At 42.8% G+C, this 110,130-nt stretch overlaps 1 protein-coding gene across 7 annotated transcripts; it reads left to right on the forward strand.

The window, feature by feature from the left end:
• Positions 1-12,633: 12,633 nt before the first annotated feature.
• On the forward strand, positions 12,634-86,365 carry ERCC6 (ERCC excision repair 6, chromatin remodeling factor). Of its 7 annotated transcripts, XM_057530663.1 has the most exons (23): positions 12,676-12,749; positions 17,749-17,916; positions 18,178-18,613; positions 20,505-20,625; positions 22,541-22,652; positions 27,452-28,172; positions 43,089-43,217; positions 48,125-48,283; positions 55,184-55,319; positions 66,449-66,619; positions 67,105-67,281; positions 69,046-69,162; positions 71,650-71,766; positions 73,475-73,570; positions 75,822-76,037; positions 76,508-76,618; positions 76,999-77,118; positions 77,518-77,612; positions 78,234-78,379; positions 78,465-79,166; positions 81,049-81,253; positions 81,908-81,986; positions 83,131-86,365. In XM_057530663.1, the coding sequence occupies exons 3-23, from the start codon at positions 18,192-18,194 to the stop codon at positions 83,551-83,553; spliced, it is 4,575 nt and encodes a 1,524-aa protein (XP_057386646.1). In that variant the 5' UTR covers positions 12,676-12,749; positions 17,749-17,916; positions 18,178-18,191; the 3' UTR covers positions 83,554-86,365. The 7 variants fall into 7 exon arrangements, with proteins under 7 accessions (XP_057386645.1, XP_057386649.1, XP_057386648.1 ...); XM_057530662.1 differs by lacking the exon at positions 17,749-17,916 and having other exon boundaries at positions 12,634-12,749; XM_057530661.1 differs by lacking the exon at positions 17,749-17,916 and having other exon boundaries at positions 12,649-12,749; positions 18,182-18,613.
• The last annotated feature ends 23,765 nt before the right edge of the window (positions 86,366-110,130 follow it).

The following is a 110,130-nucleotide window of genomic DNA, read 5'->3' on the forward strand; positions in this document are numbered from 1 at the left end:
TGGCATTTACCACTGGCTGATGTTACTGCATTTATTTATTTGGTTACTCATTTATTGTTTGTCTTTCTTTTTCCACTAAAGTGTCAGCTCCAGGACAGCAGAGATTATATCTTTGCTATTTGCTGCTGTATCCTCAGTGCCTAGAACAGTGCAGGCACATAGCAGGCACAGTAAATAATCATTGAGTGAGTGACAGATGAGGAAACCGAGGCTCCAAGACATTAACTCACTTGCCAGGATGCACATCAGTGACTGAGCCAGGACACCAGGCCAGGCAGGTTGCCACATTGCTCCAAAGCTTGTGCCCTCTTGTGCACTCAATGGCTACCATGAGCAAGAGTCCCAGAAACCTTTCCTCTAGTTGCATGCATAGACAGGGAGCGTGCCCATGGCTCAAGAAAGAGGGCCAGGTCTGATGCCCTTGCTGAGGACTTCCGGGATCAGCTGCTCAGGGGAGGAGGGGGGTTGTGTGCCCAGGATGCCGGATGCTGCAGCTGAGCCTTGTGGAATAAGCCAGGTAGCAGGGCTGGTGGTGCATGCAATGGGCTCGGGTGGGTCAGGTGCCAGCACCAGTGTGCTGTGCTGCTGTCTCTGCAGGGAGGACGCTGCTCCCACAGAACCTGGCTGTGGGCGTGTGGAGGGGCCTGGCTATTCGTTCAGGAGGCTCTAAGCACAGAGGAACTCTCTAGGGCCCTTTGGGGCATGCTGTCCACCATCTAAACGGAATCGGTCAACAGAAGGAAGGTGGGGTTCAACTTTTCGGGTGTTTAAAGAAATCTCTCAAAGCTGGGGCGTATCTGGGGAGTGGCAGGGTCTGGCTTGCCAGGTGACCATGCTTCCCTGAGGAAGAGGTTTGGCATTTTGACAGCTAAGGGTAACAAGGGTGGGGACATCTGAGACACTGATGTCCCCACTTTCTAAAAGGGACTGTGACTTACGAGGACAGCAGGTCCTCAGCCTGTCCTTGATTGAGTCTGAGGATAATCAGGGCTGGGAAGAGAGGGACATGAAGAGGTTTTCAGGCTCGAAGAAAGTAAAGGCTGTGTGTGAGCAGGTGTTGATGTATAGCAGAAAGAGGGGCTAATTCTAGGTGAGGGCTGGACCACAGGAGCTGGTGACAAATGGGGGCAGAGAACTGGCAGCACGGGTGGACACAAGCCCAATCCAAACTCTGTTCACCAGGCCTGGAGACTTCTGGAGGTTCTGCCCCATGGACGTCCTGACCTGGCCATTCTCTGTGCCCCCCATTTCCCAATCTCTCAGAAGCTTTTGCTGCACCTCAGGAAATCCTGGTGGATTGTTTGTTTGGATGGAAACACAGCCTCCCTGGGAGCTTCATTTGACAAGAAGGATGGGGGTCCCTGAGGGAAGAAGGTGCACGAGCCCCCAAACCTTCATTTTTCTCCCTCCCAGCATCCCACCCCAAGTCTCTACAGAACCAGTCCCATGGTAGGTCAATAAACCCCACTGCAGCCATTTTTCTATCACTTTCTCTCTGCTAGGCCTAAGGTGCTCAAGAGCCGCTCACACTGTGCACTTGGGCAGCCCCGTTTCACTTCTCGTGAGAATGCACAGATCTGACAGGACACAACCTTGTAGTTTTCAAGTTTTATGCTGTCAAAGATGACTCATTAGGTCGACGCTAGCTTTACTGATTAATCTTACTTATGCACATGTCTTATTTCTCCCTGAAGGCTTGCTGGGAGCATTTATTTCTGCTACACTAGGAACAAAATCGCAGGCAGGTCTCCCGAGCATTGCATAATGCAGACTCCATCTCTTTGGCCCTCCACATTAATTTCCTTCAAATGACACCAGGGGGCCAATATGTTGCGCACACACACCTTTGCTTTGATGAAATTTTTCTTTCTAATCATTTGTGTAAAAAGCTCTGGTTTGGGTTTGTTTAGACTTTTTGGTCAGGGAATTGATCTCCTCCAAACCTTTTTTCAAATTGCTTCCACTTTGGAATCTTGCTGAGCCTGACATTTTCTCTCCTGGACCAAAGGCCTCAACTGTTATCAGTCAGAAAACAACACACACCACACTGGCTACAATTCCCAACCCTCATCCCCAATATGGATTTTAAAAATTTTAAATTAAAGCTGTGATCCCAAGCCATTAATTGTTTGAGAGGGTTTTGCATACTTTTCTTGAATATTGTTTTGTTAAATAAGGATTTTTCCTGGGACCTTTGCTGATTTTTGTACGTTTGTTCCTCAGTCCCTACCTGTATCACTTCTGTATTGACTCAGGCTAGAACAGCCAACTACAAATAAAGTACCACATTTCTTTTTTAAAAAAATTTATTTTATTGAAGTATAATTGATTTACAGTGTTCTGTTAATTTCTGCTGTACAGCAAAGTGATTCAGTTATACACATATATACACATTCTTTTTCATATTCTTTTCTATTACGATTTATCATAGGATATTGAATATATTTCCCTGTGCTATACAGTAGGACCTTGTTGTTTATCCATTCTATATATAATAGTTTGCATATGCTAACCCCAAACTCTCAATCCATCCCTTCCCCACCATCCCTTCCCCTTGGCAACCGCAAGTCTGTTCTCTATGTCTGTGAGTTTGTTTCTGTTTTGTAGATAAGCTCATTTGTGTCATATTTTAGAGTCCACATATAAGTGATATCATATGATATCTGTCATTCTCTTTCTGACTTACTTTGCTTAGGTGATAATCTCTAGGTCCATCCATGTTGCTGCAAAGGGCATGATTTCATTCTTTTTTATGGCTGAGTAGTATTCCATTGTATAGATGTACCACATCTTCTTTATCCATGCATTTGTCAATGGACATTTAGGTTGTTTCCATGTCTTGGCTACTGTGCATAGTGCTGCTATAAACATAGGGGTGCCTGAGATACATTTTTTGAGTGGGAAATATGAAAGTGTAATTTTATGGAAAATATTCCCACTGGACTCCACAATAGTTACTCTGGTGTGCAAAATAGGCCAAGCTGACAGAGGGAGATAACAGGAGGTGGAGGTAAATGTAAGGAAAGGAAATGTTGGCTAAACCTGGGGGTCGGATGGGTGCATGTGGATGAGGGCGGAGGAGGAGAGGAGGTCCCCTGAGGGGGAGGAGTCAGAAGTGCCTCCCCTGGTCCGGAAGTCCCGGAGGCCTCTTCTCACCACGTGTCAGGTCCCACGGAGCTGGGGAGACAGTTCTGTTCCCAGCCCCCTCCTGGAGATTCCAATTCTGTGGTCTGAAGGGGGCCTGGGAATCTCTGTTTAATAAGCACCTGATGCTGATGTAGGTATGCCTCGGACCACACTTGGAGAAGCACTGTTCCAAGCTAAGAAGAGTGTGCTAGACCCAGGAAGGCAGAAGGAAACTCCCCAGCAGACCATTCCAGGACCTCACGAGCCAGCCTCCCACCCATTTCATAAACACAAACAGAATCATGTCTGAGGCACCCATTTCTGTAATAAATATTTCTTAACACTCCCTGCACACATGCGCACAGTTTTTGGAAATCAGTATAATGCCCTAGCTGACTAAAATAAAAGGGAAGCAATTCATAATAAAGTAATATTCATTTCAACATGTAAATGCTTGGGCAGGCCTCCACTCAGGGACAAAATGAATCATAAGATGCCTCTATCTGTGTGTAGAATCACCTTGAAAGTGACAAGCTACAGTGCAGGCTGATGCAGGTCTTACACCAGAGAGGTGGACACTGGGAGGAAGGTTGCATTGGGGATGTGACTTTTAAAATGCTTCTCTCACTTGCATGGTCGTTGCATATCTGGAAAATGCCTTAGTAAACCTGTGCAAAAAGGATTTTATGATTAAATGGCGTTCAGGCCTAAGCCCAAACAATCATGGGCAGGTTTCTACCTACATGAACTTCTGGGAAAGCATTTGAAAGGCAAGTGGGATATAGAACACTTCTCCCTTTTGTATCCTCCACATTGAGAAAGTCAGAATTCCAGACTCCTGCCCACTAACTGCCTACAGTATGGCCCTATCATTGTGTCCACTGCTCCCTTCCATGAGGACCAGGACATTAAAGCACGCCAAGGCTACACAGAGAATGGACTTCCTGTGTGCTACTCTTTTTTTTTGGAAGGGCCAGAAAACTGGAACAGTTCCTGTGGAATTAGTCAATAAGATACACCAAAATGGGGATTCCACCTACTTCCAAATTGCATCCTGGTGGAGGAGCTCTCTGTGGCCTTGTTTCTGCTGGCCCTTCACTTCTGCTAAAACACATCACTTGCTGTGTGACATTTTCATTATTTACTGCTCTGAGGCTCAGAGAGCAAAGTGGACAGGCTGGTCTCCACTCACTCATTCATTAGTTTTAATTAAACCCTCTAATTTTATTTATGCTGCCACAAACTAACAATTTGCCAGCAAAGAGCAGGAAGTCTTAAAAAGCATCTTGAGGAATCTGTGAGTCTCTAAGCACAGCCCTCGCAGAAATGATGTGGGTTGTGGGTAGATGCTCATGCCAGGCTGGACGAGGCAAGTTTTTAAAGCTTCACCACTTGGTACAACCTTGGAACTGCTGATGGCTCTGAGATCTGCGGTCCCCAAGGGGCTGATGCTTTGAGAGGCCGCAGCTGGACCTCTTTATCTGAAGTGCTTGACAGTCCTTGTAGCTCTGGGAGAGGGGACAGGGCTAGGGGTGGCATTCTGTGTCTGTGGAGGGAGAGGGTAAGGTGGTGGGGCAGCAGAGGTCCCAGTTCCCCATCAGTGGGGGAAATGGACGCTGACCCAGCCAATTGCAAAATAGTCTGGGGAGTGCTGTGCTGGACTCAGAGTGCAAAGAGGACTTCCTGCAGCCTGAAGGTGGTGGTGGGAAAGCTTTATGAAAGGACTGGAATTTGAGGTAAATAATGGGGGACTCACACAGTATCACCGTATTGACAACCCAGAGAGAAGAAGGACATGAACAAAGACTCAGATATTTATTCCTCCACTTTCCAAGGGTCAGACGCATTGCTAGCTCCAAATATGAGGGAGAGAAAAATGAAGGAGGATGTTAACAGGCTGAAGTGGGAGGTTAATCTTGCAATGTGCGTGTATGATTTTCCCCCCTCTAAAACCACTACTGTCAACATTGCTGTTTTAGGTCCTTCTTCTGTTCCTTAACATGGGGAGGAAAGAAAACTGGGTCTCTTGCCAGACAATATTACCCAGGTCACATCTGATAAGTTTAGCCAATATTTTTTTGAGAAATGTTTATTCAAGTACTTTGCTTATTTTAATTGGTTTTTTCTTCTTTTTGTTGTTGAGTCAGAAGAGTTCTTTATCCATTCTGGATACTAGACACTTCTCAGATACATGACTCGCAAGTATTTCCTCCCATTCTGTGGGTTGTCTTTTCCCTTTCTAGAGTGTCCTTTGATGCACAAAAATTTCTAATTTTGATAAAGTGCAATTGATCTATTTTTTTCTTTTATTGCTGTGCTTTTGGTGTCATATTTAAGAATCCATTGCCAAATCCAAGGTTTTGAAGATTTACCTCTAAGTATTCCTCTAAGAGCTTTAGTTTTAGCACTTACATTTAGGTCTACGATCCATTTTGAGTTGATTTTTGTATGTGGTAAGACGTAGATTCCAACTTTATTCTTTTACATGTGAATATCCAGTTTCCCAGCACCATTTGTTGAAGGGACTATTTTTTTCCCCATTGAATGACCTTGGCACTAGTGTTGAAAATCAATTGACCACTGGGATTCCCTGGTGGTCCAGTGGTTAAGAATCTGCCTTCCAATGCAGGGGACGCAGGTTCGACCTTGGTCGGGGAACTAAGATCCCACATGCCACGGGGCAACTAAGTCCGCGTGCCACAACTACTGAGCCACAACTGCTGAGCCCACGTGCCACAACTGGAGAGTCTGCATGTCGCAATGAAAGATCCCGTGTGCCGCAACTAAGACCCAATGCAGCTGAAAATAAATAAATATTAAAAAAAAAAAGAAAATCAATTGACCATAGATATGTGGGTTTATTTCTGCACTCTCAATTTTATTTCGTTCATCTATGACTATCCTTATGCAAAAATATTTTTAAAATATAAATTTATCATGTAACTTCCTTACTTTAAACCATCTGATGGATTTGATTTGCACTTGGAATAAAATCTAAATTCCATACCTAGTTTACAGAGGTCTAGGTAACTGGCCCCTGCCTACCTTGGCTTTAGCCACAGTGGCCCAATTTCTAATGTTTAAATTTGCCAAGTTTGCATTGCCTTGCTGTTGGGCTGCACCCTGCAGACCTACAAGGATTGTACTTGCCCAGCTTCAAGACAAAAGAAAGAGCCCGGAATCAGCAACAGGGACATCAATGGTTTAATGGATAGGGGGAGTGTACAGGTCTGAAGCAAGGTCCTGGAGCAACATCCCACTGTGTAGGACGTGGCAGCAGTTTTCGCTCCGGGAAGGGGAGATTGGCAGTTACAGGGGGAACTGACATCAGGTTGGCTCATTGGTTACCGGGGAAACTAGCATGCCCCTCACTGCCCCTTTGATAAGAACTATCACCAGCTTGGGCCTGGGGCAAGTATGTAGGAAGGTCAGTCAGTGAGTAGGGTGTAGGTGAAGCAGGCACTGGTCAAGCAGGGGATGTAGAGAGACCAAGAGAAGAGCCATCTTGCGTAGCCTGACCATATACTTGTCCTCTCTGCACTACTGTTTCTCGTCAAGAATCCTCTTCTGCCTAATCCCCACATGGTGATCTTCTTCCTATCATTCAGATTGCAGCTGAAATGTCTCCTATTCAGATACTACTTCACACTCACTAGAGGGGCGCCCCAGTCAGTTTCTAAGATGTTACCCTATTTTATTTTCCTTAATAGCATCTGTTACTTGACATTTTTGTTTAAAGCGTTTGTGGTTTCTCTCCCTCTGATATAAGTCCCATGAGAGCAGGGACTCTGCCTTGTTCCCCTCTGTGTCCCCCACATTCAGTGGAGCACCTGACTCCTAGTGAAACGGAGCAGGACCCTATGGTCCTTCCCCTCCCATGTCCTGTGCCTGCCTTTTGCCTGCGGAAAAACTTTAGCCAAAGACTATGCTTAATCAGAGAAGTGAGAAAATGCAGAAGCAAGGAAAAGCAGTCAACCAGGACAAGACAGTAATAGTTTAGTCAGTAAGCAAAGTCAAGGACCTTCAGTTCCTTCTCACGGGCTACAGATAATATTCTGAGCCGTATCCTGTGAGCTGTCCTGTAGATGCTGAAACCCCACCAGGTGGAAGAAGTTAACTACACGAGGACCAGACTGTAGCCATGACATAAGCTGCCACAATTCTCAGAACTGGCCTCAAAGAAACGGGAACAAACCGACCCTCGAACTGAAGATTAACTGAACTTAATCAAAATGATGCTGATCAGACCACTGCATGACCAATTTCAAGGTGACTGTCAGAGCTGACGGTGCTGTTTCTGCACATAGCCCCCTTCCTCTGTCTATAAAAGCTCTTGGCCACTGATTGTCATTGGAGGAGGGGAGTCGGCCTTTGGCCAGGAGTCCGCCCTTGGCGTGCCCCACCCCGCTGGCCCCAGGTTGCCGGCATCCAAAATAAAGCAAACTTTCCTTTCCACCAACCTTGGCTGTTTATTAGCTTTTGAGTAGGGGGGCAGCCGCACCTCCACTTTTGGTTACAATAGTAGCCACTCAATCAAAGGCATCTGTTGAAATTACTCAAACCCACTGGTTGATGCTCTGCTTCCTCTAGTGGCCATTGGTGTAATAGCCTTCTCTGAGAGTTGGCTGCTCAAAGGGAGCTGCACTGACAATGAAAAAACAAGTGAAATTGCCCCACAGCGTACAGCACACTAAGATCATGTGAATCTACTTTCTTTCTACGAATTTAAGCTGCAATTAGATATCCTGTAAACACGTCCATGTCCTCAGGTTATTCTTACAATTGCTAAATTCTTCTTTATATTCATACTCTTAATCAGTTTCCATTGATATGAATAGATCGATGATAACTTTTCTTCTCATGTGTTCAGAATCATCACAAGTCCCTTAGAAGTCTCCTTAATGTATAACTGCAGAGATTAGTTATAATGCTGGTTACTAACAATAAAATTACACTGAAATAGTGGAACCTGCTAAAATCAGGGCACACTGAGATTAACTGGTACCTTCTAAAGTTTGTGTAGGAGATTTGCTTATACATATTTGCTCTCTTCTTTCTATACCAGCTTTGGAGAGCAAGGAGTTTGCTGAAGATTACCAAAATGCCCCTAAAAGATTAGGAAAAAAGCAAGCAATGCCCAAAATTAATCAGGGAGGAATTTGTGAAAAATCAGGGCAACAACAATGTTGGACAGAATATATGAAACAATGAGATTAAGAGAGATAGAGGCACAGAATGCTGTTACAGAGGTGTGCCCAAAAAGTAAGGAGACCGTTCCTCATTCCTACATTATACTCCCCCACTGTACACACCCGTGTACATGCACACATATATACATATAGCTACATTTTTCAATGGAATCATATGGTTTTATATGGCCATTGCTCTTAAAATTATTTGCTCATTTATTCAACATATATTTAACATTAATTTTTCTGGTGGTTGCTAAGATAGTTCTAAACAATATGCTTTTCCCTTTATTTTTTGATTTATCAAATCTGCACAGTTTTCAATGCACTTCCAATATACATTTCCCCCTCATGTTTACGGGGAATGGAGAACCAAACTGATGCATTGTCGTTACCCAGAAGTTTTTAAAAGTGAGAGTCGACATAGTCCTTCTGCTTTGTAAGGGTAGGGGGAGAGTTTCTTACACTGAACACTAAATAGAACGTCAAGATACAAGGACAATTCTGGTCATATTTAAATGAGTTAATATTTGTAAAGCACTTAGGACAAAACCTGGCCCACAGTCAGGGCTATATAAGTGCTTGTTAAGTAAAATGCATTAAAATCGAAAACAGTAAGTGCTATACTAGGGATTTTTGAAATACTGGTTTTGGGGTGTAGAGGAGATGCAAGGGCCTAATTCTGCAGAGAGGGTCAAGGAAAGCTTCAGAAGACGAAAGTTTAGGCTGAGTTTGGAATAGGTGAGAGAATTCCAGGTGAGAGACCCATGTGCAAAGTCACATGGGCCTGAAAATAAGAAGTGGAGGTATGCTAGGGAAAGATTAACTGCTCCCCTCCCACCAAAAGCCCTGGCTCAGAGTTTATCCATTTCTGCAGTGTAAATACTCCTACACGACCAATTTCAAGCTACCAATGCGAAGTCACTGAAAGCAGAGTGGGCTATGGACTGAATTGTGTCTCCCATGACCACCCTCACATGTTGAAGTCCTAACCCCTCACTGTGAATGTATGTGGAGATAGGGCCTTTGGGATGTATTGATACTTAAGGTTAAATGAGGCCTTAAGAGTGGTGGGTCCTAATCTGATGGGCCTGATGCCCTTATAAGAAAAGGAAGAGATACCAGAACTCTCTCTCCACTAAGAAGGTGGCTGTCTGCAAACCAGGAAGAGTCCTCATCAGCACTGAATCAGCTGGCACCTTAATCTTGGACTTCCCAGCCTCCAGAACTGTGAGAAAATAAGTATGTTGTTTAAGCCATTCATGTTTTGTTATGGCAGCCCAAGAAGTCTAAAACAATTGAGAACAGATGCACACAATAGACTTGCTAGCCAGTAGGAGCCAACAGCAGCACACTACAAATAGAATAGTATGTAGTTCCTTAAATTTTGAGCATACCCCGGGAGAGAAGGACAGAAATGATGCAGAAAAATCTGATTGGGCAGGATAATAAAATGGCTTGGATAACATGTTAAAGAGCTTGGATTTTGTCATACAAGAGTGGGTCTGAGGCAGAGGAGAACATGATCAGAGCAGCGTCTTAAATCCCTCTGGCAAATGCATGCAAATGCATGGGTAGGGAACAAGACTGGAATGAGAACACTGGTTCCAACAGAGGGGATGGAGAAGGTTGGGTACGTGTGTAAGCTACTGAGGCAGAACCAATGGGGACTGAGTGAGTAGGGAGGAAAGGAGAGGTCTTGGCTGATATCTAGATGTCTCAGTTTATAAATGAGCATTACAAATAAGTTACTGAAAATCCCACTATTATATTCTATGTCCACTTAGGCTGCTAACAAAAATATAGACTGGGTGGCTTATAAACAACAGAAATTTCTCACTGTTCTGGAGGCTGGGAAGTTCGAGATTAAGATGCCAGCAAGTTCGGTGTCCGGTGAGAGCCCACTTCCAGGACCACCATTTTGTCGTTGTGTCCTCACACGGTGGAAGGGCTAAGGGAATCTCCCTTTTATAGTGTATTAGTTTCATTTGTAAGGGCATGGGGGAAAAGAAGGGTCCTGAATATTCAGGTGGGCACAGGAATCTTCAAATTCTGCTGCTAACATGACCTTATTACTACTTTCAGTCTAGAGAGGTCAGAGGAAAGTTGGCTTAGGGAAAGTATATATAGATCCTTTAGTTAAATACAAATTCATGTGAAAAGCTTTCCTGAATTAATAGTGACTCTAAATCATTATGCATTTTCTAAATTAAAGGGATATGAAAAGGATAATTACAATTGTGTGGGGTTTGATGCATATCTTGTTTGATGTTCCAGATCCACTCCCCATCTCTCTCTACCCTGCCCTGTGCTCTAAGATACTGATCTATATAGATGGGCATCAACAGGCTCCTTTGCCCTCTGGCTTCAGTGATTTTGTCCAATGGGATGCACCAGCAGATGAAATAATGGAGGATAGTGAGGTCTGGGTATTTATCTCCTTAGTTCCCTCCTGCTGAGTGACCACAGGTTTATGCATTTCTCTCGTCAAGTGGTCTTCTCCACACAGCTACTCTCTTCTGAACCTGTATCCTCCCATTATCCCTTCAGGCCCAGGGATGGTGTATTAGTTTGGTAGGGCTGCTATACAAAGTACTACAGACTAGGTGGCTTAAACTACAGAAGTTAATTTTCTCACAGTTCTGGAGGCCAGAAGTCTGAGACCAAGGTGTCTGCAGGGTTTTCTTCTGAGTTCTCTCTTCTTGGCCTGTAGATGGCTATCTTCTCCCTGTGTCTTCACATGGTCTTTCCTCGGTGTCTGTGTCCTAACTTCCTCTTCTTATAAGGACACCAGTTATATTGGATTAGGGCCCACCCTAATGACCTCATCTTAACTTAAAAGGTTTTTAGGGTCTTTAAAGACCAGATCTCCAAATACACATTCTGAGGTACTGGGGGTTAGAATTTCAAATGAATTTGGGGGGATGCAATCTAGCCCATAACAGATGGGAACAGAGGCTCCTGGCCTCTTGCTAGCCCCAGGGTTACTTTGCTATCCTGAGTTGTTTTCCTAAACCCTGCCCACACCTCTGTAAACATTGTTATTAATTCTTCTCAACTACCTAGTCTGAGTGTACCATCTGCTTCCTGTCCAAATTCTGAATGATACATAGGGGCTCACCAAAATAATACACATTAAAAAGCGGACCTCATTCTCAGAATGGTTGGTAACCACTATATATCTGGGAGAAACTGCTCTCACAATCAAGCATTAAAACTAATATCTTATCAATATTTTATTCAAGAGATGACTAGAATTCTTTATTCCTTTTTAAAAAAACAAGTTATACTTTGATGTGGGATGGCTCTAGGCATACGTAGATTGGCACTGCTAACAGGAGAGATACAGTGGTATTACTGAGCATTATCAAGTACACTTCCCACCCCCTTTTCCTACCTTCCAACTTCAGGCTTCAAAATGAGTAAGGCACTTCTCTACCTAGGCCCCAAAGATCCTTCCCACAGTCACTGCCACTCCCAGAGGGCTTTCTGGCTCTGGCCCCTGGAAAATCCACCCTCTCCCAGAGCAGGAATCCCTGGGCTAAGAAGCTGCTGTATGGTACAGCTGCCACCCATCATGGGCTACTCCTTCCTCGGTGTAGCTCAATTTCCTCCCTTTGTTCTGAACCCGTGTATGAACATTTCGTTTCTGCAAATGTTCCCAGCTAAACTCTCACCTGGCTCAAAATTCTCCTTACCTCTTTAATCTGAGGACAAATATTAAATGACTGGCTCACTAATGCAATCAAGGCATTGACGTAGGCCCACTATGCACACACACCCACCCCTGCTTGGGGGGTGGGGTGGGCGTGTGTGTGTGTGTGTGTGTGTGTGTGTGTGTGTGTGTAGAGCGAAGGGGGGAACAGAGATAAATAAGCCCTATTACGTGCTAACAGCCGTGCCGTTTGACCAAGAGAGGTCACTACGCCTACTGCGCGCGGCTACTGAAATGTGCAGTGCTCAAGCCAGCTCCCTTTCCCAAGCTCAATTTCTTTTTGGAGTTCATGGTTAATTGTAAGCACTTACATTCGCACGGCACACTAGTATACGTACCTCTCTCTCTTTTTCTGGAAACATGTCTTTTAATTCTTATAACCGCCTTACTACAGAGGCATTTTTCACCACGAGTGAAGCGCTGGTCACAAGCCACAGGTCAGCAGCCTACGCCACTTTCGCACCCGGTTCACAGGTAGAAAGGCGGGGCTGCATTCTTCGCTCAAACCACGTGGTCTCGCCCGCAGTTCAAAATAAACTCTAGAGTCGGCGCATGCGCCGTAGGCCCCACACGCGCAAGCCCGTCAGGTCATTGTTGGGGGCGGCGCTTACGGCGGGCAGAAGACGCACGCGCCGCGGCCGGTCCCAGTCCCGGTTGCAAGGCTGTTGGTGAAGGCGTCTGCGTCTACGTTTCCGTACGGCTGGCCGCGCGGCCCTGGGGTGAGTGTTATGGCGGCTGGGTTGAACGTCGGGCGGGAGATGTCTGGGGCCCGCTCGGGCTGTCCAGGCGGCCGCGGCCCCGCCTGGACCCCTGGCAGCCGGGAACGAGCCCATCCGCGCGGGCGGCCGGGAGCCGGCCCTCGGGCCAGGCGCTAGCCTAACGCGCCAGCCCACCTGCGGCCGGAAGTGACGCTGCGGGGCGCTCACCTGGGGGGGCCGCGGGGTGTCCCAGCTTCTGGTTGCGCCGCGGGCAGGCGGGCCGTCATGTAAGCATCAACTTTTCGGCTTTGTGTTCGGCCCCCGCGCGCAGGGGCAGCCCGGCCCTGTTTGATCTCGATTAAAACACTGGAGTTGTTATTTGAAAGAGAGAAGCGGGGTAAGTACAAGTCAGGCACTTTAGGCATTGATACAGTAAAAGTGGGAGTATGTGAAGGAGGATTGAGCAGTCCGCATATAAGTTCCGTAACAAAGATTTCCCACGTAGCATCCATCTTAAGTGCTCTCTCCCTGTTCCAGGCTTCTGTCACTTGTCACCCGTACGTGTCCCAACATGTCCATGTTGCAGTGTTTCCTCCAATCCATTATCCGTACAGTGGTCCAACTGGTCTTTTACAGACATAAATTGGGTCATGCCATCGTCACCCTGTTTAGAACTCTTCGAAGTCACTCCATTACACTTGGAGAAAAATCCAAGTTCATGTTTCCTCAGGCCCTTTGTGTTTCCTCAGGGCCCTTGCCTGCCCCTTAGTCTTCACTTATGCCCATTCCCCTCCCCAGCTCTGCATGCATTCAACCAAACCTCCCAACCAGAATCCAGCTCATCCCACAGAAGCCCCAGTGCTTAAAGAAAGACAATGAAGATATTGTTTTCTCAGATGATTAAGCCTTGCAGAGTGTTAGAAGATGTTTTGTAGAATTTACACAATAAATGGAGTCATTATCAGCTCCTTTAACTCTGTTATTCATGTAAAATAAAATAAAGATTTCTCACAATGCTCCAGCCTTCTTCCATTTTTCCAACCGCACCAGCTCTTTCCAGCCTTGGGAATTACACATGCTGTTTCTTTGCAAAATGTTCACTTTTGGCCTGTTAACTCCTATTCATCCTTCAGATGCTGGTTCAAATATCACTTTATCAGAGAGACCTCCCTGACCTCACACCTACCTCTGCAATGTCAATTAGGCTCCTCTGTTGTTTTGTCATAAAGAATCCTGTACTTCTTACGGCAGTTACCACAGTTACATTTGTGTGTGTGTGTAATTTATGTATAAATACATACTTACACGTAAATATGTATATGTATATATAAAATTCTTAAAATGTGTGTCATCCGCAAGAGCCTCTAAGCTCTATGGGGACGGAAACTAGTTAACCTAGTACATTGCCTGGTGTAATTGACTTTCAATAAATATATATATATATATATATATTTTAATAAATATTTAAAAAATATATATTTATTTATTTGGCTGCGCCAGCACACGGGCTCTTAGTTGTGGCATGCAGGATCTAGTTCCCTGACCAGGGATCGAACCCCGGCCCGTTGCATTGGGAGCGTGGAGTCTTAACCACTGGACCACCAGGGAAGTCCCTCCATAAATATTTATTGAATGTCATATAATTTATTTCACTTTGGAAACTCTTTACCTTCTGAGGAGAGCTTCGTTGTTTTCATCTCTTATTCCCAGGAGACTTGCCCATTGGTCCATTCTCCAAGTGGCTTCTTGACTGCCTCCTTATTTCTTTTTTCCCTTTTCCCTTTTCCCTTCCCTTCCCTTCCCTTTCTCCCTCCTTCCCTCCCTCTTCCAGTCCCTTCTGGCTTGTTTTTTTAAAAATCTACCCAGCTTGGACCCCAAGGTCAATTACTCAGCATCTTTACCCCATCCTCTGATTACTTTATTATTCCAGTGATCTCCCTGCCATGGCGTATCCTTAAGGGGATAAGGCCTCTGTTTCCTTCTCTACTCACTTCTTATCCCACTGCAGTCTGGCTTTGTCCCCTTTGCTCCACTAAGTTTTCTTTTACTAAGGTAACTAGTGACCTGCTTTCCAAATCCACTGGACCCTTTCTGGTTTCCTTTGGAACTTGCCCTATTATCTTCCATTTTTAACCATTCCTCCTTACTTTTTTTTTTTTTTTTAAATTAATTAATTAATTAATTTTTGTCTGTGTTGGGTCTTCGTTTCTGTGCGAGGGCTTTCTCTAGTTGCGGTAGCGGGGCCACTCTTCATCGCGGTGCGCGGGCCTATCACTGTCGCGGCCTCTTGTTGCGGAGCACAGGCTCCAGACGCGCACGCTCAGTAGATGTGGCTCACGGGCCTAGTTGCTCCGCGGTATGTGGGATCTTCCCAGACCAGGGCTTGAACCCGTGTCCGCTGCATTAGCAGGCAGATTCTCAACCACTGCGCCACCAGGGAAGCCCACCCCTCTTACTCTTTTTCTGTTATTGGAAGTTTTCTCCAAACATTATTATTTTAAACTTTTCTTTGTATTACAGTGCTATTACTTAATATTTTGATGGATTTAATGTCTTTTTTTTAACCTGAAAAGGAAATTTTTGTTTACATACAAATAAGAACAATGAAAACAGAATTGTTAAATTCCAGCTAGTATGAAGACTCTGAGCCAGAATCCTGCTCTCTCTGTTGAAAATGATAGAGTTCCAATCTTATCCTTTCTCCTGAAAATAATCAGAACGGCCCCAAATGGAGGAACTTTCTTACTCTGCTGTTCTCTTTTAACCTTTTCAGTGTTAGCCTCTTCTTGCCCTCTAAAAGGATCTTTGGTACCTGTCACAGCCTTGGAATCCCTGGGGCTGTTTACTCTGCCAGTGCATCCGCATCTTGTCCAGATTTTCTCTAGCGCCTAGATTTGCATTTCTGCCTGCGTGCCAGCTGGACACATTACTGCCAGCTCTCCCTGCTTCCCATATGCTGCTTTTCTGATTCATATTTTTGTGACTGAATTCACGAGTGACTCAGTTGTCCAGACCAGACTTGTTATTTTAGATTCCTCTCTGAACCTTACTTCCTTTCAGCGTGTATGAACACCTCCTGTATATCAGATCCTGGGTCACATGTTCAAATCTCAGTTTGTATGTGTTTTTTGAACTCCAGACCCAGTGCACTGTCCTTTCCTCTGTGCCCACCTGGCCTCTTTTTTTTTCTCAGAAAGAGAAAAACAGATATCATATATTAACGTGTATATGTGGAACCTAGAAAAATGGTACAGATGAACCAGTTTGCAGGGCAGAAATTAAGACACAGATGTAGAGAACAAATGTATGGACACCAAGGGGGGAAAATGGCGGGGGGTGGTGGTGGTGTGATGAATTGGGAGATTGGGATTGACATATATACACTAATATGTATAAAATGGATAACTAATAAGAACCTGCTGTATAAAAAATAAATAAAATTCAAAAATTAAAAAAAAAAAGAATTTACAGAAAAAAATCATATATGCCCTTGGTCACAGGGAAACAGAAGGAAAAAAGGGAAATAGATTCTGTATCTTTACTGTTAGAAAAATATCTCAGTGTATATTCCAAAGTGACTTGCTCCAAATACTGTAGGTAATGTTAATTTTGAAGACTACGTTGATCAGAGATTTTCATTTGAATTAAAGAATTTATTGAGTTGCTAAGATAACTTTCAAAAATTAATTAATTATTTTTTTGGCTGCGTTGGGTCTTGCTGCGTGTGGGCTTTGTCTAGTTGCGGTGAGCGGGGGCTACTCTTCGTTGCGTTGCGCAGGTTTCTCATTGCTGTGGCTTCTCTTGTGGAGCATGGGCTCTAGGCACATGGGCTTCAGTAGTTGTGGCGTGTGGGCTCACTAGTTGTGGCTCGCCGGCTCTAGAGTGCAGGCTCAGTAGTTGTGGCGCGTGGGCTTAGTTGCTCTGCAGCATGTGGGATCTTCCCGGACCAGGGCTTGAACCCATGTCCCCAGCATTGGCAGGCGGATTCTTAACCACTGTCACCAGGGAAGTCCCCCACCTGGGCTCTTGCCTGTGCCTCTTTTACAGACCTGCCCCTCTGTGTTGTTACTGGCATGCTTCTCCTCCAGTAGAGAGTGAGCTACTCAGGGCAGGATGACACTTAAGTTCCTGGCATCTTTGTATCCTAGTGCTTGGCCACTGGGATCATTTTATTTAATGAGGAATGAGTGGGGCTTGTTGGGGAATTTGTTGTCATTTCATAGAAATAAAGTTTCAGTGCTTAAAGAAACCTTAGTTTATTCACAGTTAAATAAAAAGAAAAGCTGTCACTTTTTTTTTAATGTATATAAAAGTATTTATTCGATGGAGTTATACAGGCAATATAGCGAACACATTTTCATTCAAGGAGTTCTTGATTTCTTGGAGTAAAATGTGAGAGTTCCCCTTTATTCCTACTTGTTCCTTCTGCTTCCCCCTCCCAATTGTCGCAGGTTTAGTTTGTATCTCCAGATCATTTTGAATGCATTCCATACACACAGATGTGGATACACATTGTTTTCCAATATAAATGTCTTCATACAATGTGACTTTTTTCGTCTTACTTGGCTTTTATATCACTACCATTGAAAATACTTAATGCCTTTTAAAAACTATTTAAAAACATGCTACAATAAATATCCTTATGTATATGTGAGTATTTCTCTGGAATAAGTGCCTAGTAATGTGAATTTTAAATCTTGATAGATATTGCTAAATTGCCTTCCAAAAGAATTTTACTAACTTATGTTCCCACCAGCATTATGTGAAAGTGGATTTTTCTTGCCTATCCTGGATTATCAGTCATCATGTTTTTGCCAGCCTGATGTTGAGAAATTATATCATGCATTGAAATGGAGTTATTTTTGAGAATATTTTAATTAATCTTCCTCAGATTCTGATTTGAGTGGTGCTATTTATTACCTCTTGTTCAGAGTTTCTGTTTTTTGGAGTTCAACCTAAAAGTTTTTAGTGTTAGATTTGTAGAGTCTCTCTCTCAAGTCACTAAATCTATACTTTACAGTTGATCTTGCCACTATGATGTAGGTCACTTGTGCCATAATGCAGTGAAGAGGCTAACTTGGAAAGCAGCAGTGAAATGACTTCAGTTGATTTGGAGAAGACTCTGTGGGCATCATTCAGGATTCTGGTTGCCAGCTTTCTTAGCTGGCTACCCCAGTGTCGTTTGTTGGTGATACTGCATTTTTTCTTCTTTTTTCTGCTTTTTTTTTTTTTTTTGGTTAATTTTTCTCAATTATCAGAACTCAAGAAGATCCATAGCTTGTGCCCTTTTAAGAAAAATACTTGGGAACTTAAATTTACGTATAATTAGAGGATTATTTCTTGATTTTTTGAGAAATTGGTCTGCTTTAATTGTAAGATATTTAAGAAACTATATAACTATCAATTCTATATAACTGAAGGGCTTACTGAAAAATTGTTTTCCTTTTAGATAGTCTGTAGAGGATGCCAAATGAGAGAATCCCCCACTCAAGTCAAACTCAGGAGCAAGACTGTTCACAGAGTCAGGATATCAGTGAGAGTGCAGAGGGGACAATCAAGCAGGAAAACGATGGCTACGTGGAGCTGGGGGAGAGCCTCCCCTCTTGTTTCCCTGCTAATGGACCCTCCACTTCCGCCAAGGGGTATCCCTCGGAACTTCCGAGGAGAGGGCCAGCCCTGCTGCACATCGACAGACATCAGATCCAGGCGGTGGAGCCCAGTGCACAGGCCCTGGAGCTGCAGGGTTTGGGTGTGGACGTCTATGACCAGGACGTGCTGGAGCAAGGGGTGCTTCAGCAGGTGGACAGCGCCATCCACGAGGCCAGCTGCGTGGCCCAGCTTGCCGACGTGGAGAAGGAGTATCGGTCAGTGCTGGACGACCTCACGTGAGTGGACCACCTTCTCTCTGATTATAGAGTTTGTATTTACATATGACGGAGAAATTCAGACAATAGCTGTGATAGTCCAGAAATTTAGGAGATTTATAGAACCTTTAATTGGAGGATGGGGTCAGTAAGGGTGGTCCTTGACCTTGTGTCTAAACCCCAGCCCTTTCGCTCAGAAGCGTTGTACACAGTAGTTAGGGGCTCAGTTCAGTTCACAGCAGATTGTTTACGCATGATGTCCTGGAGAGAAGCACTGTTCAAAGTGCCCCAGATTTTGCAGGCTTGTGCACAGAATGGTTCTCAGGAGAAGTGTTCCTAAAGTTCTGATATGTCCTACCCCAGATACAAGGAACATATCCGCCCCCACCCCCCCAAAACTGGAAATTTCTTTCCAGTTTCCTGTCCCTAAACTTAGGGCCAGTCTTTTGGTACCTTTTCAGATTTGCATTTCTAGAAACAGTGAGAACTCCCTGCTTCTCCTTTCTTCTGTTGTACTTTTGACTCTATAAAGAAAGGTGAAGTCCCATGGAGACTTCACTTGTGCTTTAGAGGAGAAACAGACCTGGGCCGTGTGAGCACAGCACACTGGTGGGGAAGGGGGTGCCCTGGACCTGGGTTGGAAGACGGGGCGGAGGATTGAGTTGAACTCGCTCTCCGTTGCCAGTCTGCCCTCCCTTGGCCAGTGTTCTCCGCTGTGTCAGGGAAACAGGAAGGGGAAGGGGAGGACTGGGTGGCGGGATGGTGTGGTCTCAGGTGGGAGCGGCTGGGGGAGGGGGAGGGAGGCACGTAGAGCTTTTGGCTACGGGGGGGCGGGGCGCTGTGGTACAAGCAGCTGTTGGCACTTAAAGGGCATGTTTTCTGCTAACAGTTTTCTGGTGTGTTCTTTGGGCCTCTTGAGCAGCAGGTATTCTCCAATAGTTGTAGTCTGACCTTCAGGTGTGAGGACCTCGATGCTATGTAATGAACACACCTTTTACATTTGACCTGGGAAATGTGTCCACCGCTTGCAGAGGCGACAGAGCAGGGTGCTGCAGAATCACCCTAACACTAGAGGCCGCCTAACACTAGACAGATGGTGACACATACTGAGACTGCCAGTAACTTGCATTGATAACATCTTTTCTCCTGAAATCCACAAAGGGTACAAACAGCAAATTACACAAGTGTCAAGATTGAATTTGTGTTTCAAAAATTGGGAGTTACAATTCTATGATGTCTGTTTTAGGAGGAATGTATTATAAATTGATTTTTTTTCTTTGCACTACAAAGTGTAAAACGACAGCAAGTAAGTCTTCTAGTCATGCAAAAGAAAAATATTGTCACAGTTGCCTGACCTATATAAGAAGATGTTTAAATATTTTTAGTACTTTTCCAAGCTTTGGGAGACTTCCATAATGGCCTTTAAACACCCATGTATGAGTTGTTGGTAATGGGGTAGGCTGTGCGTATGTGGGGCAGGGAGTATATGGGAAATCTTTACCTTCCTCTCAGTTTTGCCATGAACCTAAAACTGCTCTAAAAAATTAACTCTCAAAAAAAAGTGTATGCATTTTTTCATATAAAGGGACTACTTATTGCCTATTGTTTTTGCACAGTCTCTTGAATAGAGTAGACCCTTCAAATGCTTGTAGAATGAATGAATCTGCTTGCAAATGGGAATGAACTGATTAAAATTGGCCAGATTAAAGAAAAACATGAGCAGTCTTCTTAGACTTCTAATAACCCTTCAAGTTCTATTAGTGGCCAAAAAGAATATGTATTCTGGTTTAGTTTCTTTTGTCTTTTAGTTAATAAGAAGTAAAAGGGACATGTTTTTAGCATTTCTCTCTTCATGTTATTCTATAAAAGATGTTACCAGAGTGGAAAATGGACATTTTATCTTCTTTTTCAGGTCATGTACGACATCCCTAAGGCAAATCAATAAAATTATTGAACAACTTAGCCCTCAAGCTGCCACCAACAAAGACATCAACAGGAAACTAGATTCTGTAAAACGACAGAAGTACAACAAGGTGACTCCAAATAACACACCAAGTCTTGCATTTTTGCAAAAGTCATTATTTAGGCTTATTTAATATTTAGGAAATAGCTATTCTGAAAAGTACTGGTAAGATGTGAAGCAAATTTATAACAGAAACTTTTGAGTTCCTTTTATACATTTAATTTTTTGGCTGTTTCCCTTTAACATCCTCTGCTTAAAGAGTGTTTCTAAAAATACACATATGTACGCATACATACGTAACTGAGAAAAAGTTCCTCTTGGCTTTGCGTGCCTCCTCACTCGGGTACTTTCATAGTCTCCCTGCGGCACCACTTTCTGTCCCCAGCTTAGGTTCTTGTTTGGCATGCTGGCCTCTCATGCAGTCTCCTTGTCTTCTTGTGTGGACTTGCTCTTTTTCCTGCTCAGCTCCTGCTTGCACTGATTGTCTGCAGACGTTTCCCATCGACCCAGCCCTCGCCCCTCACACACTCGTGATCACTGTTCTGAGAGGCTGGCCTTCGGTGTTCAGTCATCACCCAGCCACACTGACCGGGTCTGCACTTAGGGTTGGAGGACTTAAGGGTAGGGAATGTCTGTTACTTATGACATTGTTTTTATGAGGGTTGAAACATTTTTTAGAATTTATGTACACTTCATGACAATGTATTGCAGGAGGTAGAAGTGACTAGTTTTGATCGCTTTATTGCTGCCATCCAAAGTGACTAGCAGATGGCCTTGTGCTTGCAGTTGATTCAGTGCACTGAGTAGAGTCCTCACAGCTCTTATTCAGGCTCTACTTGTGGGGTGTGGCTAACCTTGGTTCCTCCTTTTGCTCTCCACTCAGCGGTTCTTGATCTTCCCCACACTGTCTCTCTCACTTAACTCTACAGCAGCAGCCCAAAGGTCAGAGCTCACAGTGGCTTGAGGCACCCGGGGTCTCCCCAAAGCAGAGAGGAGACCGCCTGGCTTCTCGTGGAGCATGTGAATAGTGGGCTTCTGGTGGGCTGGTGTTTCGAAGAGCAGAGAGGACCAGTCTTAGGCTCCTTTAGGTACTGGTCTAACTTGGTTATACATTCCTATCTTTCTTTAGCAGCTTTTTGCTGTTTAGAGAGAGACTGTTCAGAGAGAGAGGCTGTTTTGCATGAGAGTTTGCTGAGAGAAAAACGGTGAGATACAGTAAAAGGAATTACAAGTCATTACAACATGGTGTTATAATCAGGATGTCCCTTTGCCCCACACTCATGTCTGGCGTTCAAGCATTCTTGACCTTGGGAAGAAGAACCACCTACCACAGGCCTAGTTAATTAGGGGGTCCCTAGGAATGGCCGCATATCCAAGCTCTGGTGATGTAGAGGGAGACGAGACAAAGAGGGGCCCGAGGAGGACAGAATAAAAGGGTATATCAAAATAGATTTTCCCTTTAAAATTTTGCGATTGGGTAGGATACTATAAAGGACAGTCATAAATATGGTAGATTATCAGAGGCGACTGACTTTTTCAACTGTTTGAACATTTGTGTTTGTTTCTTATCCCTACAGCCTATTGACCTCATAGCCCATTGGCTGCTAAGGTCAGAAACAGAAATTCAGTGATTTACCCAGTGTGTAATGGGGAAACCATGTAGAGCAGTTGCACCTCCCAAGTCAGTGGAGAGTCAGTGCATGTGAACTTAGCTGCTCAGGCAAGTAGAGAGCTGTGCCACCCAGTCAGGAGGGTGGGTGGGGTCAGGGATGCTGCCCGATGGACATGCTTTGAGGGCTCCTTCCTGCTAGGAAAGTGGCAGTTACTCAAGTAAGGTTTCCTGTAGTAATAGTAATATGTGATAGTTCTGTTTTATTTTTATTTTGCTCTTGATTAAAGTTTTTAAAATTTTGTAATGCTGTCTTCTGTATTTAACATTTAATCACTTCATTGCTGTTTTTTGTATTCAATATCTACCAATTAAGGAACAACAGCTGAAGAAGATCACAGCAAAACAAAAACGTCTCCAGGCTATCCTTCGGGGAGCAGAGGTGAAAGTTGAACTAGATCATGCCAGTCTGGAGGAGGAGGATGCAGGTGAGGATACTGGGGACAGTGTCTCTGTTCTCGGATTGAGGCCTGCTGCCTCTCATCAGTGGAGGCTGTCTCTTCAGTTCTGGCCTGGGTGTTGGGAAAAATACATTTGTTTACTTAGTGACAAAAGAGATACAGGAAAATTTTATTCTCCACACCTGTAGAACCAAATCTATTTTTGTCTTATGGGGTTTCAGAGAAAGAAAGTAAATTTTTAGCTCAGTCTAATGGAGGCTCCTGGTGCGCATTTAGTATTACGTCTAATAAATTAGAAATCTTAACATGCTTGTATAATTGATTTCATAGACACCTAACATCTTGATTGAATTACGTTTTGTTGACCACGCATCATCCATCAACATTCATAGAATTGCTTTTAAATATCTTTTGGGGACATATTTGGCAGGCTTTCCAAGCATCAATTCTGTTGTTCAAGAAAGGGCATCTTAATTCAGGTTATTTAATCCATGGCCATGATTTTGTTTGTATCACTGACCTGGATGGGCATCTTTTGGAAAACGTTTTGGGAAGATGTATAAGCTCTGAAATGAAATATCTTTGTAGTCAGTGTGTGTGCATGTGTGTTTAGAAATTGTTGGTAGCTGTTCAGTTATTTACTAGTTGAAATATAGATTTAAACCCTTCAGGCAAATACTTTCTACTAATTCCAGAAGTCTATTCAGTAAAACAAGAGAATTGTGAGAATTAATTGAGGCATTGGAAAAAAATAAATATTAGATGTGCTATTAACGTCTCGCAGAATCCATTGGACCTATGAGGAGTGCTTTCTGCTGCTGAAATGCCATATTTCTCATTGGTAAAAAAAACTATTGTCCTGGTCTGGCTGACTAGAACTTGCTGCTGTCTTTTGCTACCTATTATTTGTTTGGTAAAACTTGGCCCAGGATTAATTGTTACTTCCCCCATCCAAAAACTCCACTTGGCCTGTCTGTAGCAGCTGATACTTCCCTGCCTTCCAGGATCCATGTCTCTCTTCTGGTTTTCCTTTTAGCCTTCTGACCATTTCTGTTTAGTTTTTTTTGACCAGCTTTTCTAGGCTTATCTTAAATGTTGATTATTCTCAGAATTTCTTGCTGAGCCCTTTTCTTTGTCTTTTTTATAAATTTATTTATTTATTTATTTATTTTTGGCTGCGTTGAGTCTTCGTTGTGGTACGTGGGCTTCTCATTGTGGTGGCTTCTCTTGTTGCGGAGCACGGGCTTTAGGGCGCGCGGGCTTCAGTAGTTGTGGAGCACGGGCTTAATTGCTCCGCAGCATGTGGGATCTTTGTGGACCAGGGATTGAACCCGTGTCCCTTGCATTGGCAGGCAGATTCTTAACCACTGCGCCACCAGGGAAGCCCTGAGCCTCCGCCTTCTCATACTACCTCTCCCCAAATAATCTCATCCATTCCCTATGGCTTTTGTGGCCACCTAGGTTCTAGTATCTTATAAATCTGTAGACCTATGGCCTCGCCCTTTTTCTGAACTCCTGGTTCCTATTATCCCTCTCCAGTGGGGCTCCAGCTAACACTTCAGACTCCTGGTCTCTCTTATAACCCTTCCTCCTCCATCCCTTCTGGGATACCTTCCTTCTCCCTGGTGCTCGATGCCCTGTTTGGTGGGGCAGGAGAACAGAGCGTCTAGGCTTTGTATACCCCAGCTCTGTATTGCCCAGGTATAGACCTTGGCTACACTCTTTAACCTTTCCAAGTCTGCTTTGAGGTGGGCATAAGCATAGTAGACCTTCATTTCTTTGCTCACATGCTTCCCTGAGGTTTCCTTTCCCCTAGTCTCCACATAGTGATCAGTTTCCTAATTGTTGTGAGGATTATCTGATTAAAGAATCCTTTCCTGGAATTAGGTGGGATAAACTTTGCAACAGTTGGCTTTGCTCCTCTGATCTGGGATGAGATGAGGTGCTTGCTATCACCTTTCCTGTTCAGCATTGTACTGGATAGTGTAGTAATGTAAGAAGAGAAATAAAACCATCATTATTTACAGCATATGTGATTGGTCATATCAAAAATCCGGAAGAATCAATGGGCAGTCTATTGGAATTACTATGTGAATTTAGCAGTGTCATTGGATACAAGGTCAATATATAAAAATCAGTCATAAAAAAAAAAAAAAAAAAAAAAAAAAAAAAAAAAAAAAAAAAAAAAAAAATCAGTCATATTTCTACATACGAGCAAAAGCAAAAAATAAAATTTAATAAAGATGGCAATTATGATCAAAATCAAATACCTGGAAATAACTCTTAGTAAAAAAGGTAGTTTTCTTCAGTGCTCTCTACATTAAAAACTACAAAACGTCATTGAAAAATTAAAAAAGGCAAATAAATGGGGAGATACACCATGATCATAGATAGGAAGATACAGTATTGTAATGATGTCAGTTCTATCCACTTACAGTTTCAGTGTAACCCTGATATAAATTTCAGGGAGTTTTTTGAGGGAGAGGGTGTAGAGTAGGAAGAGTAGGCTGAGGGTGGGTGGCACTAACAAACTGATTCTAAAATTTATATAAACTCGCATTGGGTCAAGAATGGCCAAGGCAATCTTGAAGAAGAACAAAATATCCAGACCTATTACTAACCTATAGTAATTAAGACACTGTAGTGGCATAAGGATAGACAAATACACCAATGGGACAGAGTAGAGGGTCCAGCAAACAGACCCACCCATATGTGGTTACTTGATTTATGACAGATGTGGCAGTACAGTGCTGTGGAGAAGAATCGTCTTTTCACTAAGTGTGCTGGGTTAATCCACATGAAGGTAAAGTGAATATTGGCCCATTATACAGTGTACAAAAATAAATTCCAAATGGATTGTAGATTTCAATGTTAAGGATAAAACAAAGCTTTTAGAATATAGCATAGGAAAACGTTTTCATGATCTTGGGGCAAAGATTTAACAAGGCACAAAAATGCTCACTGTAAAGGAAAAGATTTGATAAATGAACTATGTTACAACTAAGGTCTTATGTTCGCTGAAAGATAGCATTTAAGAGAGTGAAAAGGCGAGCTGCGGAATGGGAAAAGATGTTTGCAATATCTGTATCAATCCAGGGACTTGAGTCCAGAACGTATGAAGAACTCCTAGAAATCTTTTTTTTTTTTTCTTTTAAAGACAGACCACATATGAGAAAGATGGGCAAAACATTTGAACATTTTCTTCACAATAGGCTACCCAAAAGATCAACAGATCTTACGTAAAGATTCCCTAGTTCACTAGTCACTAGGGAAATACAAATTACAGCCACAAAGTGGTACTACTACATGCCTACCAGCATAGCTAAAGTGGAATGGCAAGAATGTGGACCAGTTGAAACTCTCAAACACTGTTGGTGGAACTTAAAATTGATAGGACCACTTTGTAAATCTGTTTGGTGGTGCCTGCTAAAGCTTAATATACCCAAAGAATTAAATACATACATTACCAAAGAATGTGTACTGGAATACCCATAGCAACATTATTCCTAGTAGCCCAAACCTGGAAACTACCCAAATGTCCAGTAACACTAGAATGGAAAAATTGTAGTAGAGTTATATAATAGAATACTAACAGCAATGAGAATCAACAGACTGCAATTATATTCAGTAGTAAGTGTGACTCACACAAGCATAATGTTGAACAAAAGAAACCAGATACAAGTACAGACATTCCCATTTCCATTAAGTTGAAAGCCAGGTACAACTTGTCTACAGTGTTAATAGGTCAGTCAGTATCTTGTTGGGTAGAAGCTGGGAGGCACCATGAAGGGCATATCTGGGGGTCCTAGTAATTTATGCTTCCTGATCTGGATGCTGGTGTTATGGGTTTGTTTTTTTTTTCTGAAAATTCACTGAGCTGTACACTTAGGATTTGTGCACTTTCTGATGTATGTTTTTCTTCAGTGCACATTTAATGAAAAACTGCACTGTGCTATTATGGCCTACAAGAAATACAGATTTTAGAATATGGATTCCTTCCTATTAAGCCTTTGCTTCTTTTGGTATTTTGGCTATGGGTAAAGTAATTTTGCTAGAGATTAATTTCAACTAACGAAAGAGGGATGATTTCTGGGTGGCTTTCTATTATTATGGCATAACTTCCAACTTTAGTTCATCCCTTCAGTCAGTTAACTTCACACATCTAACACAGTGCTGTTTAGTGGACCTTTTTGCAGTAGCGGAAATGCTGTCTGTGTTGTCCATTATGGTAGCCTTTAGCCACACGTGGCTATTGAGCGCTTGAAATGTGGCCAGTACCACTGAGAGAATGAATTTTCAATGTAAATTTAAGTAGCCATATGGTGACTCTCCTATTGGGCAGTGCGGAGGCAGCATTTATGTTTTACCTATTTAGGTACATGCTGATTCTTTAGATGTCTATTTTCAGTTCTGTTGTCTCTTGTATTTAAGTCCGTCTGAATGCTGGTATTAGCAGTGACGTGGAAACTTGGGAGATTGCTTCCTCAAGGGCAGTTGATAAGGAAACATGGTAAAATTTCTCCCTCTGTATGTTACATACAACTGGGTCTGTCTTTGGATGCACAGAAAGTATATTGATAATGCAGTGTTTTGGGAAAAGTTATTGAGAAGTTACCTTTTTGAACAGGAGTATACTAAATGCAGCATGAATGCTATAGTAAATTTCACTCTGTTCTTCATACACACTATACTTTAGTACGTCATCTACTTTAGTACGTCAGTGATTTTTTTTTTTTTTTTAATTTATGTATTGAGTAGTGCACATATCCACTGTTCTCCTGGAAAGTTTTGTGCTAGTGCCCAACGTGTTGTCATCCCTCTTTCAGAAGCAGGGCCGTCCTGCCTCGGCAGCATGCTCATGCCTGCTCAGGAGACTGCTTGGGAAGAGCTCGTCCGCACTGGTCAGATGACACCTTTTGGTACCCAGATCCCTCAGAAGCAGGAGAAAAAGCCCAGAAAACTAATGCTCAACGAAACATCAGATTTTGAAAAGTATTTGGCAGATCAAGCAAAACTGTCCTTTGAAAGAAAGAAGCAAGCTTGTAATAAAAGAGCAACTAAAAAAGCCCCGGCCTTGGTCACTTCTGAGCTGAGCTCAACACTCAATGAAAACAAACCAGACAAGAGAGGCAAAGTTCTCTCGAAAACAGATAAGCGCTTGAAAAAACACATCAAGAAACTCCAGAAGAGGGCTCTTCAGTTCCAGGGGCAGGTGGGATTGCTAAAGGGAAAGAAACCCTTGGAGTGTGATGTGAGGCCAAAGGCAGAGGGAGACTCTGAGGGTGAAGAGTCCGAGTACCTGCCCACGGAGGAGGAGCTGGAGGAGGCGGCAGGGGCTGATCTGTCCGGGGAAGGCACCGACTGTGATCGGAGACTGGTGCTCCGTCGCCAGAAACGGCAGAAGAAAGTCACAGTGCAGGAGACGGATGATGACTTTTTTCCAAGTTCTGGGGAAGAAGCTGAAGCCGCAGGAGGAGGAGGAGGAGGTCGGAAAGAAGTGAGATGCCGAGATGATGGAGATGAAGATTATTATAAGCAGCGGTTAAGGTCAGTCTCCAGGGATTGTACTGCTTGCTTTATCGTAGGTGGTAGGTTTATTAATGAGTTCTAGTCTAGCGTAATATGTTAGACCTCCATTCATCCAAAGGTTGGACTTCCTGCAACCTTAGCCTGCTAGAACCATCAGAGCCCCTGAGTCCTCGATGGAGCTGACCCAAGATGCTTCTACTTCGGGGTCTTCATTGAGATTTGAGGGCAAGTCTAAGAAGAAAAGCTTAGGGGGAGGGCTGGGGCGAGAGGCATGCCTAGGACTAAAGCAGGAGCTGTGTGGCTTCACATGGAGAGTGGGTGCCCTGCCACAAGGGGCAGGAGCAGGAGGAGGTTGGCTTGTGTAGTGTATGTTGGGTGAAAGTAATTTTGGAGACTTTCCTTCAAAAAAGAGCTGAAATTTAAGTTTTAGTGTATGAAAGAATAAGCTTGCTTTCCTAAATTCCTCCTTCCTTGTCTTGAAAAAGTAGTTCTCTACAGAATTTCAACAATACCGTGCCAGAAATGGGCTTCCTATGCCCAGCATACCCTTCCTGTGCCCTTTGTTTTTTTATGCTAGAGACTAACTTTGGCTTCTTATTTCCGTGAATTTTTCAGTATCTGATGTAAGTAAGTAAAAGGAAGGTGAACACGTTTGTTTGTGGCGTCCGCACTGCATGTTGCCACACGTTTTCTGAGTCAAGAAAACCAGTGTGTATGCTGCAGTCTCCACCATGTCCCACGGAGCATGACGTTGTGCGACTCAGGTCTCACGCCTTAGCTTATTAAGAGTGCCGCGAGACTCAAAGGGATGTGGGAATCTGCTTAACAGATTACTTTTTTAATACCTGCTCCCAGGGTGGCTTTTTTCCCCAGTCCTCAACAGTTTTTTCTTGTTTCTCAGTGTAGGGAGACCTAGTTTATTATAATTCTTGTAGCTTTCCACGGGCCTTTGCGAATGAAGATTGACCTGATATTCTTTTCTTCTGTTATTTAGAGCTGCTGATGCCCTACATCCAGACTGCCACATACATCCTTTTAGAAGCAGATGAGCATAGTTCTTTTCACCAGTGATTTGAGTACCTGCAACCTAAGTCCAGGTCTTTAAGAGAGCTGTTACACTCTCACTGTGGTAGTACCTTATGCAGCAAGACAGAGTTGAGGAGTGGCTTAATGTTTGTCATTTCTCATTGTAACTTGCACATTCGATGTCTGTAAAGTTGTCTGAACAGTGAGTGGCATCAGTCTTTTTCCTAACTATTGTAGAGAATTAATAAAAGTGTTAATCTCAACATATTGATTATAAGTGGAGTGAATATTCTTCCCATTAAATTGAGTCAATATTAAATATACTTTAAGTATATCAGTATTTTGATCAAGAGCAATTATTTTGATTGAATTTTAAATATGGGTTTAGTTTAAATTCACAGCAATAAGTTTTTCTTAATAACGTTAAGATTGTAAAACTGTTATTTCCAAAGCCATATTAGAAGCCAGTTTTTTGCTCAAGTTATAGTAAAATCTCAAATGAATTTCAGAAATATCAATAACTCTTAATTGCCACCAAAATACTATAGCTCTTAAAATTTTATAGCTACAGTTATTAAGGTAGATAATTGTTAAACTGCAGATATCCACATTTATATGTTTATACTGCATCTCCTTTGGTACCCTTTGGATTGGGGGATGTTAAAAGAAAATAAAATGCTCAGGATTGAGAAGCATATTAAGAATATTTTAAAACTGCCAGTCACTCTATACTTTGTTATTTCTTGTTGTTGATCTTTGTAGACAGAATGAAATTGTAATGGTATCCCCTTGAGTGAAGAAAAAGACTTTAGGATTTCTTACCTTAGCAGTGGTTTGTTGATGGATAAGAAGACTAAAGCCCCGTATAGTTTACAACATAGAAAATGAGCTTCTCCTAATGGTTAGAATTTAGGAATATGTACCCAAGGTAGGTACCTTTTGGACTTAAATATGTGTTGGTTATAGCCCTGTTAATTATAATGCTGTTTTGAACCCATAGAAGTGAAAGTGGGTGACTCCTAGACATCTCGCCCCCTTTATTCTCTCAACTTGGAGAGTCTTAGGTCTTTCATTAGCTCTAGATTAGTCCTAACTAGGTGTCTTTAGCTTTAGCTGACTCTCAGTGGGAATTTCCCGTCAGGCCTTTTCTACAGCTTAAACTTTTCTGGATCTGGATAGTAGATGATCCTGCTTTCTCTGACTTAGCCCAAGACTTCAGATCAGTCTTGGGAGTTTTAACCATCTTGTAAAATGCCTGTGTATTTTGCCTTTCCAACATTTTTATCCTGCTTTCTTCTCTGTTCTGTTGCATTTGGAGGCTGTCTCCTCAATGGTGTTCCCTGATTTTCATACCTTTGATAATGTACCGTGATGGATGGGCCACTTCTTAGAAGCAAATATTCTGTCGTTTCTTATTCATGTCAATGCTAACAGATCTTACAAAGCATCCGTTATTTTTTATTTTAATTTTGGGGTACTCACGTTTCCATTAGGGTATGGCTCTCAGTTGTGAGGTCTTCCTTAAAATCTATTGCTGCTTTAGAAAGCTAGGGTCTGGGAGCTCCAGGTGCCAAACACTTAACAGAAATAACACACATTCAGTGTTGGGTGATATGTGTCCCTGGTGAGCCCAGAGTGGCCTAGAAGACCAAACATATCATATGTGCACCTTTCCCCACCAGGTGATCAGAGATCTGCAATCCTGGTTCCCTCAGTGTAGTTGGTTCATTTTCCAGTTGAGCTGTGAGGTCAACTCCATTGCTTCATCTTTGCTCTCACTGCATGAATGCACGTCTCCATTCTAGGACTGGCGTCTAGGGGTTCCTGTGAGGAATCTACAGTCTTTTAGGGGACGTGGGCACAGATGGGACCTAACCAGTGTGCAGGGCATAATGAAATCTGACTGAGGTATTTGGGGAAGATTTTGTGGAGGAGGTTCATCCCAGCACTGGGCCTGGTCTGTTGGGTCATTCAGATATGTTGATATGGACCTGAGGATGCAGGTTAAAAACTTGCCACATTTACCCCCGAACTTCAGGTGCATCACTGGACAGGAAAATACTTGCATTGCTTTGGGGACACGTTGTTTCCTCAAGGGTCTCGTTTGGATTGCTTTGGGTATTGGCGTGGTGGCCGTGGTCTGCAGAGAAGTCCAGTTGCTAAGCTGCCACTTCAGGACAGGGAAGGCACAAGCCCTTGCCTTTGCCCGCCAGCTCCCACCTTTGGCGGTGGTAATCTGTTTGGGGGAGACTGAGGCCTGTTTGGCTTCCCTGGGAAAGAGTGCTGCAATCCGTTGGTGATGTCTACCTTGGCACGGGGACAACAGGGGGAAGCAAGCAACATGCCAACTGTTTGCCAACAGTGAGATATAACAAACAAAAAAATGTCACCAACTCTTGCTTCTTTCCCCAGCAGTGGACGTACTGCTTGGGTCAGACTTGGAGTGTAGGTCTGTTGACACCCCGAGTGAGAGGATGCACTTCCAAATAAGGTCTGTCTCCTGCTGGCACGACTAGGGAGAACATTTATAATTTGACTTAAACCTATACTCTGAATCTCTCCTTTCTATTTCCATTTGCCAGCCATTGTTTAAGTTGCTAACCTAACAGCTGTATTTCCTTGGCAACGAGCATAGACTAAGGCAAAGATTCCCAGCCCGTGGGCTGATCCTGCAGAATCACGGTGAGCTCCACCACTGGAGGTGCTGATTCAAGAAGTGTACGTGGGACTACCAGGTGGTAATTTAAAAAGGCTTTCCCAGGTGATTCTGATGCACTGGCAAGTTTGGGAACTACTTTGATATATATAAGTGGACTTTATATATTCTTTTCCTTTCTGAGGCTGTGAGTTTTGGCAGATTGAGTTTGTATGTCATTTTCTGTAAACTTCTCTTTTATGTACCCTGCACAATTGTGTTTACATAGGAGAGGGCCTGGGGAGGAGCTTTGGGGTCACTTTATTCAGCTCAGTGCTGTATATAACAGTTCATCGGGTTCTTATCAGGGTGTGTGCTTGAGAATCACGTGGGGAGCACCTTTAGGGCTCAGCCTGGAGCAGCAGGAGCTGGGCACTGTGCTTGGGCTTTGAGCTCCCACTAATTCTGAGGTGAGGTTGGTAGCATTCCTCATCATCAGAGGCCCTTACGATGTTCCCATTTAGGAAACCTTTGAGGAGGTTGGAAAGAATTGTTGGTAAGGATGTTGGGGTGTGAGGATGTAATGCTCAACTCTAGCCCGGTTAGCTTGGTGTTGCTGCTGGGGTAAATCACCGCCCCGCCCCATCCTCAGTCAGGGGAACAGTAGAATTTAGAAACAGACTCTTCAGTAGGTGGTGCCTGAGTCTCCTCAGATTACCTGGTACTTTGGGCCAAGCTGCTGAGATCACAGCCTGAAATGGATTTGAATTGGTACTTCCAGATAGTTTGAAGGCTTCCCATACCCTGCCCCTGACCTTTCACTTTTGATAATTCCTTGTTTTTTTATAGTGAAATTGTGGTAATATTAAGATAGAAAAAACTACCTACACCTCTATTTTTTATTTTTCTATATTTCATTCCAGCCTTTGATCCTATGCATATATATCTTTCAGTTGTTCTAATTATAGTAGGCTGCACAAACACTTTAGCTTGGCCCTTTCAGGGTGATCAGTTTGCCCATGATCTCACTGGTTAAGAGCTGGGATTTGAAGCCAGGACCGGGTTGTGTAAACGGCGGTTTCCTTTCATTTGTGAAATGGGGTGGAATGGGCAGTACCTATGTTTGGCCACATGGTGGTGCCAAGAATCAGGACATAGCTGCCCCTACCTCCCTGGGCTGGAGACCAAACCCCAGACCCAAGTCAGCTGGGTGAAGATTTGGGGAGATTGCTAGGGACTTTAGAAAACTTGACAGGTCTGGTGTGGATGGGCATAGCATTTGCCTCATAGTGTGGTGTAACCCGCGTCTGTAGTCATGACACCGGTTGATGTAACTGGCTTCTAATACAGTTTTGTCGTTAGAGGTTTTTCTTTTCTTTTGCCCCATTTTGAACTTTATTTACCGTGAATAACTTTGAGTTAAAAAAGGTCAGATGGCTCCATTCATTGTGTAAATCTTACAGAGTATCTTCTAAGCCTCCGTAAGGCTGAATCATCTGGGAAAATGGTATCTTCATCACCCTCTCCCTTGAGCACCGTGGCTTCTGTGGCCAGGGGCGAGTTGGATCCTGGTTTGGAGGGTTTAGCTGTATACATGCATAGTTCTAGGAGGGGAAGGCTGTCTGTATTTTCAGATGCCGAGATGAGTAAAGCTGAGGAAGATAAATGTTGAAAAAAGTCTCTTGGATTTGAAATTTGGAGGCCTGAGCAAGGGTGGTATCCGTGGGGGAGGGAGGAGGTTGTTATGAGGACTAAGATAGCTGACATTAGTGAACGCTTACCACTTGGCAGTGCTTCACTTTATGTGGATCTGTTGGCTTAGTCCTCACAGTGCCCTAGGAGATAGGAACCTGAGCCGAGAAAGCTGAAGTCATTAGCCCAGGATAGCAGCAAGTGGAGAAGCCGGTGGTTTGGGTCAGGAGGGAGTGGTCTGTCAGTGTGGACTGGTGCGCTGGGCTCAGAAAGTATGGCCTCAGTGATCACTTTCTCCCGTTGCTTGATGAGGACCAAGCCCACACTTTTGCAGGCCCCATTCCTTTGCTTGAAACGGCGCTAAAGGCCATGTCTCCTAGAACCACAGTCTCAGCTGCTCTGTCTCCATTTTATTGTCTTCACTGAGCCTCTTCCTCTTCCTTTTGCCTAGAGCCAATCCCTTTGCACTGCGATTGTCCCATGTTTATCCTTCAGTTGCATCTTTCTTTGTGCTGCACACGGATTCAGGTCACACTTAGGCAAAGGCCAAATTATTGATACAGTGTAGAGCTTGATTTGCTTGTACCTTAAAAAAAAAAAAACGCAGATCATTTGATCTCTAAAAATCTGAATTTGGTAAAAATTTAATCTTAATTTGATCTAGAAACTAAGTATAATTATTTGAAGATTGTTCTTGTCATCAGTTTCTGGGAGTTGATTTCTTTCTCAAGAAATAAACTTGTGTTCTTTTCTTCTTCTAGGACTATATTTTAACGAGAGAAGAAAAAGTTAACTCCCTTAAGGACTTTTCTTAGAGAGCATCCTGGCTTCTTTTAAATGACGAAGCTAAGACACAAATGAAGACTCATTCTGCTCCGTGCCCTGCACACACCTCTCATCCTCAGCTCCAGTGCATAATTGTCTACATCAGTCTTAATTTACTCTGTGAGATCTGGACTCCTAACTGAGAGTATTTCATCTGCTCAGATGTGCCAATTAAGTCCACCAGATAAACCATAAAAAGGCAGATAAGAAAAGTAAAACACTGAGTATCTCAGTTTAGCAAATTAGACTAATCTGTAAGGAATTCTTATCTGTCTGAAATAGAAAACCTACTGCACTACAGAAATGCAAACTATATTAAATACCCAGCTAGGTGCCTTGAGTATATTTTTAAAAAATCAAATTGTACTCACTGTGCTTCTGTTGTAGAATTTTTTCATGGATATCGCAATAAGTGGAGCATGATCCTGAGATTGACATTTCACCCTATATTAGAAATGATTTAACTGTATGATGTGTGACTTTTCCCTCACAATCACTAAAGATCTTGGTGGCTCTTGCAACGTAAAAATGAAAACAGAGCAATAAGGTCAGTTGTAAATTTCACGCAGCAAAATACGTGACTTCCTTGAAATTTTGGAGAGGGCATGTTCATTTTATTAATATATAATCTTAGGCTACTAATATTTGATAATTCCCATTAATAGGTATATTTTGCCTTTTTTGTAGGTTGGTGTAGGCATTTGAGTATAGGCGATACCTCCTTTTATTGCCTTTTGTTTTATCGTGCTTACAGATAACTGCGCTTTCTACAAATCGAAGGTGTGTGACACCCTGCCTTAAGCAAGTCTGTCATTGCCATTTTTCCAATAGCGTTTGCTCACTTATTATCTCTGTGTCACATTTGTAATTCTCACAGTATTTCAGACTTTTTCATTATTATATTTGTTACGGTGATCTGTGATCAGTGATCTTTGACGTTACTGCTGTGACTCACTGAAGGCTCAGATGATGGTTAGCGTTTTTTTGGCTAACCATCTTTTAATTAAGGTCTGTACATTGTTCTTCTAGACATAATGCTGTCGCACACTTAATAGACTACAGTATAGTATAAACACAACTTTTATATGTACTGAGAAACCACAAAATTCATGTGACTAGCTTTATTGCAATATTTGCTTTGTTGCGGTGGTCTGGAACTGAACCTGTGATATCTCCAAGGTATGCCTGTATATCGGTTTGTCTGGTATTAAGTGTATCTTACGTGTTTGTTCAGCCCAGATTACCTGTAGTCAAAAGAATTACTAAGCTGATTTTACTGTTACTTGGAAAAGTTGGCAGGTGTCCGGTGAAGAGTGAGTTTTGACCCACTCTGCACAGCAGCGAGGTGGGGAAGGAATCATGTTATTGTACAAAAACGAAGGCCGTCTTTTCTCTCCTCAAACTTTTAGCACTGATGTTTTTTGAGACAAATTTGAATTGAAGTTTTAGAATTTGATTTGCTCTTGTACAGTTGTTTTCACTGTATAGCATTTAAAGAGGTGATTATTGACCTTTTGGCTGGTGCTATGAGAAAAGGGGTGAATTTCAGAAGTTTGAAAATACTTTTTGAGAGGCAAGATTATGCAACAGTTAGGAGCACAGACTCCGGGTTAGAATCTTCACATTGGTGATCTTGAGCAGGCTGTTTTACCTGTCCCTGCCTACCTTTCTTTAATTGTGAAAAAGGGATTAAGAATAGTACCTGTCTCATAGGGTTGTAAGGATTAACTTATTTAATACATATAAACTTAAAACAGTGCCCAGCACACAGTGAGCATCGGTAGCTATTAGTTGTTATTATTACTTAGAGTTTGTTTTCTGCCTCTAAATTTAAAAAATGTTTACATAATATGTATGTATATATAATCTCAAAACACAGCTTGTCCAGAGCTAGCCAGTGTTACTTAAGGAGGTAATATATGGCATAGGGGGTAGAAATCACAGGCCATGGCGTCAGAATGCCACAGTCTCCCCTAATAACTATGAGGTCTTGTATATCTCCCCATTTGTATATGGGGATCTTAGCAGTACCTTCTTCAAGGGTGATATGAGGATTACAAAAGGTAATACTTCTAAGATATTTGGCAAATGTCAGACACTCAACAAATATTAGCTACTCTTGTTATTTGCATGCCCACTAGGTAAAACATTTACTACAAAGATTCCATCAAGCCAGTAAGAGGGTCTGTGAGAATCATGAGGAAGAGCTTATATAAATATTGATATGTATGAAGACGTGACGTTCTTCCAAGGTAAAAAGCACTTTAACAATTGTATGTAATATGCATAGGCAACTCATTAGCTGTTATAAACTTAGTTTTGTTTGATGCTAGGCTTTTCTTACCTCTCATACATTTTTTATTAGTATGATTAAGGTCCACTTAGTGATGAAATATCTGTATGACTATAAGTACGTTATCAGTAATTGTTTGGGGAGAAATAAAATATTATTTCTCCTTTGAACATACTAGGGGTCACTAGACATCTGCCCAGGGGGCATTCTTCCAACCTCACAGCCTGCTTATTGGTTCTGAGTGTGGATAGGTCAAGATTACACTTTGGTTTCTCACAGTTTTCTCTGTTCTGAGGTCAGTGTTCCAGATGCTTCTCTTGTGCCTTTTAAGGCTTAATTTCCACATTCCTTGCTGTACTAGGTGTGTAGGACATTGTGCCTAGAGTGACCGTGATAATCTTGATCTTGGCTGATAGTACAGGTGCAGTAGCATGATAGCCTTCTAGACTTGGGGGCTGCACTTAACTCCTGCCTGCCCAAGATTGCGATTCCAAGTGTCTTGACATTTGTTACTATTTATTCACATTTAACCTACAATTAACTAAAATTTCTCAATTTTACTTTTTTGTGTGATCTCCTGCCAATAATTACAGTATCTGACATGTATGTAGTATTAAAAAATAGTTTCCAAAGGGTATAGTATACATATTATCTCATTTAGTCCTATAAGGACCTATTATTTGGCTCACCGTGTGGTCGAGGAGACAAATGCAGTGGTGTTAAATGATGTTTCTGAAGTTTGGACCTCCCCTTACTAGTTACGGACCTGCATCTGGTTTTCCCTTCTCAGTGGGTATCTGAAATCTGTGTTTTTTGCTGGGTTCTGCTCTAATGGCTGCCCCTGGAGTCTGAGGGACTATAGGAGTTAGAAAACCTCCCAGTGAATAACACACTCACCTCGTTTTATTTGGTTGCAGCTGTGCTGTTATATGTATGGATTAAAGAAAAAGAGGAAAGTGGGAACACTAGAAACATTATTTCCTTTCTAGTAATGTAAACATAAGGGTAGTTAAACTTCTTTTTTCCTCTGCTAGGCGGTGAAGTCTTTCATAAAAAGTTGAACCTTTTGCTCAGCCTTTCCCACCTGGTCCTAGGGAGGCTTGGACCCAAACTCAGGACTCCTGATTTCTTCCAGTCAGCTGGTGTGCAAAAACCAGTCTTGTTGCAAAGTGAATCCCCTGGGAAACCCCCAAAAACAGACATCAGGGCTTGAAAATAACTTAGAAAATTTTTGTCATTCAACGCAATGAGCTTGCCCTCCTCTCCTTTTTTTTCCTCCTTATAAAATTCTAAATTAAACACCTGGCTTTGCAGTCACCCTTTGCCAGGCCTTATTCTTTGCAGTGGGCCCGGCCACGTTTAGGCAGTGGCTACAGCTCGGAGAAGTACTTTCAAGTCACGTGTAGAAGGGGTAGGAAATGCAGCAGGAGGCAGGCCATAAAGGAGGTAGAACGGGACGTTTCTTGAACCCATTTCTGAGGGACCCACTTTGACCGTTTTCAAGCCATGCTTCTCTACCCCTGGTGTCTTCCTCATCCCTAGCCCAATTCAGAACCTCGTTCATTCATTCCCTCGGCATTTATTGAGCGTCTTGTGAGGTGGGCATTGTACTAGTCTCTAAAGATACGAAAATGACTGAGACAGTCTCTGACCTCAAGTGGCTCCCAGCCTAATGGGGGAGACAGATACGGATTTCAAAAGATGCTAACACTCTGGTAGATGCTAGCGTTCTAGTGGAGACGTCAGGTGTGCCCAGGTACCGTGGTGTTGGGAAGGCACCTACCTGGAGGATGGGACGCCTAACTGGCCGGTCAGGGACGACTTCTTCCAGAGGTGCTACTCGGGCGGAGCTCTGAAGGCTCCACAGGTGTGTGGGGGAGGGAGGTTGGGGGCAGTACGGGGCATGCACGTGCGCAGAGAGGAGGCTCTGAAGTTCAGCACAGGGGCAGCTAGCTGTGTTTTTCTGCCCCGGCATTTTGAACATCCTTGAAATGCTGGAAATTCTCCTTCGAAAATAAATTAACTTCTCAGGTGTATTCTAAGGGTTCCATCAACAAGGCGTGCCAGTAGGTTACAACTGAAGGACGTTATGTTTCTGGTGCAGTTCAGCTGACTGTGCGGCGTTGCTAGCAATCTGGCCCTGGGTCCGAGTTGCTTCTGACAGATCATTATTGCCGTATCAGCCCCAGGTCCCACAGCCTGGGCTGATTTCTCATTCCTGCGTGAGTGTGGCGAAGCCAAGGAGCATTTGCCCTGCCTGCATCTGATTGGAGTTGTAAGTTTATGTTTATTACTGGGTTCTCTTCTGAGTAGCTGCCAGTGGAGTCGGCAGCGGGCTGACTACGGCAGTCGTGTGGGGAGTTGGAAACCCTGCCAGAGAACACCAGGCCCGCTTGGTTTTATGTGGCTGCAGCTGTGACTCTTACATGTGTGGCTCTTTTAAAACGAGAGGAAAGAAAACATGAAAAAGTTATTTCTTTTCCAAAAATGTAAATATTGGACTACTTACCTTCCCCCCCACTTTTAAAATCTGTTATCTAGCTTATTTGTCGAAACAACAGGATTTAGACATTTCGAGGCCATTTCAGATTTTTAAGATTTCAGATCACTGGGGTCCAGATCTTAATTTTGACCTGCCCCCAACCAGTTTTAGGTCATTCTGTAGCTATCTTTTTGTTAGTGTTGTATTAAACGTGGCCATACTTCATGACAATTTACTGTTTACAAATCTGTTCTAGAACTTTTAAATTGAGATATTCCAGCAGGTACCTTCTGATAACTAGGTGTCTTTACTCATGGTGATCATGCTATTCACAGTCATTTACTGAACATCCATTTGACAGACTGTCATAGTTTTTGTGCAAATATACACGTTCAGGAGTTCTGTCAAGCATTTGTGGTGCGTTGCGTTATCACATGCAGATTGTATTGGACTATACATTGCCTCTGTAAGTGAACATTATAGTTCACTCAGGGTTGTGTGAGGATTTCATTAAGTAGATATGATTGTATATAATAACGTAGTAATTCATTGAGCACCTATTATATTCTAGGCTCGTGCTAAGTGCTTTATATGTGGCACCTCATTTAATTCTCCCCTAAATCCAGTGAAGTAGATGCCTCTGTTCCCCCATCTCAGAGTCGAGGAAACTTAGATGCTAAAGAGGTTAAGTTGCTTGCTGAGGGCTGAAGTGCTAATACATGGCAGTAGAATTTGATTCTAGACTGTCTGAGTCTGAGGGTTTGGGCCCGTGCTCATTGCATATGTCAGACCCGCTTTATTCATCCCCCTTTACACCTGCTGGCTGGACAGGTCACTTGGCCTGCCAGGCTGTAGGACCAGCGAGTTAAGCACACTAAAGAGGGCAATTTTAGACCCTGGTAGCATCTGGGATGGGAAAGGCATCTGTTTCTCTCAGAGTTCAGGTGAATCTGGCCCTCCTCCACCCCCCTAGTGTGCCACGTGGTACTTCCTGTCGACCAGCACTTGGTGCTGCCCTGCTTCAGCGTGCGCGGGTTAGACGGTCAGGTCTCTTGGCTGTAAACCACATGAGGAATTACTGCTTTATATACCAGGAGAATCTCTTAGCCTGAGCCACACATGCATGTGGTTTTATAACCCTGGTACTCTCTGTCTTTAATATGTGTATATGATTCTACTGGGGCGATTTGTCTTTACAATGATACAAATACTTGTAGGCAATAATGATTTTTCCCCACCACCTTTAGTCATCTTTTAGCCAAACTGAATAAACATTTGTCTCTTTTCATCTTTCTTTATAAAGCGGAAGGCACTGGAATGCAGTCATTTCTGTAGTGGCTTATGTGGTTTCCTAGGTGCTGTGTGTTCTGTGGCGACATGATGCCTGTATGTTTTAGAAGGGAGGGAGGAGGAGGAAGCTGAAAATCTGTTGAAACAGAGTGATGCGGTGGGAAATTTAACAGCCACAAAGACTAACTGGCTAAGTCTAAGGCAATAGCTATCATTTATCAATGAAGGGTAATGTGTGGTACTCTTGTATGCAAGATATTTCACGACCTCGTTGTGTCAAACTTGCTAAGCCAGGATCTTCTGTTTTTCTTTTTCTTCCTGTAAAATTATTTTTGAGTAGTTGCGCAATGAAGTATTCTTAAGTGGCTGTGATAGGTTTTGTGATTTTTCCACAAAATTTGTGTTATCCACAAATTCGCTAAAAGCAATTATCTTTTAATATGCAGGTGTTTGGTTCTGAGCTCTGATAGTAAGAATTTGGGTACTGAGGATTGTCTCATTATCTGAAATTGCCTGCTTGCTAAATTTCAGATAGTGAGAAGCAGGAATTCAGATATATACATTAGGAAAATGTTTATACGTCATTTTGGTTTCTAAGTTCCAATGGTAAGGGTTACCTTTATACCAGGGTTTCTCAACTTTGACACTCTTGACGTTTGAGACCAGATAGCATTTTCTTGTGGAGGACTGTCTTGGACGTTGTAGGATGTTTAGCAGCATCCTGGCCTCTACCTGCTAGATGCTAGTAGTGTTTCTCCCCTCCCCCCAGCAGTTGTCACAACCAGTTATGTCTCCAGACATTGTCAAGTTACCCTGGGGTGGGGGTGAGGGGGTTGCCCTCGGAGGATGGCCAGATTGCCCCCTGTTGAGAACCACTATGGAATACCACTGCACTTACCTAAATTTGTAGATAATGTGAAACTCAGAAGAGTAGCAGAGACTATTATAGCCAGTTAGGGGTACTTCATTTCATCAATTGCATGGTGATTTTAAGGAAGAAAAATACAAATAAAAGGGAGAAAGAGATCACCTTTAGAAGTTAAGCACAAAAAGGCCATTAAATTTTTCCCATAAAAAGACTGTCACACATTACATGAAATTTCTAAAAATGTTATATTTGTATTTGTATGGAAATATGTATGGAAATATGTTAATATAAATGTTTCAGACATTACATGAAATTTCTAAAAATCTTAAAAAAAAAAAAAAAAGACTGTCACATATTAAATCTTATGGTTATGTGATAGCTGTTTCCTTAGACTTGGCCATATACTGTCTCTTTCGTTGGCTGTTCTCTGGAAGTCACCAGCACTGCTTATTTATAGGTTCTCTTAGTGCCCTGCGAAGCAGTTTCAAATCACCAACCAGTTGTTCCTTACTGATCCTCAGCTAGCCCTTCCTTTCCTTACTCTGAAGAGCTGAAATTTTCAACAAGACCAGAATTTATCGGAGGACGTGCTTTAAAGGTCCTCCAGCATCTAGTGCACGGGGCTGTGTTTGGCCTCTGTGCTGATTTGGTAGTTGGTGCTGGAAAACATACCATTCCTCCAACTTGGCAGCGTGTGCAGTATTATCCTTCCATGTTCTCCTTTACCTTCCCTCACACTTTCTCTATTACTCCTGCATAGTCAGTGGCAGAGAAATGCCTTCTTATTGTGTTGCTGTTCTCATTCCCTTCCTGTGAGCTTTCTACTTGGAAGGCATTTATCTGTGTTATTGTTTTATTTCATTTCCACCATTTTGTGAAATTCAAAGTGTCAGTTGCATGCATACTGAAAAAAGCCATCCTTTCATTATGGAAGTGACTAGAATATGAGGCTGTTGACTTTTTTTTTTCCACTTGTGACCCCAGTGTCCATTATAGTTATATAGGTGCAAAATTAGTCTGGCTAAATGGCTGCACCTTCCCAACAGCCTTGCTGTATTGCTAATGCTTTCAGATCTTTAGACGTTTCTTTTGTTATGCATACATGCTGTCACCCTTCTGAAATATAAATGTTCATCTTATTTCATATCTGAAAAGCAGCATATAACTAAATTTATAACTCAGGTTTTATTTAGTGGACACATTTTTTTCTCAGTGGTATAATTATCAGTACTTTATATTGTTGATGCCTCCGCCTAATTAATAAGTAATCAATATGTGAATCTGATATATAGTAATTTTGACCAAAAATTTGCTTTATGTTCAAGATGTTGTGCTGTTTTATGCTATGACCATCATATCTTTAGCACAGAAATAGTAATTATAAATAAAATTTGTTTTTTCTTACGTTGTCATTTTGGAGCTATGACGTTTAGTATCTATAAATTTAGTTATATTGAAATTTTCACTGACTCTTTTCTAGAATTAAGTTCATATATCTTAGGAACTAGCAGAGAAATTTTCCCTTTAGGGTATGCCAGGAGAGGAGCAAGTAGTTTTGATAATGAAATGAGACCTTACAGGAATATTTCTAGAGCAGCTATAATAATTCAAATGAGAATTGAATTGAGGAGGAAGGAAAAGAGAATCAGTTGGTTTTTTTTTTTTTTTTCCTTTGAATATCAGTGTTTTGGGTAATGATGGCAGCGGAAAGCTAAAAGACTGTTTTATTTTGTCTGTTTTTTCCTATGTATTATTTAGAACTATCTATTTTAACCTGGTTTGGAACCAAAATAATGGAAATATGATTTTTGTTTTCACGGTAGGAGATGGAATAAACTGAGACTGCAGGACAAAGAGAAGAGTTTGAGGCTTGAAGATGATTCTGAGGAAAGTGATGCCGAATTTGACGAAGGTTTTAAAGTGCCGGGTTTTCTGTTCAAAAAGCTTTTTAAGTATGTGCCATGTGTTCCTTCCTTTACATCTGTCATCAAGCCATTGTGTACAAATTAATATTTTAGGAACTACATAGTACTTACCTGTGGGCCCTTAAGGTACTTGCAACAATTTATTGCAAACACAGGATACTGTCAAATGAAATTTTAGCCACATGCTGTTCATTAAAATTAGATGGTAATAAATTGACTAAAGTGCGCATTGGGTATGTTTATAAACTGATGAATCTATGTGGACCTGTCTCAGCAGACTAAAAGCTACACATTTAAAAGCTATCTACATCGAGTTCTTTTTTTGTTGCTGTTCTTAGCAATTTTAAGGGGCCAAACCTCTAACTTCTAAATCAGATTAATTAAGAAGAGTTGCTTATTAAAATCAATATTGGGGAGGTTTTTACTTCTATATTGAAATAAAAAACTGTGTAGAGATTATTTTTCTGAGTGTCCTATACTGTACCTAAGGGCATAATACTTTTGAGCTGACCAAATGTATATCTAAATATTTCCTGTAGATGTTATTCTGATATCAAAAGAGAAGATGTAGGCAAACACCTTCAGGGTTGAGTTGCTATTTGAAACTGACTGTGTTTCATATGTGAAGTGGCCCAGGGTTGCAGATAACCGGATGCCCTGTGATAGATGCGTGCCTATAGCCTATAAGGTCCAGGCGAGTCTCCGTGATGAATGTAAATACTGAGCCACGTTTTCAATCTCAGTCCTCCTGGGATTTACTAAACAAGGTGCTTTAGGAAGGCTTCCTCGATGCATATAGGAAGTTAAAACATTAAATAGCTTCTTTCTGTCTCTTGTATCATCACTTGGTAGTTGGGTGCAGGATGTAAACTTCTTTCTTTGAGACGGTTATGTTTAATCTCCTTCATAGATTCAGCTGTCAGCCATGCCCTAACCTTGTGCAAGATGTCTCCTTAAAAAGAGCATGCTTTTTATATTTCCTCTCGAAGAGCTTTATTATAGTTTTAATTTTTCTCCTGGGTTGGAGGGGACAAAGGGAGTGGTTATTTTATCCCACTAAACATAATAGGATGGCTGAATCCTAAATATGTGAACTATCTTGGTTGGGTTACCATACTGGACAGAAGAACTGTAAAGAAGTTCAAACCTGAATCTCTAGTAATTTTTGTAGATGTTTTATAGCCTGGGGAGGTGGCTACTGTGTTTATTGCTTCTCCCAAATGAAAATTTAACTATGGAAAGGTAAATAAAGATAATATTTATTGGCAACTCTTTTCATCTTCTCTAAAGTGATTGCTTATTAAGAAATACGCCAGATAGTATCAGTGTTATATTAGCAAAAGGAATACCCAGATTATAGATTAAATTGGTTTAACAAAGACAGGATACTTCTACATGAGTATTAAGTGATTTGGCAAATACCCTCAAGAATCAAGTTGAATGTGCATTTTTGTATAAATGTGGTATTTTCTAGCAAAGGAATTTCACAGTTAATAGAACCAAACTTGGCTTAGTAGGAGTATATAGGATTTAGTGTATTGACTATTAACTCTATTGTAGTTAACGTAAATGCACGTTTTTTAAAAAAAATTTGTCTTAATTGCACATTCCTGGAAAGTATTTTGTTGTTTTCATTTTTCATCTCTCAAAAACAGGATTTTAAATACTTCATAAATGTTATGAAACTTCTGTTTCTTTTATTCTGCTACATGAAATAAAAGTAATAGGATTGGTAGAGTCTCCATTTTTCTTTTATGATTAGGTTTTAGCCAGGCCAATTTAATTTTAAGCTGTAGATCTATTTTTACTGTACTTACCGCACTCTGTGGAATTAAATTTACAGGGTATATTTGTACGCAAGGGAGTCAGCAGGTACAGTTATCTATTTAACTGTTTGCTGTTTTCTGCAAGATCATGGTTAACTTTTAAAATTCTGTTTTGAAAGTTTGCCCGGAAAATGTATTTGACTCTGTGATTTAGCAATCAGATGACAAAATTCAATCTTTCAACTTTACTTTTAGCCACACTAGTAAATGCAATCTTGGGTTAATGTGACAATGCCAAGATATACCAGTTATCTGTGGTTATTTTGTGATGCTTCAGTCTCATGGGGGAAGCAGAGTACAGTAATTTCTTTACTCTTATACAGTAGTTTGTAAAAATCTTTTAACTTTTCCTAAAGAGTAATTTTTATGTCTTCAAAGGTTCTGAAAACTGAATTCCGTAGCCTGCTTTCATTTAAAGTATGTAATTGTTTTACAGTGTTTATTATTAGGAAATTAAAGCAACAAAACCTGAGTCAGTTAGTGACACTGCTGGAACCAGAACCCAGACCCCCTAACTCCTCATCCAGTGATACATGCCTACCAATCAGTGTGCTTGTGCAGCCTGAGGGCCTTCATGGAAAGAGAGAGCCGCTCTTCACCATCTTTGTACAATGTCCCCAGCTGTGGTTGGGGATTTCCATGTAGTGATGTGACTTACAGGGCTGCCTGGTAGATATTTTTCCTGAAGTCATTTCTTTAGTGTTGTTCATCGTCTTATACGCACAATCATACACTGTTTGAACGCCCTTGGAAATTACATCTGTAGATGAGGAAACATCTAGCACAGTGTCTCTGCCTCTCGTGGGTCACCTAGAATCCAGGTGTCCTAACTCCCTCTGGGATACCATGCTGGTCACCATTTTTTTATCCTTTCATGATTTCTCGATTGTCCCTCTCTTGATTCCTTAAGTTGATTGGCCCCGAAGAGAGAGAGGGGTTGGACCTGTGTTGGGTGGAGGCAGTGTTGTATAATGGGAAAACACTGGAATGGCCACTGGGAGATTTTGGCCCCTACTCTGTCCGGAGGAGCTGGTCCCATAATTGTTCTGTACCTCAGTAAAAGGAGGCTGATTGACTGGAATTTAGTGATTCTGATCGTACATCAGTTTTTTGGGGAGCTTTTTGGACTACATCTTTTTCCATAGCTGAGATTAGTCCAATGTAAGTAGTTCATGACCAACTTTTATTTTTAGATGAGGATTTTTCATTCTCAACACAACTGACATTTTGGGCTGAATAATTCTTTGTTGTAGGGACTGTTCTGTGCATTGTAGGATGTTTAGCAGCATCTCTGGCCTCTACCCACTAGATTACATTTGCACTTTCCCAGTTGTAACAACCAAAAATGTCTCTAGGTATTGTCCAGTGTCCCCTAGGGAGCAAAATACGCTCTTTACCCCCCATTTACCCCCATCCCTGGTTGAGAACTGCTGGTCAAGATTATCTCCGAAGTGGAATCGCTTTGGAATCAGAGGTTCTGGATTTCAGTTCTGACTTGCTCATTTTTTTCCTAGCAGTGTGACCTTTAGCAAGTTACTTAACCTCTCTGTGCCTTCATTTCCTAACTATAAAATGGGCTGATCCTCTTTGTGTGGGCTGGTTGTGAGGTTGTATCCAAACCTCACCTGGCCAGGTGCCTCCCCAGCAGTAGGCCCCTTAAATGGTTGGCAGCCTTTATTTTCTGATTATATACCACGTGTTAAATAGAATTTGTCCTTTATCCCAAATTAAATGATCTTTTATCCATATAGACTTCACTGTGTTTGGATTTTAAATCCTCTCGTCCGTCCAGGGTACCTACTGTGTGTGTATATTATAATTAGCAAACTTAAGCAGCAAAATTCTCATTCAAAGTTTTCCTTATATGATAGATAATAATGGCAACAGCTAGAGTCAAACTTTTGGAATTGATTTGCAGAATACTGGGGGAAAGTTAATTATGACATACTTTCTAAGAGAAGAGTAGATACAACTAGTTTAACAGGGACTGAAATCCACAATGAGATTTTAGGTAGACATATCACATACCAAAGAGTAAAAAAATTTGGGCAGTAAAACAACAACAAAACCACCTTCTTTTAAGATGGGTAGCTCACTAGCCTTGGTATTTTCTTTCAAAAAAAAAAATTCTTTAGCTTTCATTGTCTTTTAAGTGATTTTTGCTTTAGATTTTTTTTTACTTGGCATATGATCTTCATACCATTCCATAGTGTTAAATCTTTCACTCTCAAAAATGCTTTTTGCATTATTCCTTTTTTAACTTCATTTTTAGATTATTGAATTAGACATACCATTGATGGAGAAGGGCAAATACCAACTCTTTTTTTGTTTTTAGAGGGGAGTATATTATTGCTCTTTGACCTGTACTCCTTATTTAAGATTTTAATAGCTCTGACCTTTTTGTGTCTATGATAAAGTCCCTGAATCAAGTTCTACTTTAAAATATTAAAAGACCTTTTGTATTGTTGAGTCTTTAAACTGTTTTTTTTTTTTTGCATCTGCTAGTAATATGACAGAATCATATGTTATGTACTAATTTTGTGAGCAGCCCTATTATTCAGACTTGTTTATGGCCTTAAAATTTAATTTAATTTTTCCTGTAAAAAGATAATATGATTACCAAGTGACTTTTCAACAGTGTATACTGTAAATTGTAGTGTTCTCTGTCCTGCTTTTTGAAGCTGTTCAGATGGAAAAAGTAAATGTTAATGCATCTTTTCATAGAAAAATTATTGGAACTTTGTATAACTAAAAATATTTGCAGTTTTTTCCAGAAGGATATTGAATAAAAGATAATAAGTTTATGCTGGTTTACCAAGCTATTTCTAATGTTGTAAAAGAAATGAAATAGTCCCTAATTACCCTATCTATCAGTTTAATTAGAAATGTGTTAATGTTCTGTAAAGAAAAATTTGTGATTTTTATGCCTAGGTAATCAAAAATGTATGACCTTATAAATATAATACTCATGTAAAACACACATCCGGCCTGTTTCTCTGACTGGTACTAGAACCTCGCTAAATGATTAATTCATGAGTACTTTCTGTTATGATCTGTATTATCCACCATTTGCCATTTTCTTTTTCTTGTTGGTGTTTGTTGTTGTAGGTACCAGCAGACAGGTGTTAGGTGGCTGTGGGAATTGCACTGCCAGCAGGCAGGAGGAATTCTGGGAGACGAAATGGGATTGGGCAAGACCATCCAGATAATTGCCTTCTTGGCAGGTCTGAGCTACAGCAAGATCAGGACTCGTGGTTCAAATTACAGGCAAGTGCTCCTCTGCAGACTGTCAGTCTGTGGAGCTCAATTAATATTTCATCAGATGTATTGCTGTGGAGGAGGATCTTGTGAATTATTGATGACATTTCAATTACAATATTCCTTTAATTCTTTTAGTGGGGGACATCAAAGGAAAATTTTTACGAGACAATGGAGCTGTAGGGCAGGAGAAATTAAACATGTAACACTTTTAATGAATTCCAGGCATTGATGCTTCATTTTGCAGATGAGCCCCACTAGATATTTTGGGTCAATACAGTGTCTAAGGTTAGCTTCTACAAATGGATTGTTTACAAACTCAATTATGTTAATATCAGTAGTTTACACAATATGGAATTTTAAATTAGACATAATACCTTTAGTTCCACTTATTAAATTTTACGTTAAAATATTTGTTCTGGCAGGAGACCGGGGGAGCATTACAGTAAGTACAAAGTCTATTCATGGGGAAAGTTGAAGCTTTGGAGAATTTCCTTTATAATCATTACGCGTGATAGCTTTTATAGATAGTGCTTTTTTTTTCTAATGAAGCTACGTATTTGTCTGCTCACTATGCTTTCTACTTCCTCTCCTAGTCTTTAATAATTTTATATAAATTCTAAAGCCAAAGCCTAAGTGACTGTAAAATGGTACAAAAATATTTTTAGGTTGTAATCCTTATTCTCTTTAGGAATTTAAATAAACTATTAAAACTTTAATATTCTGAAAGAATAAGCATTTAAACTGCGTTTGTTCTGTGTGGTAGGACTGAAATAGTTTATCTTGAAATCCAGTGAGCTTTTCCGTATTTAAGCTGTAAATTGACTTTTTATGTCAATCAGTATTGGTAAAAATAATGCTAGGTAAATTATGTGGGATCTTTAATCTTGAGCCCAGGTGATCCAAGATCTCCTTGGATTCCAACAGGCTGACCTAATGAGTACCAGCAAGATACTTACCAGGTGCTTGTGTCCTGGAAACCTCAGGCACTCACAAGATGTGATTTGGCGATCCCTTTAAAAGAGTGTCAGTGTGCCTGCAGGCAGCAACAGCAGAGAGTTACTGCCCCACACGCTGGTTCATCGTCAGAGAAATGTTTACAGGAGAGCCAGATACGAACCGTAAACTATTGAGTAAAGAACTTTTTTTTAAATCTTCAAAGTCTATTGCTTTGCTTTTATTCCGTACTCTTTTCATTAATTTAGCAGATCAACACTTACCGGGAGCAGTACTTGAAGTTTTAGAATATTTTAGACATACTTATATTGCTGTAGGAAGGGAAAAATGTATTTGGAGATTTTTAAATACTAAATGTTCCATTGTTATTACACGGAAGTTGTGTTGAAGCAGAGTTTTTTCTTCAGATATTGGAATTCTATTACATTTCATGTGAAAACATTCCATCCCAGTGGAAAAGTCAGAGTTGAAAATGGGCATTTAGTGTTTTCTTATCTATGTATGTCATTAGTTCACCATTTAAAAAATGCTTTCTCTGTTCTAAATAAGCTTTTTGGTCGGCTTGGCTCTGCACCTCTTGTTTTGTTTTGTTTTGTTTTTGTTTTTGTTAACTAGAATGCCCTAAGCTGCCCTGGATAGTTTCTAAGACTGTCTTTCTTTCCTTAAATGATTTCTGGGATTTTCTTATCTCCCATCTCTTTTCTTCCCTTCCTATTACCATGAAACTTGTGTGGAGTCTAATATGCTGGGCCTAGGAAACCTAAAGTCATCCCTGCAGTGTAGTTTTGGTCAAAAAATTAAAACGTGCTCTCTCGAGTGATGACAATCCTACTCGGAGTGAAGTGAGGGCTAATAATGAGCAGCAGCTGTAATCAATTAACTATCAATGCGCATCTCCTCTTTTCCGTAATGAAATAGTGTGGCATGTTGGATTATAGCCCAGATCATCTTTATTAAAATAGTATTGGTAGAAGTGGCTTTCCAGAATGCAGTTATATATCAGCCAAACAACTGAGCTCTTTATGAATAGAGGTGTACGGAGGAGCTTGGTCCCTTCCACATGCACGTGCCAGAGCAAATTGTATGACAGTTTTCTCACAATTTCGTAATATGTCCTCCTCTGAAACTAGATGAACTCGGAGTCCTCCTCTGTGTTTATGTCCGAAAGAAAAATAGCCAGATGAATAGTCAAACGAAGTTCTGCATGAGCCGGCATTGCTTCATGGGCTATGTACATTTCCTCTGAACTCTTGCAAGCTGTAGATTTTGGGGCCCTAATTTGAGATGGTCTTAGTGTTGTAATTTTAAGGTCAACGATCCCTGAAACCATGGAAGTCTCTGGGATACCAGGAAGGAATTTGCTGGTAAAAGAAGTTTTTAATTTTTTGTTTCTTTAATGTGTTTCATATGTGTGTTTTTTAAAAAGAGGGAAAAGCATATTTACATTTACATGTGGTTAATAAACATCTATACTAGTTGTGTTCCCAGTTCATATTGTATACACTACCTTCTTTTCACTTTGCCATTCATATTATAAGGATAGGCCCCCTGAATTTTGTGATGGAGAGGAAATAAATTATTTACCTTTCAAACTTCAGTTAATACTTTGAAGTCTTGGATATCATTTAGGAAATTCCTAGTTACAAATAAATGGCCTGAAAAAGTTAATAAACTTTCAAAGGTAAATGTTTTTACTTTGTAATTCCTGGTAAGTTCAAGGCTGTGAATGGCAGATTTCCATCCTGCAGGTTGAAATATTTGACCATGGAGCCATTGGCTTGTTGTAAACTCATTAGGTAATCAGTGATAATCAGAGATGAAAAGAATTGTAGCCAGTTTGGTAATTGATGCTAATCACTCTAGTACATTTAGCCTTTTCTTACACTCATCTCACGGGATTGAGGGTTGGGGAAGGGTGGTGCAGTTGAAGTGACTGTTAATGGGTTTGATTGCCCCTTCTGTGGTTCAGGGACGATCTAGGTCTGCTCCTAGATTCCCACTCTGTGTGAAAACCTCTGTAATCTTCTAATAGACAGAGTGGCAGAAATTAAAGGGCATAATAATGCCAGATGGATGTTCAGCCAAAATAAAATATTGGCCTTAAATGACATTGTAGCAGTTGGCAGAGAGCGTGTTATAAAAAGAGCAAAAATACTTTATAACCTACAAAAGCATATGTACGTATTTATGTTTATTTGAAAGTGAATTTGTTTTTAAATATTTTAGATATGTTTTGATTGGTTGTTTCCTAATCCCTGCTAAGTGCATATTGATGATAACTCTCTTTAATTCCCCTTGGAGGATATAAAGAAGTTGGTGCGTTTAATCCTTTTAGAAAGGAATATTGTCAAGGAAGGGGCCAGGGCAGAGTCATGCTCTCCCCAGGGAGCTTGAGGGGGCTCTTGCATGGACCCTGCCCTTGGGGAGGGGCAGAGCATGGCTTGGGAATTCTTCAGGAAGTGTCAGCACCTGGCTTCTTGCAATCTGAGCCCATGCTGTGGAGCAGAGGGGGCAGGGGCAGTGACTGTAGCTGGAGGTTGGGAGGATTTAGAGTAGGTGGAGGCATTTTGTTACATTGGAGTATTATAAGGGTAAGCCTCATTTAGGCTGTGGCTTGTTTTTCTACTAGAACTACAAGGTATTTTTCAGTTGTGCAGATTATTTTTAATATTTCAAGTACTGTGTGATTTACTCTAGTTTACAAAAAATTTTAAGTTCAGGAATCATTTATTGAACTGTAACAAGAAAATAAAAATCACCCAGGATCCCCTAACTCAGAAATAATCTCTTTTAACGTTTCAATACAACTTCTTCCAACCTTTAAAAAAAGTTTTCATTTAATAAAGCCAGTATTTGTTCATTACCTCCTGTGGTCTAGACATTGAGATCATTTGAAGAAGAGGCTGTCCCTGTACCCTGAAGGACCTTAGGAAGGATCTAGCAAACAATTACAATAAGGGTGATATGCGTTATGACAGGGTTAATGTGGGATCCTAACTAGTGTGGACGCACCAAGGAAGGGTCCTTGACCTACCTGGAGAGAAAGGGACGGGAAGGGAAGACGCTGCGGGCTGATGGACAGGTGGCTAGGAGAAGAGGGCAAGAAGGGACAAGGTGAAGGCTAAGAGGTCAGAGGAGTATGCACTTTGTAGGAACTGAAGACGGTGCTGGTGGGGGAGTGCTGAACCACCAGGCCAGTGTCGGGGTAGGGGCCCTGAGAGAGGAGAGGCTGAAGAGGTGGGCCGAGGTCGGATCCTCCGGCTCTCATATGCCAGGGTGAGGTGTTTGGACTGGTTCGAGAGCAGGGGACAAACATGAAAAGGCTCTTAAGCAAAGGGATGAGGTGTTCAGAGTTTGCTTTCTGGAAATGATCGTCCTAGAAAGTGCAGTAACCCAGGTAAGAGATGATAGTGGCCAGAAGTGGAGTGTTAACAGTGTAGATGGTGAGACAGGGTAACTTTGAGAGGGATTTAGGAGGTAGATGTGACATGAACTCAGTACAGGTTGGATACAGTGGAGAACAGGAGAGGGGCAGAGGCCCGGATTTCCAATTGGGGTACCTGGAGAATGGGTGACAGTTCTTTCCATTGGATTAGGAAGCATGGTAGGAGGGCCAGGTGGGGAGAGGATGACGTGTGGTGCCGTGGGGACATCTGAGTGGAGAGAGCAGCCGGCAGTTGGACATCCAGGCATATGGTACTTTGGAGTTCAGGAAGGAGATTGGGGCTGGAGACCTAGATGTGCATCATCAGTGCAGAGACAGTAATTGAAACTGGGAGTTAATGAGATAGCATGGGGAAAGTGTGTGCAGTGGATCTAGCTCCAGATATTCAGTATCCTCGTTGGGCAGAAAAAGGTAGGGGGCGGAGAAGGACAGTTTAAAAGGTGCCAGTGACTCTGCTCCAGGATGAGTGAGAGGTAGGCCATGTGGGGCTCCAGTGTCCTCTGTCAGTCTTGGCTCCCAGTTGCCTCTGGTGGCATGAGCTGAGTGTGAGTCTAGTGTTGAAGAGATTCCCATAGTTAGTTTGACTTTTGCTTAGTTTTCATTTCATTGATACCCATCTCCTTAGCAGGACTGAGGATGAAGCAGCTCCAGTAGTAGGAGCATTGATGTAGCGGGGGTATGGGCTCAGACAAGAAAAGGGACACCTGTTCCGTGGTAACAGGAGGGAAGGAAGGCTGGATGGTACTGATTCAGTCAGGTGCCTACGGTGTACAGTGGATCAGGATATTTTGACTTCAGGTAAAACAATCCTGGCCTCAAATTGGGTTAAATGTTCACATCCCTACAGAGGGGTTAGGTTGTAGACACAGCATGATCAGAAGCAGCCCAATGATGTCATCAGGGGCCCGGGTTCTCCTGATGCCATTTCTTCTTGTGGTCATAAGATCTCCTTGCACTGTATTTCCTTGTTCACATGCAGCAGGAGAGACCAAGAGAGGAAACTCTCCCGGACCTAGAGTGTAAGTCCTTCCTTAACCGTGAGCAAGCCAGTCTTCCCACGCCCCTCAGTGGACTGGCGATTGTCGCCAGGGGAACACTGTGTGCTGACAGGCCGCAGACAAACTATGATTCCGGCTTGTCCCCTCTTCGCCCTAGCCAGACAGTGGTCAGAGTCCCATCGAGTACATGTCTGGGAAGGAAGAGGGGATACCTGCACAAAACTGTGGTTCTGTTCGGAAGGAGAGCGGGGAGGTGTGGATGTTGAGGGAGGGGGCCATGACCAGTTTACTGGCTCCCTATATGTAAGTGAATTGGGGTGATTCCATAAGTAATCTGGTTTTTTAAAAGACTTACGGGCATCTTCCAGATTTTAAATATTCTTCAAAGATGATTTTAATGGTTATATTATATTCCATCTTATTTAACAAACGCTAATGGTATTTACTGTATTCTGTTCTAAGCACTTTATAGATGTTGATTTCATCTTCATACAAATGGTATGATCACTACTGTTATTATTCTTATTTTAAGATGAAAAGCTGAGGTTCCGTTAGTGTGTGCAGAGCTGGGATTCAGACCCAGGCAGTGCTCCTAACCACCAGCCTGTGCTGTAGTAAAGATGGTTTATTCAGCCCTTCTCTTATTTACAGACGTTCAGGCAGCGCCCACTTTTTCCACAGTATAAATAATGCTACAGTATGTATCGCAGTACACAGATGTTTGTCTTGGGATCGCTTGGTCAACATGCGACTCTTGTTAAAGCTCTTGCTACGTAGTGCTCAGCTGCTCTACACAAGGACTGAGCAGCTTGCCTTCCGTTGGCCTGGGCTTTCCGGGAGAAACGGTCACTGGGGTGCTCACCCACTTGTTTTTTATCACGTGGAGAAGAGAGCAGCACCATGTAGTGGAAGAGCAGGCTGCAGCAGTCAGAAGACCGACTTGAGGCGTTGCTCCATCTCCTGGTAACCATGGGGCCTCGGGCACACCAGCCTTCAGCGGCCCTGAACACTGCAGGATTTCTGTCCTGCTTGCTTCCCGAGGCTGTGAGATTGGTTGAAACCTTGTGGGTGAAAACTCTTGGTAGACTGTAAAGCTTCACACCAATTGAAGAAACTCTTTTGTTCACTTAGGTTAAGATATACTGTATAATGCCTTCACTAATCTGGAAGAAGAGAGAAAAGTATTTTTGTTAGGTAATTTTTGTTTGATTTTTTTTTTTTTTTTTTTTTTTACTTTACTATAGACATTATCTTTTGATGTATAGTAGCTGGTGTTTCCTCTTAATACCTGCACTCACTAACTGATGAATGGGGTTGTAGGGATTTCACTTGGTGGGTTTCATCCTCAATAGCTTTTTCTTTAAAGAAAGTATCAGTACATTTCCAAAGCTAGGATTTTCTTTTTTGAGCTGTTAAGTTTTTGTTTGTTCTTTTTTGTTTTTTTGGCAGTTGATCATCCATATGCTGTCCTTCATGGTTGTCTTTTCTTCTTGGACATTTTGGGTGCAGGTTCGAGGGGTTGGGTCCGACTATAATTGTCTGTCCGACGACAGTGATGCATCAGTGGGTGAAGGAATTTCACACGTGGTGGCCTCCATTCAGAGTGGCAGTTCTGCACGAAACTGGGTCCTTTACCCACAAAAAGGTAACATTACAGTACTTCAGAATCTTTTTGCTTGTTTTAAAGCCCTCTATTTTACATAATTGTTTTTGCTTTGATCCATTTATTTATTAAGTGTATGTTCCTGTGTTTCTTTCTTGCATTTAAACTTACTGTTACTGATTTAATTTAGAGCTCTGTATTTTTAAAACAATTATGAATGCAGGCTTTATCATTCTAACAGTCCATGGTGGTGACATGTTCTTGTCCAGTGAAACACAAGCCTGATACCCTGAGTGGGACCAGAAATCAGGGGGCTTATGCAGCAGTTAACTGGCTGGATTTGGGGCATTAGTGGCTTTAAATGGTTTTAGGAAAGTAGGTACAAAATGTAATAAAATAACTCTTAATTGATAAATGAATTTGTTAACATGCTTTTAAAATGTGTTTTAAATGAGCAAAAGAACAGCCTGCCATTTTGTAGTTTGTACTGTTGTCTTTTAGTTTAGTTGTTGTTTGTTCTCTGAATCGTTGATTACCATTTAAGTCTAATCACTGTTCTTTGAAAGTTGCATTTTCTCACTTACTTGTAGTTTTACCCACATTATCAAAAAGGAGGTTTATCATCTGTTCTCCTCTGGGTAGCATAGATAGGTTGTATTATGCTTTTTTAATTCTCATGTCTGTCTACCATCTAGACTGTAAGCTCTGCAGGGTGGAGGCTATGTCTTCATCATTTTTGTATCCCAAGGGCCCTATAGACAATAGATAATAATTACACATTTTCACTGTGGGTTTGCAGGTTTTACTCTGTAGACAAGAAGTGGCAGTTTGTTATGAGTTCTTTCTGTTCTGAGTTTCACAGGTCTTGAGTGAGGTCTCTGTGCCCCCATGAAAGCAGTGCCAGCTGAGAGAGCTGTTGAATGTTTGCCTCGCTCAGTTAAATACGTGTGAGCCACTAAACTCCAGTGTCTTTATAATTCTGCCAGTACCCCCTTTCCTCCAAATTCCCATTTTGTTCATGGTCATGAGTAAGCAGAACTTCTGATAAAATTGAATCAGGAGTATCTATAATTTGGTGGCTCAGCTTTGGTGAGATGGAATCTTGCTTTTACTAGCTATTGTTAAAAACAGCATACTTTGCTCTGAATTTTAAATGATAAATAGAAAACAATTGAGTTGAAATAATTAATGAAGTGGGATAAACGCTACAATCAAAACAAAAAAAAAACTGATTTTTTTTTTCAGCAGCATGAAAATAACAGCTTAGATTGTTTTTCTAGTCAAACTAAATTGTTTTAACTATCCTGTCATCATTCTTGTAAAACATTTTTGATTCCTTTTTTCACTTCCATTGTCTATTGACATTTCTTAATATTTTATATTGCAAAATCTTGTACTAGGATTCATTAGTTGATGAATGTCTTCAAAAGGCAAATTTTTCACATGTTCCTTCTTATCCTTTTATTTTCTTTTGTGCTTTTTCTTTTACACCTTTACCATATCATGGCTCACTTGAGTTTCTTCTGTTATTATAGCCTGAAGAACAACCTTCATGTAAATGAAATACATTGACTCATGAATGAAAATAGAATTGACATTGGTCAGTGTCTCTGTTGGTGAGATTTGCTTCCTTAACTTGCTTAGAGGGCAAACAATTATTTCACTTTTGTTTACAGTGATTTGCACCTTCTGAGGTGTCTGGTTATGCACAGACACATGCATATATATGATTGTTCATAATTTTTTTAGTACTTAATGGTTTACCAAGAACCTTAACCTGAAGTTTCTTACTTAACTTTTGAGGAAAAGCAGTAGACTTGTGTTTTTACTCTGACTCTTAACTCTTTGGACGGTCCCTTTTTCATTATAAAGTATCTCAGATCTCTAAAGATGTAAGCTGTTATGCAAAAGATCAAAAAGATGTTCTTTCGCATCTTTCAAACCATACTCTTCACTTAGAGACACAATCAGTTTATTATTAATACTAATATCAGTTTATTATTTGTGATGATGACATATTGAAAACGTGTTAGTCCTCTGCACAGGCCTTGTTATAACACTTCCAAGATCAGAACTCTGGCTTCTGGATTAAAAGACTGAGTGGCATTTGATCCCTTTGCTCCTTCCTTTTGTATTTGTGTGTACAGATCTTTTTTACCACTCCATGCACACCTGTTGGCTTATAGGTGTGTGTTAGATTGCAATAGAGTTTACATTTCTTAATCACATTTCAAATATTCTGTCAGTGCTGGTCTGTCCTTTAAGCCAGCATCTAATGTCTAACTTCCTTTCCATCCTTATAGGCTGAAATTTCTTTTTTCCATGGGGGAACTTTCTGTGCCCACCAGCTGTCCTGTCTAAATGTATTGATAGTAGCAGCACTCTGGTATAGGGTTATTCAGTGCTGGAGAAAATAGGGAAGAGAAGAGAATTTCTCTTTGGAAAACTTAAAAAAGTAATAACGCCAGAATTATTCTGCTTATCATTCAAATAGATTATTTTTATTTTTCTAATGATTTGTTGTAGTTGGTAAGATGTAAAACTTTGAAATTTTGGAAGTTTTTCATTTAGAGAAGAGCTATCAAATGATCAAACAATTTCTAAATGGAGGTCATCTATCATTTTTCTTCCCTAAGTTGCCTTTTAGCTTCCCACCTCTCTCACCAGGTGACCCTATATTATCTTTGTTAATATTCTCTTTGGTTGACAGCATAATTTTGAATTATCAAATGCACACCCAGCAACCTTGCAAAAAAATATGTGGCTAATATTTTCAACCAAATGATCAAATCAGATAAAGACATTTTCAGGCTCTGAATCTCCTTTAATGGTCAGTCGAAATCTCATTTACTAGGAATCTAAGATTATCCTTTTCTCATGTTTTATGATCTCTTTTTTCTAATGGAGAGAAACTTGATATGTAAGTTGATTAATATTTATTTGTTGAATAACTATAAACATAACATTGCAGGATTAGGATTCCAAATCCTATTAGGATTCCAAAAAATGGATATGATGTTTTTAACTGATCTTGAAAAGCTAATCATTTTGTTGGGGAAAGAAAATATATGAAAAGATAATAAAAGAAGGCAGTTTTGTAATTCTTATCCCATAACTCACAGCAGGGGGTGGCAACTTTAGCACTGTGTTGTAAAGTTTATTTAATTATTAAGGACCCTTTTTTCAATTTGTTGGAAGATGTGTAATGAGAAATCTCTTGCTTATGTTCTGAAACAGTTGTCACTTTATAGCTCTCCCACCTTTCCCTGCCTTGTAGGATATAGTAATTCTGTGGAATAGTTTTGGTAATTCAAAGAGATTATCATTTTGATCCATTCATGGTATTTAGAGGCATAGGATTAGGAAATGCGACAATGGCATAAAGGCATAGATTTTATAATTACCAAACCAGGGTTGGAATCTTGGATCTGCCATCTTATAGCTTTGTGACCTGGCGCAAGTCATTTAGCTTTTCTGAGCCTAGTTTGATCTCCTGAAAATGGGTTATTTTTGGTAATTTTTTGAGGATTTGTTGGGTTAATATGTGTGCACAATAAACTTAGTATGGTCCCCAGCATACAATGTTTACTCAGGTAGTTCCTACAATTAGAAACGAAGAATATGGTGGACATCTTCATCTCAGTACTTGAGAAAAGATGCTCTGACATTTCTGATTGATTCAATATAAATATATTGGAGATAGAAGGTTCACACCTGCTTTATCAAAAATATTCATAGTCATTCACTTCTAGACCTTTCTCCTTCGTGTCTAGATTCATTGGCCCCAAAATGATACAGTGAAATACAATTTTAAAATTCTTTTTGGGAATGCAAGGTGTGACTAAAGAACAGACCACAGGAAAACATGGCCATCTGATGCAACTACCATCACATGTTCTTTAAAAAGGCCCGTTTTCTGAAACACTAGCATAAAAAGACTTGGCTTTTTAAAAAGCTGGAAGGGAGGCAAGTAAAAACATAACAAATAAAAGTAGAAAAGGGCCACATGGTCCCTCAAGCATCCTAAATATTTCAGACCCACTCCAGGTACACAAATTACAACACAATGTGATGTAGTTCCCATTAACTTTCGAGATGGTGTATACACCTGATACAAGAAATGATAGATGCTATGCTTGGTCTTTGAGGGATATTGTAAAATTATGTTGCTGGAGCCCTTTTTTCTTCATTGTCAGCACAAATCCTTGTTTATTAAAGATTTAGCTTGAAGGAAATTTTAATTAATTACAGGTGCAGTAAATCCTGCCTGGGAAGCTGCCGAGCTGTGTTTACCGTGAATGGCCTTCATGTGCCTGTGCTCCACTCTGCTCTGCCTGCTGCCTGACAGTGTGATTTATGGCTGTTGTTTTCTACCAGTCCACTGTTTGCCCTCTAGGAGGGATTGGTCTCCTGAGCCTCCATAATAACAGCAGCACTTTCACAGACATCTTTTAATGACAACAGCACTGCATTCAGTAAGGCAGGCTAATTGCAGATGTACCCTATTAATTGCAAAAACTAGGAGAGGTTACATATTTTACAAGCTTTTAATTTGAAACCGCCCGAGATGATTTGTCTTAAGTGTTTGGATAGAGACGTCCATAATATTCAACAATTCACCATTATTGAAACTCCGGTCTAGGCAGTTATAGAATTCTGAGATTGAATCAGGTAAAAACAAATAGTCTTAGATGGGTTTTTACCCAGTGGCTGTTAAGTGGAGGTTATGTTTTCAACGTGGACATTAAAAAAATTTCTTACTCTTTTTATAAAAGCATCTTTGATTCTTTTTTTTTTTTTTTTTTTTTAAAGGATTTTCTTATTTATTTATTTATTTATTTTTTTTGGCTGTGTTGGGTCTTCGGTTCGTGCGAGGGCTTTCTCCAGTTGCGGCAAGCGGGGGCCACTCTTCATCGCGGTGCGGGGACCGCTCTTCATCGCGGTGCGCGGGCCTTTCTCTATCGCGGCCCCTCCCGTCGCGGGGCACAGGCTCCAGATGCGCAGGCTCAGCAATTGTGGCTCACGGGCCCAGCTGCTCCGTGGCATGTGGGATCTTCCCAGACCAGGGCTCGAACCCGTGTCCCCTGCATTAGCAGGCAGATTCTCAACCACTGCGCCACCAGGGAAGCCCAGCATCTTTGATTCTTATCATCATACATCTTTTTGAATATGGTAGAAATTTTGTATTTCTATAGTTAACGTTACAGAATTTTCCAAATAAACTTCAATTCTTAGACATGTCAAAGAAGCTAAACATCACTCTGGTGGTATGTATTTGAGAGGCATGGCATCTCGTTTGTTTAACTGTGGAAAAGTGATGTCCAAAATCCAGGGTGGCGTTCCTTGAAGGGTAGTGGAATTGCTGTGGTGAGTCACTGCATCTAGCAGTTAGGAGTTCCAGGGTCATGAGCAAGTAGATCCACATGGGCAGGGTTTGGCTGTGATCCAGCAGACATTTTATAAATGTGAGTGGTAATTTCACTTCTGCTGTATTTCAGGCCCCAAACAGTTGTCGTTGTTTTACTCCCATTTCTCTCTGGGCACAAAGCTCTGTGCCTGGAGTAGCACAGGGCACGGGGCATTCCTGTGTGTCAGTCTGCTGTCGTTCCACGCCCTACCTGCTTCATGACTTCTGGCAGCCACTGCTGTCCCAGGAGGAGGAAGAGATGGGGATAGAGTTGGGATAGCTGCCTGCCCAGAATCTCAGTGGAAAATTCAGATGTGGAGGAGCTGTTGAAATCAGCTCTGGCTTCTAAAAGTCTCAGGACTGGTGGGATGCGTTCGAGGTGGAGCAGTGCATCTCTGGACAGCCTGCTTTTCTTCACTGGACACTGGACACTAGCCACCGTGGCAGAGCCGGTGGCAGTGCAATAGCAGTGTAGTCAGGGAGAAGTGGGTAAGGTGAGGCATGGGAGAGTCTATACGTGTGTCTGTAAGACTGTGAGCCTTGAGGTATTTAGTGCTGCATTCATCATAAGGTAAAAAAAAAAAAAAAAAAAAAAAAGTCAGGAAATGGTTAAATCAGGTGTGGCCCTCGATGTAGTATTGCGTAGGCACGGAAGATCATGAATAGGAAGATGGCAAAACAATATTATGACATGAGAAAAGTTCCTCTTTTCCTCTTTCAAAATTTTCTTGGCCATTGTTACACCCTTTTATATTCTATTGAATTAAAAAATATTTTAACCCTTGTTTATTAAGATAATATTTTTTAAGATGTTGAATTTTATGAAATTTGTATGACTATGATTACATGAATTATTGTATTCGTTTTCCTAATATTTAGCTATTCTTCTATTTCTGTGATGCCTTGTTAGCTTCATATAGTACTAGATTTTATTTATAAAGTAATGAATTTCTAGTTGGGGAGTACACACACTGTGTGAGTATGTTGCTTCTGTCAGTTTTGAAAAACAGGGTTTTGCTAGCCTTCTATCTTTTTCTGTATTTTGGAACCGTTTCAATAACAGGATTGATTCCTACTTCACTCGTAAAACCCTTTGGGTCTAGTAGACTTCTGGTGGGAAAACCATAACATCCTTTTCAAGTCCTTCAGTATTGGTCTGATTGGTTTGTCTCATTTTTCTTGGGTCCATTTTGGTAATGTTCAGATTCTCTGTCAAAGTTCAGATTCTTTGGCATTGGATTGCACATGGCATTGGCTAACATTTTGTGTTCTCTGCCTCTGTGGTGACTCCTTTAATGTTTTTCATGCTGCCCATCTGAGTCTGTTCTTCGGGCTGACTTTCCAGAGGTCTGTCTGTTTTTTGGTCTTTTCAAAGAGTTACTTAGTTTTTTTTTTTTTTTATCAATTCTACCAGGTTTTGTCCTTAAGCTTCACTAATTTTTGTTTTTATCTTACTGTCTCACTGTCTTTATTTAGCCAATTGTATTGGCTGCTTGGTTTGATTTCAGCCCCAGTAGGGTGTGGGGAATGAGTATCTTTGTGTGGGTTAAGACTCTGCTGAGAGCTATTAAAAGGAGCTCGCTGATGGAGAGACTCAGATCCTTTGGATCCTAACTATAAACTTCTAGTTGCCTTTAGTCTTCCTCTGTCTCTTCTGACTGTCGAACTCTGAGAAGCTGTGGCCGTGTCCCCTGCCGGCTGTGGACGTGCCCCTTTGGCAGCACAGCTCTAAGGGCTGTGCCTTGGGTTCTGGTGCAGTGCTCCGGGCAGGCAGGTAAAGGCCTGGCTCTTCTCTCTAGTGTGTTGTCTCCTTAAAATACAAAAGAAGCGCTCCTTTTCCTGTTCACTTCTTGTTGTCTGATGTTTGTATTTCTGATCCTGCCCTGTTTTTGTTTGCATTTCCTTGGGACATCTTTAATAGTTCCCATACTCTTAACTCTCAGCACCGGTCTAGTTCGGGTCGCATCTCTTAAACACAAGGCCAGGTTTTGGCTGTACTTTACTAGTGGAAAGGGTCACTGCTGACAGCCCACTGTCACGTGGAGACCCTGACATAAATGTTAGGTCTGAAACCAGCTATCTTACTTTCTGTTTATTGTATTTTCTGCTTTTTATATTTTCTTAATTCGTTTTCTGTTTCCTATTAGAAAATTTTCTATTCCTATATCTGTTTTTTTCCTGATAGTTCTACAGTCTATCACTTTTCTGGTATTTATGCTGAAGTAGCAGCTATTAATCAATAAATGGGCTTAAATTTTTTATGAATGTATTTCAATCTGTTTTTCTGTCCTGATAAAGAATTGAACAGTATTCATCACCTGTGCCCCATTCTACCATTGATAAGGTGGGATTTTTAGTACACTCTTAATTTCCCCTGTTCTCACTCCAGGTTTTGTTAAATTAAACTGGAATTATAATCATGTAAAAACACATCCCTTTTTATATTTTAGATAATTTCATAACAGTTTCATTAGTACTTAAAACAATGTTTTTTGTTTTTTTTTTTTTTTAATTTATTTATTTATTTTTGGCTGTGTTGGGTCTTCGGTTCGTGCGAGGGCTTTCTCCAGTTGCGGCAAGCGGGGGCCACTCTTCATCGCGGTGCGGGGACCGCTCTTCATCGCGGTGCGCGGGCCTTTCTCTGTCGCGGCCCCTCCCGTCGCGGGGCACAGGCTCCAGACGCGCAGGCTCAGCAATTGTGGCTCACGGGCCCAGCTGCTCCGTGGCATGTGGGATCTTCCCAGACCAGGGCTCGAACCCGTGTCCCCTGCATTAGCAGGCAGATTCTCAACCACTGCGCCACCAGGGAAGCCCAAAACAATGTTTTAATATTAATTATTGTTTTAATAATTTAAGAATGGTAGGTATATTACATGTAATCTTCCCTTAAAAGTATTTTCTTTTATAGTAAAGTAAGAGGCAGTGTTGCCTAATGTTTAGTTAATAGTGGCTTTGGAGTTGGCTGCTTTTCTATGCTCAAATCCTAGCACCACTTTACCAGCTATGTGACCTGATAACATTATTTACTATCTCTAAGCCACAGTTTTCCCCTCTGTAAACTGGGGGTAAGGACCTCTGTCCTCTCTCAGAGTTGCTGTGAGCACTCAGTCTGTGATGAGCATGGGGCGGGGAGCTCTGCTGCCTGCTCTTGTGCAGAGTGCGGGGTCCTGAGCACCTTTCTTCTCCCACCAGGGAAAGGAGTTGCATTCTTTTAGTGACCGCACCCCTGCACCGGCTGGAGGTAGCATGCTGTTCTTAGGCCATCTCTTGCTGGTTTATTTTCTGTCCTTGCCGAGCTAAAGGTGGAATTTGTTATTTTTTTCTGTCAAGCATGACTGCTAATTTGGATCAATGCAGAATTCCAGGGTCTTTGCTTTCCCCCTAGAATTATGGAAAGATTTGCCCTTCGTTTTCTGACATATTTAGTGTTGCAGAAAAGATATCCAACGCAGGTAGTCTTTTTCCTTTGCAGGGAATCTTTTTACAGTCTGTTTTGTTCAGGCTAGAAGCTACAGCATTTTCTCGTTTTCCCTTGTTTTTGGGATTCAGACATCTAACAGGTTTGTACGCAGGTGTATGGCTGTTTCGGTGTTTTGTTCTACACACTCTAGTCTTTCCTCAGAAGTTTTTTCTATCATTTTTAAAATCACTTCTTTTATATCCTTTGTACTCTGTCCTTCTTGAATTCATGTTATACATCATTAGAGCTCCTGGATTTGTCTTTCTTGTCTCCTTGGCTTTTCTCTCATTTTCTTTCGTTTTATAAAAAAAACGTTTTCCATCTACCGTGTTGTTTTCAGTTTAACAAGGATTGACACAAAGGATGTTCTGGAAAAATAAAAATTGGGTAAGTGTTTACATGTTATACGTTTTTCTGGTCTTCTTATGAGCCCTCCTCCCCCACAGTAGTGGACATACTAGTCAGTGTTTACAACTTACAGATTAATGAAACATAAACTTCACTGCTGATAATGTATAATTCTGTCGTATGTATTATGTTTGTGTACATATTTATAAAGTGCCTTAGATTGCATCATGATTGAAAGGTTGATTTTTTAAAAAATTTTTAAACATTTTATTATATTTATTTTTCCTTTCAGTTTTATTGAGATATAATTGACATACAGCACTGTACAAGTTTGAGGTGTACAGCATAATGATTTGAGATACATACACATGAAATAATTATCACAGTAAGCTTAGCGAACATTCATCCTCTCATAGATACAAAATTAAAGGAATAGAAAAAAATTTCCTTGTGATGAAAACTCTAGAGTTTACTCTCTCAACTTTCATACCTAACATACAGGAGTGTTAATTATATTTATCACGTTGTACATTACATCCCTAGTACTTAGCTTATAACTGGAAGTTTGTACCTTTTGATTGCCTTCATCCAATTCCTCCTCCCCCCCATCTTCCACCTCTGGTAACCGCAACTATGACATATCTCTTTTTCTATGAGTTTGTTTTTGAAGTATAATTGACCTATAACACTATGTTAATTCCTGTTACACAACATAGTAATTCAATATTTCTATAGGTTTCAAAATGATCTTCATGATAAGTCTAATTATTATATGTTACCATACAAAGATATTGCATAGTTATTGACTAGATTCCCCCACACTGTACATTTCACCCTTGACTCATTTATTTTGCAACTGGAAGTTTGTACCGCTTAATCTCCCTCACCTATTTCTTCCCTGCCCATCCCCTGTTTGTTCCTGGTATCTATGGCTACTTCTTTCTTTTCTTTTTTTTTTTTTTAACATCTTTATTGGAGTGTAATTGCTTTACAATGGTGTGTTAGTTTCTGCTGTATAACAGAGTGAATCAGCTATACATATACATATATCCCCATATCTCATCCCTCTTGCGTCTCCCTCCCACCTTCCCTATCCCACCCCTCTAGGTGGTCACAAAGCACCGAGCAGATCTCCCTGTGCTGTGTGGCTGCTTCCCACTAGCTCTCTATTTTACATTTGGTAGTGTATATATGTCCATGCCACTCTCTCACTTTGTCCCCGCTTACCCTTCCCACTCCCTGTGTCCTCAAGTCCATTCTCTACGTCTGCGTGTTTATTCCTGTCCTGCCCCGAGGTTCTTCAGAACCATTTTTTTTTAGAGTCCATATATATGTGTTAGCATTTGGTATTTGTTTTTCTCTTTCTGACTGACTTCACTCTGTATGACAGACTCTTGGTCCATCCACCTCACTACAGATAACTCAATTTTGTTTCTTTTTATGGCTGAGTAATATTCCATTGTATATATGTGCCACATCTTCTTTATCTATTCATCTGTCGATGAACACTTAGGTCGCTTCCATGTCCTGGCTATCGTAAACAGAGCTGCAATGAACATTGTGGTACATGACTCTTTTTGAATTATGGTTTTCTCAGGGTATATGCCCAGTAGTGGGATTGCTGGGTCGTATGGTAGTTCTATTTTTAGATTTTTAAGGAACCTCCATACTGTTCTCCATAGTGGCTGTATCAATTTACATTCCCACCAACAGTGCAGGAGGGTTCCCTTTTCTCCACATGAAAGGTTGATTTTATTTATTTATTTTTTTGGCCATGCCACGTGGCATGTGGGATTTTAGTTCCCTGACCAGGGCTTATACCCGTGCTTCTTGCATTGGAAGCGGGGAGTCTTAACCACTGGACCGCCAGGGAAGTCCTTAAAAGGTTGATTTTAAGAGTCATGCTCATTTAACTTCTTATTTAAAACTGGCTTTACCATTTTGTCATCATTTTAGGAGAAACTAATTCAAGATATTGCTCATTGTCATGGGATCTTGATCACTTCTTACTCCTACGTTCGACTGATGCAAGATGATATTAGCAGGCATGACTGGCACTACGTGATCTTGGACGAAGGACACAAAATTCGGAATCCAAATGCTGCCATCACTCTTGCTTGCAAACAGGTGTGACCTCTTATAACAAGGAGGGTTTCCAGGTGGATAATATTTAATTGAGAATAAACTCTGCTTTTAGTAACAGACTTATTGAATCTTTCCTTGTGCTTTTGCGTAAGGAATTTGAAATACACATTTTGCCTTAATGCAGAACACTTTTCATTCTTGCACTTAATCATGTTTTCTAAAATTCTCATTGTTCACATTACTTAATGTCTCTTGTAGGGATCAGTTGTTAGAATGTAACCAAATCCAACTCTAGTCCATAGTCTTCAGCTTGAACAGTAAGAAAAATTCTCCCCTATATATATATATTTTAATCTATGTGTAATTGAAGAATTAAACTTGCATAAAATGTCTACGTTTTAGAGGAGACCAAAATAATATGTAGTTGTGTTAAATAATAAGATTGCGTGGGAGTGTTTTGGGATAGGGTTGGTGATCATCTGCTACAAGGTGAATTTAACAGAAAAGTCCTTGCTTTCCCCGAACAGTTCCGCACCCCTCATCGCATCATCCTGTCTGGCTCACCGATGCAGAATAACCTCCGTGAGCTGTGGTCACTCTTTGATTTCATCTTCCCGGGAAAGTTGGGCACGTTGCCTGTGTTTATGGAGCAGTTCTCAGTCCCCATCACCATGGGGGGGTATTCAAATGCCTCCGCAGTACAGGTAATGTATCAGGCAGGTGACACTTCTGGTATTTTAATATTTAAAACGTTCCTACTAAATACTATACTTTGTAGCCAAGTCATTCAGAATGTAAGGGAAATGACCAAGCTTATCAATTGGTATCTGATAAAAACCACAAAATTATTTTTGCTTGATAGCGCATAATTTTCCAGATGAGTTTTTAAAAAATCATGTAAAATATTCAAGAGCAGTCAGAAATTATGAGATAAGAGTGAGTTACTTCTGGACAGCATATAATAGTGCAAATTGGGTAGTCCATCTTATAAAGTACTTTACAAGCTTAGAAAAGGGGACACCAGGGAAGACTTAACAAGACCTATATACCCTTTAACCTGATGCTGGGAAAACAGGCTGGGAAAAGTGGGACATTCTAGGTTAGAGCAACAGTATGAACACAGCCACTCTGTGTGACCACGAGCAGCAAAGAGACACGCTTGACTGGACTGGAGATGCTTTTGGGGGAGTTGCAGGAAAGCTGTGGATGCCGGCAGTGGGGGCCTTGAAGGGAGGCAGGAGCGCTTAGGCAGGGAAGAGCCATTGAAGGTGTTTGAGCAGGAGGCTGGGAGCAGGCTGTTCTTGGAGGGTTACTCAGGCTGCAGGTAGTTGTGGGAGGGAGGTTGGCATTGAGGGACCTGCAGGAATCGTTGGGGGTGAGGGTGATGAGAGCCTGGACCTAGATGTGGGTGATGGTCCTGAGAAAGCAGGTCCAGAACAAGAGTCCCAAGTGGTGTTTTCTAGGCAGAACAAACAAGATGTGGAGGTTGATAAGATAAAGGAAATGGGTGGGGGGGTGGTGAGCTTGCTGCAGCAGATCCTTGAGGTTTCAGGCCTGGTGACTGGTAGAGTGCGGTTGTCACAGACAGGAATGTTAGGAGGTGAGGCCAACTGGAGGGCGGTTCATGGCATTTGGGGGCAGGCTCCAGCCTCCATGAGAGGCTGGGTCTCTGCACAGCTCTCAGGTGGGGGCCTGTACCTGCCAGGTTATGACTGAGCCAGAAATAAAATACATAACTAGAAAAAGAATTTTAGACCTTTAAGATTAGAGGACTGTAAGAAACCATTTTAATACCTTTAAAATTTTGAGATGGAATGATTTTTGATTTTTAATTAACTTTTACGAGAGCTCTCTTCCTCCACTGAATCCCCGTTATCCTTCATGTATCCTGTTCTTTTTTTTTTTTTTAACTCTTTATTTTGGAATAATTTCAAACTTAACAGAAAGTTGCAAGAATTGTAAAAAGAATGCCTAGATTCCCTAATTGTTAGCATTTTGCTAACATTTTGCCATATTTGCTTTATCTTTCCTTCCCTCCCTCCCTCTCTCTCTCTCTCCCCCCCATACACACACACACACACACACACACACACACACACACACAAATTTATACTTTTTTTTTTCTGAATCATCTGAGTAAGTTGTAGACGCGATGCCCCTTTTCTCCAAATCCTTTAGTGTATATTTCCTAAGAACAGGGATGTTGTCTTACATAACCATAGTATAAACATCAAAATTAGGAGGAAATGTAACATTGATGTAATTCTGTTATCTAATCTATTCGTCATTCACATTGTGCAAGTTGTTCCAGTAATTTCCATGTCTCTTTAGTCTCCTTTAATCTGAAGCTGTTCCTCTGATCTTTCTTTTGCCTTCATGACTTGACATTTTTGAAGACTACAGGCCTATTATTTCATAGAATGTGCCTCACCTTGGTTTTGTTTTCCATTCTTTGTGATTGGAATCAGGTTATACCTTTTTGGCAGGAGTATCACAGAAGTGACCTGTCTTTCTCAGTCCTTTACTCGTATCTGGAGGCACATGCTGTTGCTTTGTCCCTTCATCGGTGGTGGCCTGATTACTGGGTAAGGTGTTGTGTGTCAGATTTCTAAACTCTTTGAAGCTACCACTTCTCCTTTATAATTAATAAGTCATTTATGGGGGGATACTTTGAGGCGGTGCAAATGTGGTCTGTTTCTTCCTTGAAGTCCTTGTTTCAGAAGTTTGTGCACTTATCTTTTTTCCCTTTTTAGACTGTAAAGTCCTTGGGAGCAGAGGTACTGCTTTTATTCGCTCCTTTTTGCTTTAAGTCCATAGTTGCCATGAAATAGAGAATCCCAAGAAGATAGTCTGTCAGCAGATATTTTGTGTGTCAGGCTGGGGCTAAAATGATGAGAAATGGCTGACAATCAGAACCTTCCCTTGAATAGCATTCCTGGTCCAGTGGAGAGTGTGCAGGGGGGAAAGTGGTAAATAAACAGATGATCACAGTATAGGGTAATGAAGACTGTGCTCAGGGGAGATAGCCAATAGCAGAGCTTGTGGGAGTCAAGGCAGGCTTCCTGGGTGAGGGATGATTAGGACCTAAAAGGCTGAGGAGGGTGAGGGGGAAGAACATTAACTACCCAAAACATGGACTGCCTCTTAGATTTGTACATTTAGCCTGTGCAGGGGATTTTAGAACTGAAAAGAACCCGAGGAGTCATCTAGTTGAGCCTCCTCATTTCATGCTCAAGGTTATTGAGACTGAGCATTTTGGTGACTTGCCTGAGGTCACTGGGCTCTGGAAGAGGCAGAACTGGGGAGGAGTTATCACTCTGCCTCCTCAGGAATAGGAAGGAAGCGTGAGCGGGCTCAGCAAGGTGTCCACTTTCCATAGCAGTGGGGAGGTGGAGTGACGGAGGAGCACAGTTGGATCCCCACTGTGCGTTTTTACTCACAGAGAGACAGACACAAGAAGCAGAAGGGAATTCAGTATAGAATTGGCCCAAAAGTTGGACTGGAGAATGTGGCGTGACGTCAAAGCTAAAATAGGGTTTCTTGGTCTTCCCTGCTCTCACATCCCCACCCCAGTTTAGAGCTTAAGATCTTCCTCTGGGGAGAGTGGGGTGTGAGAAACAGACCCGTCCCCAGCCACTCTGAGCTCCAACCCTTGCAAGTTCAGCACAAGTGGGCTGGGGGCGGGCGGACTTTCCAGAAGGGTAGACGGACAGGAGAGAGCGAGCTGCCAGGCCACTCGCCAGCCCAGCCCTGGGTTTCCAGCGCCATCAGCATCTCACTCATTCTTCGAGAGGAGAGAAATGGAGATAGACGTGAGCATGTGGGCAGAGTTTCCTTCACATGCTGTATATATTTTTAGGAAGATTTTAAATAATGTACTTGCTTCCTTGGTAGGACTGCAGTGTCTTGTTAAATTTTGAAATTTATCTCAGCATTACGAGCCATAAAATGTACCTGATTATCATCTTCAGGTAATTTTTATCAATGTCTTAATGATACATTTATAGGGTTACCTGTAACCAAAAGTCATTGATGAATGGAGTTTCTTTGTTACTGTTTGCTGGTCCAAGTAAAACTGTTTTTATGTTTACACATACAAGATATACACACATACATGACATACATGTATACAGACTTGAGTGAGGTGTTCTTAGGGTCTTTTAAGGTGTTTTCTTTTTTACCATGTTAATTTTTAAACGTGAATTTTTCTGTGTTTATTCAGGCTCTTTTTATTATTCATTTTGCTGAATAACTTTCTTAAATTTAAGCTTTGGTTGGAAATTTTCTTGTTCCATTAAATAGTGTTTACTAGGTTGTTAAGCCTATTTAGATTTTTTTCAAAGTATCAATAATTTATTGAATTCTGTGTTTGCCTTTAAGTGAATTGCAGAGAGAGTGGTTTCCTGCACTGTGGGTCTTTGTTTTTCTCTGGACAGTTAATAGCCATCTCATGTGGCTGTGCTCCATTACAGAGCCATATGCTCCATTTTAGGCTGGAGTGACCTTTCATTTCTGGGATCATAGGGCTTTTCTTGAACTTACTCTCTGAGTCTCCTGTGGGCAGTAATCTCTGCTTATTATCTGCTGTTCCCCTTGCTGCAGCGTTTCCCTGAGTTAGTGTTTGATCTTCAGTCTTGCGGAGTAGCAGTTCCTTTGTGGCTATTGGAGAGTACAAGATTATAAACTGAGATTTGTTTGAAAGCAGTTTTTTTCCCTAGAGGGGGTCAAGCACTGAATAAATCTCCACTTTAGGGTTTAACTATATAATAATAATTAAATAGAGGTGGAACAGGGCACAAAATTACCAGTTGTTCTTTCGTACATTTTGGTTAATGAGAAGTTTCATTTTGTTTTGTTTTTTTACTGATGATATTATTATGAAAGCTACTGCGTCCAGGAGTATATGGAACTTAAATTTTTACAAACCATTTTCCTACTGTTTCCAACAATTTTGTACGACCATTGGTCATTGTTTTAAAAAATTTTTTTTAAGCATTGGAATCAATTGAGAGGTAAGAACAAACGCATTCCTTAGATATACAGTAATTGTTTCCCCTTTTCTCTTATTAAAGGTTAAAACTGCTTATAAGTGTGCATGTGTTCTACGAGATACCATAAATCCATACCTACTGCGGAGAATGAAGTCGGATGTCAAAATGAGCCTTTCTTTGCCAGATAAAAACGAACAGGTCTGTAAATACAGGAATTATCAAAACATTCCTAAAGCACAGGTGTACCTGTCATTCACCCTGCTTTTCACACACAGAATAGGTGAGGCTAACAGGTGTGGTCTCTGGTGCTGTGGGGCAGGCTAGTCTACAGCTGTATATACCTGCCTACGATAGGTGAGCCTGCTGGACTCAGGAGTGACTGGAGGGCGGGGAAGTGGAGGTGGTCATTGTGCACGTCCTTTCAGGGAGTTTTCCCCCTCAGTTTTTTTTTTTTTTAATTAATTAATTTATTTTTGGCTGCGTTGGGTCTTTGTTGCTGTGCGCGGGCTTTCTCTAGCTGCGGCGAGCGGGGGCTACTCTTGGTTGCGGTGTGAGGGCTTCTCATCGCGGTGGCTTCTCTTGTTGCAGAGCACGGGCTCTAGGCGCGCGGACTTCAGTAGTTGTGGCTCGAGGGCTCTAGAGCGCAGGCTCAGTAGTTGTGGCGCACGGTCTTAGTTGCTCCACGGCATGTGGGATCCTCCCGGACCAGGGCTCCAACCTGTGTCCCCTGCATTGGCAGGCAGATTCTCAACCACTGCGCCACCAGGGAAGCATCCCCCTCAGCTTTTGGAGCATCTAAGGTGTGGAGCACTTATCTGAGGAAGATGAGTGGGTTTTCAGATCTGGTGCAAAGATGAAAGGGTCGTCCTGGGTCCCATGTAGGGACCTACTGGTCTGAGAATAAAGGAAAACAACCAGGTGTGGCAGATGAAGAAGTAGATACATTTTACAGAGTGAACGTTAGGAAATCAGGCCTGATAGCTTCAGTTTCTATTTCTGTTTTTTTGTTTTTGATGTTTTTAAGTAGAGGTTGAGACACAGGTGGCGGGTGGGTGGCTTGGGGAGAGTGAGGAGTGTTGTCACGGCCGTCTGGGTGTGAGCAGGTGCTGAGCGGGGGGGTCCTCTCTAGGACGCCGCCCTGGTGGGGCTGTCTCCAGCCTCACTCAGCACTTACCAGAAAGGAGTGGAGAAGGCAGGCAGTTGAGTTCTTCTTTTGGAAGTTTGCAGGGCAGATGCAGTGGGTGGCAGAGGGGTAGCTGAAGGAAAATACCGTGGGTTTGTGACTAGCCGAGGAGCATAGGCCGTGAAATGGTGGCGGTGGTCTTGGAGAAAGTGAGGAGGGTTGAGAGGCAGAACGTTGGGGGGTGAGGGGAACGTGGGGGCATGGATTAGTAGGTGCCGTTGGGCTGGCAGGGTAAGGGGTTGTCAGAAGTGAGTCTGGTAAACTTGGGGATGGCTTAGAACTCCAGGAAAGGGAGGGGGTGTGCCAGGCAAGGTTAAGGCCCCTGGTCAGGTTTGCTGAAGTGAAGTGTGGGTTGAGGGGCTTGCGAGCTGACATGGTCTGAGCACTCAGAGGCTGGGATGGAGGGAGCATTGTGCACCTGGTCCTGAACTTCCCCATGAGCAGCAAGCCAGGCTTCAGGGACTCCTGGGATAGTGGGGTGGGGAGCAAATGGCATGGGGACCAAAAAGTGGATGGAAGACAGAAACGGAGGGGGCTGTTGAGAGGAGGGAGCTCTTCTTTGCTCAGCGCTGAGATGTGGCTTTTTTTTGTTTTGTTTTTAATAAGAGGTACACGGTGAAAATTACATACACTGTGCTCTTTTGATGAGTACATTTTGTTAATATTTTAGTTATTTTGTTTTGTTAAGGTTTTTTTTCAGCTCTGTTTTTACTCTCCCCCTAGGTCTTATTTTGCCGTCTTACAGATGAGCAACATAAAGTCTACCAAAATTTCATTGATTCCAAAGAAGTTTACAGAATTCTCAATGGAGAGATGCAGGTCAGCCAAATAATAGAAACTGGAGAAAGAATTGTGGACCAAGGAAAGTGGGGGAGGAAAGGAAACTAGTACTAGTCAAGGATTCACTATTATTACCCTCTTGAAAATATCTGGGTGTGAACCTTCACTTCATTTGAAGCCCTTCCAGAAGTAAGAGAACACACAGTTTGAGCATGCTCCCTTTTTATCTGTACTGCAGCACTGTTACACTTGAACCCAGCACTGCATGGTCTAGTGGAAGAATGCACTAGACAACAGGGTCTGTAATGGTGGGTCCTACAGGGATTGCTGTTCCTATGTAGCATGTCGGGAGCAGCCCCGGACTGCTGGGGTGCACAGAGGAAGAATTATTGTTATACATTTTTGTATAAGTAATAACATTTTAGTTATTGGCCACATTCAGCAATATATTCTTCATTAAGCTCATGTAGTAAGTTTATCATCAGCTTTAGTCAAAAGCTTCATGTAAACTCTTCAACTTCTTTGTGCTTCAGTATCTTGAAGTGTGAATTGTATTTTTATTTGACATGTAAGACTTCCTTAGTCCTTGGTCCATCCTCATTGGAGGTACAGCTGAGTAGCATGGGATGCTCGGAGATACACTTTCCTGCCTCCTGCATGGAGCCAGATAGAGATGAGTGTGGGTGACAAGGCTGCCTGTGTTCCGTAGTATCTACATGTTTCTTCCTCCAGATTAAGGCATTTTTGTTCTTTTACCCAGCTCTTACTATTTATTTCATCTGTCATTGGCATCTCTAGGAGGTTTTTAAATCATTCACATTTATTCATCTCTCCTGTATCTCCCCTTAACTTATCTTCACGTGTCTCCAAGTTGTGAAGCCTTAGGTGGTCTAGATCAGCACTGTCCGGTAGATAGAGAACGCAAGCCACATGTGTGATTTTAAATTTTCTAGTACTCACATTAAAAAAGATTAAAAAGCAAAACAGGTGAAATCAACTTTGATAATATATTTTATTTAGCCTGATGTATCTAAAATATTTTAATATGTAATCAAAAATTATAAACTGAGATATTTTACTCTTTTTTGTACTAAGTCTTCAAAATTGGATATTTTACATTGGTAAACACATCTCAATTTGGACTAGCCACACTTCACGTGCTCAGTGGCCACACATGGCTCGTGACTGCTGTATTGGACAGCAGAGGTCTCTGGGAAGAAAGACAAGTTACAGATGACTCTGGGGAGTGGTGATGGGGTTCCTGCTTTGTTCAGATCGTTTATTGTTTATTTGTTTAACTGTTTGCTAGTTAAAACTACCATACTCTATGATTTTTGGCTTAATTTATGATTTATCTTTTTCCACTTGAGCTTTTATACTGGTGAGTGTGACTTGAGTCAGGGGTGAAACCTGTGAAAGATTTCCTCTTGTTGGGGCGGGCGGGTGGGCTCTCTCACTTGGGGTCTCCAAGCCCTTCTGCTGCGTGAAAAGTCCTGCCCGTCATTCCCATCCGTGGATTTTCCACGTGGGTATGTTTTCTGATAAACTAATGTAAAGGTAAAGGGAATTTCAACCTCTGACTCACATGTTAAAATATAGAACTTCTAGTGAGGTACTTAGGAGTATAATATTTAAATGCATTTGTTTGTAAAATAGATAGCTAGTGGGAAGCAGTCGCATAGCACAGGGAGATCAGCTCGGTGCTTTGTGGCCAGCTAGAGGGGTGGGATAGGGAGGGTGGGAGGGAGGGAGATGCAAGAGGGAAGAGATATGGGGATATATGTATATGTATAACTGATTCACTTTGTTATAAAGCAGAAACTAACACACCACTGTAAAGCAATTATACTCCAATAAAAATGTTAAAAAAAATAATAAAATAAATGCATTTGTTAAGTTACATGATAGATTTCCCTAAGTTTTAGATGGGCATGATGTTTCTTATTTATATTTAAAAGGTGAGTCAGTTTTTTATATACTGTGAGCTGCATACTTTTTTTTCTAGAGGGAAAATAAATCATCAGCAGTTGAATGTGACCCTGGTAGATATGTTTGGTCCAAAAGGATTTTTTTTGTTTTTAGAGAACTTGCCCTATCTGGAAAAGAAGATGTGTAGAGGTTGATTTCTTCCAGCTCCTAATACGCTGTGATTAGGGAGGAAACTAAGAAGCTGGTGAAGAATTACTTTTTAATCTGTGTTACATATCACACAGCCTCCTTCCTTTCCTTCCGGAGTGAATAGTATTTTACGTGGGGTAATCTGAGTGCATGTAATTCTTTTGTACCATAGATTTTCTCTGGACTTGTAGCCCTAAGAAAAATCTGCAACCACCCTGATCTCTTTTCTGGAGGCCCCAAGAATCTTAAAGGTATCCCAGATGATGAACTAGGGGAAGATCAGTTTGGACACTGGAAACGTTCTGGGAAAATGATCGTTGTTGAGTCCTTGTTGAAAATATGGCACAAGCAGGGCCAACGAGTATTGCTGTTTTCTCAGTCCAGACAGGTGAGTATACAAACCTCATACGAGAAACAAGTTGGTTCTTGATGACTCACAACCATTATTCAAAAAATGAGATATTGTCTAAAATACTGATTCCAAAGGCAAATCCACCCATTGACACTGAAGTGGCAGCCTGCAAAGCTCTTTGGGAGATGGGATCTTTCTCTAGCGTTGGTGCCCAGAAGTTGGCTTTTTAAAAAAGGCTTATTTCCACGTGATTCTGGGGTGCAGGTGAGTTTGGGTCTGAACTCAAATAAATGCCGTGCTGATTACAAAACTTGTAAGAATTAACAGTTTGGAAATACCAAAAATATTCTTGCAGTAGTTACATTTATCTTCCTCGAATCAGGAAACCGCTTTTAATATAAGCCTTTTGGGGAGGATGTGACTCTTTACACAAATGTGGAGTACTCACTGGAGGTGTACATTTGATTTTTAAACTCTTAACATCCTCCACCCCTTCTCCCAAACAGATGTTGGACATATTTGAAGTATTCCTTAGGGCCCAAAAGTATTCCTATCTCAAGATGGATGGTACCACTGCGATAGCTTCAAGACAACCACTGATTACAAGATACAATGAGGTAACAAGTGAACAGAACGATGTAGTTACATGGTGCTACCTTATGCAGAGGGGAAAGAAGGAGAGGTCTACAGTGCCTACATCTGGGATTAGGCAGTGGGTGCTTTTAACTCAGTGCATTTCTGGATTATTGGGATGTGTGTGTGTTTAAACAGAGAATGTGTATTCCTTCTTGAAAACCCAGGTTTAAATATTGCTAATATAATTGATATTAAAAGTAGAAGCTGTGAGATGGGATCTTGACTGACCAAAGGTTTCTGGGGCATAACCCATTGCTTGTATTGGGAACAGGCTTCCGTGTGGAGAATATGTAAAGGCAGAGGTGAAGAGCTGTAACTGGTCTTCCATGTGCATACTGAGTGTTGTGTGTCTTACCTCTAGGACACATCCATATTTGTGTTTCTTCTGACCACTCGGGTGGGTGGCCTAGGAGTCAACCTGACAGGGGCAAACCGAGTCATCATCTATGACCCTGACTGGAACCCAAGCACAGACGTGCAGGTCCGTTTATTTTGTTTAAAGGAGCGTGTTGGTGACATACTATCTGATGGCTTGCACTCGGGAGCGTCCTTCGGTGCCACGTTACCCTCAGCATATAGCTCACATCTTGGTTGTGGCTTGTCTTCAGCTTGGAGTAAGGGTCTTCACAGTTTTCCCGTAGCAGGCACACTAGACATGGGTAAAAAGAGAACGTGGGAGGGGACAGACACACATTGTTTTCCAGGTAGAGTTGGCTAGGTCTGTTTTGTCACCTGCCTGTTTATCTTCCTTAATAGGCCTTGGGTGTACTTAGCCTCATTAGCCAAAATTCTAATTTCGGGAGTGGAAGGAAGCGACCGGCTATTAGTCAGTGCTTATCGCTGAGAAGGGCCCTTGTTGAGCTGTATCTCTCTGCCGTAGGCCCGGGAGCGAGCGTGGCGGATAGGCCAGAAGAAACAGGTGACGGTGTACAGGCTTCTGACCGCAGGCACCATCGAAGAGAAGATTTACCACCGGTCAGTACACGTGGCTGTGCTCCTTGACCGGAGGCTGCTCTCCTGGTTGTGGGTGTGCAGGAGGGAGAGGAACGCTGCCAGGGTTTGGAGCAGGGAATTTTTAAAAAATAGTACTTTAAGAAGTCTTGGGACTTCCTTGGTGGTGCAGTGGTTAAGAATCTGCCTGCCAATGCAGGGAACATGGGTTCGAGCCCTGGTCTGGGAAGATCCCACATGCTGCAGAGCAACTAAGCCTGCGAGCCACAACTACTGAGCCCGCAGTCCGCAACAAGAGAAGCCCCCGCTCGCGGCAACTAGAGGAAGCCTGCGCGCAGCAACGAAGACCCAACACAGCAAATAAATTAATTAATTAATTAAAAAAAAGAAAAAAGGAAGTCTTTCCATCTTAGAGCAATAGTTGCTGTAACTGAGCGATATGTGTTTTGGTTTTTTTATATTGTTTTGTTTTTGTATTTTTTCTTTCTCATTAAAATAAGCTTAGATGTCTTATTGTGTGTTTTTTAAAAATGTCTTTGAACCTGATTGTTTTTCTAACCTTATTAATAAACAATTACTGTATGTTTAGAATTCTGAGGTACAGCTAAACATTGTTTCATACCAGCTTAATTTCTGTCTTTTTAGACAAATCTTCAAGCAGTTTTTGACAAATAGAGTGCTAAAAGATCCAAAGCAAAGGCGATTTTTCAAATCCAATGATCTTTATGAGCTGTTTACCCTGACTAGTCCTGATACATCCCAGAGCACTGAAACAAGTGCCATTTTTGCAGGTATTTCATAAAATAATTTAACTTAAAGTAACAAAATATGTAAGAATTATGCAGTATAACACTAGCATGTTTTTCCCTTTCACAGGAACTGGTTCAGATGTTCAGACACCCAAACGCCATTTAAAAAGAAAACTTCAACTGGCTTTTGGAACAGACCAGAACATTCCAGTAGGTAAAAAGTTCCCTGGTTCTAACACATCTGCAAATGTTGCCACGTCATCTGAAGAGAAATCTACAGCTATAGGACCTGAAGTGAATGCAGTAACTTCTAATCTAGGTGATCCTTTGAAAGATGCCCCTCAAACATCTTGTAGTCTAACTAACAGTGAGAGGCTTGGAGAAGAGACAGATGCAGTGTCCAGACTGCAGGATTCCTCAGTGATTCATGGAAACGGGGAAGGTTCAGATTCTCCAAGAATCAGCAAAATGTACAGGATGTCTGGTGAGGAAAGCATCGATGAAAAGGAGGGTCTTTCTGATAAAAGAGAAAGCTTCCGGGTTCAAACAGAACCTCTTTGGGAGAATGAGCAAACAGAAAATAATTTTTATAAGCACAAGTCGAAAATGAAACATCATGTGGCAGAAGAAAAGACCCTGGAGAAACATCTGAGGCCGAAGCAAAAGCTTAAGAGCTCTAAGCACCGCAGAGACGCCAAGTTTGAGGGAACTCGAATTCCACACCTGGTGAAGAAGAAGCAGTACCGGAGGCAAGAAAATGAAAATGAGAGCGAGCCCAAGGAACGCAGCCATGACGACTACGTCCTGGAAAAGCTTTTCAGAAAATCAGGTACTCCTTTTGCTGACCTTGCCACAGGTGTGCTAGGAATAGAAATGAGGGGGCCACTTCTAGCGGAAGCAGCCTTTCCTGACGGTACAGAGTGTGTGCTCAACTGGAAGTATTTTTCCTTCTAAAACTCAGATTTGAAATGTATTGACATTTTTGAAAATCATCTTCACCTCTCTTTCCTAGGAGAATTTGAACCTTGGGAGAACAATAGGACTCGACTTCTAACCACATACAGGAGGGGTACAATGCTTAAAATAGATTTGTACTACCTGAACATTCATAGATGATTTCTCTGCATGCTATATTTATCTGATTTAACAACCACAGGAGAGTAGAGTGACAGATCATGGGGGAGAGAGACAGGGGCATGGCCAGAGGCAGGCACTCTGGAAGTAGGAAAGCTGGTAGCTAATAACAAGGGAGAAAAATTAGGAAAGCAGACTCAACAATTGCTCAGGACCCTGGAGGGACTGGCCAGCCTGTACAAATTAGTCATCTCTGGGACTGTCTTACTCAGGTCTCACCAGTCATTGTGTTCCCAAGGTGACAGCCTTGAGTTTCCAAAGATTGCTGAATGGGTTTCTGTTCAGGAAAGCAGGCTTACGTATGGCATCTCAGAAGGAAACCATCTGGGCCTGATGCTTTCTTGTAAGGTAGTTCATTGGTAACTTGCTCTGTTTTTTTCTACAGTTCCTGGTCTATTTTCCTAAGAAAAATTATCTATCTTGTCTGGTTTTCCAGTTTATTTGTATGGAGGCATAGAAAATACTCTTGTAATAATTTTTTTTTAATTGGCTTCTGTTTCAAGATAATTTCCCCCTTGTCATTTCTAATTTTGTATATTTTTCCCCCCTTTTCCTTTGTCAGGTTAAGCTAGTAGATTGTCTATTTTGTGATTTTTTTTTTCCCCAATAAGCCAAGTTTTTGATTTATTAATTAGATCCATGGTTGTTCTCTACCTTATTAATTTATGCTTTTATCTTCAGTATTTTCTTCCTGTTGCTTTTGTTTTTGTTGTTGTTTTGATGAGTTTTTTTGGTCCTAATTTTTATAAAACTGTTTGACTTGGAATTCAGTTCATTTATTTTTGTTCTTTCATTTTTTTTTTTTTTTTTTTTTTTAATTTTATTTATTTATTTATTTATTTATGGCTGTGTTGGGTCCTCGTTTCTGTGCAAGGGCTTTCTCTAGTTGCGGCAAGTGGGGGCCACTCTTCATCGCGATGCGCGGGCCTCTCACTATCGCGGCCTCTCTTGTTGTGGAGCACAGGCTCCAGACGCGCAGGCTCAGTAATTGTGGCTCACGGGCCTAGTCGCTCCGCGGCATGTGGGATCTTCCCAGAGCAGGGCCCGAACCCACGTCCCCTGCATTGGCAGGCAGATTCTCAACCACTGCACCACCAGGGAAGCCCTGTTCTTTCATTTTTATTGATAGAAATATTTAGGGCTATGCATTTTCCACTGATGACTGCACTGGATTCTTCTGATATGTAGTGTTTCCATCATCATTACTTTTTAGAAATTCTGTAGTTTTATTTTATATTTGTATATTTTCCCCCTTCAATAGAGAATATATTAGTAGAAGATTTTAAAGTTTTCCAGGTAACAGGGAAGAGTTTATGTTGAAGTTTGGTTATTAAAGCATTATGCTTTGATTATACAAAGCAGTGACAGTTGATAGTCCCTCCCTCATCGGGTAGAGATGCAGGTGAAGAGCAGCAGCATTTGTAAAAGTTCCTGGGTCCTGGTGGTCACGGGTGAATAGCAGCTAAAAACGTTCATGATGTTTCCTCTACCCACAACACACTAGCCTATACAGAAGAAAACGTGTGATTGTGTACGAGCTGAAATAACATGTTCACTGTTTCCTTTGCTCTTGCCAGTGGGTGTGCACAGCATCATGAAGCATGATGCCATCATGGACGGAGCCAGTCCAGACTACGTGCTGGTGGAGGCGGAGGCCAACCGTGTGGCCCAGGATGCCCTCAAAGCACTGAGACTCTCTCGGCAGCGGTGTCTGGGAGCAGCATCTGGTGTTCCCACCTGGACCGGCCATAGGGGTGTGGCTGGTGCACCAGCAGGAAGAAGGTAAGAGGTTGCCGCCCTGCCATGCTTGTGAGGAGGCCAAACCTGCTGGGCTGGAAATAAAGTCAGGGCAGGCGGGGATACCTCCTCCTGTTTATCTGCAGCAGTAGAAAATCTCTCAGGGAGGGATTGGGTCAGCCAGATGTATGTGACTTGGGGAAAGACTTTTGTCATCTTACCTTCTTCTTTGCTTTCATTCCCTCCTTTCCAAAGCTGATTTTTCAGGGAAAGGAGAAATCTGTTTTGCTTAAGAGGTGATGTCATAAAAAATAGTAAGAGGTACAGAATAACGATTAAACTTTAGTAAGATGACTAGCTAGGTTTCAGCAATCAGTAATTACTATGGTATTCAGTGTGCTCTTTTAGAATAGTTTCCCTACCTAGAATTCAAGGGGTAGTAAGTTGAGCAAGGATATTGAGTGGTTTTTACTTGAGATGCAGTAATAATTTCTACTACTTTACTAGGAGAGTAAAGTACAGGAATCTCAGGGGATAGAGCAGAAGCATCATGGCTGATGGAGCAGAAGCGTCATGGCTGTGAAAGAATAACCGTGCAGAAGAAAACTGCTCCAAGAGGAGTTTAGTTGTTGGAAGGGCATTCTCATCTGTAAGTCACAAAGTTACATTTTATCAACTATGACTCTCTTCCGTATTTAGGAGCAGATTTGGTCAGAAAAGGAACTCCAGCTTCTCTGTGCAGCATCCCTCTTCAGCGTCTCCAAAGGAGAAATGCCAGGTAATCTGATAGCCTATCAACTTTTCATTTGTGAGATCTACTTAATTGAATTGCCATGAAAATTTCACTCGATTCCGCATGTGAAGAGCATCACTGGCATGATGACACCTGATACTTGTACGCACTTTCATGCATTTATGAAGTACTTTTGTGTGAGTTTAAAAGGGCCAGCTAACTTGCTAGAAAAGATGAAGTCTTTAACCCAAGATCCATAGCAGAATCTCTGTTTTGTCTTCCAAAAGTTCATATAAGGATGGGTGATGTGTGAGTTGCTGCCCATACCGCCTGCCCCATCCGGAGGTGAAGTACTAGCTCCAAGGACCACTGCCCAGGATGCCCTCAGATTGTGCCAGGGCACAATGCTCTGGCAGCTAGTAAATTACAAACAACATTCAGTAAAGGCCCTCTAGACCTTTAGTCTGTCCTACAACCCCGAAGGCCTTGAGTGCTTCACTGAGAGTAAATAGTAGGCCATACTCTTATCATTTAATACTTTGTTTTTTTCTGCTTAAGGGTCATGTTACTTATAAAATTTGAAAACTCCCAGGTTCAGATTCCTGTTTTAGATTAATATGAACACATTTAGGAATAGAGAACCTTTTTTTTTTGACTTCCTGTGTTATGTTCTTTTAGCAGTAGGAATGTGAAGAAAAACTAGATTTATGTAGCTGTTCTAAGGAAACTCACATGAGGTGTAAAGTAGTAAAAAGATTTAAAAGTGAAGGAAGTACAGCTCTGATATTGTTCCTTATCCCACGGTGCTCAGATCAGGGAAGATTTGGGAGGAAGAACAGGAAATGCCCACAGTGCTTGTACCTCCTGGAGACAGTTTCCCTAGAAGCCTTCTTTGGAAGCCCGGCCCCACCCTCTCTGCCCTCCCTCCACTCTCGTCCCTCAGGATGGTGATGAAGCAAATAGTGTAGTTTTGGGTTTTTTAGGAAATGTTTTCTAAGAGTGGGTGCATTTAGACACTTGACTCTCCTCCTTTCCCTTTGCATTAGACGGTGTATCATCCATTCTCCATCAACCTCAGTGCCCTGGGCACGTGTGTTATCTTATGGCCCCTCAGAGCCTTTGGAGAAATAAGTAGTGGGAGCATAAACTGGAGATTAAATATATCGATGCACTGGTCTTCTTTCTCCAGGACAGCACTATGAAAAAGGATGGAAAAGATAATGTTTCAGAGCATTTTAGTGGAAAAGTTGAAGATGCAGAGCCTTCATCCGGGGCCCTCACTTCGTCCTCACTGTTGGCTAAGATGAGAGCTAGAAACCACCTAATTTTGCCAGAGCGCTTAGAAGGTGAAAGTGGGTGCCTTCCAGAGGCTTCTGCTCCTCCGCCTTCCAGCATGGAACACGATGACCTTCTGGTGGAGATGAGAAACTTCATTGCCTTTCGGGCCCAAGTTGATGGCCAGGCCAGCACTCGGGAGATACTGCAGGAGTTTGAATCCAAGTTATCAGCATCACAGTCTTGTGTCTTTCGAGAACTATTGAGAAATCTGTGCACTTTTCATAGAACTTCAGGTGGTGAAGGAATTTGGAAACTCAAGCCAGAATACTGCTGACCAAGATTACCTTCTGAACTTTAAATTGACTTTTTCTAGTGGAAATTTCTGATTATTAACCTTATGATTAATAATTGTATGTTTTGTCGATGGAAGTTGGCTGCATTTGATGTTTACTTTGAATGATAGCTACCTCATAATTAAAACTTTAAGGAGGAAGAAATTCTTCTCCGAAACTTAAAAGTTTTAAAAATACCTGTATTTCTTTTTTTTTTTTTTTTTTTCCCAAAATTAATTATGAAATCAGGGACCTGTTAATCCTTGGAACACATTTGTTCTTTTACCCAGAAGATGCTGTCAGGGGATGCATTACTACTCATTTAGAAGTTTATAGACCAGAACTCTCAAGAATTCTTTTTATTGGTGCTAAAAACATGTCTTATATTCAGTTAGACCTGTTCAGTAAATCAGTTCGTCAGTATCTGATAACAGAATTGTTTTTGGTACCTAGCTTTTAAATGTTTAAATTGATATTTGCCACTCAAAAAAGAGATCGGACTTGTTACCTTTTGAGTCTAATTTAGTTGCCTTTAAACGATCTTCTGTTAAGGTACCGTTAAATTGACAGGTATTTTTATTAGTAAAGCATGGAATAGCTTGATAATAAATGATGAGACATGTATTTGCAGAAACTTGTAGTTTTCTCAGTTTACAGGGGCTTTATTTTAAGCAAAGGGCACCTTTCCCCCCCCGCATAGTGAATAGCGGTTTTAGGAAAATATATGTTATCTTAAGAAAAAAAAAATCAAGCAGAACCAAAAGTAGTTACAAATAAAACCACCAACGCACACACACACGCACACGGACATCGCTCCAGACCACACCTGGATATACCATCGTCACCACATAGTGAGCACCATTCCAGCCCTCTCTCTGCTTACGTCCTGGGAGGGAACTTCGAACATTTTTTACCTTATTCATTGTCTGTCTTTCTAAGGATGCTGGTAACTTTATATCAGACATCATTGTTCTCCTTCTGTCCAGTCATTTTCATCTCTCTTTTCCCTTTCCGTTCACTGTGACTCTCCTGTTTTAGAGGTTTGGTTTTCAGCTGCATCTGTTTCTGGCTGTTGTTTATGTGTTTAGAGTTTTGTGATGATGTTGTTTTGATCCTTAGTTTGTTTTCTTAGCCTTGTTTTTCTTTCCTTGTCACTGTTTTATCATCACAGCTCTGAAGTCCTGTTTTCTGAAGTTCACTGGATTCCTTAAATGTCTTCTAGAGCTGTCACGGTGCAATTTGTTTGTTTCTTAGAGTTGTTTCCTCTGGCCTGCTGTTTTCACTCTTGCTGATTTTTCTGTATGGTGCTCTCCTTCCTCCCATGCTGTTTCTTTACATCTTGCTCATGCTAACATCAGGCAGCTGTGTCCAGATCTCCTGTATGCTCTTCCCTGCCACCCAGAGAGAAGGGGTGTGGGTTTGGAGGTCAGGGAGAGCCTCTGCTGGGCAGCATGCAGCTTTTGGTTGGTGGACTCGGGTTTTACTTTTCTGTTCTGAGATTTTGTTAAATAGCTTGGGCCATGAATCCTTCCCCTTAAATTAGGAGATGTCATTGTCAGAGTCATAATTCCCACCAGAATTTTCTGCTTCTTTTTTTGGATTCTGGCTTTTTTATTTTTTTCTGTTTTTAAAGTGGTTCGGTATTAGAGGAAGAAGATTCTATTATTTTCTTCATTCTGCCATCGTTATCTAGAAATAATAGAAGAGACTTTTAAACAGGTCATTACATCCTAAACTTGACTACTTGGCTCAGAAGGGACTCAAAATTCATGATTTTGTTTCTGGGAGGTTCTTTTTTTATTTTTGTAATCATTAACTGGTAAGAAAATTGCATCCCTTTTGTTCTCGGATTCAAGTACCGATGCAGTTCACGAGTGTGAAGTGCTTTGGCATCCTAGCTCTATTGTGTGAAATCTAAACTCTACCGAGCTGGGGAAGTCGTAGCCTTCTCATCAAGTAGAAAATGCCAGCAAAAGTTACGATGCCGTCACAGCAAGGTGGCCTTCACTCCAAGCCTTGTCTCAGCTCTGCCACCAACTGAGACCTTGGGTAGTCACCGCCTTGCCTGTGTCTCTGTGGATATCTGTGAACATTGTCATCGTGCCTCTGGGTGGAGAGGCTTAGAGGAAGATGCTCTAAGTCATGGTTTTAACAACATAGAGTCACTTATTCATTTAGATAAAATCTAACTTTTGGAACTTTAAAAGCTTTGTACAATATAGATAGATTTAATGTATTTAAAATGTTATATTGGTATTAAGCTACAATAAAGGATTTTAAAATTTTGTGAAATTTAAAGAATTCCTTAGTTAATACATGAATATACTGTCATTCTTTAAAAGTTTTCAAGCAATACTCTGCCTCCCCACCCCACCCCCTCTTGTTCGTGTTCCAGAGATAAGTACTGTATTTGGTGTGTATTCTTCCAGGCTATTTTCCATGCCTTTACAGATGCATGCAGCAGAGACTGCTGCTGTAATGTCTGTTTTCCCCTTCTCCTTTACTGATAAGATTCCTGCTTTTCACCTGGACACGTGGCTGCTCAGGTCACGACTCTACTTGCCAGCCTCCCTTATGGTTAATTGTGGCCACGTGACCAGGCAATGGGCTACAAAGAAAACATCCAGACTGGGCCCTTAAATAAGGAATTGGGTGTCCACTCCATTCGACATTCCCCTTTGTGCTGGCTGAGACGCCTGTGGGAGCTTAAGCAGAGACATGAGGTGGGGAGAAGTCGTGTGCTGAGGATGGAGACGTTGGCCTGCCAGTCCTGAACTGCTTCCCTTTCACCCGTTAACTTAAGAGCAAAATAAATTCCTGACTTGTTTAAACCACTGTCTTTTGGAGTCTTTTTGTTACAGCAGCTGGTTTTGTTTTATATGTGATTTACAAAAATGGGATTATCTTTATTATTTTGCAACTATTAACTTTTCATTTAACGTTATATACAACATATCCTTTCGTTCCTGTAAGTATAGCTCAACCTTCATGGAATTGCTGGAATTAAAATTAGGTGGATTTTTAATTTTAACGGTTGTAGTGAAAGTGCTTCCTTCAATTCATACTCCATAAAAGGACCATTTCTCCACACCCTTGCCAACAATAGGCCGTATCAATCTCAGGAGTTTGTTGTTTGTTTTCCTAAACAATATTGTGGTTGAAAATACCTTGTTTTAACTTGAATTTCCCTGATTACTTATAAAACTAAACATTTCCATGTTTTTTGGCCATTTGTAGATCCTCCATTACAAATTGCTTGTTCATGTTATGTTGGCCTACTTTTACTATAGATCATTTGCTCTCTTAGGGGTTACCCCCTTTCCCAAACAAAAATGAAAAGGCAGTTGTTCCTACTATTATTGAATAGTCCAATCTTTTCTCCATCCATTTGAAATGCCTAGTTTAACATATGCTAAATTGTCTGTTTCTGGACAGTGGATCTAGATTCTATTCTACTGACCACACACTTCCCTGTCCGACTTTGTACATTGTTTTGCTATCTATAGGCATGTTTCCCTTCCTTTTTCCCCCTTCTTCATTGTCTTATTCTTGTGCATTTTCTGTTTCAGGTGTATCTTAGAATCGGTTTATTAAGTTCCACTAAAATTGTGTTGCTCTTTTGATTGGGATTGTATTAGTTTATACATTAATTTGAGGATAATAGACTTCTTTTAATTAATGTAGTTTTTCCCATTAGCATCATGATAGGCCTCATTTTATTAGAGTATGTTATATTCTTGGATAAAATTTTAATAACTTTCTTCATGAAGGTCTTGCACGTTTCATATTAGGTTTACTCCTAGCTATTTTATAGATTTTTAGTTTTGTGAGGGATCTTTTTACTTTTGCATGAAAATATGGAGAATTAGAACATAGAACTTTTTTATGATATTGTTTATCATACAGAGTTTTTAATTTAAATATAGTCAAATTCAGTCTTCATGTTTTATTTTGTTTCCTTATTTAAGAACCCTTTCCTAACCTAAAGCCATGATTACATTCTCATAAACTCTCTTGTAAACACCATGTGGATAGTTGCTTTTTCTAGCACCTTTTAAAAAAATAGTTCATCCTTTCCCACCTGACTTGTAAGCCTTCCTCTATCACTATATCTAATTTCCATGTAATTATGGGAATGTTTCTGGGCTCTGTACTCTGTTAAATTGGTCCACTTACTTAACTTTGCCAATAACCCACTGTTTTAATAATTGTAGCTTTATAATTCGCAATCATATATGGTAGAATGATTCCCCTCATCTTCCAAAAAATTTCTTAGTTCCTGGACCTTTGTTTGGGATCAACTTGTCACATTTGGATTTTGTTGTTGTTTTTGAAATTGTAATGACTGTACACATTACTTAGGGAGGATTGTTTACTGAGTTTCTCATCTATGAATAGGGCATATCACTGTTTATAATACATATTATAAAGGCATAATTCCATTATGTCTTTCACTTTTATAAGGTCATGCACATCTTACATTAACTCCTAATTATCCTACAGTTTTTGTTGCTATAGCAAGTAACATTTTTAAAATCACATTTTCTAGTTTATAAGAGTATTGTTAGATTTTACATATTGGTCTTGTATTTAGCAACCTTGCTTGAAATCTTATTAATTCCAGTAAGTCTGTAAATTGTCCTGTGTGTTACAATCATGTCAGCTGCAAATAATGACAATTGTATTTCTTCCATTTCAATACTTACACCATGTATTTCCAATATGATAATGAATATAATTGACAACGGTTGACATCCTTGCCTTACTCCTGACTTCTAAAGTTTTACCATTAAATATGCAGTTGCTGTTGCTTTCTGGCAGATGATCTCTATCAGGTTAAGGAAATGCTCTTTCTGGGCTTCCCTGGTGGCACAGTGGTTAAGAATCCGCCTGCCAATGTAGGGGACACAGGTTCGAGCCTTGGTCCGGGAAGATCCCACATGCCGCGGAGCAACTGAGCCCATGCGCCACAACTACTGAGCATGTGCTCTAGAGTCCGCGAGCCATGACTACTGAGCCCACGTGCCACAACTAGTGAAGCCCGTGCGCTTAGAGCCCGTGCTCCTCAACAAGAGAAGCCACCGCAATGAGAAGCCCACGCACCGCAACAAAGAGTATCCCCCGCTCTCTGCAACTAGAGAAAGCCCACACGCAGCAACGAAGACCCAATGCAGCCAAAAATGAATAAATAAAGTAAATAAATTTTTAAAAAAAGGAAATGCTCTTTCCAGTCCTGAATCCAGTGCTGAATTTTATTAAATGCTTTTTCTGCACTATTGATTTAATTGTGTAGTTTTTCTCCTTTAAATCTCTCTCAGTGTTGTAAAGTACACAGTAATTTTCCAAAATTAAAACATTTTTTAGACTTCTACTTCCAGAATGGCAGTGTGAAGGACCCTGCAGAAGTGCAATCCAGAAAACGACTATAACTGGACAAAATTCCAGAAGACAAACACCCCCTCCATCCCCCAGAAAATTTAATATTTCTGGAAATAATCCTAAGGGTATATTATAAATGAAGAGACAGTCAAGAAAATCTACTAAACCTTGGTAAGAACAGCAAAAGTCTCTGGCTCTTGAGCCATGACCTATTCCTTCCCTGCTTCCTCCCCATCTCAGTGTGATGACAGAGTCTGTGATCCAGGTAGGTTTAGCCAAGAAAATGCGGCTCCTTCCTGCAATTCCCAATCCAGGGATACAGTATCTCACTGGGAGGGGCATGCTGGCAGCATTTCTCATCCCCTCCAGCTCCAAGTTGCAGGGGCTAAATTCATGGAGTTAAAAAGCATAATAAGTCAAAAATTCACTAGACTTGAACTGGCTGAAGAAAGATTCAGGCAATTTGCAGATAGATGGATAGAGATTATACTATCCAAAGAACAGAGAAAAAAGAATGAAGAAAAATGTACAAAGCCAAAGGGAAACGTGATACACCATTAAGTGCACCAATATATGCATAATGGGAGTACTGGAAGGAGAGAGAGAAAAGAGAAGAAAAAATATTTTAAGAAATAATGCCTGAAAATATCCCAAATTTATTTTTTAAAAAATCCATGAAACTCAGTGAACTAAATGCAAAGGCTCTCACTGACACATCAGTAAAATTGCTGAAATCAAAGACAAAATCTTGAAAGTGGCAGATGAAAAATGATGCATCATTTACAAGGGAACTTCAATATGATTAACAGTTAACTTCTCAGAAAACAATAGAGGCCAGAAGACAAGGATAACACTCAAAGTCCTCAAAGAAAAAAACTATCAACCTAGAATCATTTTACCAGCAAAGTTATCATTAAAAAATGAAGGCGAAATAAAAACTTGCCCAGATAAACCAAAACAAAATTTGTTGCTACCTAATAAGAAATACTAAAGGGGAAGGGGAGTGAGGAGTGAGGCCAGGCTCCCCGGTTTTGGGGCACTGAACACCCCCCCGAGACCTATCACTTCTCTTCCACTGACCCAGCCACCCTCTGCCTTATCCTTCTCATTACCCAACCCCACCCAAGGGAGAGAACAAAGGGCAGTGACTACTGCCCCACCCCCCCTTCCCAATCTTCTGCAGCACCTGTAGTCCTGTCCACTTTTTCTTCAACATCTACTCAGAAGGCAAACCCCAGAAGTTCTGAGTGCCACGCTCTAAACTCTGTCATCCACACGGGACTCCTGCCCATGACAAGGCCCACCATGACCCCAGGGCGAGCTGGGCCTGCCAGGGGAGCAGATGACCCACAAGGAGAGTGTCTGGGAAGGGGTAACCGGCTTAGGCCCATCTAGATGCATTTCCCCTGAGCTCTCAGTTTGCCCACAGCCAGTGGGAGCAGAGACAACAGGACCTAGGTGTCTGGTCTCAAGCCTGGCTCAGGTAATGCTCTGGCTCTCAAGTTAATTGGGGAGAGCATGGGGAGAGGGATGCCATGGAGGGCAGCTCCTCAGGCCTTCTCCTGAAGGAGACAGGGAGGGCATCCTCAGCAGGGGGCATCAAGGTGGCACAGTGTGCATTGAGGGCAGGTGCTGTGTGTTTCTGGGGTGAATTTATCAAGTTCCCCAATGCACCTTCCTTCCCTTATTCCCCCTTCCTCCTCCTCCCCCTCTCTCAATCAGTTGGTCATGTTTATTATGTGTCAACAGTATGCACCATTAATCTGTTCTCTAAGGGTAAATAAAGAAGGTAGGGACTTCCCTGTGGTCCAGTGGTTAGGACTCCGTGCTTCCAAGGGTTCGATCCCTGGTCAGGGAACTAAAATGCCTCATGCCACGAGGCGTGACCAAAATAATAATAATAATAAAGAAGGTAATGGCTGTATTCTCAAAGAGACCCAATCCTGGGGGAGACAGGCTCTCAATGAACTATCAAGAGGCAGGATGAACCCATGCCCTGGTAGGGGTCTCAAGAGACAGGGATTCCAGGAGTTCCCTGGTGGCCTAGTGGTTAGGATTCTGGGCTTTCACTGCTGTGGCCTGGGTTCAATCCCTGGTCAGGGAACTGAGATCCCACAAGCTGTCTGCATGGCTACAAAAAAAAAAAAAAAAAAAGAAAAGAAAAGAAAAGAAAAGAGAAGCAGGGATTCCAAGGAAGGCTGGTATCGAAGGCGGCATTGCACTCATTCATACCACAGTCCTCTACTGGGCACACTGTAGGCCAGGCAGCATCCCCAGAAAAGTACCTGCTGTCTAGGCTGCCCTGACAGATGCATGGACCTTGCTAGGCAGAGAAGGGAAGATGTTCCAGGAGGGGAAACACGAATGTCCAGTTCGTGCTGGGACATGGGTGGTGGGTGGTTAGAGGTCATCCTAGAAGGCCTGGAATAACAGGATGGAGCTGGATTTTATTTCATAGTGTAATAAGGACACAGAACACATGCTCACTGGAGGAAATCTGGAAATTACATTAAGTATAAAGAAGAATTAATAAAATATCCATAATCATATGACTCACGGGCAATGATAATTAACTTCTAGATATATTTCCTTCTAGTCTTTTTTTCTTCTGAATACTTTTTTTTTTTTTTTTTTTTTTTTTAATTAATTAATTTATTTATTTTTGTCTGTATTGGGTCTTCGGTTCGTGCGAGGGCTTTCTCCAGTTGCGGCAAGCGGGGGCCACTCTTCACCGCGGTGCGGGGACCGCTCTTCATCGCGGTGCGCGGGCCTTTCTCCATCGCGGCCCCTCCCGTTGCGGGGCACAGGCTCCAGACGCGCAGGCTCAGCAATTGTGGCTCACGGGCCCAGCTGCTCCGTGGCATGTGGGATCTTCCCAGACCAGGGCTCGAACCCGTGTCCCCTGCATTAGCAGGCAGACTCTCAACCACTGCGCCACCAGGGAAGCCCTGAATACTTTTAATAACAGATTATATTACATATATTTTTTTCATTTGGTGTCTTCATTTAATCACTTTCCCATGTTAAGAATTCTTTAAAAAAAAAAAAAAAGAATTCTTTTGGTCACATAATATTGTCATATGCAGATATATCATAATTTATTTAATTTATTAAATAAATAAGCCTATGAGGTTTATACCATTTTTATTAACTTAATATATCATAATTTAACATCAGTTTCCCATTTTCTCCTGTTATAAATAATACTGGTGGACATTTCCATGCATGACGGTTTTCTCTCCCTTCTCATTCTGGATCAGTTTCCTGGAAGGATTCCCAGGTCAGGGACCTTCACTTTCCCCGGAAAGGAAGAGGCCAGTTCCCTGGCTGGCGTGGCGTTTCTAGGCATCTGGGTCTAATTTCATACTGGTGCTATGTGGAGCTTTTCTCCTCCTCTTTTGGGAATGTGGGCTCAGCTCATGGCAGGGTTGCTGTGTCCCAGGTGGAAATCCCTCAGGTCCTGGGATCCCCTCATAGTTGGAGGGAGGTCTCCTCCTTTCAGCCAGGGACCTGCCCCTGACCTCCCCTGGCTGGCTGCTATTTGGTGTCACCTGGATGTAGGTGGTGGAGGGGGCCTCAACCCCCTGGGCTGGAGGGGCTGGGGGCCCACGGAAGCAGCGTGGAGTGGCTACTATGCGCCAGGCACTGCTGCTGCCACTTACATGCATTGTCTCAGATGAACCTCCTCCAACACCACCCCACCAACCTGAAGCCCAGGCTGCTCTGGCTCCAATTCCCAGGTGTCAAGGTTAGGCTCTGGGGTCCCTGGACACCACACACGGGTGCTGGGCTGAAGGGCGGCAGTCAGCCACATTCTCTTTTCACTCTTTTGATGATGCCCAAGGCAGAGGATCTGGGTCAGCACACGGTTAAATATCCTTAATTTAAAACTCTTTCTGTTTTGAAATAATTTCAACATTACAGAAAAGTTATGAGAATGTCAGAGAACTCCCTTGACCTAGATTCACCAACTGTTTACATTTTTGTCCTATTTGCTTGCATGCGCGCACACACACACACACACATACTTTTTCCTGACCATTTGAGTGTAAGTTGTATACATGCCCCTTTACCCCTAAATATTTCAGTGTGCTTTTCCTAAGAACAAGGACAATCTCTTAGATACCCACAGTACAGTTATCAAAGGCAAGAAATTTAACTTTGATGCAATACTATGATCTGATATGAAGGCCATGTTCAGATTTTATCAGCTGCCCCACTCCGTCCTCTGCAGCTCCTGCCACCCGCCTGTCCAAGACCACACACTGCCTTTGGTCATCCATTCTTTTAGTCTCCTTTAAGTGAGGTAGTCCCACCTTCCTTTGGCCTTCATGACCCTCACAATTTGGACATTGCAGAATGTCTCTCAGTTTGGGCCTGTGGGGTGTTTGCTTACGATGAGGGTTTGGTGAAGCATCTTTAGCAGAGGTGGTGTCGTGTCCCCTCAGGGCATGGCCTTGGCAGGCTTGATGAGCTTCCGTCCCCATATTGGTCATGCTGACCTTGACCACCTTGGGGAGGTGGGTTCCCCCCGGGCTCCTCCCCTCTATGTTACTCTTTACCCCCCTCTTTAAGCTCATTAAGTATTTTGTGGGGAACTGCTTTTGAGATTATACGGCTATGTTGTTCCTCATCAAATTTTTGCCCACTGTTTTTAATCTTCATTGATGAGATTTGCCTGGATCCATGATTACTATGATGGTTGCCAGAGGATTTTCTAACTTCATCATTCCTTCTATATTTATTATTGGCATTCGTTGGAAAGAAGAGCTGTCCCTTCTTATTTATTTAGAACAGAATGGACTTATGGAATTTTATTTTGTTCAGTAGATTATAATCCATTAGTATCATCATTTAGTTTGATGCTCAGAGATTCCCAGTCTTGGCCCAGAGCTGCATTAAGTGAGCTCTTGTAGCCTTTTGACATGTTCCCATAGTTTTTGGCTACTTCCTTCCCTCCTGGCACAGCAAGATACTTCAGGCTCACAGTGTACTGTCTCTTCTTGAGTTGGAATCAGCCATTCCTCTGAGTCGTGTTCCCCCCCACCTCTCTCTCTTTTTATTCTGAAACAATTCCAAACTTACATAGCATTTGTGAGCCTGACTCCTGTTTTAGTGGGCAATGGTACTGAAAAACCAAACACTGTATATGCTCATTGCTATTGGCGTATCATTTGTATTCCATATTTATTTTCAGTCTATCCTCAGGAACACAAAGATACTGGGTTTATAATAGTGCTTTAAAGTGATTATTTAAAATAAATTTTGGGTTACCAAAGTGATGTGATGTATAGAAAAATATGAAGTCAATATTATGCACTGAATTTGTTGTATCACATTGCGAAGGTGGGAAATAAATGAATGAACTCAGGAAAACCCCAGACCACATTGTACTGGACTTGGTTTTGAACACCAAGGGGCACTTTGGCGTCCCCCCAAAACACTGAATGCTGGGAATGCCCAGCTTGTGGGGAAGTTGGCTTGGGCTAAGAAAAATAGCTCATTCATATCAAGTCAAAGGAATTTAATATTCTCAGCAAGCCTATGAGATTTATACCATTCTTGTTGCCATTGTACAGATGGGGAAACTGAGGCACAAAAGGCCATTTGGTGGGGCAGGGCTCTCTGGTGCTGCAGTAACTCAAGTCTGTGATGGTGACCAGGGATGCTGATCTCTACTTTCTTAATCTGGGGTGTGGGTTGTGGCACTGAATGAAATGTAAGGTCTCTTCCATTGCTAATATTCAAAGATAAAACGTTTATTGGGATTGTCTTTCCATTAAAAACATGCACTGGCTTGGGTCTGCTTAGGCAGTAAAACATGACTTGCTCATCTGGTTTGTCTTAAGGAGAACTGGTGCATATTAAAGAAATTTACTTATCTCAACACATCTTATTTCTATCTCAACACATCTTATTTCTAAGTCTCAGATTCTTTATATGTAAAACGGGGATAAATATAGCGCCTACTTCATGAAACTACTGTGAAGATTGGTTTCAGATAATGCAAAATATCAAGTGCCTGGCACATAGAAAGTTCCCATTAAATGCTAACCATTGGGGGAAAAAAACCATTCAGCTAATAAGACCCAGAGTTTGGACCCAGGTGGTGCGGTCGCAGGGCCATCCTGTTTGATTCCTACCTGTTGGGACCCTGCTGTCTCCGGGTGTCTGTCTGGATCCAGAGGAAGGCCTTGGCCAGGAGCTTTCTGGTCCTGACCACAAAGAACGTGGGTACGCCGCAGAAGGACAGCTGTGGCAAGATCGACAGAAAGCGGACAGGAAAGAGAACGGGAACGCCTTGCTTGTCATCTATACCAACAGCAGGGGCAAGGAGCCCCCGGGGGAGTAGCCGGCCCTGCCCAATGGTGAGGACAGCTTCACGCTCAGCCTGAGTGGGTGAGGGCTTGGTTGACAGTGCGCCGGGTGTCACGGGCCCCTCTGACGGGCACGGGAGGCATCAGAGAGGAAAGCAGTCAGGTCCCAGCCCTTTGCACACTGAGAATATAGTCAAAGTCCCAAATGAGCAGGACCAAAGCATGGGTGTGCTGGCCACTGGCCCAGAGGGAGTAGAAGCTGCATTCAGAGTCCTTCCCCAGCCCTCCCTGGGCTCGGCCGCTCCCCTCTCTCCTAATCACTTTTCCCCGCAGGGTCCTGCCTGCCCAGCCAGCACGAAGCTGCTCAGGCTCCACTCGTGGCATGACTCCTGAGCCCACAGACCCGGGTTCCCGTCCTGGCTGTTTTTTCTATCAGTCCATCGTGATGGAGTTGGTGCGGACTGACACAGCCTCGTCCTGCCCCAGCTCAGTCCCTCCATGGCTCTGTGGTTTCCCCCTCCTCTCATACCTTCTGTGGGGCTGGGGCCTGCAGAGTGGCTTGGCAATCAGAGACCCTGGCCCATGGGTCCCCCAGCTCCCAACCATCAGTATCCCCATCACAGACAGAAGCTTATCATTTTGCAGGAGAAACCCAACTGCAGAGGCATGCATGAGTCTATGGGAACACTGGCTGTCTGCAGAGCAAAATGGGAACAGATTCTGTAGATCTGCAGAGCCTTCTGCTGCTTTACTGTGGAGGTGCCCTGACGGCAGGACGCCTCTGGGCGTGTCTGGGCCCCTCTAGCCTGGCAACAGTTTGTTGATTGAATAGATGAAAGCACCCCCAATACTCATTTTCTGCAAATAATCCTCTGGCTGTAGTGGGGGACCAGACAAGGCCCCTCGTGCCCCTGTTCCCCTCCAGGTTTTTGTGTGCCAAGGACCAGGGTCAGGCTGAGCCAGGAAATCCTGTGCAAGGGGGCAGCTGTGCCTTGTTCCCAGCGCCCCGGCTCTCTGAACGGTCGGGGGCAGCTTGTGGGTGACGGGCTGTAGCTCTTCAGAGCTGAGTGTTGCCTGAGGCCTTGGCTGTTTCCAAGGTCCCCCCACCTTCTCTGCAGCTGACACTGCCTCCCCAAATTCCTCCATCAAACACTCCTTTGAGAGACGACAGATGCTGAAAGCAGCGCTCACTCTTCCTGCTCCTAGACTGGCCCCTAGTTTAGAAAGCTTTCCGTGAACACGACAAGGAAGACAAGCCGTCATGCAGGGAGCCTTCAGGCTCATCTGTGTGGTTTTCTGGATAGTTCCTTTCCCCTGAATTCTCTCACGGGTGTCCCAGGGCTGTCTTTTCCTTCTCTAGTCCCCTCCTAAGCAGAAACAAAGATTCGATGGATCCAGGATCCTAAATGTAAGACTAGAATAGAGGAAGTTCTGCAAAAACAGGCATGTGGGCGTGCAGGATGGAGGGGAAGTGATGGGGCTGATGTAGGCAAGATTGGGGTCCTCCTGGGGGCTGGGGAGGAGGGGTTTCCCTTTCTGGGAAACCAGACAACCAGTGCCCGACTGAGGAATGAGGGCTCTGCCTCCGCCTGACTCATCACGAGGGCAGTGGGGGGACAACCCTGCCTCATCGAGGTGAAAGCCCAGAGTGGGTGGGATTGTCCTGGGTAGACACACAGCCACTGCCACACAATAAACTAAGAAAAACATTTGCAACACAGATGACAAACAGAAGAGTGAACTCTTTTTGCATTTGAAGCTCTTACAAATCATTGATCCTCCAGTAGGAATCATGAACCCTCCAACAGGAAAATAAACAAGCCCCCACCCCCAAAACCCCAAAGAAATACAGTACAGTAGAAGCAATATATGTACAGTAAACTGTTTAACCCCATAAAAATGAAAATAAAAAAAAAGATGAAGCAAGATGCCTTTTTTGTGTGTGGCTTATCAGACTGTCAGAAATGATTTTTAAAGTTGCCTGCTGGGCTTCCCTGGTGGCGCAGTTGTTAAGAATCCTCCTGCCAATGCAGGGGACACGGGTTCGAGCCCTGGTCTGGGACGATCCCGCATGCCGTGGAGCAACTAAGCCCGTGCGCCACAGCTACTGAGCCTGCGCTCTGCAACAAGAGAAGCCACCACAATGAGAAGCCCGCGCACCACAAAGAAGAGTAGCGTAGCCAGAAGCAGGGAGGGATGAGTGAGTGATGGGTTTCTGGGCACAGAGAGGCAGCCGGCTGACAGCAGATGAGAGCAGGTAAGACTCTCACTCACCAGCAGCTCCGCACTGGTGCCTCCCCTAAATGATCTCCTTTCATGCACCCTCACCATAGTTTCGTTATGGCTCATTAAATAACGATAATTAAAACAAAATATATTAGATTTGTTTATCTTGGACTTCATAAGGGAATGAGGTTTGCAATGGTGGTGGTGCAGATCTAGGACTTCAAGACTTACAATCAGCAGAGTAATTAAGGGGAAGTTGCCTTTGTCGTGCAAAGATGCACTTCTCAGGGGTAATGAACCCTCCCTGGTGGTGGGAGTCCTGGCTGGGGTGGGGGAGGGGACCAGGGGCTGCCAGAAACTGGTGCAGCTAGGCGAGGAGCTGGAGTTTGTTGGGTCAGCAGAATGCTGTGTTCCAGGTGCTGTTCTGGACACTGGGTTGCTCCACTGAGCTTGCATGGTAGCAGGGAGGTGGACCAATAAAACACGTGAGAAGGTGTTGACAGCTAAAAAGGAAATTAAAGCAGGAGAAGAGCAGAGAGTTGGGGGGTGTGGGAAGAGTGGGGCTGTGGTAGCCCTGGGAGTCTTCTCTTGAAGAGATGACTTGGAGGTGGGAATAGATGATGTGAGGGCCAGAGGCTTGAAGGTGTCGACTTGAAAAAAATGCACAGCGTGAGAGTTGCCAGTTAAGTTTTATTCGTGGCAAAATGAGGACTGCAGCCCAGAGACAGCATCCCAGATAGCTCTTAGAAACTGCTCCAAAGAGGCAAGGGGGGAAGGTCAGCATACATGTGATTTTGGTGAAGGGGGAATACATGTAATCAAGCACATATTTTTTGTGAAATTTTCTGCTAGTCTAGTGAAGGTTACTGCTAGTCACGAGGAGCAGTTGTCACCACGAAGGATTTTAGTGCTTTTCTAGATATGAGGAGATACAAGAATTGGGCTCATAAAAGTGGCTCCTGAAAATATCTAACTATCTGAAGACCTGTTCTGCCAGTTTTTCCCAGAGCACAGAGTACCTCATTTCTGCTCTCCACCTGAGCTCCTTTCAGGGGGTGTTGAAAGTCAGCAGCTGTAGCAGCGCATGATTTAATCCTTGTAGAGGTAGATGGCGTCAGTGGAAAATACCAATTTGTAGTTGACAAAGGCTTCCCAGGCAGAGAGAAGAGCCAGGAAGAGGGTGGTAAGATGGCTGGCCAGGCTGGGGTGGGGACTGGGTACAGGAGGGGCTTCTCTGATTGTCCCAGGTGAGATGCCCCATTAGGACACCCCCAGCGACCTCTTGCTCTTCACCCCCTGGCATGGAGGTAGACCACCAGTTTGTATAATAAAGACCCTCTCTCCAGGCTGTGGACCCAGATGGAGCCAGAGGCAGAGGCAGCTGGGAAGTCCTGTTCTTGAGCTGGAGCTACGTGTGAGGCCCGGGGTGCACCCCCAGCTTCATCTGCAGTGCCCACTTGAAGGAGAAGATGTGTCCAGCTCCTGCAGTGGGAATCAGCTCCATCCATCCACCTGTCCATCCTGAAGACATTCGCATATTCTGAGCCCTCACTCTGTGCCAGGGCCTCGGTGGGAGCAGGCAACATACAGATAAATCAGCCGGGGCTCCAGCTGTGGATGTGAAGCTGTCTGTACAGGATTTTGAGCTGAAGAGGAAGGAGCTACTGTCTTTGCAGTTTGGTGCCACCTGGTGGCAGTTTTTGGCTCTGGCTTAAATCAATGGGGGCGACTCTGGGTTGGGGAGCTCCATGGGACATCAGGATAACAGCAGCAATCTCAGAAGTTGCATAGTCGGTTGGTAACACTTTGCCAGCCCAGTCTGAGGAAATTGGGCTGGGAGAACTGGGGACACACACAGAGCCATCCCCCATCCCCTTTTCTGCTCCCCAAGATGGGGTGGCCTAGGGTTTTCCCTTCCTGCCTTCCTCCCACTCCCTCTGTTCTCTTAATCTGGGCTTACATTTTCATGGAGTCTGCAGTACTGACCTGTGAACCAGGATGTATGGCCACTCTGTAGGGGTGTGAGCAGAGTGCCCCATCTGCTGGTGGCAGCCCCCGGTGGTGGAGGAGTGGTGAGTGGGTTCAGGGAGTCCTGAGGACCCGCTGCCAGATGTCCCTGCCTTAGGGAGAAATCAGCCAGCGGCCTAGCGTATTGACTCCCCTGGTGTTTGACCTCCTGACCATCTTCCTCCTCAGCCTGGGAAAGAAAGCCCTGATCTCGTGCCTGTCCCAGGACCTGCCTCCACTGCCTTTCTGTCCCCACCCCAGTGTCCTCTGGCTTCAGGTTTCCTGATTGTGACCTCTCTCCCCAGCCAAGAGGTCTGTTTGGGGCATCAGGGGCTTCCATCCAGACCTTTGTCCCGTGGTCCATGGGTTCTCACCGGCAGTATCTGACTTTCTGGACTGTCCCTGAGACCCTGATTGGCTCCAATGTGGCCACCCGCGACTGGAGGGGGCTGACGCTGGCCTGTGGGATTTGCGTTACAGATGTGGTTTTCATTTGGGGGTTATGCCCACTGACGTCTACTACCCGTGCAGGCTGGTCCCCTTGTTAAAGAATGGAGAGCTGAATGTTGTTCAAAGTGGAAGGGAAGCCAAAAAGAAAAATATGCACGTAGGCATGGGCTTTCACAGAATTGGAAAGAAGTACAAATGACTCTCGGGAATCTTCAGTATGCTTATTGTTTGATCAATAAGAGAATACTGAAAATTTATCTTAAGAGAATAACAATGGGTGTATGAATGTTCCACAAGAGTCCCCCAAATGAAACAGCACTGTGACAGATACTGACAGTTGTCTCCCAATATCCACTCTCCTTTCTCCAGTGATAACAGACCCTGCGATATTTCTCTGGGCACACGGATGCCTCCCTAACAGCTGGGTGTATCCACAGTCTTGGCCAAGGGGATGAGAGCAGAGGTAACACGTGCACCTTCCAGATGCTGGAAGGGCTGTGCCCTCCAGTGAAGGGTGTGCCGCCCACCCTCCTTCTCTACTCTCCCTGGTGGCTGTAAGGCAGACGTGGAGAGGGGTCCTCTTGGGCCATGAGGACAGGGCCTCATCGAGGGATGGTGGAGAAAGCAGATTGAAGGGAGCCCTGCCACCTCACGGAGCAGGGCCACCATACCAGAGTGCACATCTTCATGTTCTCTTAGGTTGTGAGATTGTGGATGTTTTTAATTTCATTGCTCTGTGTGATTTTTAGAAATATCTTAACATTTAATTCATTGATTGATTGATTTTTCCTTTAGACAACTTTTTCTGAGGAGCAGAAGAAAAGGAACGTCAGCCATAAACCTACCACTTAAAAAAAATCTGTCCAGGGTTTGTAAGTTCAGATGCCTTCAGATGTCAGATAGAAATCACCATTGTGTGAAGTGCCCAGTGTTACAAAGGGGCAGGATATGAACCTTGATCAGTTGTGTTCCATACAATCGTTTTCACATTTTAAAGAAAATAAAACAAAGCCAATATCAATTCTGATTGAGCAAAAAAATTTTCACCGCAATAGCCAGGTGGCCACCCCTTCAGAAAGTAAAAAATAAGGGTCTCCTCCTCTTCCCCCATTCTTCACTCATACCTCCCCACATCCAAATACTATTTCTTGGTTAAAAGGGTGAAGGTGGTGAGAGGTCAGAGCCCGAGCCCACGCAGACACTCTTGGGAGAGTTACGGCAGAGAGGGAAGGAGATAGGCATCCCTTGGATAGGACAGAATTTAGCATAGGGAGAGGGACAGAGAGAGAGAGAGAGAGAGAGAGAGAGAGAGAGAGAGAGAATGCGAAAGTGGAAGGGCTATTACCCATTCCCCACCCTCACCCCTCTTTAGTTTTATGAAAGGAAGCTCACGCAGGCTAACCTCCACCACCAAATCTGCGGAGCCTTTTACCATTTCATAAGGTACTTCTTCTGAGATGGGAATCATTTCTCTGTTGCAGATGGGGAAGATAATGTTCAAAAAGCTGAGAGGACCCAGGAGCTGAAAAGAAGCACCAGGGATTTCGGACATGAAACACCATGTGCATTCTATACTGCAGGCTGTGGAGTGGGCAGAGAGAAGGCTCTAGAATGGTTTGTGAGTAGAGTCAGGCACAACAGCCCAGGAGAGTGCTTTCATCCTGTAAGACTGGACAGAGTGTCTGATTTGCTTGTGACCATCTTGGAGGTGACTGCTTGTAACTGTTCGAAGGCCCTGAGCAACATTTAGTAAGAGATACAGGAGAGAGGAGATGGTTGATTGGCCCTTGATTCATGTACTTATTTTTGTCCTGACTTGTCCCAGGGAGCATCAAAGGACACGGCCCAACACTTGAAGGGAGAGGCGTTGATTGCCAAATGCTCTGTTCATGTCTATGTCCTCTTGGACTTGAGCCCCTACATCTCGTTTTATTCTTATGCGTTCTTTCTTGCATGTCTATTAGGTGCCAGGCATTGGGCTAAGGGCTTAAGAATATCATGATGAACCCACTCTGACCTGTTCTCTAACTTCATGGCATTTAGTCTACTTGGGGAGATAATGTTAGTAAAAAAAAAAAAAAAAAAATCACACAAATAAACGATATTAAAAAGTTTAAGCACAATGAAAGAAAAGACATCTCTTTTCTCTTGCCCACAGTGTAAGGCTGGCACAAACATGGTTCTCTGTGAGTATCTGTTGGAAGAGTGAGAGGTGAAGGAGAAGAGGAATGTTGGAGCTACAGGATGGCATCAGGAAAGCTCTGCTGGGGCCCTCCACCTCCCCGGCAAAGCTGAGGCCTCATCCATCCCTGCTTCAGCTGCCCTCCTGCAGCAGCTGGGCTCAGTCTCTCTGGCTGGGATTCTGGGCCACATGGCTGCGGGACTGGGGGGCAGCCTTGGGCAGCAGGGGTCCTCTCCAGGGGTACAGCCTGTCGCTGGAGCCTGGGCTTTAGCAAGCTCTGCTATAATGGTTATGAGAGGCTTTCCTGACACACCTACTTTCTCTATCCCTGGATCTTGTGTATAAGTGCATCCCCTGAATGCAGCTGGCACGAAACTGGTACTCCACAGCTACTTGGGGAATGAATGAAGAAGCGGATGGATAGACAGGTACATGGAGGATGCCCCCAGTTTTATCAACATGTCAAGCTGAGCCTTGCCCATCACCAGGCTGGCCTGTGGGGCACTGTGGGCTGATTGGTGACTGGACTGAGAGGTGGGAATTGCCTGCACCAGCCTTGCTCAGACACCAGTCAATGTCATTCAATAAATATTTATGTTGGGATTTAAATGTGTTCTGAGTCTGCCGTTGCGTGAGGCTGAAGCCAGCAGGAGGGAAGGGAGGCAATAGGACCGTACCCTTGGAGTGTGCTGAGAATTTCTGCTGTATATACACATGGTCTCTCCGTGCTGGGCAAGGCCATGGTGAACTGAGTCACAAAGGGAGAACCAGAGAATATGAGCAGAGCTGTGGACTGGGTGTGGGGCTGGGGGCAGCATCCTGGAGAAGGAGGGGAGGGTGTAACCATGCACAGGAGTGGGCTGGTCAGAGGGAGCGGGAGGTTCCTAAAAATCCAGGTTGGCAAGGGTGTCACGGAGAAGTCACAGTTATAAAGTGCCTACTCTGTGTGTGTGTGTGTGCGTGCGTGTGTGCGTGTGTGTGTGTGAGAGAGAGGGAGAGAGGGAAAGAGAGAGAGGGAGAGAGAGAGAGAATAAGGTACTGATGTTCTGATGTACTGATGGCTGGCCAGATACTGAAAGGCAGGCATTGTCAATCCTGCTTTGCAGACAAGGAAAGGGGGGTTTAAGAATCCAAAGTTAACCCCAAGTCTGCTTGATTGCAAACCTACCCCCCTCCCACCGTAGATGTTTACAGAATTCAAGTCTATTAAAAATTAGAAGGCTTTCATTGTGCTTACTAATATTCATGTTGTAAACCTATTTTATTTCTTTAATAGTCATTTCAATTAAATTCTGCACATTTATTAAACATTTAGCATGGGCAAATGACTGTGTATTTTGTTTCAGGAGAAACACATCTCATTAAAGAGGGCACAGCCAAGAGCACCGGGCTTGGGGCTGGGGGATGGATTCCAGTACTGCTTCTGTTGATAACCGGTTCCTCCAGTTGCCATCTCCCCACTCCTCCTCTTAACATTCTGCACCTCTGTTATTTTATTCTTACGGACAACTGTTTTACACCAAAGAGCTGACCTTGTAAGTTATTTGTCCTAAAGGTTTGCTGGTGAGATAATTTAGATTTGGAGACAGATCTTTCTTCTATTTTTGGCTGGATCCTGTTTGAGATTTCCTTGGATTGACTTCGTTTTCTTATCAGCAACTTATTATGATGTCTTTAATAATAGCGGGCTGGAATTAACAACTAAATGTTCCTAAAATGATTTTGCTCCAAGTCAGTGACTCCAGTAAATCCGGCAGAGTAGTCCTGGATGTTGGGATCTTAGAAACTGAATCCTGCAGTTGCACCTGTAGGATATATCCCAGACTGTGGTCCAGCTCCCTGAGATTTTTCACTGTAGCTGAAACTGGGAAGCAGGAGGCTGAAGGCTGTTGTTGAGCCTTGTCAAGACTCTTGGATTCTGGTGTGATGGCCTGAACACTGGGGACCGAGGGGAGACTGGGTCCGTGGGCTCTGGGGAGAGAGGCCGCTTCTCCATTTGAAGCTGCATAAGGATGCAGGAGTATGGGAGCCCCTCCTTCAGCTGGGGGTGGGATGTATTCTGAGAGCTGCCCTTCCAAAAAGCTCTCGAGGGCAGAGGAGGGAAGACCCAGTGAATTCAGTGCCTTTCGGTGTGGTACCAGATGGTGTCAGTTTCCCTTCTCCCTGCTACCCCATCTCATTTCCTAGCCAGAATCTCTAGTGGCTGGCTCCTGAGGCCAAGAAATCAGTGCTGTATCTCCTGTGCCTAGCACAGAGGGGGTGCTAGATAATTGTTTATAGAAGTGGACTGAGCTAGACTCTGAAACTCCAGGGGCTGTGAACTTAGTCTCCCTCAATACACCCCTTTCCCATCCTAACATTTGATAAGAAGGCATTATCAGTTGGGAAATTATGCTAGACTCACAGAGAATTTATGTCAGGGGTAGGAAAGTCAGATGTCTGCAGGAACCAAGTTTGTCACACAGATGTGAGAGGTGACCTGGAGGAAAGTAGTGTGGAATAGTGGGGCCTGTGGCTAAGTAGAGTTGACATGCCCAGTCTAAAGGCACTCAATTTGAATTTCTAAAAAACTTCTGTTGGCCAAATAACATACCTCTGATACAGCTTAAAGGCCCTTGGTTTAGGTTTTCTAGTCAAATAGTTGTGTGCTGTGTAAAACTCAACAAACCAAGCAATGAAGCATGAAGGGAAAAATGTAAGGAAATAAGCATGGCAGACTGGCAGACGAGTAGGAGGAAGAGCCACAGAGGAGCTCTCCCCATGGTGGTACTGCTTTGGCCCAAGGTGGGCTCATCTTGGAGACAGCCAGAAGAGGCAGACGCCATCTTGTAAGTACCCAAAGCAGCTCAGGGTAGCATCTCTCCAGGAATGTGGCCCCCTAGTGGGCCATAGTAGTGACAAGACAATAATAACAATAATGGTAGTAGAACAGTTGTAGCTAATGAGTGGTTGTTACGTGCTGGGCATTGTTTTCAGTTCCCCCCCCCCTTAATTAAAAGAAAATAGACTATTTTTTTTAGAGCAGCTTTTTTTTTTTAAATTTTTATTTATTTATTTATTTATTTATGGCTGTGCTGAGTCTTCCTTTCTGTGCGAGGGCTCTCTCTAGTTGCGGCAAGTGGGGGCCACTCTTCATCGCGGTGCGCGGGCCTCTCACTATCGCGGCCTCTCTTGCTGCGGAGCACAGGCTCCAGACGCGCAGGCTCAGTAATTGTGGCTCATGGGCCTAGCTGCTCCGCGGCATGTGGGATCCTCCCAGACCAGGGCTCGAACCCGTGTCCCCTGCACTGGCAGGCAGACTCTCAACCACTGCGCCACCAGGGAAGCCCTTCAGAGCAGTTTTTGATGCACAGTCTCCCCATTACCAACATTCCCCATCAGATGTTACAGTCAATGAATCTACATTGACACATCATAATCAGCCAGAGCCCAGAGTCTACATTAGGGTTCATCCTTGGTGTTGTACCGTCTATGGGTTTTAACAAAAGTATAATGACATGTCTCCACCACTGTAACATACAGAATATTTTCTCTGCCCTAAACCCTCTAGCACTGTTTTTAATCTGCCCACCAGCACTTGATGTAAGCATTTTTATCCCCCCTTCATAGAGAAAGTCACGGGGGTCCTGGAGGAGTACATGACCTGCTCAAGCTCACCTTTCTCATGAGGTCTGGAGCCTGCTTGAGCAAAGACGAGTATGCACAGACTCTTCAGGAAGCGGGCCTGCCTCAGGTGCAATGCTTTCTTACCTCGTGAGGATTAGGCAGACTGGAGCCAGCTATGAGATTCCCTGAGAGCCACATGAGAATACACTTTGTCCTGTGGCCACTGCAGGTGAGATTATTAGAAGTTGGCTTGTATTTAAGTAGCTGCTGTTACTTTTACATGACCGTAAAACTAATGAATGATAGGACATTTCCAAGATAAAATGCATATTTATCTCTTGCTATATATACATGTTTTTTTTTTTTCTTCCGTTCATAGTCCCCTGTTCATCTGGAATTTCAATTCGCTGCTTTTTTTTTTCTCTCACATATTCCATTGTGTTTAGCAATTGTAAACTTTCTTGGCAATTTCCAAAACTACAAAATGACAATAGATTTGCAGACAAATAGAGGGTGTGTGGGGTCCATACTGAACATGCATATGCTGCACCTTCCGTCTTGGGAGAGCTGTGTGGCCACTGAATATTACACCAGAGAGGCTTTAAAAAATTTAATAACGGGGCTTCCCTGGTGGCGCAGTGGTTGAGAGTCTGCCTGCCAATGCAGGGGACACGGGTTTGAGCCCTGGTCTGGGAAGATCCCACATGCCGTGGAGCAACTGGGCCCGTGAGGCACAATTACTGAGCCTGTGCGTCTGGAGCTTGTGCTCCGCAACAAGAGAGGCCGCGATGGTGAGAGGCCCGCGCACCGCGATGAAGAGTGGCCCCCGCTTGCCACAACTAGAGAAAGCCCTCGCACAGAAACGAAGACCCAACACAGCCATAAATATATAAATAAATAAATTAAAAAACCCACACATTAAAAAAAAAATTTAATTATGAAACAATATTACAAAACACCCAGACACTTTAAAAACACGTAATTAGGAATTCAGTGTGTTTTTTTTCTCCCTGAAAATGGAAGTATTTTATCTGCTTTAGTCCACTGTTATGGTTTTAAACCGTGTTTACTAAAACTGTTTCTGCTAAAGAAAGTTTTAAAAGGGAGGTTGGAAAAATCTCTTCTGAGCACAGTCGAGATGTCAATTCCAACATATGTTCACGCATTCAGGCTCAGAAGATGTTGACAGTGGTGTTTCCAAATGTTTCTCCGTTTTCCTAAAACAGAGCAAACGGTAAGAAATAAATACCATGTGTGGTGTTTGAGACACTGACCTGGAGCCTCAGCTCCCTACATTTTCTAAGGCTTTGGGATTCTTTTCAGGAATCAATTAAAAATAACTCATAATTCAACTGAAAGACAATTTAGGGCTTCCAGGCATAGATGCTCCAATTTCCAGCATTTTATTGTTGCTCTCAGTGTTTTTGAGGTGACAGTTCTCCCTTCATAGAACAAGCTTAAAATTAGAAAAATCAAACACCCATTAGAGAAAGCAGATTTACTCTCATTAATTGATACAGAGATGGAAAGCTACCATCACCCAGATGGGAGCCCAGTGCATCCCCTGCAGACATTCTCAGGCGCCAGAGCCTGGGTCAGCAGCAGCCCACTTGGCCCAAACCGTAGCTGTCTGTCTAAAAGCGGAGGCTTGGGTTTTCAGGGGTAGGGATGCGCTGCACGGGGGAGCCTCTCTGCAACATCCACACACAAATCTTAGGGTGTGTGTTACTCTCTTCCCACTTGGTTTTATTATTCTTTTAAAGTGAACAACCTTGAAAGTTGAACTCCCCACTCTCTTCCGGCTTCTCTCTGCTCTGCTGGACAGGAGGTAACGTAGCATGCCTGTTTAGTAACCAGAAAGTGATTGTTAGAGGGAATGGAGACTGTGACTGCTCTGCATTAAATACGGAGAGAAGGAGCCTTTGAGGACCAACCACAGAATTGTCTCCTTCCAGAGGCTGGAAGCAACCCAGGTGGGGGTAGGGAGGGCAGCGGTGGGTGTGAGAATCTGTTGAAATATGACCCGTGGTTTTAACTTTAAATAAGCATTTTCGTCCTAATAGAAGCCCCCTCTAATGTCTCCTGCAGCTTTGATTTTGGAACACGTCACATTCCTCATTAAAGCAATCACTGTTAAAACATAAAGCAACACAGGATTCATTTCTTCATTAAACTGATGATCCGTATATGAAGCCAATTAACATTATGAGTCTGGTGAACATCAAGTGTAAAGAGGTTAGAGAAAATTAAAAGCAGTCACCTTGGTCTTTAGATAAAGAAAGTACATTTTTAGGTTGTAAATTATCAGAGTGTCCAAGCAGGACAGATCGGTGAATTTGGTTAATTGGAAAATACATTTTACCGCACAAGAATTAAGGAAAAACAACCTTTTCGTTGCCAACACTCTTTTTTAGAGGGGAGGGAGATGGTAGCGAATACATACATGTTAGTCGCCTCTCTCCGGCCCCGAGTGTCAGAGACAATCCGAGGAAAAAAAGGGGCCCGCGTTGTCATCAAAGTTTGCTGTAGTCTTTCCTCTCTGCGATTGCTTGGTTGGTTGTTTATTCGCTGTTTTGCCAACAGGAACGAGCCTGGCCTCGCTGCTTGGGGAGAGGAACTTCGGGGGAGACGAGGCCGAGGGTCCCGCTGGCTCTGAGCCCCGCGCCAGGTGGTGTTTTGCGGGAGCCTGGCTAAGTGTCCCATCAGGGAGACAACCAGGCTCGCGTCGGGGACGCTGGGAAAGCCGGGACCAGGCGGCGACCGGCAGCGGGAAGTTTCCCTGCCGTAGACGCGGGGCAGGAGCGGGGCGTGGGTCTGCGGAGCCGAGAGTTTGGTCCTTGCTGCGAGCACTGAGCACGCGTCCCAAGTAACTTTCTAAGGTTTGGACCAGGAGAGGATTGGGATCGGGCCCCCAACACCCAGAATCCGGCGGGGCGCGTCCGGCGGCGGCGCAGCGCAGGGCCACAGAGCGGCCCTTGTGACTGGTCGCTTCCCTTGCAGCCCAGGAGGAACAGGTGCCGCTGTCCAGGGTCCTGACTGACTGGGCGGCTCTGGGAGCGCGTTGCCCGCAGACCCAGAACAAGCCTGTCCAGCCCCCGGGACATCTCTGGGCCTTGCCAGGAAACTGCTTCGGCGGATGTCAGGGATGCGGAGCTGAAACTGGGGTTTGGACCTCGTTGGTTTCTGGGGCCAACGCGGCGCTGGGAGCCTGGTGCCTTGAGTTCCCATACAGATACTCAGGTGCTCCTTGGAGCATCTTGGCCGGGCCCGCCCGGACATCTTCCTCACCCTGCTTCACAGGCACTAGGCTCCGGAGCGCGCGGGGCTCTTGCAGGAGAGGGGATGCCGCCTAGGGCAGGTGGGAGTTTGAGGGGGCTTTTGGCAAACCCAAGCGCGCAAGGGGAGACTCGGGCTCTTGAAAAGAGATCCAGAGAGCAAGGGTGCTCTGAGGGAGACCGGGAGAGAGAGCGCGCCGAGCTTCCTGGCCTGGGTTGAAATAGGGTCGGTTCTCAGGGCTCCATCCCTTTCTGGATGAAGTGGAAATGGCCCGCCGGCCCTGCCTGTTACCGCGCCCGCCGCCCAGACATGCATGCGTGCTCCCCGCCGGCGGGTCACCTGGACTCGCGGAGTCGGTGGCCCTGGCGGAGCTGGCGCAGCGGGCTCTCTCCGCTCTGAACCCAGCCGGCGTTTCCAGCGGTTTCTTCCGCGTGACTGGGTCGACTTTCCGCGCCTGGGCGGGCTGAGCCCAGGAGGGGCCGCTGAAGTGCACCGGCCCCGACTTGCCTCTGCAGGAGCCGTGCTGCATCTTCCTCCTGGCGGTTTTCGGAAGGGCGTCCACGGGCCGGTCAGGGCCTCAGTAATCTGCCCTCCGGCTCTATGCGCCTCGCTCGGGGCGGGTGTCCACGTGTGGCCCCGCCAGGCCTTTTGTTTCCAACTCACTGTATCTTTAAGATCAAGGCTGGATCCCAGGCAGTGCAGGGACCCGACCCACCGCCTCTCCAGGGCTCCTGAACGCAGCATTAGAATGTTTATAAAATATTCAATTTATGCAGTCTGTCCAAGAAGCCATCGTCCCAAAATAAAATCAGCAGTCTAGACGGAACACAGACACCAGAACTTATCAACAGTTGTCTGACTTGCATCTTCTGATGCATCTTGAGTGGGTCATAATACCAACTTTATTTTCAGTGGTGCATAAATTAATTACACGCATTTAATAACCAAAATATCATTATATTCCCCCTTTAATATCATAAAGGCTTTCCGCCAGGGAAGCACTTAATAGTGCAGGGGGCCGTAACGGGCTATTATCCTGGTGTAATGCTATTACAGAACCAATTATGTGCCATTAGACTTGCTTTTTTTGCAGTTTATGTGATTTGATCCAATCCCGCGCCCCTGACTTGAAAATT

Source organism: Balaenoptera acutorostrata, chromosome 16 (assembly GCF_949987535.1).
Source record: "Balaenoptera acutorostrata chromosome 16, mBalAcu1.1, whole genome shotgun sequence".
Taxonomy (NCBI): Eukaryota; Metazoa; Chordata; class Mammalia; order Artiodactyla; family Balaenopteridae; genus Balaenoptera; species Balaenoptera acutorostrata.

What these genes read in the sequence shown, in the direction of transcription:
- ERCC6 (XM_057530662.1), top strand. Translation starts at nt 18,192, where the DNA reads ATGCCAAATGAGAGAATCCCCCACTCAAGTCAAACTCAGGAGCAAGAC. An exon ending in ACTCGTGGTTCAAATTACAG is followed by an intron (nt 48,284 to 55,183) that starts GCAAGTGCTCCT and finishes TTTTGGGTGCAG; the next exon opens with GTTCGAGGGGTTGGGTCCGA. An exon ending in CTCCAAAGGAGAAATGCCAG is followed by an intron (nt 81,987 to 83,130) that starts GTAATCTGATAG and finishes TTCTTTCTCCAG; the next exon opens with GACAGCACTATGAAAAAGGA.